Source organism: Vulpes lagopus, chromosome 15 (genome assembly GCF_018345385.1).
Source record: "Vulpes lagopus strain Blue_001 chromosome 15, ASM1834538v1, whole genome shotgun sequence".
Classification (NCBI taxonomy): Eukaryota; Metazoa; Chordata; class Mammalia; order Carnivora; family Canidae; genus Vulpes; species Vulpes lagopus.
In genome coordinates, this window is record NC_054838.1 from 39,275,980 (window position 1) to 39,420,158 (window position 144,179).

The following is a 144,179-nucleotide window of genomic DNA, read 5'->3' on the forward strand; positions in this document are numbered from 1 at the left end:
AGACAGCTATAGGCTACCTCAGAAAATGTGAAGATAATTAAGAAAATGTAAATCTTGATTCCAGTCCCTGGCACTTAGTAAGCCTTAAAAAAGTAATAATAACTATCATTGCTATGTCATTTTACTTATTCTACTTCTCTATGCTCCAGACAAATGAACTGCTAATTACCCAAAGGTTCTTGCTCATTCTCATCTTGACAAGTATAAATGGGCTCTTTCACCACCCTCTATCAAAATCAACTGCTCTTTGTAAACTGAGTTCAAAAGACTTCCCTTAGAGGCCTTCCCAGACCATCCAGTGGCCAAGGGTGATCACTGTTCCCTGTTCTTTATACACAGATGTTTTTTCCCTCCTTGACAATTATCACATATTTGTGTGCATTAAAATTGTTGTTATAAAGACATGGTTTGCCTTCTTTTCCTTCAAACTATTTACATAACACGCAATTGTTTTCTCTCTTTGTGTGTGTGTGTGTGTGTGTGTGTGTATTTCTACCTTAGTGTATACTCTTTTTTCTTTAAGATTCATTTATTTATTTATTTGAGAGAGTGCATACATCTGAGCAGGGGGAGGGGCAGGAAAAAAAGAGAGAAGCTTCAAGCAGACTCTCCATTGAGCTCAGAGCCTGATGTGGGGCTCAGTGGGGTGCTCAATCTCAGGACCTGGAGATTGCAACCTGAGCCGAAATCAAGAGTCACAAGTTCAACTGACTGAGCCACCCAGGTGTCCCCTTTGTGTGTATTCTTAATATTCCACCCCAGCATTGTCTTCCAGACTTCCTCATGAAAGTAGGGATCATTATTTCTTGTGTTCACCACTGTATGACCCTTGAGCTGACTGAGTGCTAGTTACATAATTACACCGGCACTCAATAAGTATTTGATGAATGAATTTTGGATCTTAAGACAGGAATCACATCCTACATTTTATATCCATTACAAAACTACCACAGAGTTAAGCATGTGACAGGCAAGGTTACTTCCCTTGATGAACACATACTCTAGTGTGGAAAAAAATGCCGAAGAAAAAATCTGCAGTTAATAAGATAAATAGAGGCATCACAGTAATTCCCCAGGGCTGCTACAACAAAATTCCACAACCGAGTGGCTTAAATAAGAGGAATTTATTATCTCACAGTTCTGGAGGCTAGAAGTCCAAGATCAAGGTGTTGGTAGGGTTGTTTCCTTCCAAGGACAATGAGAGAAGGATCTGTTTCATGTTTCTACTCTAACTTCCACTGTTTGCTGGCAATCATTGGTGTTCCTTGGCATGTAAAAGCATCACCCTAATCTCTGCCTTGTTTTCACAAGGCATTCTCCCTCTATGAATGTCTATGTCTAAATTTTTCTTTTTCATAAGGACACTGGTCATGTGGCATATTGCATTAGGGCCTCCTCTAGTGGCCTCATTTTAACTTGATTTCCTCTGTAAAAGTCCTGTCTCCAAATAAGATCATATTCTGAGGTACTAGGGGTAAGGACTTCAATATATATATAAATCTGAGGGGAAACATTCAAGATATAATAGGCACATCTACGTTTGATTGGAGCACAGAAGTAACTCATTTCTAGACATAGCTCATAAGATCTGAGGTTGCTTACAAAAGATTTATAAAGTTTAGTAGAATAAAAAATAAACAAGGATATAGGGAAGATGTGTTAAATTAGCATGCTTCCCTAACATCTTATGGGATATAAAATGGCTAACCAATAATTCTAAACTATTTCAATCAAAGGAAGATAAAATAAAAGCTATTATATATAAGGTGCCAGGTCATCTGCATTTCTGTCCAATGAGAGGAAGTTTTTCATGGGATCTCCATAAATATATTCTTCCTGTGAAGAAAACTACATTTTTAATGCCAAAGGCAGATCAGTGATCAACCCACACTAGGAGGAACAGAGACAGAGAGAAAAAATAAAAGTACATTGCACATATACCTCTGAGTATTTACAGTGAATTCTGAAAATTATGGATGTACATATATGTGGTTAATTTCAGGACAAAGAAATATCTGAACACAGAAGGTTATGGTACAAGAACAGAATGTGAAGACATTTAGAAAGAAATTTGCAAAATTTAGGTCAAGCAACAAAGAATTCCCCAAACTAGAATAAAGATGACTGTCATAGCCAGTATAAGTTAAGGGATTATTAAATTGGAATCAAATATTTATAACTGACCAGTGCCTCAGGGTGCACAATCCACATTGAGTACCATTAGTACCCCCATGAGAGCTGTGCAATGCCTGGCTCTGATACAACCCCATCATTTTTCATTGGTGTTATATAGCCCATAATGAAATTTAAATTAATAGTGAAAAAAAGTACATAGTTTTTATTATTTTATTTAGAAGAAAGGAATTTTTTTAATCAGCCTTTTCAAAAATTTTTCCTTTTTGAAGTCTTTTTTTTTAAAGATTTTATTTATTTATTCATGAGAGACACAGAGAATGAGAGGCAGAGACACAGGCAGAGGGAGAAGCAGGCTCACTGGAGGGAGCCTGATGCAGGACTTGATCCTGGGACTCCATGATCATGCTGTGAGCTGAAGGCAAACACCCAACTGCTGAACCACCCAGGCGTCACTGTGTTTTGAAGTCTTGAGTTAACTTCATCTTACTCTTGCTGACAAATTCCACTCCCAAAATGTAAAAACCCACAGTAAACTATAATAATAATGATAATAGTAATAATAAAGGTGTCCTGCCTATTGAAATAGCATAATACCCATTGAGGTAGCATAAACAGCGACCCGATTTGCTTATTAATCAAAATTATTTTCCTGTGTGCAGATATTTTTTAAAAGTAAGTTGGAAAAAAATAAATAAATAAAAGTAAGTTTGTTTATTTATTTATTTATTTTAGAAAGAGAGAGAGAGAACGTGCATGTGAGCACAGAAGTGAGGAGAGGGGCAGAGGGAGAGAATCTTAAAGCAGACTCCCCGCTGAACGCAGAGTCCAAAGTGAGGCTTGATGCAGGGCTCCACCTGGTGACCCTGAGATCATGACTTGAACTGAAACCAAGAGTCAGATGCTCAACCGACTGAGCCACCCAGACACTCCTCCTGTGTTCAGAGTTTTAATCGAATAATAGAATTTATCTGGGATGATGAAGTCCGAAAAGGAGTCTTTCTGTCAATAACTTATTCTGTCTTTAGGTAAAGTCAGTAGTGAAAATGGGGAGAGGAAAGGAATGTTTATGACCTCAATTCTCCAAAGGGGAAAAAAAAAAAAGAGAGAGAGACTTAAAGGAATGTCTGGGTGGCTCAGCAGTTAAAGCATCTGCCTTTGGCTCAAGGTGTGATCCTAGAGTCCCAGGATCAAGTCCCACATCAGACTCCCTGCATGGAGCCTGCTTCTTTCTCTGCCTCTCTCTGTGTGTCTCTCATGAATAAATAAATAAAACTTAAAAAAAAAGAATAATAAATGAGTACTATATGCTAATGACAAGAAAACAATTCCATATATCCAGGTAGAAACACAGATGGAATTGAGCAGCCTTCCCAAGAAACAGGAAGAGGAGTATGTAGGAGAGATGAGAATGAGCATTGTAAGCAGAAGCTAAGCTACAAAAGGATATCTTGACTATTCAGGGCAGAAATGCCTTTTCTTCTGGCATCTGAAACTACTTTACAACTCTCTCTTTGTCCTTGTCCAGGGGGTAAATGTTTATTTTGCAGGGAAACTCCTGTTTCCTACTTCATATCAAGTTTCCTATTGCTGGGCTTTCCAGAAAGGATCCTCCCCCATTGATTTGCCTCCTTAGGAATAGGCTGTTTCTTTATGTATTTAGATCTGAGATCTGGAAACATTCCTTGTCCTGTCAGTTCAGCTAGGACAAAGCTAAAGTTTTTCTATCTAATTTGTACCAAAAAAAATTTTTTAAGTAAATTTTTTAAAACTAGAACAAAAAGTCATAGAGGAAGAAATTCTAATCCAAATGTGTTTTGACTGGTGGACCTAATTTTTCAGTCTTTCTGGAAAATATCACTTTGAAACCCTCACTCTCCGGTCTCTTTCACCTTTATCCCATAATTCTCGGCTCTCCTTTTACTTTCCTGCTATGAAGGGGAAGATCTGGAACAGAAGAACAGATCAAATTCCTCACCAGAAAGGGCAAGAAACAACGAAATGAATCATCAAGAGCATTCATTATTGTATATCATCATATGATCACGTCAGAATCACAGGCCGAGAAGCCAATCTTGAAGATCAGTATATATTTCCTGCCACTTCTGAAGTGTAAAGAGGTCTTTCTCCCACAAAAATGTTCTAGCCAGTAACCTTATACCACACAAAGAGCTTATTTGCATATTATTAGCCAGTAGCTCAAAAAACATCTTATTTAAGTTCACAACTCTTGGCAGAAGAAAAGGTGGACATTCATTAGGGGTTTCTTAACCAAAGTAGAGAACATATTAGAAATGTACACAATTATAGAAAATACATTTCTGAAGAAAACAACAAAATATTGTAGTGTAAAAGGGCATCAAGTACCCCAACATAGGAAGTGTGAAATAGCTCACAACCTATTCTAAGCCCTCAAATGGTTGGTTAACAAACTCCTACTCCAAAAACAAAAAGCCCTTATAAACCTAAGTAAATAACTTACATTAGTGAATATCTTTGCAAGTGACCTTTTCTATATAACCCCTGGACCTGGATGAATCCAAAATCCAAAACTGATAAATGAGCAGTGCTCAGTTAACTAAACTAGGAGGCCATTAGAATGACGTGGTTCCAATGCTAGGGAAGCCTTTGTAAGCAAACTCAAATCTAAGCCTCAAGGTTAAGAAATCAAAATCCTAAGGACAGGGGCACCTGGGTGGCTCAGTCTGTTAAGTGTCTGTCTTCTGCTCAGATCATGATCCAAGGGTCCTGAGATCATGACAGGCATGCCCTAAGTCAGGCTTCCTGCTCAATGGGGAGTCTGCTTCTCCCTCTGCCCCTCCCCCCACAGTCCTGTGTGCACTCGTGAACTCTCTTTCTCTCTCTTTCAAATAAATAAATAAAATCTTTTTTAAAAATGCTAAGGACAACCATTCAGAATCAGCCAACTGAACTTTAAGCTATAGTCAATCAGTAATTTCCTTACTTCCCTTTTGCCCTTTCTCTGTAAAAAGCCTCTCACCAAGCTCCTGTCAGTGGAACATTCCTAACCACTCCAGTTTGATGCTGTCCAATTTGAATAGATTTTTTAAAAATACTCTTAAAATGTTAGCCTGCCTCAGTTTATTGTTTAATAGTTCAGTTGTGATAAGAGGGAAACAAAGGAGACCTTTCCCCCACTGCCCAATGGCCTCCAGGAGCTATGAGCAAACAGACAAAGGTACCTGTTGAGTCTCTTGAGCACTGCTCTCTAGCTGCCTCTGGAAGTGATGAGAGCTGAGAATTCAGAACTAGAGCTGAATGAGAAATGAGATGAAAGAGGTTAATTATTCAAGATTGTAAGGAGGAGAAACCAACTCTAGTTAGGTTATGCAAAAAGGAAACTAAGTAAGGGAGCAGGGGTTTATTATAAAGCCACGAGATTGTCTCACAGAACCCAAGAGCAGGAATGGCACTGGCTCTCCAGAAACACTGAAACCAAGATCTTGAAGGTCAGGAATTAGGGAAAACTCCATTTCTGACACTATGTCTGCTCCTTACTGGATACATGCTTCCTTCTACTTTCTAGTTAGTCCTACTTTCTCTGTTATCATATCTGTGTGGTAGGCAGAAGCTGACTGGCCACCTATGTAACACTTCTAGCCACTTGGGCAAACTTGAATTCAACACCTCACCAAAAAAGACTTTTCTCTAAGCTGAATCAAGTGTCTATTCTTCATTCAATTAACTGTGTCTAGGGGCATGGGGTTTTCAAGGTCAATGTCCACTACAAGAATGGATTTGAGTAAGGTTTTGGAAAAATACACAGATCTTGATGAAGAATTTAAACTTTATCTTTAGGAGGGAGAACAAGTAAAGGCAAAGATTTTCAAACAAAAGGTTGAGATGATTGTATTTATTTTTTAGGAGACATTGATGGTAGGTAGTTGGGTATGAGTAAAAGAGATAACAGGAATCAAGTCTACTTCATTTATTATTGTCTGTTGTACCTGGCATAGTTCCTGGCACATAGGAGACACTAAATAAATATTTCATAAGTGAATAGGTGAAGAATGACTTGAGACTTCATCTTCTGCAGCAATGGAGAGTGGCATCATTTATTCAGAGAGGGCAGAGAAGCTAGCAGGAGGTGGGAGTGGTGTTGGAATGTGGTGTTATGGATTTTACCTCAACATGACTGGGCTAAGGGACACCCAATTAGCTGGTAAACACTATTTCTGAGTGTCTGTGAGGGTGTCTCTTGAAGAGATTAGCGTTTGATTCAGTAGGCTGAGTAAAAAAGATCTTTCCTCACCAATGTGACTGGGGGCCTAATAGAACAAAAAGATTTGAAAAATGTAAATACTTTTTCTTTCTTCTTAAACTGAGACTTACATCTTTTCCTGCCCTCTGAATTCAGAGCAACTGATTCATGGGCTTTCAGACTTAGGGACTTTAATCAGAGATATCCCTCCCCACCCAACACCCCTTCTCAGGACTTTGGACTTGACTGAATTATACCACTGGCTTTCCTGGTTCTCCAGCTTGTAGACAGTAGATTGAGGGACTTTTCAGCCTCCATAGCCATCTGAGCTAATTCCTATAAATAAACCTTCTCTTATATATACTCACATGTATCCCTGGTTCTGTTTCTCTGTTGAACCTTGGCTAAATACAGCTGGGTAATAGACCAACTTCTCCTTGATCCTGTGAAGTTTGAATGGCCTAATAGACTTCTAGGTAGAGATCTCAAGTAAGCAATTAGATATTTAATTCTGTATCTCAAGGGTGAAGTCTAGGCTAGCAATAAACATGAAAAAAATGGCAGATTTCATCAAGATCAATAATATTCAGTGACCAGTTACTGCAACAAAGAAATCCATTGGGTTAAAAAATATAGAAGTTTATTTTTCAATTCTTTGAAGTCTAATTGGACAGTCTTGACTACTGGTCACTCTTCTAAGAAATTATTTAGAAATCAATGTTCTTTCCATCTTGAGGTTATACCATCCCCAAGGGCCTTGATTCCTCTCTTAAGATTGTGTGCATTCAGCCAAAAGATTGATGTGAAGAGGGAGAGTGGAAGATTGTATTGAGGCTTTTATGGGCCAGGCTTGGCAGTGACAGACAGTACTTTCTCCTGTATTTTAGTAGACCTTATGCAGTAAAGTGGCCTACCTAATTTTAAGAGATACCAAAACTTGTAGTCTAGCTATGTGCCTAGGAAACAGGCCAATGTTTGGTGAACTTCTAGCCAGTTTCTGCTAGAGTATAAATGGTACTTAGAGTTTGAAATCACCTCAAGGGATACCATAGAAAGATGAGAACACAGGGCCAAAGGCAGACATGTGAGACACTCAAACATTTAAAGGACTGGCAAAGGAGGACCTGGTGAAGGAAACTAAGGAATGTCAGTAAGTTTGAGAGTGTCATCTAATCTAAAAGAGAAAATATTAATTGGGGAACTAGTAATTAACTTTGCTAGATAGACACTGTGACACTTTTTAAAAAAATGTTCTTGAGGGCAGGTTTTATATGGAAAGAAATATTCAGAGTTTGACTTTGATTTTTATAATTAGTATTTGGTTGATTCGAGTTAGAAATTTTAAAAAACCTTGTTCTTCCTTATTGGCTTTAATTTCAGTGTATGTATCTCATTCTATTTATAAATCTAATAAATTTTAACAATAACTATGGGACATTTTTTCATTTTAGTCTTATTTTACACACTACATTAAATGCTGTTAACATTTTAGATAGCATTTATACATTTAATGGATTCTATTAATTTTTAGGCACTTCAATCACTTAACAAAAATTTTCAAGTACTTGAAAGTAATTCTTATAAGTCTAAAAATTTAATTTATAATTATGGAGAATCTTAATCTCTTCTACATATTCTAGTAAAACTGCATATAAATATACTAAGTAATTTCAATTTAAAATTCAAAAGGTGAACTCAATTACTTGATTATACAGCTTAAATTTAGAATAAAATCTAATTGAATAGTCCAAATTCTCTCAAATATCACATATTACATTTTTGAAATCCTAAATATGCCTAAATTTCTTTTTTTTTTTAATTTTTATTTATTTATGATAGTCACAGAGAGAGAGAGAGAGAGGCAGAGACATAGGCAGAGGGAGAAGCAGGCTCCATGCACCGGGAGCCTGATGTGGGATTCGATCCCGGGTCTCCAGGATCGCGCCCTGGGCCAAAGGCAAGCGCCAAACCACTGCGCCACCCAGGGATCCCAATATGCCTAAATTTCTTATAGTTAATGAATCCAATTACTCATACATTTCTATGTTTAAATCTAAATATTCTGGGGCAGCCCCGGTGGCTCAGTGGTTTAGCGCTGCCTTCCGCCAAGGGCCTGATCCTGGAGACCAGGGATCAAGTCCCATGTCAGGCTCCCTGCATGGAGCCTGTTTCTCCCTCTGTCTGTATCTCTGCCTCTGTGTGTGTGTGTGTGTGTGTGTGTGTGTGTGTCTCATGAATAAATTAAATCTTTTAAAAAAAATAAAAAAATAAAAACAAATCTAAATATTCTGGAGGTAAAAACATGCTTTTTCCAAAAGGAAACATTGGTGTTATCACAAAGGGTCTTCAAGGATACTCTCTCAGATATTTGGGATTTGCACAATTATCTGAGATACTGACCAGGGATACTCACATCTGTGCTTGTATGCCCTATTGTAGTCCCTATATCAACCCACTAAATGGTCACGTGGATTTCAAAATTACATGCTTGGATCTGGATTTAATCTAATTCTTTTTCGTAAGATTCTATAGCTCCATACAGGTGATTATATCACTGGAACTAATTTTCCTTGATTCTTATGTTATTTAAAATGCCTTCTTCTGTAAATCTAAATACCTGTGATCTTGATAGAAACCTGTACATTAGTCATGTTTTTTCTATATGGTTGGAACAGATGCTTTCGTTGGTCTAGATTACTCTCATAGCTATACAGCCCCAAGGTTTAGACATTCCAATGGCAGAGAGAGGTGGGTGGGAGTGGGGAGAGAGGGAGGAAGAGAGAGGCTGAGGCAGGGTGGACAGAGAGAATTGACTACAGTCTTGGTAATTTTGAGAACTGAACAACTTACCTATAATTGTGTATGTGAGTAATTGAGATAGATTTAAAATCAAGTGTGTATGGGGGTGCCTGGGTAGCTCAGTTGGTTAAGCATCTGCCTTCAGCTCGGGTCATGATCTAGGGGTCCTGGGATCAAGCCCCACATCAGGCTCCCTGCTCAGAGGGAAGTCCACTTCTCCCTCTGTCCCTAACCCTGCTCGTGTTCTCTCTCTGTCTCTCTCTCTTAAATAAATAAATAATCTTAAAAAAAATCAAATCAAGTATGTATGATTTTAAAGCCATGATTTTGAGAAGATGTACTTGGCATATTTGTATATGGGGATATTTGTGTCTTTTCAATAATATTTATTGTTGTTGTGTATTTTTGTCTTAGGTGAGTTTTGTTGTGTATTTTTGTTTTAGGTGAGTACACTTGATGAATCCAAGATTCAGCATTTTGGAAGCTGGATCTTTATTAATTTGTTGTTTTGGTTATAATTTGGGCCTTTCAACCTCCTTTAGTTTTTAGTATTGCCATCTAGTTTGTTTTTAAAATGGTGGTGAGAACATTTAACATAATATCTACTCTTTTAACAGATTATTTATGTATTTTGCTTTTTGTTCCTATTTTGTTCCTATTTTTTTATTTTTTTAAATTCCAATGTAATTAACACACAGTGTTATATTAGTTTCAGGTGTACAATATCTGATTCAGCACTTCCATACATCACCCAGTACACTTAATCTCCTTCACCTACTTCAATCATTCCTCCTACCCACCTCCCCTCTGGTAACCACCAGTTTGTTCTCTATAGTTAAGAGTCTGGGTTTTTAAAATTTGTTTCTGTGTTCATTTGTTTTGTTCCTTAAATTCCTTATATGAGTGTGATTGTACAGTATTTGTTTTTCTCTGACTCATTTAACTTAGCATTATACCCTGTAGATCCATCCATGTTGTTGCAAATTCCAGATTTCATTCTTTTTATGGTTGAGTAGTATTCCATTGTGTACATATTCTCCTCTTCTTCTTCTTCTTCTTCTTCTTCTTCTTCTTCTTCTTCTTCTTCTTCTTCTTCTTCTTCTTTTACAAGATTTTACTTATTTATTCATGACAGAGAGAGAGAGAGAGAGAGAGGCAGAGACACAGGCAGAGGGAGAAGCAGGCTTCATGCAGGGAGCCCGACGTGGGACTCAATCCCCGGTCTCCAGGATCACACCCAGGGCTGAAGGCGGCGCTAAAGCACTGGGCCACCAGGGCTGTCCTCGCCTATTTTTTATCCAGTCATCTATCGATGAACACTTGGGGTGCTTCCATATCTTGGCCCTCTTCTATCAGATTTCTAGGTGTTTTCTGAAAAATGGTATTGTTATTTATTCTGTACAATGTTGTCTATAGATACAATGTTATGCACCATATCTCCAGATCTTTTTCATCTTGCACAACTGAAATTTTGTAGCCTTTGATTAGCAACTCCCTGGCAACCACTATTCTATTCCTTGCTTCATTGAGTTTGACTATTTTAGATATATAAGTGGAAGCATGCAGTATTTTCTTCTTTTTTTAAAAAAGATTTTATTTATTCATGAGAGACACAGAAAGAGAGAGAGGCAGAGAGATACAGGCAGAGGGAGAAGCAGGCTCTATGCAGCACGCCTGATGTGGGACTCGATCCTGGGACTCCAGGATCACACCCTAGGCTGAAGGCAGGCGCTAAACCTCTGAGCCACCCAGGGATCCCCAGAAGCATGCAGTATTTTCCCTTCTGTGACAGGCTATTTCACTTAGCAGAATGTCCTCAAGGTCACTGATGTTGTTGCACACCACAGGGGTCTCTTCTTTTTATCGAGGCTGAATAATATCAAGTTGTATGTATATATCACATTTTTTTAAACCCATTCATTGATTGGTGGGCATTTAGGTTGTTTTCACATCCCGGCTATTGTGAATAGAGCTGTAATAAACATGGCAGCACTAATATCTCTTTGAGATCCTGCTTTAAATTCTTCTGGATAAATACCTAGACATGGGACTGCTGGATTATATGGTAGTTCTATTTTTAACTTTTTGAAGAAATTCCATACTGTTTTTCATAGTGGCTGCACCATTTCACATTCCCACCAATTGTGCACAATTCCAAGAATTCTAATGAAAACAAAACAAAACAACAACAATAACAACAACAACAAAACCCAGAGATTCTGGCTTTTAGTTTCTAGTTTGATATAAACAATGTAGTTATCCCTCTATTCCATATTCCTCCCATTTCTGAATAAAATTGCATTTTAATTGAATCTTCAGTTTCCTCTCCCCTTATTCTGTCAAGAGCTTTGACAAAGATCTCTCTTTAGCCATATGCTAACTCAATTCCCTTCAGTTTATGTCTTAATATATTTTTTCTCAGAATTCTCATTATAGACCTTCAAAGCTGTGACCTTTAGGGCAGCCCCGATGGCTCAGCGGTTTGGCGCGGCCTTTGGCCCTGGGTATGATCCTGGAGACCCGGGATCGAGTCCCACGTCGGGCTTCCTGCATGGAGCCTGCTTCTCCCTCTGCCTGTGTCTCTGCCTCTCTCTCTCTCTGTCTGTCGTGAATAAATAATTAAAATCTTAAAACACACACAACTGTGACCTTTAGGGACTCTAGGGGGGACTCAGTTGATTTTGTCTGACTCTTATTTTGGCTGACCCTCTTGATCTCGAGGGTCATGAGATCAAGCCCCTGGTCAGGCTCTGTGCTCAGTTGGGAGTCTGCTTGAGAATTCTCTCTCTCCCTCTGTCTCTGCCCCCACCCCTCTGCCTTGCTCACACATTCTCTTTCTCTAGAATAAATAAATAAATCTTAAAAAAAGAGTATCTGTGACCTTTGCCAATATTTATTCCCAATCAGCTTCTGGGAGTTCTTACTTTTATATTTCAAACAAATCTCGAATAAGTTTTCACTTTGCTCTGTACAAATCCCCCTCAGCTTGCTTCTTACCAAACGAAAATCATTAACGTTCTCTGATTATTCTGCTGTGTATGGAATAAAAAAAGCCTTTTCTACTTCATCTGTCTGGAGAATGCCCTCTCCTTTTTCAAGTTGTTTAAGGCCACTTCTTTTTTAAAATGTTTATTCATGATGATATTTGTGGTGCTACTTTTCAGAACAGATTTGATCTTTAATTCAATATATTAAATTCTTATATGAATCAGATACACATAGTAATTTTTGGTATTCTTAGAAAAAAATTAGAAGAGCTCTTAGAAGAGCATGCTATTTCTTTCTTTTTCTTTCTTTCTTTTTCTCTTTCTTTCTTTCTTTCTTTCTTTCTTTCTTTCTTCCTTTCTTTCTCTTTCTTATTTTCTTTCTACTAAAGATTTTAGGGCACCTGGGTGGCTCAGAGGTTGAGCATCTGCCTTAGGCCCAGAGGGCGATCCTGGGGTCCTGGGATCAAGTCCCCCATGGAGCTCCCGGCAGGGAGCCTGCTGCTCCCTCTGCCTGTGTCTCTCCTCCCTATGTCTCATGAATAAATGAATAAAACCTTAAAGAAAGGAAAAAACGATTTCAATTACTGACATACAGGTAAGCACACAAGTCACAGTCGGCCAGTCTCAGGAGGCGAGCTCCGGGCGCCTGCACTTTGTAAGAGCTCCGGAGGCTGATTGGTCCCCAGGGCGCTCGAACTACTTGAGGGCGGAGGGGGCGGAGGGAGCGGGCCGGGCGGGCTGCGCGCTGCAGCCGGGGGAGCTGACCGGCCCGGCGCGGCGGGAGGGAGCTTCGGTCCCTCGGTCCCGCTGCCCCGTTGCCGCGGGGTCACAGCCGAGGCGCAGGTCCCGGGGAGCCCGCCGGCCGCGCAGAGATGTGGAACCCCCTTCGCGAGGGCGACTCGACCTTCGCCGCCTGGCGCCGCCCGCGCTGGCTGTGCTTTGGGGCGTCGGTGCTGGCCGCCGGCCTCCTCGTCCTCGGCTTCCTCTTCGGTAGGGGCGCTCCCCGCAGCCCCCGCAGCCCCCCCGCAGTCCCCGCAGCCCCCCCGCAGCCCCCCCCGCAGTTCCCCCCCGCAACCACCCGCAGGCCCCGCACCACCCGCAGTCCCCCCCCCGCAGCCCCCCCCGGCTCAGTCACCCCCCCCAGGCCCCCCCCGCAGCCCCCCCCAGTCCCCCCCCCCCGCAGCCCCCCCGCAGCCCCCCCCCAGCCCCCCGCAGGCCCCCCCGCAGCCCCCCCGCAGCCCCCCGCAGCCCCCCCGCAGTCCCCCCGCCAGTCACGCCCCCCTGCAGCCCCCCCGCAGTCCCCCGCAGCCCCCGCACGGCCCCTGCAGCCCCCCCGCAGCACCCGTCCCCCCCCGCAGCCCCCCCACAGTCCCGCATCCCCCCGCAGCCCCCCCCTCCCGCGCCCCCCGCAGCCCCCCCCCGCAGTTCCCCCCGCAGCCACCCGCAGGCCCCCTGCAGCCCCCCCGCAGTCCCCCCCCTCGCAGCGCCCCCCTGCAGCCCCCCCGGCAGTTCCCCCCGCAGCCACCCGCAGGCCCCCTGCAGCCCCCCCGCAGTCCCCCCCCCGCAGCCCCCCCGCAGTTCCCCCCGCAGCCACCCGCAGGCCCCCCCCGCAGCCCCCCCGCAGCCCCCCCCGCAGTCCCCCCGCAGCGCCCCCCCCCGCAGTCCCCCCGCAGCCCCCCCACAGGTCCCCGCAGCCCCCCCCCCCCCGCAGCGGCGGGGCGTCGCTGGGACTCGCGGGCCGCCCGGATGCCTGCTCCCCGGGGGCTGGGGTTTGGGTTGCGGGCGTGGGGGCCGCGGGGGGCGCAGTAGGCTCCCGCCGGCTGCTGTGGGACGGTCACCCGGGGCTGCAGCGGGACGCGGGGACCCCGAGACTGGCCTTCAGCAGGTGCCGCCCGCTCCAGCCCGTCGAGAAGCTGCCACGTTTAGGGCGCGCGGGGCGGGGGGACCGGACTGTCCCGGGAAGGGCCCTGACCTGTTTGGGTCTTGGGTCGCGGCCTGGGACCACGTATAGGGTCGGTGGACGTCGGGGCCCGGGGCACCCAGGCTCTTCTCCCTCCTCGTTCTCTCGTCCTTGAGGGTCACACAATTAGGGGAACACTTGGACACCGGCTGTTACTGCCCGGCTCTGAACACGTCTCTGCCGGCGAGTCGTTTGCGGCCTCCGTGTCCTGATCCGCAGACTTAACCCAACTTCCTAAAACCCAGGGCAGCAGAGACAAGCTCTGACTCTCAGATTTTAATCTTGACTCTGCTACGCCTTTGTGGCTTTGAACAATTTATCGAGTCTCCCCTGGCTTCAGTTTCTCAGTCTTTATGAGGAGGAGAATATCTGTAATTTATTCGGAATGGGCAGTGAAGTAGCGCCAGAGCTCCTAGCACAGTGTTGGGGTGTTGGCACTTTTCTTTATTTCTGCTTGGGGAGGAGGAGATGCTTTTAATTGGATTTTGGTGCACGCGGCTAGTGTAAGATAGTTCACCTCAGCTCTGAATTCTGGATTCCTCTCCTGGGATTAAGAAGACCAGGGCAGGGATCCCGGGGTGGCGCAGCGGTTTGGCGCCTGCCTTTGGCCCAGGGCGCGATCCTGGAGACCCGGGATCGAATCCCACGTTGGGCTCCCGGTGCACGGAGCCTGCTTCTCCCTCTGCCTGTGTCTCTGCCTCTCTCTATCTCTCTGTGACTATCATAAAAAAATTAAAAAAAAAAAAAAAAAAAAAAGAAGACCAGGGCAGAGGCCAGCTATGCTGACTTAAGTTAGTGCTCTTTTGCTAGCTGTGTGATCTTTGGGGTCACTAATGGACTTTTGAGCTTCTCTCTGCTTGTAACTAACACGTGGATGTTAGTAATCACCGAGGGTGGTTGTGGGGTTTAGGTGAGGTGAGTGCTCACTAAGGCCACAGTTCAAATTGAGTTTCAATTGTCTCAGTTGTAAAAATGGGAACTAGACTTGGCAAGGCTGGTGCAGGGATTAAAATCTGCTTCTCATAAAGCATTCTTATTCTTGCCCTCAGCCTCATCCTTGTATTCACTGCCCAGTGGATGACACCCGATAAGATCTTTATTAGGATTTATGAGGTTACTTTTTTTTTCCTGGGATTCTCTACTTTCCTCTCTCCCGTGGTTTTCCCACTTCATTTTGTTCATTTTTCAGCTCTCAATTCAAGCATTTCATCCTCAGTGTGTCTTTCCCTCCTCCCAGGCTGATCCGAGTCCTTCTGTCCTACGTAGTGGTAGAAATAGATTTCCATGTGCTGCCAACCACTTATTTCAATATGCATGTAAATGTGCATGTATATGATTAATACTTGGAAAGTTCTGTGAAAGCTAGATGGGTGATCTCAGTAATTATTTTATGCCCAGATCATACCATTTCTCTAAATAAGCCCTGTAAAGATGACTCATTTGCCCAGGTTGAAACGCAGAGCTACAAGGGCTAATTGCTCTACATGATTTGGCCACCCATTCCCTTGGCCTCTGTGTGCAATGGACATCCTACAGAGCCACTGGGTAGCTTGTTTCCTTGTAGCTTTCTAAAGTTCAACACATTTGTTTTAGTTTTCTGAAATAGAACAAATTACAAGTCTGAGTTTTCTTCAACTCTGAAGTAATTTATGTACTTGAAATAGATTCATCATTAATTCATTATAAACATTTACTAAATGCTCATTCTGAGTCAGCAGAAGATAGATAGAAGCTTTCAGGAGAAAATCGGAAGATCTCCTTTTTGCCTTAAACTTTAAGAAATCTTGTTTATCGCCATTTGTTGAAATTGTATTTAATTTTAGTGGTCATTTTCTTAAAAACGTTTTTTTTTTTTTAGAATAGCAGCAACACCTGTCATTGAAATTGAATTAAAAAACTATGTTGTGACTGATCCATATTTGAAAAGTATTACATTTTTTTTTCCAGTGGAAGTGGGCAAGAGAAATTAAATTTAAGAAAATCTCAGTTAATACGGGAGGCCGTTAATAATTCCCATTTCATGCATGATAGATAAGAAAAATAGGTCCTGTTTATAAACTCATGTCTCATTTTTATATTTTATATTTTTACAGGATGGTTTATAAAATCCCCTAGTGAACCTACTAACATTGTTCCACAGCATGATATGAAGAAGGCATTTTTGGATGAATTGAAAGCTGAGAACATCAAGAGGTTCTTATAGTAAGCACATACTTGATGGTTTATATGAGTAATTTGTTGGAAGTTAATAAGTTTAGAAAGTTTTGATTCAATATTTTATGTACAGGAACTGGCTTTTTAGTTTTATTTGTTGAAGACCTTGTATCATATTTCATCTAGACAGGATTATACTTTAAGCTAAATTGTATCATTTAGAGACAGTTTTGAGCAGGAGTCAGCAAACTTGTCTGTAAAGGACCAGCCCCTCGTAGACCAGCTGATCTGTGTCACAACTACTCAGCCCTGCTATTGTAGCACAGAAGATGCCATAGAAAATACATAAACAGGGACGCCTGGGTGGCTTAGCAGTTGAGCATCTGCCTTTGGCTCAGGGCCTGATACCAGGGTCCTGGGATCGAGTCCCACATTGGGCTCCCTGCATGGAGCCTGCTTCTCCCTCTGCCTGTGTCTCTGCCTCTCTGCGTGTGTCTCTCTTGAATAAATAAATTAAATCTTAAAAAAAAATACATAAACATATAAGAGTGGCAGTTTCAATAGAACTTTATTTATGGGCACTGAAATTTGAATGTCATATATGTCACAAAATACTCTTCCTTTTTTTATCTATTTAAAATGCAATAACTATTTTCAGCTTGTGGACTGTACAAAAACAAGGAAGTGAGCTGGATCTGGTCAGTGGAACAGAGTTTACTGACTCCTATTTTAGAGGACAACATTATATTTTAGTCAAAAAAGAATAAACTTGGACTTTGGAGTCAGATATACTTGAGTTTAACTTCCATCTTTACCCATTGAGAGTAAAATCACTCAGAGTGAGTACTTAACCTTCCTGAGCTCTCATTTCCACATTTATAAAATGGGGACCATGATATTGTTGCTGTGACCAAGATGAATTAGAGAGCGTTTATAAGTCATGGTTTGAAAACTTATTCCCAGTTTCCTGAAATAGCTGTCTATAGTGTAGAGCAAAAGATGTAAATGAGTAAATTTAAAGAGTATTTGCATAGCAACTAAAAATAAAACACTTGTGTGGAATGATTCTATGTAACTGATTAGAATACTTCGTTTTTCAAAGCAAAATACTTGATGTTTCTGATAGTGACTGCAGGATTCCTTAGTGAATACAAGCTATACATTTATATAAAAGATAGTTTTATGTGTATATATATATATATATATACACACACGCGTATACAAGCACACATATATGTATAGATGTGCACACATCTAATCATAAAAACACATGTCTATTTTAATTACAATAGATTTAAAACTACAAATAAAAATCTGCTAGGGCACCTTCCAAATATTTGGAAGGGCCATTTAAGGTGAGAGAACCTGAAGCTTAAATTTTTATTTATTTTTTATTTATTTTTTATTTACTCATGGGAGACAGAGAGAGAGAGAGAGAGGCGCAGAGATACAGGCAGAGGGAGACGCAGGCTCCATGCAAGGAGCCGGATGTGGGACTCGATCCCGGACTCTGGGATCACGCCCTGAGCGTGGCTTAATTTTTTTGGAAATTCCTCCTCTACCTCTTGGATTTATTTCACTATAATTATATATAATAGGTACAATAAAAGTGGAAGTCTGGCAAGATAGAGTGTTCACTCCTAGACAGAGCTGCTGTCCCTGCTTCCTTCTTCCTTTCCTAGCCTGTAACATGGACTGAGCAGCAAAGAAGAAAAGTGAATGCCCTCATTTCTCTTTCTGGACCCTGAATAAAATAGAAGCTGGCAGTTTCTTGCTTATTCTCTATGACCCCAACCAAGCTTTTCTGACTGTTCAGAACTCAAGGATTTTCACTGTTTGCACAAAAGATAGAGAGTAAAAGAACCCCAGCTCATCCCTCCAACGACCATGGAATTACTCGAAACCTTCTGGACTCTCCAGATTTCCTATTTGCCATTTGGCCATCAGAGAGTTTTCAATCTGATTACACCCTTAAACCAGGGGTCGCTAACGCCTCCAGTCTTCCATCTTATCCCCCTTTGCTTGGCTGCTAAAGATCCTCCCTTCTTCCAAGCTGTCTGCCTCTCTATAGTGGCTGAGAGGATCAAAGCTGTTCATTCAGCTTCCCTTGGGATGCCAGGTTGTCCTGTTTCCCTGCTGTTTTGTAAACACCTAGTTGAATTCTTAGCTCTGTTGACCATTTTGCATCTCTTTAGAGAAACATTCCTTCTCTTCCAGGTTCTGAAAGACCAGATTATTTTAGAAAACTCTTTTAGACCTTTGGGTTCAGAATTTCACTGATAAGCCTCTGAGCATCACTTCTGCCTTTTACTAGTTGCCTGGGAGGCATCTAGCTCCTGGGAGCAGTGTTCTAGCATTTGTAAACTGGATACAGTGTATTAAAACAGGAATACTAACAGCTCTTTTTATTAAATGAGAAAATGAAATGATACGTGGAACTTCTTAACCAGATGGAGGATTTTAAGTACAAGTTGTTGGCTATTTGGGATGATTTGTAAATTATTATTTTTAAAGAAAACTTGAGATTTTAGTAGGACCAACGAATTACTTGCAACACACTTCTAACTTGATTAAAACAAGAAAAAGTAAGAGCTGCAGTTTAATCAGTTACCCAATTGAGCCACAGATCTTTGGGAAGTAGTGAGGTAGCAATATTCTCCCCATATACAGATGAGAAACTAAAGCTTTAGCCAGGATCACACAGATTAGTGGCAAATAGAAGATTTTATGCCAGTTTATTTATTTATTATTGGAAATGGATTTTTTTATCCTCTTATTAGGCTCAGCTTTGCTCCAAAGGAGTGGGTTCCAGCCCTGATTGTAGCACATTTTGTATCCTAGTTAGTAATGACAACATTGTTACAAGGAATTTGACTTCTAATAGCCAGGTCTGATAATAATCAATCCCTCCTGCCACCTCTTCCTCACTCCCTCCCATCCTTCCTTCTATCTCTCCTTCCCTCCTTTCTTTCCTTTCATTTTTGGTGGTGAGGAGAGCAGGTTCAGGACTCCTTATTGACAACTGTTCTTTTTCTTTTTCTTTTTTTAAATTATTTTTTCCTTTAAGAAACTCTACCCCCTAACACGGGACTCCAACTCCTGATCCCAAGATCAGGAGATTTGTGCTATACCAACTGAGCCAGCCAGGTGCCCTGTTTCTCACATGTAGGGACAGAGTTATCACAGATTTAAAGGAAATATGCATAATCTGCATCCACTTTAGTTATGTTACGGTTTGTGATCTGTGTACTATAGGAAAAAAAAATACCAACATGTTGGCTCTTTTTCTGTTTTCTGTTCAGGTATACATTGAAGAGATAAAAGACAGCTGCCTCTTCAAATTGTGTTATTTTTGTTACTACATTTTGCAAATACATTAGAAATTTTGTGTGAGTCATTGTAAGGGAACAAGAACGTCCTATATCCCTTTCACGGTTCTTCTAGCAGGCCTAAGAATTAAATTGACACAAGAGAGATTCACAGGAGAAAATCAGACTTAATAGTGTATGTGTGGGGAATCCATATGGACGTGGGAATTCCAAAGATAGGCAAAATGAGGTATATGTCATGCTCAAATAAGTAGAAGTGGTCAGGGGTTTGGGACTTCAGAAGAAAGGAATGCACTTCACAGGTGATAAGAAGAGCAGATGTTTAGTAATGAGATAATCACCTGCCATACAGATGAACCACTCAGATAAAATTGATCTCTGCTAATAACCCTTATTTTGCGAAAGACCCCCAATTTAGATTCTTCTGTGTTGTAAAGGAAGCTGCAAGTTTCTTTTGAGCCCATAGGGCTTTGATTGCATTGATCTCAGAATAATGTTCTTGCCAAAATGGCCCATCTTGGGGCAGTCTACTTTTGGACCCTCTAAGTGTTAAGTCCTTTAGCATTTTTTGAATAAGGATTTTGATACTATCTTTATACACACAATTTAAATTATTTTAATAGAACTACAAAAAAAATCATGAGAACTCCAGTTTTAAACAATCAAGAGTTATTTTCTTAGCAGTTAACCTTCTTAGTCAAAAATTAAGATACACAGGGTGCCTGAGTGGCTTAGTTAGTTAAGCCTCTGCCTTCCGCTTGGGTCATAATCTTGGAGTCCTGGGATGGAGCCCCACATCAGGTTCCCTCTGCTCATACTCTCTCTCTTGAATAAATAAAATCTTAAAAAAAAATTAAGATACACAGTAAAATCAAACATTTGAAAGTGGAATCATAATCATAGATTTTTTAAAAATCCCTATAAGGATAGACATGTGTTGATTTTAGAAAAACCTGCATATTCAGAACCAGAAGTTGTGAAGCTCAAAGTTCATGATCTAGAAATAAATGTCTTTTTATGATACATGATGCATGTGGATTTTTTTTCTTTAAGTAGTTTAAGATGAAAATATCAATAAGCCCAAACTTCAGAGAAACAACACATTTCCAGGAGAGAGATAAATTTAAACAAACAAAAGCACAGACATCCAGCCATATTAAATGAGAAGGTAGTAAACTCGCGAAAATGTTTTTGGTAGCTAAAATTTTGCCCTCACAGCTTATTTGTTAGAGTTATTTCTGGTCAGGCTAATTATCATCATTGATTTTTAAGTGTATTACTGTGCATGATGAATGGAGTACAAGAGCTTCGGTCTGAGCTTCTGTAAATATGTTTAGATTATTCCTTAATGAAGACAGTTTATAAGGTTGCTAATCAAAAGGTTTCTCACTTGGCCGTAACTCTAAGTATTTAAAAATAAATTTAATTATCCGTTATTCTTGGCATGTTACAGCTTGATATTTTGTATGAAAACATTTTTTACCTTCTAAATATATTTTACACAGTGAAATAAACAAGTAATTCTATGAAAGTTCTAAGATGCATGAGTCTTAAGGAAAGAATATGATATTTTCCTCATCTAAATGGGGACACATCCATAGGATCACATAACAATTCTCTACAAAGGTCAGTTTTTCCAATTTTTCTCTTGAATGAGTACAAATTAGAGCATGAAAACTTTAAAATATGCTTTGAAAAATCTATTTGATGCAATAATAGTGCCACTTTGTTTTTTAATCGTATCACATTTCAAAGCACTTTTAAATGTCAATGTGCCATACTTGTTTGTTCATTTGGGATAAAAGCTGACTAAACATTAATTTCTAACCACTTTCAATTTTTGTTCACCAGTAATTTTACACGGCTGCCACATTTAGCAGGAACAGAACAAAACTTCCAGCTTGCAAAGCAAATTCAATCCCAGTGGAAGGAATTTGGCTTGGATTCTGTAGAGTTAGCCCATTATGATGTCCTGTTGTCCTATCCAAATAAGACTCATCCCAACTACATCTCAATAATTGATGAAGACGGAAATGAGGTAAAAAAAAAAAAAAAGATAAAAGATAAAAACTACCTACATCTCTATTCTTTTCAAATACCTTTTATGAAAGAATGCCCTATACCATCTCTAATTATTGATAGAAATCAGTATCATTGAAACTTGTGAGTGATATCTTTAACATCTCATTACCAGTGTTATTACTCCTTTCTTATGATGTTTGAATTTAGTGTGATGTTGGAAAAAGTCTGAGAAATTAATGCTTGTTGACATTTCTATTTTCTGTTTTATAGTACTTCATGCAATAAAATACAATATATTAGTACTTTGAAGCAAGTAAAATAGACACATTTTTGATAGGTTCAGACTATAAAAGATACTGTATAAGTTTGGGGCTGTGAGGAAACTCAAGACCCCCCTCTATGCAGTGTGAGTCAGCAGGGTTTTTTTTTTTTTTTTTAAAGATTTTATTTATTCATTCATGAGAGACAGAGAGAGAGAGAGGCAGAGACACAGGCAGAGGGAGAAGCAGGCTCCATTCAGGGAGCCCGACAGGGGACTCGATCCCAGGACTCCAGGATCTGGGGGCTGAAGGTGGCGCTAAACTGCTGAGCCATCCGGGCTTCCCAGTTAGCAGGTTTTTATTGGTACTTATTGATATGACTCAGGTGATCATGTGTTGAGCTCTGTGCCCAGAATTTGACTGTGGGCATTTGAAAGGGAAGAGAGTTTGGAGAGAATGTCTATAGATGATATCAAAAGAATTTACAATCTTGTTTGCAAGTTAGGGTACGTACTTGAGGAAGAAAAGATAATACAAGTAATTGAGGTATTTTTTTTTTTTTAATTTGAATTCAGTTAGCCCACATATAGTACATACTTAGTTTCTGACGTATTTTTCAGTAATTCATCAGTTGTATGTAACACCCAGAGCTCATCATATCACATGCTCTCCTTAATGCCCATCACCCAATTACCCCATTGAGATATTTCTTATCATTATATATAACCACTAGGAAGGCTAGTAAAATAAAACTTATACGTTTAACCCTATTTCGCATACCTTAGTTTTAGAGCTGTATCTTACTTAAAATAGCTTCTTTCAATCTGGGTATTTTCCTTCAGTCCTCTTGTTAGTTGGGCCTTCTCAATTGTGTATAAGCTTCAAATACTGTGAACTGAAAATGTGTGATTTAAATATATTTAAATTTAAAAATTTTTTCTAATATGTTGATAACCTTCTGTCGACTAATGTATCAGTCTTTTAATGGCTAATATGCTGTTATGTTTTGCTGTCAGTGATGTAATCCCTTGCTAAATTTCCTAATATGATTCGAAACTTCCCACACTAAGTACTATTTTAAATTATAGTAGTTAATAGTTTATAAAAATATTAAACTATCTCAAAATTTAAAAATTATTTTTAAAAAAGGTATGTGGAATATCTATATACAATATATGGTCCCATAACATTTGTGAAATAAATGGGGACATGCCTATATAATTAAGTACTAAACAGTCTATAAAAGAATGTTTTGGAAAATTATTTAATGATGAAATAAAATATTGATTATGTTAAAGAATATGTACATGTACTTAAACCTCTGTCTTGGTTTGTCAAATTTGGGGATGATCTATATACAAATGAGGAAAATAGCATACATGCACTTCTCTTTTCCTTATTCTTTCATCTCCCAGTTTTGACTGTGAGTTCGCTTTTATTATTCCCTTTCATTGTTTGTTTTGCCATTATAAGCATTTATTAAATTCTTCAGGCCTGTCACATAATAAAAGGTATCATGTAGAAATGTCATTTTGGAGATTTTCTGGAAAGGTGTTAGCTCTCTTTTGGGTTCCTAGACCAATTTTTATTGAGATGGGGAATGTTTCCCCCACACATCCAACAAGTAATTCTGACACCTGTTGGGTGTCCTACAATTCAGATCAATTCTGACACGATCTACCTGGAGATACTGGCAGATTCCATAGGTAAGAGTTAAGTATCATAAGACTGTCCTCCCCCCAACCCATTCCGATGCCAGTTGTAAGACCAGGTTGTTAACCTGTGTTTCTGACCTACCAGCTGTAGGCTGGAGGTTCCAATGACCCCCTTCAACTCAGGAGACAGGTTATTAATTCTACTTCTGACAGACTGGCAGAAGTCTGAGGTTCCTATGATCCCCTCCTCAGGTTTGATTAATTTGCTAGAGCTAATTAACATTTACAAAAAACATTTTACATCCTAGATTACTGATTTATTACAAAGGATGATAGATGATAGGAAGCAATAGCCAGATGAAGAGATGCATGAGGCAAGCGATGTGGGAAAGAGCAGAGAGCTTCCATGGCCTCTCTAGGAGCGCCAGTCTCCCCACATCTCCATGTGTTCACCAACCCAGAAGCTCTCCAAACCCTGTCCTTTGGGTTTTTATGGAAGCTTCATTACTTTGCTGTGATGATTAAATCTTGGCTGTTGGTGGTTGATTCAACTTCCAGCCTTTCTTTCCTCCTGGGTGGGAGGCTGGCTGTGGAACCAGACGCTGGTTCCAGGCCTCTAATCTCAAAGTTGGTTCTCCAAGCTCCCATCCTTAAGTGGAGTCAAAAAGTTACCTCGTTAGCATAACAATAGACATCTTTGTTGCTCTCATCAGGAAATTCCTTTTAGAAGGTTTTAGAAGCTCAGTGCCAGAAATGGAATAAAGGTCAAATAAATAGAGGTTTACTGTAAATCACAGTATCACACTGCCTAAAGCTTCCTCATTTTTTAAAAGCTGTATTAGTTCATTTTCCTTCTCGTTTTCATCTGAAGTACACCATTAGAGCTGCATACTTCTCCAAAGTCCTTGCTTCCTCCCTATTTCTGCCTTTCCTGAAGCAAGCACTATTCAATTGTTGACACAAAATGAACAAACCTTTTACGAATTTTTCAAGGAAAAAGAAAAAAGTTTTATTTGAGCCCAAGTTAAGACAGCTGCCCAGGATACACAATCTTCACAAAAGAAAAAGGAGCATTAGGGGGGTAAAGGGAGAGAAAAGAATCATGTAATAGGAAAGTGGAAGTGACTTAAATGCTGTGTATCAGTAATTAGAAAAAAATTAATGGAAAAAACTGTCCGATTAAAAACATAGTATGTCAGACTGAGTAAAATTAGCTATGTACTATTTTATAAAGATTGACTTGAACATAACATCACAACTAGCTCAAAGTAGCAAAACTGAAAAAGAAATACTAAGCAAATACTGACTTAAAAATGATTTTATCTTATAAAGTAAATTTTAGGGCAAAGTCAAAAACCTTATTAAGAGATAAAGAAGGTCACTATCTAACTGTTTAAATTTACCAACAACTCTAAATTTGTTTTTATCTGTTAAAGGAAAAGATACAACAGGCCCAAAATGGATTTTCTTGTACTGAGCCCCACTTCAGCAACCAAGATTTAATACCTAACCTTATGCAGTTTCAGCCTCTCCCAAGAATGTAACCCTTAACTAGTCAGTCTGGAATGACCTGGTCAGCACTGATGAGGTAATCCACCCACATGACCCCTTCTGTCCCGTAAAGGACAAAGATCAATAAGGAAAAATACAGGAAAAGCATAAATAAATAATATAAGGAGTGAAAAAAAGAGGCGTATCTATAGATGCTGCACAGATTCAAAAAAGATAGGAAAATACTAGGAAGAGGTATGCCAATAATTCATAGGTGGGATGAAATCAAAAGATGGAAAAAACATGAAAATTGACATAAGAATGCATTTTTAAAAACCCAAAGAGTTCTATAACATTAAAGAAATTAAATTGATACTTCAAAGACTCCCACAACACAGAGCACCAAGACTAACTGGTTTTCCTTCAAGTTTCAAAGATTAAAGTGTAAGATCATTTAAATATAACACAACCTATTTCAGAGAATATTAAAAATTCAACTCATTTTTTAAGGCAAGATATGATCTAGAAATTATAACCCAACAAGCAAATTGCAAAAAAACAGGTGAAATGTGTAGTGACTATATATGGATAATATCATTATCATTAGGAAAAGGAAAAATTACATATTTATCTCAAAAAATGTCCCACCCCCCCAAAAAAATGTTGAACATTTTCAAAAATGTTGAAAAATGAGACATAAATTTCATAACAAGAACTCTTAGTAAACTTGGAAAGGAAGTTTTTTGTTTTTTTGTTTTTTTTTAAAGGAAGTTAATTAACATCACCTAATAAAGGTCACAGCAAGTATCAAAAAAAATTTTTTTAAAGATTTTATTTATTTATTCATGAGAGACAGAAAGAGTGAGGCAGAGACAGGCAGAAGGAGAAGCAGGCTCCCTGTGGGGAACCCACTGTGGGACTCGATCCCAGGTCCCCAGGATCATGCCCTGAGACAAAGGCAGATGCTCAACCGCTGAGCCACTCCAGGCATCCTGCAAGTATCAAAATTAATGGGGAAACATTAAAAACATTTCCTTCAAGTTTGGATATCCCTACTTTTCAACATTTTACATGGTCCTGGCGAGTGCAGTGGTACAAAGAGTGATGGGAGACCAGGAGTATCCCTCAGCTGACATTATATTAACTAGAGCATCAAATATTTTCCTTTTCTGAGGCAGACAGAACCTAAAATGAAACCATGTCAACCACCACCTTCCAAAATTCCCCACATACTCCATATGGCCCATATTTTTTCTGTGATCTACAGAGGGTGCAAAACTTGTCTGAATCATTGAGAAAGTTTATAAAAGAAACTAGTAAAGTACAATAGAAATCCATATAGAAACAAAGTCACTGCATCAGCAAGTCTTTCAGCCAAGGGAGCATTCAAGTTAGTCTCAATTTGCCCCAATTACCAATTTTCAATTTTACAGCCTCTGGACAAGTGGATTTTAGAGCAAGTTTATGAGTTATTTTAATAAGTGGGAGAAATTTATAAGATCAAGGAAACAACTTTTTTGGGTGACTTTATCAAAGGTAGACTATATACCAGAGAGCATTGCTCAACTTTCCAAAATTCACCAAAATAACCTCAAATTATGTATTCAGAGTATAACTACAATAACTTTGGTTTACAAATTTCTATTTCTATTTTTACCTTTTGTGACATAAAAAAATGGCAGTATAGAGTTCAATCTATATCATGTTATCTCTATATAAACAAAGATACTGTGTCTGTATGTATTTAAAATATTTCTGGTAGAATCCACAGACCACTAGTGGTATTAATTGCCTGTGGAAGAAGGAACTTGTGTATGTTGTGCTGGAGAGTAAAAGTTTACAGTTCACCACAGAGCTCAGCTCTGAATAGTCATGATAATTAAAGTACACTGGGAGATGGTGATAGTACAAAGGGTGATAGTACATTTGCGGGTGGGACAGAGGGATGAAAACAGTTGAATTGTTGCAATGTTGATAGGTAACTCCTGAATCTGAAACACAGCATTTTTTTTTTTTTTAAAGAAATAGAGGTAATTAGCTACAAAATCAACTCCTGGTTGTAGTAAAATAAAGGAAGTTTTCAACTTTTCGTGTCCCTACTCCTGGGCTCGCAGAGAAGCTATACTTGAACATTTACCAAGATCAAAATGACTTGGCAAAACTTTAAAGTATGGGCTCTATTTCTGCCCCCAGCACATATTGTACCTCTACTTCATTAAAAAAAAATAAAAAACAGCCTAAAAACAAAGAGAAGCTTTCCAAACATAAGGATAAGAAAAAAGAAAGAAACCTCCCTAGTTCCCATAAGATTAAAATCATGCAGACTTGCACATGAAAAAAATAAGATAAAGTCTGTAACTTTCCAGAATGTTCTTTGTCATGATGATTTCTCACTCTTTCTCCCCCTTCCCTTTTTTGGGAGTCGGGGGTGAAGGGAGTGGTTAGCCTTATTAGTTTTATTTTTTAGTAGTTCAGAAACTAAAAAATGTGATCCCTATGTAACAATGTCATAATTCAATCAAGATTTCTGCAATACAAACATCTTAGAATACTTTCACTTTGGTCATACCCCACCAATTTATGCCCATAAATCTAATTCAATCTTGTTCTTTTCAATTTGAATAATACTTGCTTTTTACAGTATATTTGTTTTTTCCACATGATACCTTGCTTACCAGCCCTTGAATCAACTTAGAGCTTCCTTTAGAGGCTTTGTTTTGTTGAATGATATCCTTTAGAGATATTCTTTGTTTTAAGTGAATATCTGTTGGCTCCAAACTGGTAATTTTAGATAGAAAATGTGTTGTTCATTTTTCTTTCTTTTGTTTTGTTTTGTTTTCTTTTCTTTTCTTCTTTTCTTTTCTTTCTTTTTATCTTTTTGAAAGAGAGAGTGCATATGCCTGCATGTGAGGGAGGGGAGGGCAGAGAGAGAGAGGGAGAGAGAGTCTCAAGCAGACTCCATGCTGAGGGTGGAGCCTGACGTGGGGCCCAATCCCACAAGGCCAGGACCTGAGCTAAAACCAAGAGTTAGATGTCCACTCAACTACCCAGACGCCCCTCTGTTCTCTCCTTTTACAGGTCCTCACATAGACATCCAATGGGTTTGTCTCTAGAGTATTCTTAACCCTGAAGAAGTTGTTCTTCAGAGACCCAGCTTTATGCAAGGGTGTCTTATTAGACTCCATTATTTGGATTGGTCAGTCTAGACTTTAAACTTCTGTGCCTCTCCTTTGGCTGTAATGGGTCCAACTAAGGCAAAGGCAGACTTTAGAGCAGTCTCTCAGTTTTCTCAGTCTTCTGTTTTCATGTCATTCTTTTGGCTTTTGAGTATTCCTTACTCCCCCTCCCCCCATTTGACGATACATTTAAAAAAATTATATTTAATTCAGCATTTTTAGTTCTTTTCAGGGTGAATGTTGTTCTGTGTATCTAGATACTATTTGGTATGGATCACTCCAAAATGTAATTTTTTTTTATGGAAGTGAATTTAGTGTTTAATTTGTTGCTAAATAATTAACAGTATTAAAAGAGACTAAGATTACAATATAATACTACTTTTTATTTGGGTGTTAAAATTTTCGTCCTACAAAAAAGATTTTTTTTCATCCTGCATCAAAACCTGCTGCTTTGTAGATCCTCTCTGGGTCTGTGGCTTAGTCTTCTCATGAAATCATCACAAGCTTCTAGCACAGTGCTGAATATTGATATGTACTTTCAAAATACAAAACACAAAACCTTCTACTGACAAAAATGATAATGCACATTTTTCCTTGTTTGATGGTAGTAATTAAACTTTACCTGACTTAGTTTTAACTATAATATTTTGTTTTTTTAGATTTTCAACTCATCGTTATTTGAACCACCTCCTCCAGGATATGAAAATGTTTCAGATGTTGTGCCACCTTTTAATGCCTTCTCTCCACAAGGAATGCCAGAGGTAAAAGTGCAATACAATAAAATAAAAATCACAAACAGAACGCCCTCATACATTCAGGCAATAATTAAACAGTTACAATGAAATTTTTGATATAATCCAAATTTACCCCTTTTACACAGTTCTTAATGAGGAAAAGACTATTTATTTTTATTAGTTTTATCAACAGTTTTTAAAGATAAAATTTACTACAATAAGATGCAGAAATCCAAAATGTACATTTATTGACTTCTGATAGATGTATATACCCGTGTGATCCAAATCTCTTAACACACAGAATATTATCACTTCAGAAAGTACCTTTATGCCCTTTCTCAGTGGGTACCACACCTCCTGCCCCCTGCTGGGCAATCCTTTTAGTTTTTTTTTTCACCATTGATTAGTTTTGCCTATTAAAAAAATTCATATTGATAGAATTGTACAGCATGTAATCATTTGTGTCTAGTTTCTTTCACTAAGCATAGAATCTGTGAGATTCACGTTTTAACTTTTATTTTGTTTTTTTATTGCCAAAGAAATAATTTCCATTGCATGAGAATGCTGCATTAATTATTACTGTTGCATAGCACTGATTAGTTTTCAAAGAATTTGCATCAGAGTATTGTCGCCATTTTCAAATGAAGATTATGAATATCCATTCTAGAAATTTTGTGTGGTCTAGTCTATAAAGCAGTGTTATCATAAAGCATAATTATCATCTGAAATTCTGTGGTTAGTCCCCAGATTCTTGCCCAGTACTTTGTTTTTTATAAGAAAGCTACATTTGAAAGAGTTGGATATAATGTATTAGTATCTTTTTAAAAGTTGTTCTCCTATTATAATATTTGATAGTAAGTAAATTCAATTTTGGATGTATTGGGTTGAAGTGCCTGAGATATATTTACAAGAAGTTGTTAATCCACAGGTATATTGAAACATCACTCAATAGAAGTCTCTTTATATATTCATGAGAGACACAGAGAGACAGAGAGAGAGAGAGAGAGAGGCAGAGACACAGGCACAGTGAGAAGCAGGTCCCCTGCAAGGAGCCCGATATAGGACTTGATCCTGGATCCTGGGATCACGCCCTGAGCTAAAGGCAGATGCCCAACCGCTGAGCCACCCAGTTGTCCCCTCAATAGAAGACTCTTATTGGAAACATTCAAAGTAAAAAATGTGTTTTTAGAATGAGTATCTTAAAATCTGTCTTCACCAATTAGGATTTATTGCAACAACATAAGGATGATTTAATATCAGGCAGTGCCATATTTTTAATAAATAAGAGAAAAAATACCATTTTTATTTTCAAATGTATTGGATTTATTAACTTATTTATAATTTAAAAACTCACAAACTTAGAATGAAGGAGTATCTTCTGTTAGTTGTATGAAATTTACATCAAATGAATGGTTTTACATCTTAATGATATATTAGAAAAATTCTTTCTGAAATTTAGCACATGAATAGAATGCTTGCAATCATAACTATCTCATAATTATAACATGGGATAGGAATGAGACATATAAAAAATGGAAATGAGATAGTTTATTTTATTTTTTTAAAGATTTTATGTATTTATTTGACAGCGAGAGAGAGAGAGAGAGAGAGAGAGAGAGAGCGCATAAGCAGAAGGAGCAGCAGGCAGAGGGAGCGGGAGAAGCAGACTTCCCACTGACTGGGAAGCCCAACACAAGGCTCTATCCCAGGACCCTGGGATCATGACCTGAGCTGAAAGCAGACGCTCAACTGACTGAGCCACCCAGGTGCCCTGAGATAGTATATTTTAGATCTCAGGCGTACTGTGGTCACTTAGACTTATTTTGCAGATTAAGGTTCCTTACCTTCATGGGCCCATGTATGATCCTTACTTTATTTTCTCTTCCTTTCATCTCTCATCCTTATTCTCAATCTCATTCCTCTCCCCCTGCCCAACGTATTTATGTCCCTAGCAATGCATATATTCCTTTTTGTTGTTTTCCTTTTTAGAGAGAATGAAAGAGCAGGGGAGGGGTAGAGGAAGGGGGAGGCAGGCTCCATACCCAGCGGGGCTCGATCTCACAACCCTGAGGTCATGACTTGAGCTGAAATCAAGAGTTGGACACTTAACCAACTGAGCCACCCAGGTGCCCCCAACAATGTATATATTCTTGAAAACACATGGCTTTATTTTGTGTTTGACATGTTTTAAATTTATGTAAATAGCATTAGGCTTTAGGTCCTAATTGATCTCTTACTCTTTTCAATTAATGGTGTTTAAAAAAATCTACCCATGTTGCTTTATGTCAGGGTAGTTTACTTTTTACTGTTGCCTCTCATTCCAGGTTATGTGCACACCACATGTAACTTGCCTATTGCCTTAGTGGTGTACGCTGCTTTACTCCTAAATCCTCATCACTACAGTGTTGCAGCGAACATCCTCATACACATCCCCATCTGGGCTTGTAGGGGTTTCTCTGTTTACAGTAAATCAGGTGTGGGATTCTGTTTCAGGTGTGGGATTTAATTTCACAATATCCAAACTCTAGCAGTTTATTGCTTCCACTGACACTAAATGAGGATCCTTTTTCCTCATATTTTCGTCAACTCTTGAAGTTATGTAACTATGAATTTTTGCCCTTATTTTATTTTAATTCACATTTCTCTAATTACAAGTGAGGTTGCTCATCTCTAAACATATTTATTTATTAGCCATTCTGGGGTTTATTCTGTGCAATGTCTAAGTATAATCTTCTAATTTTCCTGTTGAATTTTTAGCCTTTTTCTTATTAAATTTAAGGGTTTCTTAAATGTTTTACTTATTTATTTCATATTGTTTAAATATTACAAATACCTTCTTCTAATTTTCACCCATTTGTTCATGTTATCTAAGCTTTTATTTATTTATTTATTTATTTAGAACACAAACAGGGGGAGAGGCAGAGGGAAAGGAAGAGGACAGGAAGGCCAATGTGGGGCTTGATCCCAGGACCCTGGTGTCACAACCTGAGCTTAAAGCAGATGGTTAACTGACTGAGCCACCCAGGCGCCCCAATCTCCCCTTTATTAAAAAGATATCCTTAATTTTAATATTGCCCAATTATTCTCCTTATGCTTTTGTATTTTGGGTCTTCTTTATTAATCCTTTTTGTTATTTATGGTGATATATCTGAAAAACCAAAACATACAAAAAATACTAATACTTCATTATTTATTATCAGATTGGATTTAAGTATATATGGGCAAATAGTGTATAATAACATGAAATATAACAAAACAATATAATTTACAATAGTTCTAAAAGGGGCATCTAGGTGGCTTAGTGGTCAAGCGTCTGCCTCAGGGCATGAACCTGGGGTTCTGGGATCGAGTCCCACATCAGGCTTCCCGCAGGGAGCCTACTTCTCCCTCTGCTTGTGTCTCTGCCTCTCTTGGTGTCTCTCATGAATAAATAAATAAAATCTTTAAAAAATAGTCATAAAATTTAAAGTATGCTTTAGACGTCTTCAATGAATGTGAATTTGTTGAAGGACACTGTGAAATTTATTGAGCAGTGAAAATGTTATATATAAAGAAACAGATTACATTTCTAGATGAGAAGACACAATACTATAAGGAGAAAATTTTACCAACATTAGTTTGTGGCTTTAATATATAATCAATTGAAATCCCCAAATAATTTTTGGACCTTAACAGAATTATTCTACTCATAAGAGTCATAGAGATTATTAACTCATTTCTTTCAAGTACACTTAAACTCTTCTAGATTAATGGGAAAATAGAGCCTGTGATTCTGCATAAGATTCTTGTTTGTGTCGAATATTGGATGAGTTTGTTGGTGGATGTTCTTCCCTGGATCACCTGTTACTCAGCCAGTGCAACATTAATTCTTTTTAAAGTTATGTATGTCTGTCTGTATGCTTAAGATAATTCACTGTAAATAAGCTTTGGATCTACATCTGAATTTTCTGGAGTGTGAAATACTGGACTCTGCTTTAGGCTATTTGAAATGAACAATTTGACAAGGTCTTATAAAAATCTATTCTAATCTAGTGGTTCTCAAATTTCATTGTGTACCACAATTACCCATAAGACATGTAAAACACCAGTTTTAGTTCCCACTCCCTTGAGTTTGGTAGGTCGTGATAGTTCATGTCTAACAACACCCTAGGTGACACGGATTCTGAGGTTCTAAGAACCATACTTTGGGAGCCACTGGCCTGGCCTCCCAGTTTGGTTTCAATTAACAAGAGCAGGAAGATGGAAGCTTGCAAGAAATGGAAAATTCTAAGCTGGCAGTGCAAGATTGTATTTATTCCCAGTCATAGAACAATGGTACAGTGTAAACTTTACAAGAAGGTCATTGTCTGAGAACAAAGCTTTTTCTTTTTTTTAAAGATTTTATTTATTTATTCATGAGAGACACACACACCCAGAGGGGGGAGGGGGTGCAGAGACACAGGCAGAGGGAGAAGCAGGCTCCATGCAGGGAACCCGACATGGGACTCCATCCCAGGTCTCCAGGACCACACCCTGGGCCGAAGGTGGCGCTAAACCACTGAGCCACCCGGGCTGCCCACAAAGCTTTTTTCTAAGTGACAGTGACAACTTGTGTTTGTGAAGTGCCCAGAGGAATATCAGTCACGCTTGTTTTCATTTTCAAAGTATACTGTCATGTTTCAACTAATGTCTTCTCCAGTCCCTTCTCCATCATAATTTGTCTTGTGAGGATTGCAGTTTTATCAACATAGAGCCACAATTTACATGTATTTAAGGACGTGGTCACCCAAAGTTAGTGATACTGAATTAGGGATAAATTTCAAGCGAAATTTGAAATTTCGATACTAAAATTTGAAATTTGAAATTTGATACTAAAACGAAATTTGCTGAAATCAGATTGGTTAATAACTCTCTAGTCACAGAATGATAGTGAGCTCCAGAGAGGCCTGACAATTATAAATTGGACATATAGTACTGTCATTAATATTGCATTAATATTGGATTCCTTGAGGAAGAAATAGAAGAACTAAATATTGCATTGCTTGAGGAAGAAATATAAGAGCAAAAAGTAATCCCTTTACTGAAGCAAAGATTCAAATACCGCCTGCTCAGGAGACTTTTCCTCTTTTCATTTAAAATTGCATGCACCCATGTACTAATTTACTCTTTGCCTCTTCAACCTTGAAAAAATTTTCTACAGCACTCATCACTTTTTAATATACTGTATAATTTACTTAGTTATTACTTTTATTATTATCTTATCTTTCTGCATTTCACATGAATGTAAGTTCCTCCAAGGACAGGGATTTGCTGAATCCCTAGTTTGTAGAACACTGTGGAGTCCATAAGGATACATTTTCAACAAATTTGTCAAAAGAATCCCAGAAGTAGCTTAGAAACAAATTTATTTTGGTATCTGTCATAAATTTGTTGTGAACATGCTATGAGAAATTAGCCACATAGGGAAACAATAAAAATAAAATAAAATTATAGGATACAAAAAGTTGTCCAGCATAGGGATTTCAAACTAGGAGGGGTGAAGAGTTTCCAAAGGAAGACATGAGATCATTTTAAATAAATCAGTTTCCTCTGCCAGTTTCTCAGTTCACAGTTACATTGGATTGAGAACTAGCCCATGGTCAGGTCCTGCTGGTACTTTGTCCCCACTTCCTTATTTATAATCATTATCCTCAAATGAAAGACATCTCCCATCCATCCTAAAACAATAGGAAGCATATCTCTGAGTCATAAAAATCTCTGAAGTTCTGGAAAAAGAGACAATAGTGAAAGATTCTAACAGCTGGGCAACAAGTGATTTGGCAAGTCAGATGGTTTGCAATTAGACAAAATCAGATGAGCCTAATTGAGTGTCTAGCTGACATCATTAGAATTAACTTGGATAATAGATCAGTGTGTGATTTGGGTGTTGTAACTTGGAAGGAGATTAAGTTACTTAGTGAAAATTCCATAACAAAACTTCTTTCGTTCCCATCTCAGTTTCTCAGAAATTATGTCTAAAAGCAAGAAATGTGAATAGAACTAATGTGGAGTCATGTCTCATTCTAGCTATAATTTATTCATGCAATGACCTAATGTTTTAATATCTGATAACATTAAGAGATATAGTTCAAGTAAAATTTTATGCTTTGGTATTATTTACACACATTTGTAACATTGTCAGACTCAGTTTGATACTACTAATAATTAGCTTACTCCTAAAGCATTTTCTTAGTGCATACATCCGGTCACAAGACATCGTAGAACATTCAAACTTATATATATATGTGTATATATATACACACACGCACAAATATATACACACACATATATATACACACACACAAATATTTACACACATACATATACACATACACATATATACACACACATATATGTGTGTAAGTGTGTATGTGTGTGAATTTATATATATTCTTAATCAAGGGAAGTTTGGCAGTGATCAAGAAAAGACTTCCAAGCATTCCCAGTTTCTAGGTGACAGAAATTGAAATGGAATGTAGCATGCTAGATGTTAATTAAGAAATGTTCTCTTGAGATCAGTAGTTTGTGTCAGAGGAGGGAAGGGCAGCTGGATTGAGCAGAGGGAACAGTGACTCTCACTGCCAGTTTAGAGACCGCCTCAGCTGACCTGAAGGGCAGCTCTGGAGTCAGTAGAGCCCTTCAGAACTGTCTTGGGCTGGACTAAAATGTCGAAGGCTTTATACTCCCACATGCATCAATCATGGACTGTGTGTCATCCTAGAAAGGGGCATGACTTTGAGCAGGGTGGTTGTCTGTAGCTGAAGCAATTCCTGAAGAGGCTTGGGAACTGAAGGCTGTCTGCAGAGAGCTTTCCTTGCAGTGGGAGTGAGAATGTCTTCACTCAAGGCAAATCTGGGCAGCACATCCCAATGTCCAGGATAAATATATTTTACTTTAGAGTACAAATCTCTGGGGAAAGGTGGACAAAATAGAAGCTCAAAGAGAAACAGGATGATACAATTCTGACTGAAGAGTGTCTTCCTGTATTTTTTAAATGGATGATGTTGAAGAATAAATCAGTATAGAGTGTGTATTCCTTTGGATACATACAAACATGATGTACAATTGCTTTTCAAAATATCTGTACTTATAATATGCTGGCAATTGCATTTGTTGTAGCAACTTAAGGGTATGATAAGCAATTTTAGATATTAAGTAAATATATGAAGGAGGATGTTGCTTTTCAAAATTAATTTAAGGAAGTAGGTAAGAAACTGGAGAACACTGGTCTAATCCATCAGGTCATTTGCAAATGAGAGTATTGAGACTCAGAGATGTTATGAGACTTGCACATGGTCATACTAATAATAATATGAAATCAGAGCCGTAAAGCCATTATATTACCTGACCTTTCTTCCTTACCTGGTAGTTATGGAGACCCATTTGTGAATACTTCTAAGAGAATAAAGTTCTTGTCAAGGGTTTCTTAACCTAGAGTGCCTGGACCCCTTCAAACTGCATGCCGCACTGTATATACATATAAATTTTGGGGGAAAACACTTCCATGGCATTAGAGCCACTCTAGTAGAGGCATATAAACAAAGCTTACTATTAAATTCATAACATCTCTAACTCAGCCAATTGCCTGAATTCAAGTTCATTTCTCCCTTGAATCTATTCTGTGAAGCTCATGTTTTTCTGACCCTCTTGCACCTTCTTGCCTCTTCCCTCATTCAAAGATGTGAAACAATCCTCCAGCAGAGAAACCTCCTTGTATTACATCTTACTTATACTAAGTCATTCCTGATCTCAACAGGGTGATCTAGTGTATGTTAACTATGCACAGACTGAAGACTTCTTTAAACTAGAGAGGGACCTGAAGATCAATTGCTCTGGGAAGATTGTGATTGCGAGATATGGGAAGATTTTTAGAGGAAATAAGGTAAAAATCATTTCTTTTTCCATTTTTCTAAATATAAAAAATCATTTCATATCTTTACATGTGTAGAAACACACCCATAAAACTTTCTGAGAACCATGATCCTCTCTTATTCTTGACATGCCCACGTTATGGGAAGGACACATTTACTAGTGTATAGACAGGGGTTTTAAATTGGGTCAGTGGTGTTTGGATGAATGTAGAAATTCAGGGAGAACAGAACAGATTTCTGCACACCTACAAATCATGTGTGTAGTCTACATAGAAGCATTCATTGGATTTGTTGTTGCTATCAGTATCTTTGTTTTCAATATTGTCCTTGAAGATATGTACTAAATTAAATTTTAATGTGAATTGTTATTATAGGTAATCAGAGAAACCAAATTATACATAGCAGTTTTTAAAAATTACTATCACTTGATCTGTTAATTTTTTTCTCTTTTGTGAAAACTTAAATTTCAGTCTGGCCTGTGGAGTTTACTTGCTTCTTGTGCTTCGAGACTAGTGGAAGAAACAGCAAGTACTTGCTATCAGTATTATGGACATTTTCTAAATCTCATGCTCTGAGGGATGATCCATCCCCAGAAACTCATTTTATTTTATTTTATTTTATTTTATTTATTTTATTTTATTTTATTTTATTTTATTATTTATTTTTTTCTAGAAACCCATTTTTAGAATTTGAAGTAGGAAAAAGGAAAGCCAGTTCTCTGTGAGATGTCCTTTGTTGTAGGTCTAATGATTAAAGATTGGAATAAAGTTTGGCTATTCATTTAAGTGTAATTTCAAAAAAAAAATTGATATTATCAAATCTGGAACAACCAATCTGAAATAAGAAACACATTGTGCTTTCTAGGTTAAAAACGCCCAGCTGGCAGGGGCCAAAGGAGTCATTCTGTATTCAGATCCGGCTGATTACTTTGCTCCTGGGGTAAAGTCCTATCCAGATGGTTGGAATCTTCCTGGTGGCGGAGTCCAGCGTGGGAATATCTTAAATCTTAATGGTGCAGGGGACCCTCTCACACCTGGATACCCAGCAAATGGTAAGTGGTCAGGCCTTAATCATCACAAGAAACTTAAAAACATTTTGAAGTGATTTATTAAGGGATTTCCAAATGAAGTATATCTTTTTAAAATTCTCTTTGCCTCTAAGAAGTAAGTTAGAGTTTCAAACCCTGAAAGTATTGGATTAGGTCCCTTATCTCTTATTTGGAACCCTTGTGCCTGATGGGTTTTAGAATTCAGATATTTAAAAGTAACATGGTGCTGGCAGCTGGTGGCTCAGTCAGTTAAGTGTCTGCTTTCCCCTCAGGTCATGATCCCAGGGTCCTGGGATCAAGCCCCACTTTGGGCTTCCTGCTCCGTGGGGAGGCTACTTTTTCTTTTCCCTCTGTCTGATGCTCCCCCTGCTTGTTCTCTCTCTCCTTCTCTGTCAAATAAATAAAATCCCTTTAAAAAATTAATATTAAAAAAAGTAACATGGTGCATATACCATATATTGCCTAACACCCTAGAGGCTGGGATATATAATACAGGAAGAAGGTATATTAATATTTTTGCTATAAAATTTATGAATAATCGTACTAACAGAGGTAAATAATAAATGATAAACAGTATGAATAACCACATATCTGCTCAAGTAAGATTTTGCTGTCAAATGAGTTTGCATTATATCAGGTTTTTGGTTTTTTTAAAGATTTTATTTATTTATTCATGAGAGACAGACTGAGAGAGAGAGAGAGGCAGAGACACAGACAGAGGGAGAAGCAGGTTCCATGCAGGAAGCCGGATGTGGGACTCAATTCCAGGACTCCAGGGCCACACCCTGAGTCGAAGGCAGATGCTCAACTGCGTCTGATCAGGCGTTCCTACATCAGGTTTTGATGCCAAGTAAATTTCCTCCAAATCTATGGTTTTTATAGATTTTGGATTTCCTAGTTGGAAATAGCAATAAGGAATAGCACGAAAGAAGTTTATAAACCCCCGAAATGGCACACTTAAAATACAGAGTCCAGGGGTGCCTGGGTGGCTCAGTCAGTTATGTGTCTGACTCTTGATTTCAGCTCATATCGTGATCTCATGACTGTGAGATCACGCCCTATATCTGGCTGTGCGCTCAGCACGGAGTCTGATTGAGATTCTCTGTCTCCATCTCCCTCTGCCCCTCTCCCTGCCCCCCACCGTAAACAAATAAAATCTTTTGAGAAAAATAAAGAAATAAAATACCGAGTCCAAAAAATGCTTATTGCATCTTTGCCGTATAAACACGATAGTGATAGCTTCCTAGGGGTGTTTCCTGACTGACCGCTCTTACATGTATTAAGAGCTACTGGCTTTGTAGTATTACTGCCTCTCTGCTTGACAAAGGAGGCAAGGGAGACAAGAAGGTGATCTGCCCAGATCCCCACACCACTAAATGAGGGCTTAGAATTCCACTGTAGGCAGCCTGGCTCCCAAAGCACATGCTTGTGCAAGGCCGAATGCTTCCCTGTAGAACTAGAGTTTGATCACTAACAAAGGGAACCCATTTATTTTGAATGTTTTCAGCTACTTGATAACATTTACAAAAATCTGTAATCGTTGAGTTGTGTGTGTGTGTGTTTTAAGGATTTTTATTTATTTATTTGAAAGAGAGATAGTGAGAAATAGCACGAGAAGGGACAGGGGCGAGGAGCCTGATATGGGGCTCAATCCCAGGACCCTTGGGTTATAACCTGAGCCAAAGGCAGATGCTTAGCCAACTGAGCCACACAGGCACTCCTGAGTTTTTGTGGTTTAAAACTAGTTAAGGTGTAAAACTAGTATAAAATAGGCCGTCAAAGTATCTGTGGCAGATTCCTATTTATTCTTCATCTGGTTTTTTCTGTCAAGTTGTAGACTCCTCTAAAGTTTATGTATTTTGGCTTTATAAATCTTTTTGTACACTCTCTATAGTATACTTCATAGATTTTTTAAACAATTCATATTATCCTATAATAAAATCACATAGATATACCTGAACTTCACTTACTTCTTTATTCCCAAGTTTAAAAAAAAATACAACTTGTCTTAATCTCAGTTTTACAAAGCTAAAATTATGAACGTAAAATGAACTTAACTGGGATATTTCTGTTGATTATCCTTAAATTTAAACCATAGTATTTTGGGGGGAAAATGATATCCCTATGAGGCTTACATTTATTGAACTCTCTTTTGTGTCCTATTCTTTTTTTCCTTTCCTTTTTCTTTTAGCTTTACTTTTTATTATGGAATAGTTCTGACATACAAAAAATAGACAATTACCAAAATTTTGTCAATCTTGTTTCATCTCTTTTCTTCCGTTTTTTGTTGTCACTTAGGAAAATTTTTAAATAAATTCCACATCACATATCATTATGTGGGATTTTTTACTCATAAAAAATATGCTTTTGCAATCACCTAAAGTTCTTATTAAATAATTTAAAATTTGGAGAAAAAAAGGAAAAATCACTCATATTTTTTAAATCTGAAGAAATGACAATACGTTTTTATTTTGAAAAAGTTTACATATAATAACGTGCACAGATCTTAAGAATTCAGTTCAATAAAATTTTAAAGTGCATATATCTGTATCACTCAAAATAATACTGGACATTTTCATGACTCCAGAAAGTTCCCTTTGCTCCTTTTTCTGATGAACCATTCTGATATCTCTCACCATTAATTTTGCTTTTGAACTTCATATACATGGAGTCAATGTGTATTCTTTTTTTTTTTAAGTTTTTATTTATTAGAGCATGAGCAAGGGTGGGGGCAGAGAGAGGGGGAGAAGCAGACTCTGTGGAGCACAGAGCCAGCCCATGCAGGGCTCCATCCCAGGACCCTGAGATCATGACCTGAGCCTAAGGCAGATGCTTAACTGAGCAACCCAGGTACCCCTAGTGTATATACTTTTGTACTTTGCTGCTTTTATTCAGTATAATGATTTGAGATTTATCTGTATTATTGTGTGTACTAGTAGTTTGTTCCTCTTTATTGCTAAGTAGAATTCTACTCTGGGCATATACTACAGATTGTTGGTTTGTTTTTAAATGGAATGTTGCATTAATTTGTGTGTTATCTTTGCACAACGTCCAGGCTAATCTCCGTATTGTTCCAAATTTAGTATATGTGCTGCACCAGATTGTTTATTCCTGCTCTTGTTGACAGACATTTGCACTATGTTCTGTGTTTGGCTGCCCAAATTCAGCTGCTATGAACAACTTGTACACGTCTTTTTGTGGACATATATTTTTCTCTTCCTTGGGGAAATACCTAGGGAAGTACTTGCTGTGTCTGAGTGCACAATTCTGTTTAACCTTAGTTTTTGAAAGAATTATCCAAAGTGACTGAATAGTTTTATACTTTTGCAAGGAATGTAGGAGAGTTTCAGTTGCCCCACATACTCACTAACATTTGAAACTTTTTATTTTAACGGTTATAGTTAGTGAGGTATAAGGATGTGTTTAAGGTGATGTACAGAAAAACTTTTGAAAGGGACTAAATTTTTACTAACATACATTCACCTCTTTTTCAGAGTATGCTTATAGACGTGAAGTCACAGAGGCTGTTGGTCTTCCGAGTATTCCTGTTCATCCGATTGGATACAATGATGCACAGAAACTCCTGGAGTAAGTTTGTAAGAAGCAAACAGATGGCTGTTTGAGTATTTTCCTTTACTGGCAGTCTTCAACTATTGGCAATATTCAACATCTGAATATTTTGTCAGTATTCAGAAATGCTGAAATTCCCTTAGATGGTAGAACCTACAATTTTATCACCATTTTAAAGAATAGTGGTTCTGTTCTGGAATTTGCATTACATAGTGGTATCCAGTGTGTGTCATGAAAATGAGACTTTCACTTCTCCAACTGCCCAGGGCATGAGTGATCTGTGGCTCCAGCTACTGTGCTTTGAAATCCACCACCCTGTTTGTGTAAAGGCCATGCTTCCCAAAGGTGTTCCCAGTCAATGACTGGTTGCAGCGGGAACATTAAAACAGGCCCATTACTGGAAGGCACAGGGCTCCTCTCATGGGAGACTTTGGCTCAGGATTCCACAGCAGGCTTGCCCAGCTCAATGCCACCACCCACCACCCTTTTCTTCCTTCCCTTTCTCCTTTACCCTATATGAGACCTGTATTGCAGTCTGTTAGCTTTATCAGCCTTGCCTCCCCACTCCCCCTAAACCCTCGCTATTTCTCTCACAGGCTTTTCCCCTAAGAAATCTCTTACTCATCTAATCCTCCTGTTGGCTACGACTTGGGTAACCTCAGATAATACACTGTGAAAGCTATCCCATTTTATTTCCACCTCTATTCCTCTTCCCCCTCTGATTTCCTGACATTTGAACCCTCCCCCTCTCCTGCCCTGCGTTCTCCCATCTGCATGTCCCTTCTTGTCCAGTCTCCTTTGGGAAGGAGAGAGGATGTCTTCTCTGTCAGTAGAATTGTGAGAGAAGCGTCTGGCTTGTTAGTAACTTTTCTTATTTGAGTTTAAAGTATTCTTAATCATTTTATTCCAGGCTCCATAAGAAGCCTTTTTTTTTTTTTTAAAGATTTTCTTTATTTATTCATGAGAGACAGCGAGTGAGAGGCAGAGACAAAGGCAGAATGAGAAGCAGGCTCCCCATGGGGAGCCCAATGTGGGACTTGATCCCAGGACGTGGGATCATGACCTGAGCGGAAGGCAGACGCTCAACCACTGAGCCACCCAGGTGTCCCCTCCATAAGAAGACTTTTTATATTTTATTTTTATTTTTTAAGACTTTTTATGACCTAATTCAATGCCCTCCTTTTACAGTTTAGGAGGCTGACATTCAGAGAAGTGGCGGGATCTGTCCCATTTAATGGCAGATTAAGGAATAGCACCTTGGTCTCTTATTTTTGGGCTCTTAGCATTACCACATGGGTTAGAATTCAGGATCCAGGCACAACATTTGAGGGTGTCATGGACTACGTGTATGTCTAAGCATCTTTATAAATAAAGTCTAAATATTCATGATATTTTTAAAAGATAAAGTGATTGTAACATTATTTATAGTAGTGAAAAACTATAAATAACACAAATCTTCAATAATTGGTAAATAGCCAAATACATCACTGGCTGTGATAGTGCATGGAGCCATTAAAATGTATGTTGTATGAGAATGTTTAGAGATGTGGAAACACATTTATGCCACTAAGTGAAAATGGCAGATTTATCTATCTATCTAGATACACACAGATATGTCTAAAGATAGATATTAAGTTTTTAGAGAGAGTAATCTCAATTATGCAAAAGTTTTCTTTAAAAATGAACCTGTAATATCTTTGTAATTAGAAAAAGAATGCATGGAGGGAGAGAAGGAAAGATCATATGGAATCGACTTGAGGTATATTTAATTATGTCTACCATTTGACTGCTCTGATTAACTAGGTCAGTGTCGGCTATGTCCTAAATGTGTGCTAGAATTACTTGATTGGAAAAAAAATCACAAATGCAGTTTACCTCTTATGTATTTAAGTCAGCTTCTTTAAGCTGTCTTATAAATGTAATCACTATTAGTAGCATAACTTCTATGGAAAAGTGTATTGTGCATTGAAAACACCATAATTAAAAATGAACTTTAGAAGCACAATTTACTTGGAAGTAGGAGATGATCTTTATATGTTAAAAGCAGGAAAACAACTTCTATTTCTTTTTTTTAAAAAAAAATTATTTTTATGTAATTTCTACACCCACCATGGGGCTCAAACTCATGGAGAGTTTATGGAGATGGAGATGGAGAGTTGCATGCTCCACCATCTGAGCCAGCTGGGAGCCCCTTCTATTTCATCTTCCATACTTTCTAAGATATTGTGAAATATTCTATACGACTGGAATTTAGTCTTATAAATTTTTTTTTCAAAGAACATATAATTTGTTTATGAATTTCACTGTGCAGATTTACTTCCTTTGCACATTTGCACACTTACGTGAGGAGCATGCTCCTTGTCCTTGACAGTCAATTCCCAGATGCCCACAAACGATTAGCCATTTCGCAGTAGGTATTAATTAGAAAAGATGGTGTTCTACAAGTTGGATACATCATAAAATGGAAGTTTCTTTTTTTTTTTTTAAGATTTTATTTATTTATTCATGAGAGACACACAGAAAGAGGCAGAGACTTAGGCAGAGGGAGAAGCAGGCTTCTTGCAGGAAGCCTGACGTGGGACTTGATCTCTGGACCCGAGATCAGGCCCTGAGCCAAAGGCAGATGCTGAACCACTGAGCCACTCAGGCATCCCAAAATGGAAGTTTCTTAATAAATACGTGAGAAGATGAAGAGAGATGTAAGTCATATAATGGCCCAAGAATGCTGAGAATTTCAATAAAAAGTTGATGAGATGTGAGTTTTAGTAAAGTAAAACCACAATTACTTGGAGGGAGAGGGATTCCTATCTATATAGAAGGGAATGTGATTATATGGTTTTTATTTGCCTCCCTAGGTAACTACTAGGATTATGATAGCAACACCAACAATAATGACAATAATAATAGCATCTGTCAGACTATTATTTTTCAATTTTGTTAATCTGGTCAAAGAATCAACTTTTGGTATCATGGATTTTCTCTATTTGTTCCTCTATTCTGTATTTAATTATTTTTGTTACAGTCTTTATTGTTTTCTTTCTTATGCTGGATACAAGTTTGGTCTGCCTTTATTGTCCAGTTTTTTAAGGTAGAAGACTTGTTTATTGATTTAATGTCTTTCTACTTCTTAAATATGGATGTTTACAGCTATACATTTCTCTCTAAGCACTGCTTTAGCTGCATCCCCTAAGTTTTGATATGTTATGTCTTCATTTTCATTCATCACCAAGTATTTTCTAATTAGTCTTGTGATTTTTTTCTTTCAGCGGTTGGGTATTTAAGAGACAGCTGTTTGATTTACATATATTTGCATATTTCCACAATTCCATCTGTTACTGATTGCCAAATTGTTTTTTGTGGTTGGATTAATAAACAGATTATATAATTAATAAAAAGGTTAAATGATATCAGCCATTTAAATTTATTTAGACTTATTTCACAGCCTAATATATAGTCTATTCTGACAGAATGTTCCATGTGCATTTGAGAAGAACATGTATTCAGTTATTGACAAAGTGTTCCATATGTACCACATGACATTTCTGGCTTGCCAGCTTCTTTACCTCCAAATCTGGGGTAGATAAGCCAAAAAGGAAACTGAGGGAACTCACCACTGTCTTTTTTTGTATCCTGGGGTCTCAAGCTAGTTTTGTTCTATTCTCTCCACCCTTCAGAACCTAATGTTTGTCTTCTATGTCCATATGGTCCAGAGAATTTAGTTGTACTTAGCAGGAAGAATAGGGTAAAGCACATATCTATCTTTCCAGAAGCAGTCTTTTCCTTCTCAAGCTTCTGTCATGGTACCCTAATCATATTATACCCCAGCCAAAACAATCACCATGCCTGACACTTGCTCTATACTTTTCTGCATCTGTACCTCTTTATAAAATACTTTGTATCTGGAATGCTTGTCACATCATCTTCCATGCCCAGATCTTAGCACATCCTTTAAAATTCAAACAAATAAAACTTCTAGAAAGTTGTTCATGATCCCACAAGCTAAATCTAGCTTTCTTTTTTTTATATTCCTTAGAACTTTCTCTATCATTTGTCTTGCTTTGTTTTATATCATAGTTGGCTTTATATGTATCTTCTGATTAACTTTTGACTAAACTCCTTGGTAGAACCACCATGTCACGTACATATTTGTGTTCCTTAGTGGGTATAACACATTATCTTGAGCATTGTAGACAATAAATCTTTGCAAATGGAACAATAAAAATAAATTTGCTATAAAGATATAGACTTTATTTTATTTTATTTTATTTATTAAAGATTTTTATTTATTTATTCATGAGAGACACAGAGAGAGAGAGCGAGAGAGAGAGAGAGAGAGACACAGGCAGAGGGAGAAGCAGGCTCCATGCAGGGAGCCTGATGTGGGACTCGATCCTGGGACCCCAGGATCACACCCTGGGCTGAAGGCAGGCACTAAACTGCTGAGCCACCCAGGTATCCCCAAGATATAGATTTTAAATGCAATAATGTTTATACATATTTATTGAGCATCTACTATCAAATCTTTTCAGAGACATTTTCAAAATTTACTTATATTTCCTGAAATTTTTGTGATTTGAAAGTTTAATATTCAACTTTTTAATTTTCTTAAAATCTATGTTTTATTTATAGAGCGAGTAAGTATCTAAAGAAGTTTGTATCTCTATTATCTCCACAACATCTTTTGACTAGTACGTCTATTCTCCATAGATGTGTGATATTTCCTAAATTGATACATTAGATTCTTACATACAGCTATTATATTCTGTTCCAGTTATCTGCTTACTTCTTGTGGAGCACTATAATTTCATCTCTTTATTTTATTATTTTGTGGGACTCTGGACTATTACCTTCCTTATGTTATAATACACAATTGACTTTAATTCATGATGAATTTACATTCTTTTGTTTTTCATATTTTTATTTTGAAAAGGAAATACATTTACACAGTTCAAAATTCAGAAGAGTATACAGTAAAAGGTTTCTGTCTTTACCCATTCACACCAAAAGCCATTAGCATTGTTAACCTACAATATATCAATATAGTATTATTTAATGTATAGTCAAGGATAGGTATATTTTTCTTCACTTGTGTTCTGCAATATTTTTGCATATTTAATAGTTTGCTGTTTTGACTGATTATGCTTTCTACCAAGGTAAAATGCCTCTTGATGTTACTTGATGCTCTTTATGTGAAATTTTATTATAAATTTATTACAAGTTTATGTGTAATTTTATTAAAACAAATTTTATATAGTATGTTACTTGAAAATATTGTTAGCCAAGCTCCTTAGTGAGAGAGGGAAAAAAGTAAGCATTTACTCTCTGATAGAGCATTTTAAAACAGAATATTACTTATAATTAGTTTTCTATGAGAAGATAACCTAATCGATTGTTTTAACATTATGTGTGCAGTAGATTCTAGGTCAAGTAGAACTAATCACATTTCCTCAAATAGGCAGGCAGGGAACAGCAGTTGTGTGTAGGCACAGAACAAAGGAGGAGGTGCAGAGCGTGCTCCACTGTAAAGCCTAGGGTGCGTGGGGGTTTATGATGACAGATCATAAAAGATAGATTGATCTTCCCATCCTCTTAATTTCCCCTTGAACCACATTCCTTTATTTGCTGCAATTTTGCAAGGGTACATTTGGTTTCTGTGCCCAAATCACGAAAAAGTCCATCAGTGCTCTTAACAGAGTAAAGGCAGATACGTTGTAGTATACCACAAGAATCCCTTTGTTCCATAAACATTATCATATTATATTCCTCAGTCACCTGCTGAGAAGTAACTGGGGTTAGTGGCATAGACTGGCTGGTCTGCCTGAATCCTTTTACCTTTTTAAATTACAAAAGAAAACAACATGAAACTTTTAGGACCTGTTGATTGACGTGAAATCCTTTCCTTTGCTCTTCTTTGCTCCCTAATAGATACCTATGAAAGCACTTTGTGATAGATGACAATATGGGGATATATTGATCAGTGGGGAAATGACAAAATAGAAAATCCCAGGCTTTGACATCAGAGCTCTTCCTCAGAGAGTGCCCTGGAAAGAACTTTTAAACTGGCTTTCTGTTAGAATCTGGGAACGCAAAGTCTGGATTCTTAGCAAATATTTGACCCTCAGCTATACCACATACCAGCAGCACAACTTAAGTCCTGTTACCTATCTCTCTAAGCCTCATGCCTCATATCTTTGAACTGAGAGTAATAGTAGCTCCCACCTCATAAGAGTCGCAGTAAGGGGTAAATGGCATTTCCCTGACTCATGGAAGCTGTTATGAGCTGGCACTCAAGAAAGTGAGCTTATTGACATTTTAACTTTTAGCTCCAGAGTTTTCCTCCAGCTAATAATACTTTGTGTTCAATAGGAAAATGGGTGGGGCAGCACCACCAGATAGCAGCTGGAAAGGAGGTCTCCAAGTGCCCTACAATGTCGGACCTGGCTTCACTGGAAACTCTTCTACACAGTTAAGAGACTATTTTTATTGCAACTTCCTTTCAGGGGAGAAAAACTTTCTCAAAAAAAAAAAAAAAAGAAAAAACAATTATAGGCGATAACTGGAAAAGTACTATATATCTAGTACCAGCAGGAAACAAAACCATAGGTTTTAGAGGGGAATACAGTTACGTATTGCACAGCTGGACAATGGAATTCTTGCATTGTGTTCATTTAGAAACTTAAGGTTAAACAAAATTGTGAGTGGCAGTGTTAACCAGTGTTTTCAGAATGTGTCCTCTATTTCTGCATTAGAAAAGTCAAGATGCACATCCATTCTAACAACAAAGTGACAAGAATATACAATGTGATTGGAACTCTCCGAGGAGCAGTAGAACCAGGTAAATTAATCATTTGTTCAGCAAATATTGATTGAGCAGTTCTTCTGAGCCAGGTACTGCTCTGAGCTCTGGGAATGTAGGGTAACAAAGCACAGCAATTCTTCCTTGATGGAATTTACATAAACACAAGATACATGAATATGAGGTGATTTTGTATTGTGATAAATGTTGGAAGAAAAGTAAATGTAGGGCTGAGTTAGTTAGATGCCCAGGATTAGTTAATGTTGAGCTGTGCATGCTTCAATGAAAGGATCAATGGGGAGGAAGGTCAGGGAGAGATCATTTTTAGGTATTTTCTCTGAGCTTTCTGGATTTGTTTACCACATATTTTGCTTGAGGAAATATCTTCATGATAGCTACAAGTTATCTATATAAAAGATAACACTCAGAAAATTAAGGTAAACTTGGGGTTCCTGGGTGGCTCAGTCAGTTAAGCATCCCACTCTTATTTCGGCTCACGTCTTGATCTCAGGGTCATGAGATCAAGCCCCAAGTTGGGCTCCAGGGTCAACTTAAGATTTTCTCTCTCCCTCTGCCCCTGCCCTCCAAACCCCACTCATGTGTGCTCATTCTCTAAAAAACTTAAAAAAAAAAAAAAAGAAAGAAAGAAAAAAAAAGAAAATTAAGTTAACCTTGAATTAATGGATCCTTTGCAGAATTTTCTTTTACATTGAAGTTAATGAGATATATAGACACATGATTTCCACAGAATTTCAGATGACCGAAAGGTTCATACATTTTATAAATAGCCTTACTTCATTATGTTTTGATCCCTTAGAAATTATGGTTATAAATGTTACCAACAGGCATATGGTTAAATCACATATTTTTCTTAGAAGCAGTCATTGCTTTCTTTCAGGAACAAAGAATATTGGTATACTTTCAGTGAGTATGAAATAACATATAAAAGGCAATTCATTGAATCTTTCCAAGTACCTCTTTTTGCTGGCTCTGTATTAGTCATGAGGGATAGAGGGATAAAATGAAGACATGGAGATATGGACAAAAAGCCATATGTTCAAGTGTGGTAACTGCTTTGCAAGATATAATAGGATTGCTCTGAGAGCTGGATATTTGAAGCAATTCTGTCCCCGATAGAAGCTACTAAAGAGTTACAGAGCGGGGAAACTGTTGAGCAGTACCTTGAAAATTGACTAGAAGGAGTAGAAGGGGAGAACTTACTATGTGACTACTATGCTCTCCCACTCTGAAAATACTGGAAGCAAAGTGATATGTAGATAAGAGAGGAGTAACAGAGAATTATAAAGAGGTGGATAGAATAATTTCTGTTCTTCTATACTTATCATTACTTACATACTTATGATTGCTATCATAAACTGAAGTATACCCCTGCTTATCACATTCATGTTTTCTTCATACATCAGTATCAGAACAAAATAGAATATTTACACAAATCTTCAGGAGCCTTGGTGTCTTTCTTTGAGTCGTGAGTGCTCTGTGTTTAGATACTCTTGAGTCATTTGCAGTTTGCTCTGTTATTGACCTGGAATGACAAGTAATTTTGCAATGATGCTTTCTAGACAGATATGTCATTCTTGGAGGTCACCGTGACTCATGGGTGTTTGGTGGCATTGACCCTCAGAGCGGAGCAGCTGTTGTTCATGAAATTGTGAGGAGTTTTGGAACACTGAAAAAAGAAGGTAATATAAAGAGAAAGTAAAAATATCAACCTCTCTGAATCTCAGGCTATAGTCCTCTGTAAAGTGTGTAGAATTACCACCTTCTCACAAGATTGTGTGCAGGGTCACCTGAGAGGGTATGTGCAAAGTATACCATCTTCGTAGCATCAATTACTTAGTAATACATACTAGCATAGAACAGCTTTCAATAACTAGTGGCTATCTTACTCAAGTGGGTTAGTTAACTATACTGTTTGTTTATTTTTGATTATTTATAGAGTAATGTTTACATTATTGATATTCATAAGAGCATAATCTGAAATAAACGAATTCTGTTGTTAGGGGTCACTCTTAACAACAAAGAAGGTGGAGATGGGTTTCTTCACAGGAGAGGACAAGCCAAAATTATGTCATAGGCTAACGTGTCCTGATCAGGGAACTGTGAGTAGAGGTTCCCTGGGCCCTTCTTGCCTCACACATAAGGTCAAGTGTACTACGTAAGCGAGGAGATGGACGGTTTCTCAGAAGAGTACTGGTCTCGCTGGCTAGCAGGATTCTCAAAAGCTTGACGTTTGCATTCCCACACCCTCAGCCATGGTTTGCTCTACAAAGATTTAGATTTATACTCCTAGCACCATTGCTCCAATCATTTTAGAATCTTCCTATGAAAACAAAGATAAAATTTAGATCAAATGGCTGCTTTTTAAACATAAATACACATTGAAAGAGGAAAATCCAGTCTGTTTACTGACCTGCAAATGAGGGTTTGGGGCTGGAAATGTGATCCATGTTTTTTTTTAGCAACAATAAAAACAGTGGCAGAAATATGTTAAGTTTGCATGGTAGTTGTTTTCTCAGAGAACCAGTGTTTTCATGTTATCTATTTTGAACTCCTAGCAACTAGGGAGTTGCTATTTCTGTTCTCATTTCACAAATAAGCTAATCAAGGTTTATAGAATCCAGGTGTGTAGCTAATATGTTGTGTAGCTAGTGTGTTGTGTAGCTAGTGTGTTGTGTAGCTAGTTTGTGGCAAAGTCAGAGAACCAGGGATTAAACTCAAATTTCTGGCTACCAGTCCATGAAACCGTGTCTCTCCTTAAAGCAAAATGTAAAGGGGCTCTATTCTTTTTTCCCCACAGCTCTCTTACATTTTAAGAACACAGAATTATGAAGGCTTGAGTCTACATAGCTCATGAATTCGCTAGTGTTTAATATTAGTGCAAAAACTGTCACGATTTTGTAATAAGATTCCCTCTGATGAGTACAAAACATCACAGTGACAATGATAGCATGCCAAAAGAATGCAGTGATAAGGAATAACAGCTTATAGAAAGTTTGAATAATATCATGAACAAACTTGGCAAAAATAAAATATTGGACTCAGCTGTAGGGATAAACATTTTTACTGAGCACAAATGAGCTATTTACTGAAATAATGACAAGCTTTTGGAGCACGTACGAAGTGCTGCATTTGTAAACATGACTCCATGCAATCTTCCCAAAAATCAGTAGTATTTTCATCTTTACTTTGCTACTCCTGGCATACAGATGAAGGAAAGATCACTTCCTCTTGGTCATACTGCTAGTAAGTGAAAGAACTGGGAATTGCAATTTGATCTTTCTTAAACTCCAAGATCAGTGTTTATAACTCACAGCCATATCATCTCCTTGTTGAGTGATGCTGAATTATTGTAGCAGCCACAGATATTGGTCCTGCTAACTGAGCTTCTGTTGATGAATTCTGTCAGAGAATGGAGTGAAATCACACAACCAGCTGACATTGAACAATTGTTTGTGTGATGCCAGAACGTGGAAGAGCTGTAAGGAATTTTCTCTCAGTCCTATCTGCTCTCAGAACACAGACCACATCTAGCACTTTCTTCTTTCACTCCGGACAGCTGCCGAGCCCAGATGGGTGCCTGTGTGTATCCAATCATTATACACAAATTAGAATATTATGACCTCACACAATTTTTGCTATGTCTACATTTTCCCCCTTTTCAGTGCAAATGTGCTCCTTTGTATTGACCGATCAGCTTTAAAATCTCATGAAAGGAAGTTATATAAGTAAAAATGCTCACCACAGTTCACCTTTCCTAAACAACCAGTGAAGTTTTAGTGTTGTTTTTCTGTTGAGTTTTACAATGTCTTAGATATATTATACATTTTTCCAGCATTTATGTGTATACACATGTATTTTAGGATGGAGACCTAGAAGAACAATTTTGTTTGCAAGCTGGGATGCAGAAGAATTTGGGCTTCTTGGTTCTACTGAGTGGGCAGAGGTTAGTTGATAATTTGCTACAATATAAATTTTCATAATAACAAGGCAGTTAGGACTTAATTCTCAAGGATGTAAAAATAACAAGTGATTTCAGAGAGAACATATTCAGACTTTTTTTTCCAAAATCTGAAACAACACCCGTTGTTCAAAAATGACAATCTCTTTGTATTAGAGAACTGTTTTGTTTGAACTTTTGAAGCCACTTAATGTCTAATGTCAATTGTCAAAATAATTTATCTTCACTTTCTGGGAGTGTGATAGTAAATAAGTAATTTCACTAGAAACCAAACATCAAAATTAAATAACACGTTTCTATTGCCCTTTCCAAATTAGCTCCAAAGCTAAACACATTAAAATACCCCCTTGAGCCTATATAGTAAGGTATACCTTTCACATTTATGTTTCCTCTATGACTGACTCTAAATTAGATCATGGTAAAAATGAGGAAGAAAGTCTCACTGCAGAATATTTGATAGGCCCCTTTAAAAGTAATTTTACCTCTACACAGAAGACATGATACACAAATCAAATGGTAACCACAAATCAGAAACCAGTAGTAGACATGCAAAAAATAAAGAGAAAGGAATCTAAGTATGTCACTAGAGAAAGCCAACTAACCATGAAAGAAGAGAGCCAAGGAAGAAAAGAACAGAGGAACAGCAAAAACAACCACGAGACAAGTGACAAAATGGCAATAAGTACACATTTGTTAATAATCACTTGGAATGTAAGTGGACTAAGTCTTCCAATCAAAAGACAAAGAGTGATGGAGTGGACAAAAAAACAAGACCCATCTACATGCTGCCTACAAGAGACTCATTTTAAACTTAGAGACCCATGCAGACTGAAAGTGAGGGTATGAAGAAGCACTTATGCAAATGGATATGAAAAGAAACCTGGTGTAGCAATACTTATATTGGACAAAACAAACTTTAAAACAAAGACTGTAACAAGAGGCAAAGAAGGACACTGCATAATCATAAAAGAAATAATTCAACAAGAAGATATAATGATTCTAAATATATATGAAACCAACATGGGAGCACCCAGATATATAAATCAGTTAATAACAAATATAAAGGAACTGATAGAAATACAGTAACTAGTAGGAGACTTTGACACCCCATTTACGTCAATGGCTATATTATCCAAACAGAAGATCAAAAAGGAAATAGTGCCTTTGAATGACACTTTGGACTAGGTGGATCTAATAGATATATTCAGAACGTTCCATCCTAAAACAGTAGAATACACATTCTTTTCAAGGGTACATGGAACATTCTCCAGAAAAGATCATATATTAGGCCACAAAATACGCCTCAACAAATTAAAAAAGATTGAAGTCATACCATGCTTCTTTACTGACCACAACAGTAGGAAACTAAAAGTCAACCATAAAAAAAAAAAAATGGAAAGACCACAGATACACAGATTAAATAACATAATACTAAACTACTAAACAATAAATGGGTCAACCAAGAAATGAAACAAGAAATTGAAAAATACATGGAGACAAATGAAAATGAAAACAATATGGTCCAAAATCTTTGAGATGCAGCAAAAGTAGTCCTAAGAGGGAAGACTATAGCAATACAGGCCTATCTCAAGAAACAAGAAAAATTTCAAATAAACAACCTAACTTTACATCTAAAGAAGCAAGAAAAAAGAACAAACAAAACCCCAAGTAGGTAGAAGGAAGGGAATAATAAAGATTAGAGCATAAATAAACAAAATACAAAATAGAAAAATAATACAACAGATCAATGAAACCAGGAGCTGCTTCTTTGAAAAGGAAACAAAATTGCTAAAGTTTTAGCTTTATAAAGCTACAAAGTTTATAAAGCTGATAAAAGTTTAGCTAAACTCATAAAAAAAAGGACTTACATAAAATCAGAAATGAAAGAAAAATAACACCACCACAGAAACACAAAAGATTATAATGAAAAGTTGTATGTGCCAACAAACTGGACAACCTAGAAGAAATGGATACATTCTTAGAAACATGTAATTTACCAAAACTGAATCAGGAAGAAACAGGAGATTTGAATAGACCAATTACCAGCAATGAAATTGAACCAGTAATCAAAAAATTCCTGACAAACAAAAGTCCAGGACTGGAGGGTTTCACAGGTGAGTTCTATAAAAAAGTTAAAGAATTAATACATACTCTTTTCAAACTAATTTAAAAAAAAAACAGAAGAGGAAAAAAAAATAGAAGAGGAAAGAAAACTTCCAAATTCATCCCATGATACCAACAGTACCCTGATACCAAGATCAGATAAAGACACGACACAAAAAGAGGACTACAAGCCAATATCTCTGATGAACATAGATGCAAAAATCCTCAACTGAATCCAACATACCTTTAAAGAATCATTCACTACAATTAAGTGTGATTTAATCCTTGCATGGTTCAATATTTGCAAATCAATCAATATGTTACATCACATCAGCAAGAGAAAGCATAAAAACCATATAATCATTTCAATAGATGCAGAAAAAGCTTTTGACAAAGTACTATGTCCATTCATGATGAAAACCTTCAACACCGTAGGTTTATAGGGAACATACCTCCACGTAATAAAGGCCATATATGAAAACCCACAGCTGACATCATATGCTATAGTGAAAATCTGAGAGCTTTCCCCCCTAAGGTCAGGACAAGACAGGGATGTCCACTTTCACCAGTTTTATTCAACATAGTACTGGAAGTCCTAGCCACAGCAATCAGACAAAAGAAAGGAATAAAAGGCATCCAAATCGGTAAGGAAGAAGCAAAGCTTTCACTATTTGCAGATGGCATGATACTATATATATAGGAAACCCTAAATTCCACCAAAAACTACTAGAACTTATAAGTTGCCAGATACACAATCAGTTAGGTTGTGGGATACAAAATCAGTATGCAGAAATCTGTTGCATTTCTGTACACTAATAGTGAAGGAGCAGAAAGAGAAATGAACAAAACAATCCCATTTACAATTGTTCCACAGATAACAAAATTCTAGGAATCAACTTAACCATAGAGATGAAAGACTTGTATTCTGGAAACTTTAAAATATCGATTAAAAAAAATTGAAGATGATGCAAACAAATGGAAAGACATTCTATGTTCATGGATTCAGAGAGAAAATATTGTTAAAATGTCCATACTACCCAAAGCAATCTATAGAGTTAATGCAAATCCTACCCAAATATCAACAGCATTTTTCATAGAACTAAAACAAACAATCCTAAAATTTGTGTGGGACCTCAAAAGGCCCCAGATAGCCAAAGCAATTAAAAAGAAAAACAAAGCTGGAGGTATCAGGGCCTAAATGTGAGACCTGAAATCATAAAAATCCTAAAAGAGAGGATAGGCAGTACTTTCTCTGACTTTGCCATAGCAGCATTTCTCTAGATATACCTTCTGAGGCAAGGGAAACGGAAGCAAAAATATTGAGATTACATCAAAATAAAAACCTTCTGAACAACAAAGGAAACAAAGAACAGTACTGAAAGCGTACTGAGTGGGAGAAGATATTTGCAAATGACTTATCTGATGAAGGGTTAGTATCCAAAATATATAAAGAATTGATGCAACTCAACACAAAAAATAATCTGTTTAAAAAATGACCAGAAGACATGAACAGACATTTCCCCAAGAAGGTATATGGATGACCAATGGACACATGAAAAAATGCTCAACATCACCCATCATCAGGGAAATGGAAATCAGAACCACAATGAGGTATCACCTCACACCTGTCAGAATGGCTAAAATAAAAAACAAGAGTGTTGGCGATATGTGGAAAAAAGGAACCTTTCTGCTATTGGTGGGAATGCAAACTGCTGCAGCCACTGTGGAAGACAGTATGAAAATTCCTCAAAAAATTAAAAATAGATTTACTATATGATCCAGTCATTGCACTACTGGGCAGTTACTGAAAAAATATGAGAAACATTAATCCCAAAAGATACATTCACCTCTATGTTTATAGCAGCATTATTTACAATAGCCAAATTATGAAAGCAGCCTGAGTGTCCATCAGTAGATGAATGGATAAAAAAGATGTGACTATGTGATATATATATATATATATATATATATATATATATATATATACACATATACACACACACACGTGTATTTCAATATATATATATATATATATATATATATATATATATTTCAACCATAATCTTGCCATTTGCAACAACGTGGATAGATCTAGAGAGTATAATGCTAAGCGAAATAAGTCGGTCAGAGAATGACAAATACCCATATAATTTCACTTGTATGTAGAATTTAAGAAACAACCAAAGGGGGAAGAAAGAGACAAACCAAGAAATAGGCTGTTAACTATAGAGAACAAACAATGGTCACCAGAGGGCAGGTGGGTGGGGGATGAGTGAAATAGGTGAAGAGGATTAAGAGTACGCTTATCATGATGAGTATTTAGGTAATGTATAGAATTGTTGAATCACTATATTATACACGTGAAATTAATATAACACTATATGTTAGCTATACTGGATTTAAAATTTATAGTGCATATATTTAAACTTGCATATATTGGCTTTGTGGAACAGAAGCATTAGCTATAAATGTATGCAAAGTTAATGTTTATCTCATTAACTTCCAAACATGCTGTAAAACTTGTTTGGCTTCTATTGTATACTCCAGGAAGTATAAGAAGCTGTGTAAACTTCAATTTTCTTTGGTGGGTGGTGGGTGGTGGTGGGGTGGGTCGGTAAGGTAATGTTCCTGAAGATAGGAAAGATTTATGGTGGCAGCAGAAAGAGCCTAAATATTTTGAGATTTGTCTCTTTCAAATTATTTTAACCACCGAGAGTTGCAGATTTTTTCCATTTTCTTTCTTACTGTCAGGACACTTAGGAAATTACATGTTTTGGAGATTCAAAATCCCCTTGATAGCTCAAAAAAAACTGGCTATACTTTTTGTATTTTAAAATTGTGCAATGATCAGCCATGACCAGTAGGTGGTGCCATCCTACAGAAGAACTTCATGCTTCACATATTTTTAACCCATAAATTTGAAATTGTTCATTCCCTGAGAATCAGGCAAGATTCTCTACTTAAATAAAGAGATGCTCATGGGTGGGGGGAGCACCTGGGTAGCTCCGTTGGTTAAATGTCCCACTCTTGAGCTCAGCTTCAGGTCTTTATCTTGGAGTCATGAGTTCAAGCCCCATGTTGGGCTTCACTGAGCTTGGAGCCTACTTAAGAGAGAGATATTCATAGGAAGATTTCTACTAAAAGGGTTTCTTTCTTAGGTCATTCATGTTTGCTAAGAGAATTTCTTAAAGGATAAACCATGGCATGGCTAAGGAATCAATTCCTTTTCTATTTACCATATTAAGAATATGGGCAGAGTCATCTTAAATTTTAGTCTTAAAAATATTATTATTTCATAAAATAATATTTATTGAAATTCTTTCAAACAAGCTCTGTTCTGAGAATCTTATATATCGATTTTGTGGTCAGCTTAATTCAGAAATCTGCACACAGCAAATGTAGATGTACATCGTTTTAGGGGAAGGTTATGGTATATGTTTATGATTTTCTTTCTTTTTTTATTATAGGAGAATTCCAGAGTCCTTCAAGAGCGTGGTGTGGCCTATATTAATGCTGATTCTTCTATAGAAGGTAAATAATGTCGGTCTCATGGGAAAATATGTGATCATGTTAGTAGCAGCCCCTTAATTCATAAAGAATGCACTAGCAAGGAAGGCAAATCCATTACATGTGGTTAGGGGCTCAGCTACTGTGGGTCTGGCTGCTGCCCTTGCCTTCCAGTGGCTGTGAGCCTGAGTGCAAATTTGGGAAAGCAGCTGTCTTGGATTTACTTCGTCTGGCAGATTACCTTGTCTGTGCCAGGGATCGTAAATACCTGTTAAATGCATAAGGAAATCCTAGAACTAAAGATGTCTAGTTAAATGAATAAGTGAATCACAGAACTAAAGATTTCTATGGTTTTAGAATGGAGTAGCAAAAAAGTATAGTTTAAATATAATCCTGGTTTTATCACACCATGCATATCTTATGCATATTGATTTTGGAAAAAATACTGATGTCCATGTGTTTTTTTTTCCTTAAAATTTTTTCCCAAATTCAATTAATAGTTACTGAGCACTTCTCTATGCAGCGTACTTTCCAGTATTTCAAAGGAATCAGGTTGGGGGCATCTGAGTGGCTCAGTCGATTAAGCATTTGCCTTCAGTTCAGGTCATGATCCCAGGGTCCCTGCTAGCAGGGAGCCTGCTTCTCCCTCAACCGCCCTCTCCCACATGTGTTCTCTCTTTCTCTGTCAAATAAATAAATAAAATCTTAAAAACAAAACAAAACAAAAACAAAGGAATTAGAGGTTAGGGTCTTGCACTCAGGAGTTTGTGGCTCAGTCCCAGTGATAAATCAGCGTAGGATTCTAATAATATGCGAGGACTGTGAAAGGCTATAATCAGACTGGTCTGGGAGTTCAAAGGAGAGAATAGTAGGAAGTTTGGGAAAGACTTGAGAAATTTATAGACACTTGAGACTGGCCTTTAACAATGGATTTGCTTTTGATAAGCAGAGATTTGAACGAAAGGACATCATGTTTCCAAGATCAAGCAGTCCATTGTCCTACTGTCTGCACCCACTTGTCTTTCTGTTCTCAATCGTGTGCAATTCCCTGCCAGGGCAGCTGCTGTTCTCGGTCTTCAGATGGGTGTTCAACACACATGCTACCTGTTTAATTCTTATCCTGACAGCCTTCCCTGAAATGTTACTATTCTTGGGAAGCCCTGTCTGTAGCACTCCTCACCACCACGACTAAACAACTATTCGCTTCACACAGTATGTCTGTTACTAGGCTGTATTCTTCAGCCGGGAGCAGGATCTTCATAACTGGTGGCTTCCTAATGGCTTGTTAAAGAAACAGGTGTTGCACAGATGCAGCAAATGAATGAGTCCATGAACACAGGGTGGACTTTTAGAATCTTCCTGTTAGCATATTCATAAACTTTCTGTATCAACAATAATTGAGGCCTTGCATTTTGATGGAGGCATGTTGGCGTGTACATTTCTTCTTCGTCCACACGTCTCAGTTACATTGTCCCTGAAGGTAGCTCACACAGAGTGTTTCAGCCATCCTGCCCTACGTCCTCTTCTTACGTTCATGGTGAAGGGCCTGTCCTTCCTCATGGCATTGCCGCTTCCTAGTTGTGTGACCTCAGGTTGTCACTTACTTCCCTCCCGTGTCTCAGTTTTCTCGCCTCTATGTAGAGTTACCAAGAGCACATGTATCTCTAAACCTCTTTTTGGGCAAAAGAAGTTAATATTTGCAAAACTCCCAAACTTGTGTCTTGCACAGAGTAAAAGTTCAAAACTGCTAGCTTTGAACTATTATCCTTACTTAGAAACACATAAAAGGATGAAACACCTTTGCTACACAGAGTAAATACTTAACCATGTATTTTTCAAAAGTAGAATAATGTTGTCTTTATTGCTAGTGTTGTTTGTAAGATTTGACTTTTAATATATGTTTTTAAATCATTGGAATTTGCTGATTATGTCACTTCCTGCATTAAAATGCTGCTTTGTTTCTTCATCATTTTCAGGATCAAGAGCACCTGACCCTATGTTATTCGATAGCTAGGACACCACTTACCTTACTTTGTTTTATATTTAAAATTTTGTTAAATATTCATCTTTAAAATAACAAAATAAGTTGTATATTGCCTTTCTCGTGCTAAAGGCAAAATTTATAAAACAAGCAAAAAACTTCACTAATGTAACTCTCAAACTCCGCTTTCTCTAAAAAGGTACTACTGCTCTCGGTTTGGAATATCTCCATCAACACTGACATTTATATAAAGAATTAAGCTCACACAGACAATCAATGGTGTTGAAGGCACTATCTTAAATGCTTCACATGTAAAGATTTATTTAATATAATAATCCTGTGAAGGAGGTACTTTATCATCTCCCTTGTGTAGAAGAGGAAACTGCCAACTCAGAGAGATTAAGTAACTTTCCCGAGGTCACACAGCTAGCAAAGGATTGAGCTGAGACTCAAATCTAGCTTTATCCTTTAACTTTATCCTTCTAACCACAGTATTCTGTTGCCTCTCACTACCTTATATGGGTTTTCATTACATATTACATGCTATGTGGTTCTGCATCTCCCTTTTTCCATTCAACAGCATATTACAGAAAACTTTCCATGTCAGTATATATATAGATCTATTTCACTTGAAAATAAAACTTTTACAGTGTTCAGCAGAGCAATTTAGGTCTCAAATTTCCAGCTGATCGTCATATTGCTTCAATTTGTTGCAGTGAATATCATTTGTGTTGGCCTGCCTTGCCTTTTCTATACAAGTGGAGACCTACAATACCATTGTTTGGTCATGGTACATGTGCATTACCCCGTAGTACATGCAGCCAGACTACCCCTCTGACTCTCTGGTTTGTTCTCCTACTTGCTCTTTATCTGTTTTAAAAACTGCAGTGGCTAAATTTGTGCATATTTATTCTTCCAGTTGAATTTTAGAACCAGCCTATCAAATTCCATGAACAATTCTGCTGGGGTGTTTTACTTATTTTTAAAACCTCAACTTTTCTGTTCTCAGACATGGATCTTAAACTTTGAGAGAAGAGTTGCTGGCAATTCTTTGGCTACATAATGTACTTTTATATTTCTGGGCATTTGTACAAGCTATTCCTTGATGAAGTTGTCTTGACTTCCCCTTCCCCAGGTTCCTATCATGTTGTAGCCTCCACTCCCTGTGCTCCTACAACTTCCTGAGGGCACCTCTCCTGGCTCATTCGCATGACTCTCAAACTCATTAGACAGAATTCCTGACTAATGGGAATACCATCTCTGCTCTCTATTCAGACTAGCTGGACAGCATCTGCCTTGTAAATGCATTTTTAAAAAAGATTTTATTTTATGTGAAAGAGAGCTTGCACACAGGCAGGGAGAGGGACAGTGGGGGAGAGCGAAAGAGAGCATCTCATGCCAACTCCAAACTGAACATGGAGCCCAGTGTGGGGCTTGATTCTAGGACCCTGAGATCATGAACTGAGCCAAAATCAAGAGTCAGAGACTTAACTGACTGAGCCACCCAGTTGCTCCCACAAATGCATTTTTACAACAAATATTTATTGGGTAAATGCTAACGGTCAGGACTGTGTTAAGCCCTGGAGATAGGGCAGTAAATAAAAGAGAACACCTGTTCCCATTGAACTTCTAGTCTGGTAGGAGGATGGAAAACAAAGCAAATATTTAACATGTTTGGTAGATAACCAATGACAAAAATAAGCCAAAGTCAAAAGAGAGTGGCTAGGATAAAGTGAAGACTGGGTGCTCTTCTAGGTAGGGTGTTCGGGGAAACCTCTCAGAATACATGACATTTGACTAGAAGAGTTTTAAGTCATGCAGATATAATGCAGAACTACTGTTCCAGGATGAGGGAACTGTAGGTGCAAAGCCCCTGAGCAGAAAACAGAAAAATTTTCTGAGCAGGAGGAGTCTGCTTGGGCAGAGTGAGAGGTGAAGATTTGGAGTGGTGATGGGTTGTTTCTTGCATGGAACTGGAGACCACGGTGAGCATATGCCTTTTATTGAGTAATGAGTTGGAGAGCTTTGACTGAACTTGGGATTTAAAGGGATCCTTCTGGATAAAGAGTTAGCATTCATCTTTAATGAAAGAATAAAGTAAATAAAATAAAAAGCCGTTCCCTTTTTATCTTTTAGGAAACTATACTTTGAGAGTCGATTGCACCCCACTGATGTACAGCTTGGTATACAACCTAACAAAGGAGGTAAAAATAATCACATATAATTTTAGAAAATTTGAGTTCTACAAATGATGTAGTACCACTGAAGTACCGTTATTGAGGTACCTTTATCATGTTAAGCATGCATTGTTCTATAACTTGTCCTTTTATCATATGGCAAATATTCCATCTAATAAATGCCAGAGACCATTACATCTAATAAACTGTTTACACATATGACCCCATTTCTCCCAACTATACTGGAGCAGCCTTGGGATAACATTGTATCTACTATCCCCACTGGAAATCAAGAAAACTGAGATCAAAAAGCATTAGCCACCTGAATCACACAACTTGTGCGGTAGCCAAACCAGGACTTGGTCCTGTGGTTTAACTCCTTAATTTTAAAACTGGTTTATCCTCCTTCATATAAAGATACCGGTTAGCCCAGGATGCAGGAAGAGTTCGTTTCTAAGTGATTGAGGAGTTTGTGTAACAACACCAACTGCTGACTCCAGGGTCAAACTGATTTGGGGCAGAGACTAGGTGAGACCATGTACCCCGCTTCCTGACTTCCGGCCTTGAGCTGCAATCCACTGAGCCCCACTAAAATGGGCTGACCACTGAGGTCTCTTAATAATTCTGACAACAGCACAAAATCTTGAACCTTCTGGAGAGATAGTGTCTGAATTCCTACAGGACTGACGGGCAACTCATTACTTCTCTTGTCCTGCCCCCTGGGCCTAATGTTCATCATAATGAAGAAGTTGCATGGCAGGTTTTTGTTGTTACTGCTAATTATCTGATTTGAACTGGAAAGGGAAAAAAAAAGACTTGCCTATTTGATAGGATTACCAATTGAAGTATAATTACCAAGAAAAACACAATTATTTCCCTTCAGATAGGGATTTTCAGTAAGACCAGTTGTCACTAACCTTTGGTTTCAAAAGCATGGAATGTAATCTTATAATTTAGTTTCTTCTCTAGGAATAGAAAAAAATTAATTTGAAAAAAATCTATTCATGTCCTTACTGAAGAGCTGCATCATTTGCCTGCAGTCTTAACAATTTCCATGAAATGTCTAAAAATTTAAGTATCTGAAACAGGGAATTTAAGAGAGTTTTCACCATTCATGTAATTTAAGGTAAAGGCTAAAGAAGCTTGGCAGTTTTATTTGTTTACTGGATGGTTTGGTGGCACCCAGGGGCAATTGCAAAAACACAGCGCTCTAGGTCAGATTTGAAATTATGTGATGCTTGACAGTTTTGGGGGTTTGTTTTATTCTGTCTTGTTTGGGGAGAGTGATTCATAGCATTTTACATTTTAGTGATAAACTGAGAGTTTAGCAATATATTTCTACACTATTCTAAATTTGCATTTCTTAGGATAAATGGAGCAAGCAGTACTGTCCCTTATATCAAAATTTTGTGTAAATCTATAAGCTTGACTGAAATTATTTTGTTGCTTATTTATTCATATTTTGCAAATTAGGATGTTAATGTAATTACTATGAACATAATTTCTGATTCTTTCCTCATGCTTATGCAAATTTATTTGTATTCCCATAGACCTTTGCATATACCTGTAGTACAGCCCCCAGTACATTGAATTCCACATTTTTACTTGGAGTTTGCCTTAGCAGAGTTTGTAATGTGTCTTGTTGTATCCCTGGCATTTACAAAAAGTTTTAAACTACATAAATACTCTATAATTTTTTTAAAAATTTCTATAAAAATTTAAAAATTTGTTGAAAAATAGAACATAGGACTTTCATTAAATTTAAAATAAAAACATTGGATACCATATAATGTATAATAAATAACTTGTGAATAGTGATGAACATTAATTAAACTTTAGTTTGCTGAATGTTTTAAGCATAACATCTAATGAGCTAGATTTCAAGAATAGGTCTAGAACTCAATAATAGGTCATATTTTTTTCCCCTTACTTTTCTCATCTATAAAACCAGAAATGTATTTAAATCCTAGTATTTAACACAATTACAATAAATACTCAATTAAATAAAATATTAATGCATTTGTCTTTATTATGTATTATTTAATGACTTTAGCAACCTTACTGGCAAGAAGCAATATTAAAAGAAATACCACACTTAATGATCTTGCTTCCTCTCATTTTCCTTTTTATAAGAGGCGGGAAATATGTCTCTTTGAAAGAAGCTGGCATCAATTCAGAAAAAAAATAGAAAAAAGACATCTCACAATATGACCATTCATTTGACTATGGCAGCTTGGTAATAATATGGCCCTCTTTTCCATACAATTAATGTATTTCTTATAATAGTCACCCTTATATATAATTGTATGAGCATTTTCCTTTATTATCAGAAACTCATTACTGTAATTCTTAGTGACTGCCAATGTGTGAATTGTATCACCTGTTTTGCTGAATATAGTTTATTCTTTCCCTGGTTAATGGACATTTAAATTTTAAAATATCTGATTTATAAGTATTCTCTTTTTTTCCCCTTTTAATTTGTGCAGCTCCAAAGCCCCGATGAAGGCTTTGAAGGCAAATCTCTTTATGAGAGTTGGAATGAAAAAAGTCCTTCACCGGAGTTCAGTGGCAAGCCCAGGTAAACAAACAAGACTCTCTACTAGATATACTATGGGATTGGGTTGAAAATAAAAGTGTATTTTCTTTCAGTGGTAGAGGGAAGGCAATGCTTTGGTTCCAAAGTATTGCTATGTGTTTGGAAGTTAAATTTGTAGGCCATCAAAAAATGGTTCTTTTTTGAGCGGGCATTATATATACGTGTGGTTCATAAGTCAAAAGTTATAATGGTGACAAGTAGTTCCCCTCACATTTCTGTCCACTAGTTACTTGATACATTTTCTTTTTTCTGAATATCATACAGTTAAAAAATATTTTGGTTACTCTAAGAAAAATATAGACTCATTTCAGGTCGTGTCCTTCATAAGCAAGGTTCAAGGAATAAATATCTCAGAGATACAGATTGATTATAGATGAGATTATGGCTATTAAGAGTATGAATAATTAAAAATTCTTAAGGTATGATTTACATCTGATTTATCTAAAAATATCTGCTTCTTTTAACTTTATCATGAACAACAAATACAGATGATTAAATTAATGAGGGGAAATACTTTCCAACTTAATGAATCTTTTTATAAAAAGGAACTTATGCAAGTATGATATCATGATTTATAATAAGAAGTATATATTCTATCTTTGGCGCCTTTTGTGGCACAGAAACCTCCTAAAATCTTTAGAGTTTCCTAAGTGATGAAAGAGACATGGATGTCTCTTGTTATATTAACAGGGTGACCTTTGGACCCCACCTCAGGAGGGGGGCTGAGGGCCCAGAGAACCAACCATATAACTAGAAGGGTAGGACATATGCAGAGGTTGAATTAATCTGAAGTGGCCAATGATTTAATCAATCATGCCTTTGTAATGAAGCCTCCATACCAACCTAGAAAGACAAGGTTCAGAGAGCTTCCATGTTGGTGGATACGTGGCACTTAGAGCGGAGTGGCACACCTGAGTGGGGCATGGAAAACTCTGCACCCTTTCCTCACACCTTGCTCTCTGTACCTCCTTCATCTGGCTGTTATGAGTTATATCCTTTTATAATAAACTGGCAATCTAGTAAGTAAAATGTTTCTCTGGGTTCTGGGAACAGATCTAGCAAATTAATCAAACCCAAGGAAAGGAACTTGGGAATCTCCAATCTGTAGCCTGTTTGTCAAATCCACAGATAACAACCTGGGTTTGTGATTGGCTTCTGAAATCTGTGGAGGGACAGTCTTGTGGGACCAAGCCCTTCCTTCACCTGTGAATCTGCTACTGTCTTCAGGTTCAGAATTGAGTTGAATTGGAGGACACCCAGCTGGTGTCCCAGAGAATTGCTTGTCCCTGGTATGTGGAAACACCACACATCCCCTTCCACATGTTAGAATTGGGTCTAGGAACTGAAAAGAACAATGGTTACTACTACCCACAACAGTCTTAGGGAAGTAGATACTCTGTGGTCAGAATTGATAGACCTCTCCATTATTTCTAGTTATTGTTGCTAGTCTAAGGTGATTTTTATAAACTAAAGTTTATTTATAAGAGCAAGAATGGAGTTTAATTAATATTTAATTTGTACTCACTGAAGAAGCTACTAAAATATTCTTGTATTTTATCCCTAAAAGAATTAGTAAGTTGGGATCTGGTAACGATTTTGAGGTGTTCTTCCAAAGACTTGGCATTTCTTCAGGCAGAGCACGATACACTAAAAACTGGGTAAGTCTGTCAGTAAGTTTTTCAAGATTACTTATGAATATATTTTAGCTATACAAATAATTCTGGATTTGGGCAGCCCCGGTGGCACAGTGGTTTAGCGCTGCCTGCAGCCTAGGGCGTGATCCTGGAGACCCGGGATGGAGTCCCACGTCGGGCTCCCTGCATGGGGCCTGCTTCTCCCTCTGCCTGCATCTCTGCCTCTCTCTCTCTCTCTCTCTCTGTGTGTGTGTTTCTCATGAATAAATAAATAAATAAATAAATAAATAAATAAATAAATAAATCGTTTAAAAAAATAATTCTGTATTTAAAAAAAGGTGACTTAAGCACTGAAGAAGTTGAGGAATTTAAAGCAAAAGTGGGGAGATCCCTGGGTGGCACAGCAGTTTGGCGCCTGCCTTTGGCCCAGGGCGCGATCCTGGAGACCCAGGATCGAATCCCACGTCGGGCTCCCGGTGCCTGGAGCCTGCTTCTCCCTCTGCCTGTGTCTCTGCCTCTCTCTCTCTCTCTCTCTCTCTCTGTGACTATCATAAATAAATAAAAATTTAAAAAAAAGAAAAAAAAAGAGTTTTTTTTTTTTTAAATAAATAAATAAAGCAAAAGTGGTTGAGGTGGTGGGTGGTGGTACTACTACTTGGGCTGGTGCCTGCATCTGGTGTCCTGAGCCTTATGACTTGAACTTTCACCTGCTCCCTTAACTATATCTTCTGTTTCGTTAGGTGGCATTGCTTTCACCCACTTACTTACACTAGAAATGTAGAAATTGTCTTTGACTCCTCCCTACTTGTTATCATTCCAAATTAATTAGTATCCAGACCAGCAAATATTTGGATTTTTATCTCATTCTGTCTCCACTCATTAAACAGGAAAGTTATGATATGTGGCACAAGGATGAATGAACACATATATAAGTCATGATTTTTCCCCTACTCTCATGACTCTTGATGATAATGACAATTTTATAGTTTTTATTTTTACCAAAGTAACATAGGAAAATAGTTCATAAAATGTCATGCAGTTCTGTAAAGGTGTATAATGAAAAACAGTGGTCCCTTATTCCTTGTGCATGCTCCTGTCACCTCTGATCCTGTTCAACAGATTAAAATGTTTTCAGCTTTTTCATTGGTTTCTTCTGATATTGCACTGCATGCTTATACATAATATGTTCATGCTGCTATTTATTTATTTTTCAGTTTGATGTATTATCCACTAACTTGTCATTAAGGAATATAGGCATTTAGCTCTTTTATATTACTTTTTCTCCCAACTCCTGAATATGTTCCCTCATTGCTTTTTCTCAGTATGTAGTTGTATTATTCTTATTGATTAGAATATCTTTTTTTTCCCTGCATGTATCCATAACTAGTTCACCACAAATTTTTAGTAATATTCAAACATAGGGAGCCTGGGCGGCTCAGTCGGCTAAGTGTCTGCCTTCCATTCAGGTCATGATCTCAGGGTCCTGGAATTGAACCTTGCATTGGGCTCCCTGCTCAGTGGGTAGTCTGCTTCTCTCTGCCTGCTGCTCCCCCTGCCTGTGCTCTCTTTCTCTTTCTGTCAAATAAATAAATAAAATCTTCAAAAACAAAGCAAACCGACATATGAGGTGATATGGCAGATTTATTTCCCCCTTGGGCTCTTCTCCTACTCCTCTGGATCCTCTGGTGGTTCTCTTTTCCTGTGGCACAGCTCTTGCCTGTGAAATTTTCTTGCACTGAGAAGTCTAAGAGTACCTTTATTTCTCACCTGTTTTGCATCTTGTCTTCCCTGGATTTTATATCCTCCCCTTTCTTGTTTACTCTACTGTTTTTGGACCACATCCTTCGGGAGCTTCTTGGAAAGGCCATACAAAAGGGAAAGCCCTTGCATGTCTGAGATATATTTATACAACACACAATTCTTTGATTGTTTGCCTGGGCACAAAACTTTTGGTTGAGAGTCTTGTAGCCTCACAATTTTGAACTTATCATTCAGTGTCTTCCAGCCTTTAGGATTCCCTTGGCTCTGATTTTTTTTTTAAGTATAATTGATATTCAGTATCTTGTTGATTTCAGGTATGCATCATAGTGACTCAGGATTTTTATAAATCACAAACTGATCTCTACAATTTCTAGTTACCATCTATCAAGATACAAAGTTATTATAATATTATTGACTATATTCTCTGTGCTGTACATTACATCTCTATGACTTAGTCATTTTATAACTGAAAGTTTGTACTCCTAACCCCCTTCACCTATTTTGCCTGCCTTCTAATCCCTCCCCTCTCTGATAACTAGCAGCAGTTATTTTTTATATCTGTCTGTTCCTGTTTTATGTTTTATGTTTTCATTTGTTTTGATTTTTAGATTCTACATAAAAGGAATCAGTGGTATTCGTCTTTTTCTGACTTATTTCACTTAGCATAATACCTTCTAGGTCCATCCATGTTGCAAATGGAAGATTTCGTTCTTTTTTATGGCTGAGTAATATTCCTCTTTGTGCTCTGTGTGTGTGTGTTTGTATGCATGTGTGTGTGTGTGTGTGTGTGTGTTTGTGCATGTATTCATCTATTGATGGACACTTAGGATATATTGACTTCCATATATTGACTATTGTAAATAATGATGCAGTGAACATAGGGGTGGCATGTATCTCTTTAAATTGGTATTTTCGTTGTTTTCAGATAAATACCTAGCATTGGAACTGTGGGATTGTATGGTATTTTTATTTTTAAATTTTTGAGGAATCTCCTTACAGTTTTCCACAGTGGCTGCCCTATTTTGCATTTCCACCAACAGTGCATGAGGGTTCCTATTCTCCACAACATCACCAACACTTGTTATATTTTGCCTTTTGGAAAGTAGCCAATCTGACAAGTGTGAGGTAATATCTCATTGTGATTTTCATTTGCTTTCTCTGATGATGAGTGATGTTGAACATTTTTTATGTAACTGTTTGCTATCTATGTCTTCTTTGTAAAAATGTCTATTCAGGTCCTCTGCCCAACTTTTTTTCTCTGCCCAGCTTTTAATCAAGTTGTTTGTGTTTTTGTTGCTGAGTTGTGCAAGTTCTTTAAATATTTTGGGTAGTAAACCCTTAAAGGATAATTTGAAAACATCTTCTGGTCAGTAGGTTGCCTTTTCCTTTTGTTGATTGTTTTCTTTGCTGCTTAGAAGCTTTTTATTTTGATGTAGTGCCGTGTGTATATTTTAGCTTTTGCTGCCTTTGTAGAGGAAATTGGTCCAAAAAATATTACTAAGACCATGTCAAAAAGCTTACTGCCCATGTTTTCTTCTAAGACTTAATGTTTCAGGTCTTCAGTTCAAGTCTTTCTTCCATTTTTAATTTATTTTTTGTGTATGGGGTAAGAAAGTAGTCCACTTTCATTCTTTTGCATATAGCTGTCCAGTTTTCCCAGCACTATTTATTTATAAGAGACTGTCTTTTCTCCTCTGTGTCATTATTGCTACCTTTGTCATAGATTAAATGACCATGTATGTATGGATTTGTTTTCTGTTTCATTCAGTGATCTACATGTCTGTTTTCACACCAGTAGTACCATGATTTTTTTTTGAAGGAAGGTTTTAGTATCTTCCATGTGGTCCTTGGTGTATACGTGTGCCTTGGTTACAACCATTTTTCCTTCCAGTGGGCTGGGCACAGAGTGAGCCCTTTGGTCTGGAAACCCATGTCTTAACAGTTGGAGAGAATGCTTTTTCCTTTGATCACTTCTTCCCTCTTTCATCTTTTTTGAACAATTAGTAGTTTAACATCTGGGTTTATTTTCTGATGTTTTTTTTTTTTTATCTTTTGTTTCTGTTTTTTTTTTTTCTATCAGGAATATTTCTCTCAACTGTCATTCATTTTTTATTGAGTTATTATTGTTATTAAGTTTCCCTCCATTCCATGCAGTATCTCCTTACTCTTTTTTTTTTAAGATTTTATTTATTTATTTGACAGAGAGCTCAAGCAGGGGGAGCAGCAGAGGGAGAGTGAGAAGCAGGCTCTCCACTGAGCAGGGAGCTCAATGCAGGGTTGGATCCCAGGACTCTGGGATGATGACCCAAGCCAAAGGCAGATGCTTAGCTGACTGAGCCACCGAAGCATCCCACCTCCTTACTCTTGAGTTGATTTTATTTTAGTTTGTGTGTTTGGTCTGTATCTTTCAAGTCAAAGGCTATCAAATACCTGATCATCTTTGGCAACCTGTCTTATTTAGGAGTGAGTCCATAAATAGCTGACCGAAGCCTTGTATGCAAGGGTGGCATTTGTCCAATGGGAAGCCTCAGAGAAGAGTGATCTAGAATGCCTCTTCTAGTTGTTCCATGTGGAGGCAGCAACTGAAAATCTGTAGGTCTTTAGATCTAAAATCTCTAGTTATTCTCCCTACACAGAAAATCTTTAATATACCATTGGGGTTGGAAGTCAGGCAGGGTTAGATGAGGGTTGAGTGAGGGTAGAAGTTAATATTATCTATGTTTTAGTCATGAGAATACTACAGTAAAAAAAAAAAAAAGCTAATACTCTATGGGTTAATAACCACTCAAAGTCATTTGGTAACAAGTTCTAAAGCCCGGATTCAAACTTAGGTGTCTCACTTTAGAATCTCAGCCTCTTTAACACACTGGTATATAAAGTATTCTTTTATGTCAATAAAAAAATAAACAACTCAATGAAGCAGGCAGAAGGCATAAATCAGCAACTCAAAGTTTGAAAAGTCCTCACCTCTTGTCATTTGTGTATTTTCTTTGTGTCTTCTTTAAGTCTGAGCATTCTTTCTCTTTGGTAAGATTTTGAATCCACTACTAAACACCTCACCTCAAGCAGATTCTTCATGCTTCTGCACACTGCTTGTCAGAGAATCATCCATTCATGGGTGATCACTGACAATTTGCAGCATTACCCTATATAATATTGTGTAATGCTCATTTACCATGGCCCCTAACAATTCTCTGTCTTCTTAAATTATTTGTACTGAAATGCAACATCATCTTGTCTTTGTTTCAGAAACGTTTTCACATCTCCTGTATCCTTGAAGGCAAAACTGTTAGGTCTTTCCAGATAATTTTTCACTGTAATTTATGTTACATACACATATTTTTAAATTACACACCAGGGCTGTGTTTTAATATTATAATATTAACCCCTTAGTAAGTGGCTTATTGAGGTACTTAAATACTTCCCTTCATTTCATCACTGACCAAAACAGTTATTACTAATATTTATGGTGAATATGGTATGATGCATTTTATTATAAGCTGTCTTACAAGAGATATATGTTTGTGTGTGTGTGGTTTTTTTTTGTAGGAAACAAACAAATTCAGGAGTTATCCATTGTATCACAGTGTCTATGAAACATATGAATTGGTGGAAAAGTTTTATGATCCAACTTTTAAGTATCACCTCACCGTGGCCCAAGTCCGAGGAGGGATGGTATTTGAACTAGCCAATTCCATTGTGCTCCCATTTGACTGTCGAGATTATGCTGTAGTTTTAAGAAAGTATGCTGACAAAATCTACAACATTTCAATGAAACATCCACAAGAAATGAAAACATACGGCGTGTCATTTGGTATGCTACACTTCCTCTTTCAAAATTCATTATCTCTGTGTTTCAATCAATCTCTAATATGTAATGACTTACATTTATCCACTTATTATTTATTGCCAGTCCCTGTGATCAGATACTTGGTTTACATCTATAAATGTATTTTTCATTTCACTGATGCTCATCTTATAATATATAAAATACAATTGCCTTGTAAAATGCAGAAGAGAACAAACAGCTTCCTATATTGTTCCCTTTGCATAAGCCATGGGACAACGTCATTAGGCCCTGATTTCTATTTCAGATTCACTTTTCTCTGCTGTGAAGAACTTTACAGAAATTGCTTCTAAGTTCAGTGAGAGACTTGAAGACTTGGACAAAAAGAAGTATGTTCCATATTTTTAAGTTATGCTTATGTTTATCCCAGGTACAATGAAAAAGAGATACTACTTGACTTCTTTTTTTTTTTTTTTCTACTACTTCTTTATTGCTGAAATATCTTTGGAAAGTCTTTTGCCCCTTTCTGTCTCCCCACCGTCAGGCATCCTGTTCAGGGCCACCATATTTCTCCCAGACCACCTCTTATATTCTAAGTGGCAGCTGTGTGCTGAGAAATGCCAGTGCCTCCTTTACTACAGCTGCCTAGTTACAAAATTCCCACCTTAGCATTGAAAGTCCTCTGCTGAGTGACCTCAGCTTTTTCTAGCCTTGTCTCGTATTCTTTCAGTGTCTATCCATCAACCTCAACCAAATTCTCCTACTTCCAGAACACACCTTCTTTTCTTTCTCTTCTAATGTCATTACCTCCAGAGTTCATTTCCACTTCCACCTGGTAAAATTCTTTCTCCAGAACAAGTATTGAGAAGCCATTTTTCTTCAAATATTAAGCACTTAGGATTAATTCTGTGTGAAATCACAGAAGTGAACATAATTGGAATAAAATTTTAAGATGGGAGAAAAATAATGTGAGGATATTAAGGACTTTTTTTAAAATAGAAGTTTAAGAGTGAACATCTACTGTATATTAAGACTATTATTATATTACAAATATCAAATTTATGGGGACTGGTGCAAAAATACATAGAAAGATAAGAGCAGACAGTCCAAAAATAGATGAGTGTCATATAAGAATGTTTTTGTGTAAAAAAGTGTATTTGTAATGGAGGATATATAAAAATAAATTAAAATAATAATAATAAATGGAGGAAGAAAGACATATTCAACAATAATGTTGTATAAGCTCGTGTAGCAACTGATAAGAAAGTGAGTTTAGAACCTCACTTCAAATTGCATGCAATGTAAGCAATGGGTATAGAATTCATTACTAAAAGTTGAAATTTCTGAGAAGTGAAATTCCCAGTTTGGAAGCAACAGGGAAATGACAAAGCAGGCAAGTTTGAGAACACTGAAATGATTACTAATATGATTGTTGATCATCAAAAGCAAAGATAGAAGTCTAGGAAACCTCTTTTCCAGCAAATATGGAAAAGGAGTAACATAAACATCATAAAAATAATATTTGAAAATTGGTAAGAAAATCCAGAAGAGCAAAGCTGAAAATGTTGGCAATAGGCAAGACAATTCAAAAAGAAGACACTATCTGTACAGAAATAGGTATGAAAAATATTCAAATTCACTAATTTAAAAATAATATTATACTATTTTCATATCAACTTAGTAATGATTTAAAACTTGGTTGTACACATTCTGCCAGATGGTGCAATGGAGCAGATGCTCTCACACTTTTCTGGTAGCATTGCGAATTGTTGTAAAAACATTTTTGAAAATATTAAATAAATAAAAATAAAAAATAAAACCCCTTTTGAGAAGTATAAATACATACCTGTAAAGTTTCAAGAGTAATTTACAGAGTTCTTAGGCTTTGCCATAGTATTTACATTTCTTGAACTTTTTCCTCAGGAAAGAGTTTCAAGTTTGGAAAGAAAAAAAAGAGCTTCTCATAGAAAGATACAAATTATAATACCAAACAATTCAAGGGGCTCCTGGGGACACAGTTGGTTAAACATCTGACTCTTGATTTTGGCTCAGGTCATGATCTCAGTGTTGTGAGATTGAGCCCCACATCAGACTCCGTGCTGGGCATGAAGCCTGCTTAAAACTCTCTCTCTCCCTTTCCTTCCTTGAGTATTTCTGTATTTGTCTTATCCTCTCTGAATAATAGTTGAAGTATAGTTTGTGTCTCTACACCATTTATAAACTCTGAAACACCTGCAGCAATGCATTGCATATGATAATAGTAAATAGTAATAATGATAATAGTAAATGCTGGCTAAAGTAAATTAAACTGGATGTTTAATTGTAAACTGCATGTCTCAACTCAAACTTTTAAATCTGAGGAAGAGGGGATCCCTGGGTGGCTCAGAGGTTTAGCGCCTACCTTTGGCCCGGGGTGTGATCCTGGAGACCTGGGATCGAGTCCCGCATCGGGCTCCCTGCATGGAGCCTGCTTCTCCCTCTGCCTGTGTCTCTGCCTCTCTCTCTCTGTGTCTATCATGAATAAATAAAAAAATCTTAAAAAAAAAATCTGAAGAAGAGATATTTCTGTGCTTCTACTTCTGTTGAATCAATCTCTAGATCTTTCAAAGGGTAAAGAGTGTTGTCTCCTTGGTACCTTCAAGTATTCAACTTGAAGACTTCATTGTCTTTCACTTGCTCTAGGGAGGCTTCTGGAATAAAAAGATCCCCTTTACTTAACTCTGATGTTCTGAGCATTTACCTCCCAGGGCTACTTCAAATTAAGCTGTGTTTTCTACAAAGAACATTATGTTTTTTCATTAGTAACCACAAAAGCAGAAATCCACAGATGGAGAGATGTGTATGTGTATGTCCACATGAATTTTTGTTGATGTAATATGTCATGAATTTGGTTCAGAAATTACTGAAATTATGTTTTATGCAACTGTCTCTTCTGTCAGTTTATATGAACTGCTCACAGGTAAAATCTACATGGAGTTTATTTACCTTGCTACTCATCACAAAACCTGAGTTCTTTTTTTTTTTTTTTTAAGATTTTATTTATTTATTCATGAAAGACACAGAGAGAAAGAGGCAGAGACAAGGCAGAGAAAGAAGCAGGCTCCACACAGGGAGTCTGATATGGGACTTGATCCCAGGACTGTGGGATCACTCCTTGAGCTGAAGGCAGGTGCTCAGCCGCTGAGCCACCCAGTTGTCCCACAAAACTTGAGTTCTTGATATTGAATAAATGAATGTTGAAGATAGCTTAAATTCAAATTATAGGGCCTTTAGTTTTTTTTTTTCCTTTTGTCAACATAGTGCAGTTGAAATAATAGTATTGAGCTTCTATTTCATTCTAAAAGTTTCCAGCTGTGAACCTGGGCAAGTTGTTTAACTGCTGAATCTTAGCTATCTTACCTATGGAGTGGGGTTCTTGTCCTGCCCAACTTGCAGGATTGCTCTGAAGATTAGAGAAAATGTTACATAACCATTTGGAGTGTCTCGGTGGCTCAGTCACTTGAGTGTCTGACTTGATTTCTGGCTCAGGGCATGATCTCAAGTGAGTTGGGCTCTGCGCAGAATCTGCTTAAGATTCTCTCTCTTCCTCTCTGTCTGCCTCTACCCTGACTCCAGTGCATATGCTACCTCTAAATAAATAAATAAATAAATAAATAAATAAATAAAATCTTTTTAAAAATTATATAATCCTCAGTATAATAATTGGCACCTAGCAGTCAATCAGTTGCTAAATATAGACTAAAATATAACAAAATTAAGAGATAATTGAATTATTAAATACAGCGATTTGTTGTTCCTTATTGTTTAACAGTTCTCATTAGTTAAGTTATAACAGAATCAATATGTTGAATTTAATAACTCATTGTTGAATTATTCAAGATGATAAATGTTCAATGATATAAAATCATTCTTATTACAATAATATATTCCCCCCCTTTGGAATGTGAACTTTGTGAAAGCAGGCGGTATCTGATAATTGATAATAGCAGGCATTCAAATCTTATTAAAAGGATAAAGTAAACACCATTTCTTGTATTCATGATAGTTTATCTTTAATAATAATAAAAACATTGGCTATCATCTGGTAAATATGTATAATTTTCCAGGAATCCTACTAACCATTAATAGACTATCCCATTGAATGTTGAAATGACTTCTCTGAGTAGATTATTAGGATACCTAAGATGGAAAACATCTTGCCTGTATTTAAATACCTGGGTTTGTCAATTATTATTTCAAAATAAATACAAATTACTGCTGTCTGTCTCAACTGGCACATAAAACTTTATGTGGTTTTATAAGCCTCAGCAGAAGAGTATTTTATAGGAATTTAATAATAACCATGTACACTATTCTTAATTTGCATGTCAGAGGGATTTAAGATATATTAGTTATCTTTAGCTTTGTTGTGAATTTTTAGTTTGCTGTATACTGCACACAATCTCATGTAGTGACAGTGGTATTTGTTTTCTTGTTTAGCCCAATATTATTAAGAATTATGAATGATCAACTCATGTTTTTGGAACGAGCATTTATTGATCCTTTAGGATTACCAGACCGGCCTTTCTATAGGTAAGGATACAAATATGACTCTTGACTCTTGATTGTATCTTTTTTTTTCTTATTTTTTTAACACTGTGGAAAAAATAGCTGATTTCTTATAAGCAAATAGAAATTTCAATATATGTAGAAAATGATATATTATTTTTACATATTTTCTTGTTAATGTCTTTTTTTACTCCTGATTATAAAACAATATATGTTCATTGTAGGAAATTTAGAAGATCCAAAGTCACAAGTAGAAAATAAAAATTAGGGATCCCTGGGTGGCGCAGCGGTTTGGCGCCTGCCTTTGGCCCAGGGCGCGATCCTGGAGACCCGGGATCGAATCCCACATCAGGCTCCCGGTGCATGGAGCCTGCTTCTCCCTCCGCCTGTGTCTCTGCCTCTCTCTCTCTCTCTGTGACTATCATAAATAAATAAAAAATAAAAAAAAAAAATAAATAGAAAATAAAAATTACCCGATTCCCTCAGTTAATTATAAAATCATGCTTATATTTGGTTCATATAGTTTTAGCTCCTCCCTCATTTTAAATATATTTGTGTTTATATATATACACGTAAGACATAATACATGTATTTAAAATGTATGAAATATATATTTATGTACTCTCAATATTCACATTTTTTCTAATTTTTGACAACTGTAAATATTTCTGATAAATATCAGTGATGAACATTAGATTGATCTTACTAAGAATTGCAGGACGAATTAGATCAGTGACTAGCAAGAAATGGCCCCATCTTTCTGTCTATGGATTATCAAAGGATCAGAATTAGAAGTAAGGACATCATTCAAACATGGTGACTGGTTTCCCAATGGCAGCATGATTGTGCTTCCTTCCTTCTTTATCTCTTTGCTTGGCAGCATATCCTTCCCTTTATGGGCTATGACATGAAAACATAAAAACGTAAAACATCACCACCTAGGCCATGTTACACTTTCAAAGTTGCTTTTAATGATTATTCATGCTTTATGCTAGGCATTCTAACATGCTAGTGTGTCTTCTTTTTTAAAGAGAAAATCATAATAGTAGGTTGGCAGATCAGAAATGGGACTTTAATAATCACAACTGTGCTACATTTCAGGAATAGTGAAAAGACAGTACTTATTTGCAATGTAGCTTAGGACTGATCACTTAATCTCATAGATCTCAATTTCTTCCTTTTTGAAATGCTAGTATCAACTTTGTAGAGTTGGTTTTTTTTTTTAAGATTTATTTATTTTAGAGGGAGAGAGAGAGTGGGCAAGCACGGGCAAGTGGGAGGAGGGGCAGAAGGATAGGGAGAGAGAGGCAATAGAAGCAAACTCCTTACTGAGCATGGAACCAAGACTGGATCCCAAGACCCTGAGATCATGACCTGAGCTGAAGCTGAGAGTCAAGTCAGAGGCTTAACCAGCTCAGCCATCTAAGCTCCCCTGTAGAGTTCATTTTTAAGAATTAGAAAAATTCTAGGCAAATCATTTAATTGCAAGCATGATCCATAGTCGATACAAGTGATTGGGGCTCCCATTGTTATTTTTGTTGCACTGAACCACTTAAGTCAAAACATAATTGATTAATGTATACTTCATAGATTGGTCTTTGGAGGTGATTAAACTTGAAAGTTTAGCTGACAAGTGGCTTATTCAAATCATAAAATTAGAATTATGCACTCCAGGATATGCAGAGTGCTCCTGTTTTTCTCTTGTATGTATCATGTGGACAACCCATGGACAGTGAACTGTTTTTATCAACAGGCACATCATCTATGCTCCAAGCAGCCACAACAAGTATGCAGGGGAGTCATTCCCAGGAATTTACGATGCTCTGTTTGATATTGAAAGCAAAGTGGATTCTTCCAAGGCCTGGGGAGAAGTGAAGAGACAGATCTCAATTGCAGCCTTTACTGTGCAGGCTGCAGCCGGGACTCTGAGGGAAGTAGCCTAAGGTGGTTCTTCTGAGAACTCATATTAAATAGGGATGGTCTGTCACTCAGAATCATGAAAGCTTTATTCTAAAAAATAAACTAAAAAATAAAGCTAATACACACACATCTTCACATTCTGTCTTCTCCCTATGAATCAAAAAAGAAAGATGGACAATTTTTATTCTATAATTATAGAAGGTTATCCTGAATTTGAACTAAGTTAAAAGTAAGACAAACATCTACTATATTAAAAATCCTATGTGACATTATAGGGAATCAAGTGTAACTCAGCACTCATGTCAGCCCTCCTGGCCACCCAGGGCTAAGAGATCACTATCTTAGTGTACTAGTTGAGCTACTCTGGTCTAATCACACTGCTGGTAAATATAGTCACTCTGTACCATAAAGGATTTTTACTTTTATTAAATTAGCAAATACCCTATTTATATCAAAGGTATATGTAACATATGTACAGTAAAAAAAAAATAAAGAAATGAATATTTGTAGAACCGCCCCCCACAAATAACCAGATTAAGAAAAGGAACATTACCAGTATCTTTAAATCCCCCATGTACCACTGACCAGTGTGCCTCCATCTTCAGCCAGAGATACTTTTTTGAATCTCTTGTGAATCTTTTCTCTTATAGTTATTCTACACATGGCTATATTCCTTATGTGTTTTTGGCTTTGTGTTTTTTAAACTGTTTATAAATAAAATCATACTGTATATATTTTCTAAGAATTGATTTTTTTTTCACTCACCTTTGAAGGTGCATCCATGTGTCATTGTGGCTGTGGTTCACTAGAGTTCACTGATTTTGAGCAATTCACTTGCATGAATATAACATTTATCGGTCAGGGTCCAGTTAAGACAGGGAAACCACACAGCAGCATAAACAGGGAAAGTTAATATAAAGAATGATTAGTTATAATAGCATTGCAATAATGAGATACTGCCTAGTAAAAGGTAAAGAGAACTCTAGAGCATGTAAGTATGGAAGTATAGCAGATACAAGGAGCAGTCACTATACGTAGGGCTGAGAAGAATTTCAGCAGCCAGTGAAGAATTTCCCCCACACTATGGGACTTACAGAACAACAGAGAAGGCACTGCAGTGCTGTGCTAGCAGAACTTGCAAAACTCCCCAGAGACCTGCATACACTCTAGGCCACTGTGGGAAGCTGATTAGGGGAAACTGCCTTGCCAGAGGCACTCTGCCATCCCACCAACCAAGGGCCATGTTCAAAGAATCTCTCGGTTACTGACTTCTGACTACCGTGAACTGCAAGAAGCCAACTGCTCTAACAGTAGCCTGCATTGCAGGAGGGGAGCACTCCGGTATGGGGGCACTGCGGGATGAGAACACTACAGGATGGGGACACTGAAGCATTAGGGCCCTGCAGGATAAGAGCACTGCGGGATGGGAGCACTGCATGAACCAAGAAGGATAGGAAGTAGACACTTCTTGCAATGTGTCTACAATGCCTTCTGCTCACAAAGTTTAACATCATGCCTCTTGGCAAAGAAATTTTCAAACAGTCCAGATATATATACAAAGCACAGCAACAAAGAGTAAATTTGGAGCAGAGAAGCAATGAATTGGACAGCTGGCACAACACAATGCATTTATTCCTTTTTTCTGCTGGTGGGAGTTTGGCTTGTTTTCTGTCTTTTGCTCCTATCAACATGTCTCTCTCAGTGCAAATATTCAGGACTCTTTTCTGATGAATACTCTTTTCTGATGGCATCTTCCTAAATGAAATGTCTGGGTTGTAAAGTGTGTACATCTTCAATTTTCCTGAGCAAAACTGTTACAAAGTGGTTTTATTCACTTATATTCCCAATGCAAAGAAATCATGTTATACAAAAGAACAGAAATAAGAAAATTGGCAGATTAGAGAAATGCAAAGAATTTAGTGTTACCAGAATCCAAGGAATGTGTGGGAGGACAATCTATATGTTTAGCATCAGATCATGTAAGGTTTGGGAAGATGACACTAAGGAGTGTGACTCTTCCTGTATAAAAAGCCATGTAGTAAAGTCAAGCAGCTTAGACATATGGTAAGATTTACATTTTATGGAAGCAGTCTGGCCTAGGCATAGATGGATGGGAAGGGTATTAACCCGACAAGAAATCGCAACCTGAATTTTTTCTCATAACACCTGTGTCATACAGGCCTTTACCCTCAGAAATGACAAGACTTTCCTCTTATCTTTCACATTTCATTGCTTCTGCAAAGTCTTTCTGGGATGTTTGCCCATTCCCTTATCTTAACCTCTACCAATACTTGTGAAAAGTCTTGATCATTATTATGGCTCCAGCGTTTCTCTCCTAGGATCCAGAGTCCGCAGCAACCACTCATTTGTGAAGAGCCGGTAGCATGTGTATGGAACTGTGTCTGGGAGATGATGTGTTTGGCAAATGGAGTGTCTGGGCAGTGATGTGCTCAGCACTAGTATTTCAGCAATGCCTTGTAATGGGACTTGATCAAGCATACTAACAGGCTTTAACTGATGACAGAGATAGTTGGACAACACTGTAGGTGATTCATGGGACTTGGGACAAGGCGAACATTCTCATTTAAAAAAGTGGATAAACCCCCACTCCATACTGGAAAGTTTTGTGAACTTTCAGTCTAATTATAAATACGCATTAAGCATTCTCCCCAACCCCCAAAACATTTTGTTTAATTGCATGACTTAATAACATATTTTGGCAATACATTTGATGTAATTATCATTCACAAGAGATCATACAGTAACGGGACACCTGGGTGGCTTAGAGGGTTAAGCATCTGCCTTAGGCTCAGGTCATGATCCTGGGGTCCTGGGATGGAGCCACACATCAGGCTCCCTGCTCAGCAGGGAGTCTGCTGCTTCATCTCCCTCTGCCCCTCCCCCACTCATGCTCTATCACTCTCTCTCTTCAAATAAATAAAATCTTTTAAAAAAAAAAAGTGTGTGCAAGAGGTCATGCAGTGACAGTCTGAAACAGCTATGGGAGACAGACTGCCGGGTTCAAACCCTGCTCCTTTCACTTGGATGACTATGGGCAAATTATTAAGGCTCTCTTTAGCTTCTTAATCTATAGAATGGATATTAAACAGTATTTGATAAGGTTTCTGTAAGTACTAAAAGACACACAAAGCACTTAGAACAGTGTCCAGCGTATAATTACTAATCAATACATGTTTAATATTGTCATTTGAGTGATAGGGCATTTCTTAATATGGTAACAAGTATCATTTTTTTTGTCTTTTCTATATGATGATATAGTTGAATTAGATACCTATTATAGCTTCCAGACCTAAAATTTTAAATTATTGTTTGTTCTTTTATATGCATCTTTTCATTTGCTTATTTTTTTTTTCTATCTAGAAGGTTGTAAGATGTGTCTCTCCAGATTGCAGTTACATATTTGTTGTTGGCTGTAGTTTTAAAATGAGGTGAATTAACTAGTTTTGTGCACAGGAAATACACCAAATAAATTTTACATCCATCTAGATATTTAATAACTATTAAGTAAAATCATTTACACAGCTGTAATGGCATGAAAATGATAAAGATGCTGTTTATATTTTGGACAGCAATTTCATAATTATACTAAGGCCAAATTTGGCTGTTTTATGAAATTGGAAAGACAATGCATGAACTTTAAAGATGAACTTAGTTCCATGGACTTCCTCAAAATCTTTGTTTCTTATTAATCTCTTGGGACAACTTCAGAACCATAATGGGTTCCATATCAACCGAAGGCAGGAAGGATGGCTACAGGCTGTCCGCTATGTAGTTAGATGAGAAAGATGTATGGGTAAGTGGTTTTATAGCTCAAAAAAAGAATATCAAATTAGAATAATAAATAGAAAAATAAGTCAATATGTATACTAAAGTTACTTTTTAAAAAAAGATTTTATTTATTTGAGAGGAAGAGAGAGTAAGAGAGACAGTATGAACAAGGCGGGGGACAGAGGGAGAAGGAGAAGTAAACTCCCCACTGAGGAAGGAGCTCATTGGCAGGGCTTGATCCAGGGCTGTATCCCAGGACCCTGGGACCATGACCCAAGCTGAAGGCAGACACTTAACCAACTGAGCCACCCAGGCACCCCTAAAGGTACTTTTCTAGTCTCAGGGATAGTACTCTATATTTCTGTCTTACTCTGTGGGCTACATTGACACACAGATTTAATGACTTATATGTTCATCTGATAGGAAAATTTATAAAACATACATTGCTTTGGAAACTGAAAAGATTATAAAGTCCAATAGAGATGGAATTTCATCTGATTATTAGGGCTTATTATTATGATTTCTCATATTTCAATTCATACACTCTCCACTACATTTACTTGAGTAAATCAAATCTTTCAATACATAAGTTGGGGATTTTAATAAAAAAATCAAATTCAATGCCAAATAGTGAAATTTTCAAATAATTTAAATTCACTTTGTATTCAATCAAAACAAATTTATATTTTAATCAAATAATTTAAATTCAGTTCAACTTATATTCATCCCAGAATATATTCAAATGCCAAAATAAAATCAGATGAAATAAGCAATTAAATATGGGGAATACAACCATAAAATCAGAATGAAATGAGTGTATGTTTTAATGTCTAAATGGATAGGATCAACTATACTTAAAAGGGGGGGGGGATGTAATCAAATGATCTGTAAACAAAATGGAAACACCATATTGGAAAAATATCTGCAATGAATATAACAAAATGTTACCATACTTAACTTATAGGCTCTTTGAAATCAATTTCATTATTAATAACTAATCTCCACTTTTCTCCCTGAGGGCTGTGTGTATGTGCATACTCAGGAGAAAGAAAATAAAAGAATAAGGATTAGAACATAAAACCAAGGGATCCCTGGGTGGCGCAGCGGTTTAGCGCCTGCCTTTGGCCCAGGGCGTGATCCTGGAGACCCGGGATCGAATCCCACGTCGGGCTCCCGGTGCATGGAGCCTGCTTCTCCCTCTGCCTGTGTCTCTGCCTCTCTCACACAGAGAGACTGTGTGACTATCATAAATAAATTTAAAAAAATTTAAAAAAAAAACCCAAGGCACAAAGTAGTATGAGTATGCATACCTAAACAGCAGGGGTCTTCACCTCTACCTCTCTTGAAGGTCAGCCACTACTTTAAGATAAACATAAATCTGTTGCTCAGGAGAAGTGAACCGGGGCGACAAAATGGCAAGCTGAAATGCAGTGCCAAGATGATTACTCAAGAAGAATAAATTAAGAGAACGTGACGAGGAGGTGCAGAAAAACTTAATCTGTATAATGTATTACACCAGAGTTGAAAGGGCCCCTAAACCAGTAGACATACTTCTCAATGGACCTATTTCTTCAAGAATGCTTTGAGTCTTTCTTGTTTTTCATAGTAATGCGAGTTGTAGATAATGCTCCAGAGAAGTTCATTAGCCTACTACCAACTTTTGATCTATAAATTCATTTTGCTCAGTGATTTGGGAATTTATCTAAGTCGATACAACTAATTTATACTTTGGAATACTGACCCAGTGATTTGTACCCTTTTTTTACAGTTTCATACCTATATAACTCAGTCCCCATAGATAGTTCTGCTCTTGAGTGGTAAATTTATCTTAAAAGTCATTCAAACTGTTCTTTGGTTTGTAAAACTTTTAACTTTAAAAAAGCTCACAAACAAAAAGTAGTTCTTTATAAGAAAACATATATACCAAATGCTCATAAACTTCTTCAAGCTAAAGGACACATTTCTTTTTTTTTTTTTTTAAGATTTTATTTATTTATTTGGCAGAGAGAGAGTGTGGAGAGAGCATAAGTAGGGGGTGGAGCAGAAGGAGAGGGAAAAGCAAGCTCCTCACTGAGCAGGGAGCCTGCTGACAGGGCTTGATCCAATGCTGGATCCCAAGACCCTGAGATCATGATCTGAACAGAAGGCAGATGGTTAACTGACTGAGCCATCCAGGCACCCCGAAAGGACAGATTTCTAATAGAACTCACAGCTTTTAATTTATATCAGAAAATATTTATTTTTAATTGCCTTTTCAGAAAAATATCCTCCACTTAAAAAAAAAACATTCATGATCAGCATAGGGAATTTTGGTAGAGCACAGAGGATGTTTAGGGCAAGGAGACTACTCTGTGTGATGCTATAATGATGAGTCATTTTATTATAAATGACTCAAACACACAGAATGTACAGTACTGAGTGAAACCATAGGTAAGTGTTGAACTGTGGACTCTGGGTGACAACGGTATGTCATATGTAGGTTCATCAGTTGTAACAAATGCACCATTCTGCTGAGAGATGTTGATAATGGGGGAGATTGTGCATGTGTAGGGGCAAAGAGTACACGGAAAATCTCCGCACTGTCCCCTTAGCTTTGCTGTGAACCTAAAATTGCTCTAAAAACTAGTTTCTTTTTTAAAAAAAATTCATGCAAGAGTCCTATTGTAGTTAACATATTTTGACTTTAGAATCATCACTGAAAAGCATATGTGAAGTCATCCTATGTGGGCTTGAAAATGTAAAATCAAATGACATCAAACACACTGATCTAATTATCTACCACCATCAGGTAGATTTGTTGATGTTTCCTTAAGAGATTAGGTGATTATGTAAATCCAACCAGAATAGCCTGAACTTGTGTTTACAGCTACAATAACCTAATCTTCTAGTAAAAGTGTAGCACGTCTATTAAGAGAAAGAGAAGCAGCAAGGGGGGACGTGGGGAGGTCTAGAGGGAGAGAATCTCAAGCAGGCTCCAAGCTCCACATGGAGTCCGATCTCAAGACCCTGAGATCATGACCTGAGCTGCAACCAAGAGTCGGCTGCTCAACCAACCTAACCAACCTCCAAACCAACCTGATTTATTTTTAAATCAGTTAGCAGTCCTAGTTAGCAGTACTTGCATCCCAGATGTATCAGAAAATGTACTATAATACACTATGTTCTGAAGGGACCTATGCTATAAAATACTTTCAAATGTTCATTTGAGATCCAGTTCTAACGATGCTTGTAGCTGCTGCATTTGGGTTCTTGCTATGCAGCATTACTGTTAACGCCAAGCTGATACCTGGCTTTACAGGCTGAGTTGGTCCTAAATATTCTGGCCAAAAGTTGTCCCTATTGGTTGAAAAGCAGATGACCAGGTTGGCCTAATTTAGGCTGTTTTTCCCATATAAATGTTCACATCTATTTCTAATTGCCCATGTAATACCACAGTTTTATAACTTCTTGATCACTTTCTGGTGAAAAGACTCACCAACTCTTCCCACCAACCACACCGATGTCAACATTGGAATTTATTAGTGTTTGTTAGTAGCAAAGTTGGGCTGTTCCACCCATGATTTTCAGGTGCCAGAATCTGGTGAGTCACGTTACAATCCATGTTACAGTCCTGATGGATGTGTTATTGCCTGGGCCTTGGCTTCTCACAGTATCCACCCCCTATCCTGGCCCTGCCATGTGACGTAAATGAGCTGAATGTCCTTTTTAACCTTCCCAGTGCAAACTATTCTTCGTGGGAATCTCTAAACATAATAAATTATTAATGTTCTTTTGAAATTATTATTTGGTCTGTTTTTTATTTCCAAAGGGCCTGATATTTGTGATATTAGCATTTCCTTAGCATAACAAAAGATACTGGCTCTCAACAATCTATTTTTATACTTATGTTCCTATTGGGTTTTTATCAAGCTAAACCCATAAAGCTTGGTGAATCCACATCTGGCAAATGTTCAAGAATTAGTCCATGGCAAGTAGGAGATATATTCTACTTTTTGGCAGGCTCAGTGTTGGCCACAGCAGGGAACTCAAGCCTTCTTTTTTTTTTTTTTTTTTTTTAATTTTTATTTATTTATGATAGTCAGAGAGAGAGAGAGGCAGAGACACAGGCGGAGGGAGAAGCAGGCTCCATGCACCGGGAGCCCGACGTGGGACTCGATCCCGGGTCTCCAGGACCGCGCCCTGGGCCAAAGGCAGGCGCCAAACCGCTGCGCCACCCAGGGATCCCGAACTCAAGCCTTCTTAATCAATGTTTTTCAGGGGGCTCTTCCCACAGAAAGGTGAGGGGGAAGGAATGTCAGGTTCAGTCAGCTGTTCTTTGTTTTCTTCCCCAGTTGTGCACAGCAGATTTCCCTCGTACTAGAGATGCTAGGACTTTCTTATTTCTATATATATATATGCCTTCACCTTTCCTACTAACTTAGAGTCTCCAGATTCTAGGGGTTTTGCCCAATTTACTTTTGAAAATTAGATTTGTGGGAAGGGAATTGAGAAGTTGCTATGGTGCTCAGTAAAACTTACGAAGAATAGCAACTGTTTAATTACTATATTTATTACTTGAGATAGGGATGAGATCACAGAGCCTAGTTTAGAGGACTTTTATAAAAAGAAATCTCAAATTCCGGAAATGATGGTGCAAGCAAATGGTTGACAAATCCCTATATGGAAGAGCACCATTTAACAGCATTATAGGGGGTATCCTGTACACATAACTATTTAATTTTTACTGAAAAATTGAGAATACTAGAATCTCCTTCCTCTCTATACTTATGTAGATGACATGCAACCTGTTAAGAAATGTTTGAGGCAATTTACCCAGAATTAAAATTTCTGGAAAAGTCCTCATATACATATCTATATATATATCTATATATATATGTTACTAACATATACCATAATGGTATATAATAGTATATACTAAGTAATACTTAATTTCCTTAGAATACATTTTGAAGCATAATTGCTGGTCAAATGATGCTTCTGAAACTTTTATTAATTTATAACCCAATGCATTCAGGAAGAGAACAAATATTTTACCTCTTCTTAGGATATCTAGCTTTTATGGCTTTTATCTTTAATTTTTCAACTTGATAACTTTTAAAAGGTGATTTTTATTTAGATTTTCACTTTTTAAATTTCTAGTAAGGTTAGATTATTTTCACATGTTTATAAAAATAGACCCTAAATCCCTAAGCATTAGGTCATTTAGTGAGACAACTTGTATATAAGCAGTGATGACTTGTTGAACTGTGATAGGTATCAAAATATAGGTAATATGGCAGTTCTGTTAAAAATAATTTTCTACAGCATGCACAGCATGGTGACTATAGTTAATAATACTGTGTTGCAAATTTGAAAGTTGATAAAAAAGATCTTATAAGTTCTTGCCATGAGGGCACCTGGGTGGCTCAGTGGTTGAGCATCTGTCTTTGGCTCAGGTGGTGATCCCAGGGTCCTGGGATGGAGTCCTGAGTGGGCTCCCCAAAGGGAGCCTGCATATTCCTCTGCCAATGTCTCTGCCTCTTTTTCTGTATTGTCCATGAATAAAAAAATAAATAAATCTTTTTTAAAAAGTTCTCATCATGAAATGGATAAAGAAGATATTGTATAAATATATATGGGATATTACTCTGTCATCAAAGAGAATGAAATCTTGCCATTTGCAACAATGTGGATGGAGCTAGAATGTATTATGTTAAGCAAAATAGGTCTGTCAGGGAAAGACAAATATCATATGATCTCACTCATGTGGAATTTAAGAAACAAAACAGATGAACATATGGGAAGGAAAAAAAAGAGATACAGGGAAGCAAACCACCAGAGATTCTTAACTATGAACAACAAATTGAGGGTTGCTGGAGGGAGATAGGGGAGGGGATAGGTTATGGTGATGGGGATTAAGGAAGGCATGTGTGATGAGCACTGGTCATTATATGTAGGTGATGAATCACTAAATTCTTCTCCTGAAGCCAGTATTACACTATATGTTAACCAATTAGAATTTAAATAAAAATTTGAAACAAAAAAGTTCTCACGATGAGAAAAAATTTTGTAACTATGTATGTTGCTGGATGTTAACCATTTTGTAATATATATAAACATCAAATCATATGGTAACACTTGAAAATAATATAATGTTATATGTCAATTATACTTCAATTAAAAATAATTTTCTGTGTGCATTTCATTAAAGATAATTGTGCACATAATTTTTGTGTAGATAAGTATTATCACATATAATATAATACAAGCACATACATGGAGATATATCTCATATATATAAAGAATTTGGTTTAAAATTATTTGCCAAGATACAAGAATCTGCAAAATAGATTTTATTTTATTTTTTAAGATTTTATTTATTTATTCATGAGACAGAGAGAGAGAGAGAGAGAGAGAAAGAGAGGGAGAGAGAGAGAGAGACAGAGGGAGAAGCAGGCTCCATGCAGGGAGCCCAATGTGGGACCCAATCCGAGGACTCCAGGATCACACCCTGAGCAGAAGGCAGGCGCAAAACCGCTGAGCCACCCAGGATCCCCAATAGATTTTATTTTTACATGAACCAGTCATTTCAAAATAGTCATCAAATATTGACAGTAAGAAAAACTAGCTAATGTATATATACAACTATATAAAACTAGCAGAGTTATATATACAATTATTTAAAACCCAATTAAGTGCCTAGATGCACTTTTTCATTCTTATCTCTTATTTTACTTTTTTAAAGATTTTATTTATTTTAGAGAGACAAGGGCGCATGCATGAGTGGGGGAAGAGGAAGAGAGAGAGAATGAGAGAAGGAATCCCAAGCCAACTCGGTACTTAGTGTGGAGCCCTGCAGGGCTTGATCCTATGACCCTGAGATCATGACCTGAGCTGATACAAGAGTCAGACACTTAACCAACTGAGCTTTTTATTTTTTATGAGAAAGTCGCACAATATAGATATGTGGGTTTTTCCATTTAATGTTTATTGTCTTGACATACTCAGATAAACAATAGTTAGAGCTTAATTAGCAATTATAAATTTAAAAAGGAGAGTAACAGGGAACCTGGGTGGTTCAATCGGTTAAATGTCTGCCTGAGGCTCAGGCCATGATCCTGGGTCCTGGAATCAAGCCCCACATCATTGGGGGAGGGGGGGGGTACCTGCTCAGTAGGGAGTCTGCTCTCCCCCCTCCCCCTCCCCCCGACTCTTGCTCTCTCTCTCTCTCTCTCTCTCCCTCTTAGATAAATAAAATATTTTAAAATATAAATAAAGAGTAAGAAAACAAATTTTAAAAATTGTGAGTTTAAAGCTTGTTGAGTAAAGAATCACTTAATGAAGTAATTGCTTCAGTTAAAGTGTCTTTTTGAATGACCTGTGTGAAGTCAGCTTCTTCCATCATATCCCAAAGCAAGTCCAGATTGTGAGGGCATTAGCGCTCACGTGTTGTTCTCTATAAACTCTAACTAGCCATTTTAATACCTTCCCACTTAATCTAATCAACCGCTTCCGCTTCTTTTTGAAGACAACAGCCAATCTCAAGAAGTAGGTGTGACCTTAGGCAAGCCTCATCATATAAAAAGCGCATTCATCCAGAGAGGACTTCTTCCCTGGGATAGACTGAACTGGCAGCTGCCAGGCTTTGGAGAGCAGAGTCCCTACTGACCCCTGAGATCGACAGAACTTCCAAACCTTCCAAACCTTCCACACAGGCCAGTGAGTATGGAATTTACAGTGAATATCTTCATGCCTACTTTCTCTTATACAAATACTTTCAATTTAGCTGTGTCTTGCTTGGGTCTTGTCCCAGCAAAGAAATAGTTTTCCTAGTTATTTAAAATGGCGTCAATATTTAAAATATCTGTAATTAGAGCATTTTTAATATACTAATATTTGTTATATTGAGTTGATGTTTTTTATTCTATTACCTTTTGTGTTGCTAAAAAAAAATTTTAGGTCCTAGACACTTCTGCAGATTTTTTTAAAAAGATTTTATTTATTTATTTAGTTAGTTAGTTATTTGAAAGAGAGAAAGAATGAGAGAAAGCAGGAGGAGAAGCAGAGTGAGATGGATGAGCAAACCCCATGCTGAGTGTGTAGCTTGATGGGGGCTTGATCCCAAGATTCTGAGACCATGACTTGACCCAAAAGCAATAGTTGTGGAGGCTTAACTGACTGAGCCACCTTGGCACCATGAGATTTCTGCAGTTTTTATGCAGTTATGAAACCCATAAAGTGCCTGAAATATTCAACATAATGTATGCATGTAATAGTCTCTACACCCATCAACCTAAGTTTAGTGTGCTGAATGAATTAGAAAACTCTTGTTGTAAAAGTCTATTTACTATCCCTCCCCCTTCAGTTTGCAAACTATTTGAAAAGTGTTCAAAATAGATCCAACAAACCGGTAAGGACTCCCAAGAAGTGGTGTTGGTCACCACAAGGAAATATGAAAATGATGAATTGATCATGCTTCATTTAACTGCATCTCTGTTTTTAGTGCAGTAAGGAAATCCCAGTGCTTATTCTCTTTTTTGTTTGAAAAAAATAAAAGATTAGTTGTTGCTAATTAGCACTGTAGCTTGAACATTCACCAGTTCAAGATATGAAGATGCTCCGATGATCTGAATTGACTCTAGGAAAAATTATTTCCTGAACTAGAGACAAAAGACAATTTTTATACTTTATTTCCTGAAAGGAAGAGTTTTGTTATTAAAGTTAGAAGCATAAATTCAACTGATTATAGTTTCAGAAGTCAAAGGTGAAGTTAACACTGATCAAGTTAAACAAACTTAAATTAATCAATGTTATTTATCTTTAGAAGAGAGCACTTGTCAGTTTGGAGACAGGATGCATGGAGGCTATTAACATAAAGATGAAGTCCGTGTGTGTGTGTGTGTGTGTGTGTGTGTGTGTGTGTGTTGAAGTTGTGGCCTTATGGAGCTAGAGGGAGAGCTTGAGATTCTATATGTGCTTCTGGACTGATCAGCTAAGAAATGTAATTCTGAAATCATCCTAACTTTGACTCTCTCCCCAATCTTTAAGTTTGTCCATGTAGTTTAATTCTGATTGAGAACATGGTCTATTTGAAACAAAAAGGATGGTGAAGATGCTCTTGTCCCATTTTCTCATTTGTTTCACAGCATAAGCCTAAGCTTCTATACTTACCATGCCTCATTTGTATTGGGGTTAAATTGGTAGGTAATTAGATAAAGTTCAAGCAGACAGGCTTTAGTCTAAATAGGCTTTTTTTCTTTTCCTTATTGGGGCAGAAGAATGACTTTCTCTTTTTCTTCTTTTTTTTTTTTTTTTTTAATTTACAGAAACATGGATTTGGATACCTTGCAAGCCTTTCAGAATGAACTCATCTGCTCCATCTGTATGAACTACTACTTGGATCCTGTCACCATTGACTGTGGGCACAGCTTTTGCAGTCCCTGCCTGCGCCTCTGCTGGGAGGAAGCCCAAACCCCAATGTATTGCCCTGAATGCAGGGGAATTTCACAGAAGTCAGATTTCAAAACGAATATTACACTCAAGAAACTGGCTTCCCTTGCCAGACATGCCAGAACTTACCATGTCGACAGCTTCGTGGAGCAGATCTGTGTGGTGCACAAAGAATCAAAGGGGCTCTTCTGTGAGGCTGACAAGCGCCTGCTCTGCGTGTCCTGCTCTGAATCACCAGAACACGTGGCTCATAGCCACTGTTCAGTACAGTGGGCTGCTGAGGAACACAGGGTAAGTGAAGCCTCTAAAGCAATTTGGAATCTTCTAGGCTTCTAAACCAGAGAGAAAGATGAAGAAAGTGATGAGGAAGTTGATGTGAGTGGAAATGGCAGAGGAGGTGATCTTTCAATAGAAATACCAAGATGTACATGCATCCTTTCAATGCTGTTGACCAATTTTTAAAATATTTTATTTATTTATTTGAGAAAGAGAGAGTATAAGTGAGGAGGAAAGGGAAAAGCAGGCTCCCCCTGAGCAGAAAGCCCAACATGGGGCTCGATCTCAAGTTCCTGGGATCACGACCTGAGCTGAAGGCAGAAGCTTAACCGACTGAGCCACCCAGACACCCTGCTGTTGACCAATTTTGATGCTATAATCATAGCTATGTTGAGCCTCTAGCAAGTAGCCTCAAGCATGTCCTTAGAAACATTGTCCAAATATGTGCAGGTGATGCCATTGTGGGGCAGGTGGCTAGTACCAGGAACAGTGGCTTCTGATGCAAGCTTGATTCCTTCATAGTCAGGTTATATAAAATTCTGAGCACTAATTTATCAGGAAATGGATTATATTATCTACAGAGTGCCCGCAAATCTCTACTATGTTTGTCATCTCTGATTTCCCAAATTTTGGAATCAAATTAGATTAATGGAAAGAAATCTGACCACTCCATGGTAACTCAAGATTACAGTTTTCTCAGCCACTACCTTTTCCCATAGGTAAGGAAATGAGATCTATAATATCATTTTCTGTGTTGTTAAAGCTCATGGTTATCTTGCAGGAGAAACTTCTGAAGAGAATGGGCTCTTTATGGAATATGACTCAGGAAATGCAAAACAATCTGAACCAAGAAGTTAGCAAAATAGAGTCATTTGAGGTAAGAATGAAAATGTTCTGTTCTTATGCAGATTGATATAATGCTAGTTGAGACTTTTAGCTTAATTTAAGTTACAAAATAAAGATAATGTTTTTTTTTTCCAGGAAAAAGTAGTAGTTTCAAATGATATATCAGTAATCACAAATATACAGGCCAATAAAAGCTGGTGCAAAGAATGCTAGCATATGAGTTAACTAGGCTATGATAGGTCCAACCTTGAAAGTTTGGATGGACCTTTTCAGACACTGAGTTTAAGAAAACATCATCATACATTTGATGTGAAACAGAGAGCAATAGGATAGTACCTAGAGGAAAGGTAGAGAATTATTTAAAAATCTATAAAATATGGTATATACAAAAATATTTTTAAATTTTTAGAAAAATCAGGCAAAAGAACAAAAGAAAAAAAGAGGTTGCAGGAAGAAAGGAAATAATTAACAGAGCATCACAGAGAGACAGATACTGGGACTCCTTAGAGAGCTTGATTCAAACAGGAAAGGAGTCTAAGAACATAGAGATAGGGTGGTCAGAAAGGACCAGCAAATATCCAAGACACTTGGAGATGTGAGGCACAAAGTTTGTCAAGCACTTTCTTGATGACACTAAGGAAATAGTACTCTCTGTTGAGAGTGAGGATATGTAACCCTTTACATCTACTATCTCTTCAGGACTATGTGGCCTTAAGGAAGGTGATGATCAAAGCAGAATATCAGAAGATTCATCTATTTCTCCATGAGGAAGAACAACTCCATCTGGAGACAGTGGCGAAAGAAGCAAAGGAGATTTTCCGACAACTCAAGGAAAGTGAATTCAGAATGGCCCAACATAAAGAGAGCCTGAAAGAGATGTACAGAGAGCTGACTGAGATGTGCCACAAGCCTGACATGGAGCTACTCCAGGTGAGAAGGGACAGTCCATCCTCAGAGGCAGGAATGCTTTTTTGGGCAATGTTGCCATGACATTGAAATGTGGCCCACATATACCGTTACTCTCAGCTACATGATAATGCTCATTGACTTGCATCATTGTTTCTCCAACCATTTATTTCCTCATATCCTGGTAATCTTTGGGAGATTTTTTGCTCATCTTTTAGGAACACCTAGGATAAAATTATCGCTGTGTAATCAGGAGTACTAACCACGCAGATAAACTATCCAAAATCAGAAAAAAAACCTGTAAGCAAAGGAAGGTCAGCTTTGTTGCAGTAATCCTCCATTTATGTTTCCTAATCCATTGTCACTCTCTGTTCTACCCCCGCCCTCCGCCCCAGAAGTAACTTGCCAAAGATACTGAGATTTTATCTTTTGCTTAAGCAAGAATTGTAGAATTTGGTAATCAATTTCAATGTACTCTACAATTTTTTTTTATATCTAAGTTCTCTGTTTTGCTTTCATTGTTATCATAAATGTCAGATTTCTTTTTAGGAATACGATGGGCAATGAGTGAAGTGAAAACCTAAATCATAATGCATCACTACACATCCCTAACCTCCAAACCTACCTTCCTAACCTCCCTCCTTCCTTAATACATCCTGAGGAGGCCTGTCATGCTCTAGTGTAGGTTCCATTATGAAGGCAGTTTCTGATTGTTCTTTAGAGGAGAATAAGGGAAAAATACATTATTTAAACGAACAAGAATACTAGAGAAGATACAAAAGAATAAAACCCTCATGATTAATGTTACTTTTTTTTTTTCCTTGCAGGACTTGGGAAATGTATTGCAAAGGTGAGTTTGCCCTAATAAATTCTGATTGCTGATGAAGTCTTTTGTTGATAAAGTGGATGTACATGTTTTGACCTCTTCACATCATTCTTTGTGGCTACTTTCTGTTTGTTGTTGTAGTTTTTTAGAAAGATTTATTTATTTTAGAGAGAGAGAGAGAGAGCAGGGGATGGGGCAGAGGGAGAGAGAATCTTAAGTAGACTTCCTGCTGAGCATGGAGCCTGCCTTGGGGCTGGAAACTGGGACCCTGAGATCATGACCTGAGTGGAAATCAGGAGTCAGACACTCCTGATGAACCAACTATGCTACCCTAGGCACTCCTACTTTCTATGTGTTTTAAAAGAAGCCCGAAGACCTTGGTCTCAGAAGTATTCTTACGTGGCTGGATTCAAATATACTTAAAGACCACATGATATTCTGGCACTCCCCTCTCCCCCTTCCTCTCCAGCCTCATCACAAGAAATCTTGCTGAAGGAATCTTTCTAAGATGTCACAGAAAAGGTCCCTTCCCTAGAGACTTGGATGTGAAAAAGACAGGAAAGAGGGAGATTCCTTAAGAATGGGGAAAGGGTCATGATTTTGTTCCCGGCTGTAGAAACAGCACATCTCATTATAGGCAAGGCCTCAGATGGGATGGCTTCCTGGTGCTTACTGGGGGTTCAGGCCCTCAGGACCAGGCTGCCAGGCTGGAATTAGAATCTCTTGCTGGATAGAAAAGAGTAAAGCTGCATGATTCAGTAGGCTTTCCTGAATATATCATTGGCGACTACTTGCACACTGCAATCCCAAATGCTTGAGCTGAACATGCTGCTCTCTGTAAGACCCCAAGGATCTTTGCTTTACCTGAGGTTGGAGCAAAGGGAAGGGATGATTCTCAGTGATTTTAGAAATGGAATAATATCTGAGAAGAATAGGGAAGTTGGAATTCAATAGAATTGAAATTTAGAAAAACAGTCACATTTCTTATATCCCCAAGCGTGTAGAATATAATGTATACCCAATTAACTAAAATGAGAGAATTATGATGAAAACTCCTTGATTAAAAACTGATTTTTTTTAATGGTTGTGTGATTGACCTTTGGCTCGGAAATATAACTGATGTCATTCTATACAGGACTGAATTGGTGGAGGTACAAAAGCCTCAGCCAGTGAACCCAGAGCTCACTCCACAGAGCATCACGGGAATCCTAGATATACTAAACAACTTCAGAGGTAAGAGAAAGCGCTTTGGCAATCAGGCCTCCATATCCTTGGTTCTTGGAAATGAGCCTACTTCCCTTTTAATTTTATTTTTTCCTAAAAAAAATATATATATATTTTTTCCTGATATGAAGGTAATATATGACTTTCCAAAATTATTATCTCTTTTCTCTTAATAGTCATATTACAATGACCAAGACTAGGGCAGCCCCAGTGGCCCAGCAGTTTAGCGCCACCTTCAGCCCAGGGTGTGATCCTGGAGTCCCAGGATCGAGTCCCATGTCAGGCTCCCTGCATGGAGCCTGCTTCTCCCTCCTGCCTTTGTCTCTGCCTCTCTCTCTTTCTGTGTCTGTCATAAATAAATAAATAAAATCTTAAAAAAAAATGACCAAGACTAAATTTTCCAACTTATACTTTGCCAAAATGCAAAGCATGACACATATTTTTAGTTACACCTGACATAAATAGGGCAAGAGAAAAGCAATCAGGTTGGTCATGTGGTTAGGAAGAGATAGAATATTTAGTTCTCAGAGTAGCAAACAATATTTGTATATTTATTTGGTTTATTCTACTCTTGAAAGTTTTGGGTGTGGCATTGGTGGTTGTTAAATTGTTTCATATTTGAGTGCATTTATCATGCATTGTTCAAAGAACAGTTATTACTTATAAACTCAGAAAGTTTTGATGGAGAAAGACCAAAATTGCCATTGGCAGAATAATTTTAATGTTATTAGATCAATCTCAAAACCACTGAAAAGGCAAGGGATATGTGAACAGGGCTCAAACATAGAGGCCTACAGTAGAGAGCAAGTCTAGACAGCAGAGAACTGATACTGAGATTCCACTGAATCTGGGGTGTGAACAGATAATGTAAAACCAGAACATTCTTTTCAGAAGTTCTAAATTTTGCATATGTGGATTTCTATCAAATTTTTGACATTTGAAAAATGTAACAGGTACTAGTTATATCCCAGGGAAGACCCACATAATAGCTAAGTGCTATTTATTAAATAGTATTAAAGACAAAAAACACAAGAAGAGTTTTTCTAAAATAAAGAAAAAATTAAAGTAAAAGAAAAAAAACCTAGGTGTGTCCTGAAATAAATTATCCAGATTGACATTCAATGACTGCTTCCCAGTTCACAATATGTCTGGATGCTTTCCTTTTTCTGTATGATTGAAGGGTTTCTGTGTGCTAGAGACAGAGAGGTAGTAACAACTCTTGTTCTTCATAGACAGTTCAGAGTCTGAACTCTCTTTACTCTGTTTTGTGTTTCCCTGGAGGAGGGGTAATGAAGGGTGTAGTTGGCGGGTAGGGAGCCCCTGGCCCTCAGGACATGGAAATCCCATTTGCTGACCTCAGTTTTGCCTCTCCACAGTGGATAATGTTCTGATTCAGGAAGCCACCAATCAGTACATGCGCTTTTCTAAGGATCCTGGAAGTACATTGCTTGGAGTCGCCCAACGAGACATATCTGGAGAGCCCCAGGGTACTGAGGGCTGTGCAGCCCCAGGACCTCAGGTCTTCACCTGCGGTAGGCATTACTGGGAGGTGGACCTCACATACTCGCCAAGCTGGATCCTGGGAGTCTGTAAAGATTCCTCTACCAGCGAGGCTGATGCTGTTTTTCACCCTGAAGAAGCATTTTTTCTGTTTTCTCTGAAGATAAACAATCGTTATAGTCTTTCCACCAACTCCCCAACCCTATTCCAGTTTGTGAAAAGGCCTCTGGGTCGGATTGGAGTGTTTCTGGATTATGACAATGGAACTGTGAGCTTCTATGATGTTTCCAGAGGTTCCCTCATATATAGTTTCCCTCCTTCCCCCTTCTCTTTCCCTCTGAAGCCTTTCCTTTGCTTTGGTACCCCCTGAAAAATTAAGTTTCATGAGCATTTATTTGATGAATTCCCATGTCTGAGGGACTTCCTGTCCTGAAACTTTTTCACAGGAGGTAACAAGAGAATACCATCTTGAAGCACGCTGTGACTTAAGAGACAGAACTGTTATATGTTTGTAAAATGGCATAACCATGTTGAATGTATACATTTGTTTATTAAGTTTTCTTTTAATAAAATTGTTTATATTTTTTGGAGCATTTTCTGGAATAGAGTCAATGCCTTTTCTTCTTTATTAACAGTTTTAGTGAGATGAAATCTGCATACCATTAAAGTCATTCCTTTAAAGTACATAATTTAGTGGGTTTTGGTAATGTCTAAAGAATTGTGCAACTATCATAACTATTTACTCCCAGGACATTTCCATCACTTCCAAAAGAAACAAGAACCCATTAATATTTACTCCCTGATCACACCCCCTCATTCTTCCTCAACCCTCAACTCTCTTTAGAGTTTTTATGGATTTTTGTCTATTATATATACTTCATGCAAATTGAATCACAGAATGTGTGACTCTTTGTATTTGGTTTCTCTCACTTACCATAGTGTTTCCAAGGCTCCTCTGCATTGTGAGCAATGTGTTTTATTTGTATATTTGAACCAGATTGGAGTAGAAGAAATGCAGTGGTATGCATCTCAGTTTAGTAAGCAAAAGAAGTGGTGCTTATTAGTTTTCTCTTTAAGTCTGACCTAGTTGAATAGATTCAAGTATCTGAAATTATCATTTCTCTAACCCCTAGTCACTCATCATATCTGGGCTGAAACAAAAGCTTTTTAAGGAAGTCCTTCTGACTCCACAGACCAGGAGTGCAAGTGAAAGCCTCACTTAGGACCAGTTAGGGGATGGGGTAATCTGATCTAACAAGAACCTTCAAATTTCAATGAGTTCACAGATGTGTTCCTCTTGCATGGCTGCCCAAATATGAGAGGTGGTCAAGAGGAAAACTGACATACTCATTCAACAACTATCTATTATCTAAGTGTCCGTAAAATTCCAATTTGCTGCCATGTCCCATCCAGCAGGAAAGCTGCAAAAAATATCTGGGGCAAAGTGATCTGACTTTAAGGAAATGAGCTGGTGTTTTCTACAGCACTTCTGTTCCCTTCCTATTGATTCACAATTAGCCATACAGCACATTAAGCTACAAAAAATACCCGAGAATTCTGAATACAGAGCAAAAAGGAGATTTATTTTCATTGTTTCAAAAGAGAAAAATGAAATGACTGGCACAGTAGAGGAAATCCCAAGAGGCTGTGATCAGTGAAAAACAGGGAGCCTCAACAAAAGAGGATGTTGTTCAAGGTTAGACCAGGTCTCAGTGTTCAAGAGGAATACTCTGCTTTTCACCATTGTCAAAGTGCCAAGCGTTTATCTATTCTAAGCCTGGCTAACTGAGAGCTATGTGGCCGGAGCATCTTACTTATCTTTACACCCCTAAATGGATGACTAAGACAGAAGTGATTCTCCAAATTTTGAAAATAGTTATCAGAAATGTTCCATTGTTCTTCAGTCTAGCACACTGATTCTCTAAGTTAGCTTTCTCTCTTCTGTATTTCATGTAGCACTGCATTGATGAGTAGAGAGAATCGTTATTGCTAGCTGCTTTCTGACTCGATGCCTCTTTCCAAGTGATCTCAAATTGTATAATGTTACCTGCTGGAGCTTCAGTCTAGCCTCCTCTTCTATTCTTCCCTGTGGTTCCTGAGTTTTTTTTTTTTTTTTTATCAATTCTAAAGTTTTACTGAGTAACAGAAAATGTATCCTAAATTTGGTAATCTTAATTTTTCTTCCTTTTCAAAGAAACTTTAATAGCTAGCATTCTTCTTACTTACCTTAGATTTCCTTGTACATACATGCAGAATTGGCTACTTTATTTTTATTTTTAAAAAATTTTATTTATTTATTCATGAGAGAGAGAGAGAGAAAGCGAGGCAGAGGCAGAGGGAGAAGCAGGGAGCCTGGTGTGAGACTCGATCCCCGGTCTCCAGGATCAGGCCCTGTGCTGAAGGCGGCGCTAAACCGCTGAGCCACCCGGGCTGAGAATTGGCTACTTTAAAGAGATTCAGCATTTGCGTATCATTTTTGAAGACAGGGAGAGTTTGTGTTTCTATTTGGAAATTTTCTCAGCCACCACATCACAAGTATCTTATACTTGGTACTCCTGAGATATTTATCACATTCACTCCCTCCACCTTTCAGGTTTGAATACTTATATTAGAATCAATATAACCTAGAACTTATAATTGAAATGAAATCAAGGTGAAGCCACTACAAAACATCGCAATTATTATACTTAAAATCTGGGACTTCCTTGGTTTCTCATCTGCAAAAATAAGATATTTATTTCTTTACGTGGCCACATTTTTATATAGCTAGAATTTTTATTATTTCATAAAACAAAAAGTAAAAATTGACATGGAAGAGAGAATGTGGAAAGAAAATGATCTTATGAAGCTGAGACACATAGCCTTGACTACCACTTTCTTTATTTCTGTGCTGGATTTAGGAGACCCGTAGAAAGGTAATTTTGTGCTTGCATTCTAGACAAAAACCAGAGAGGATTGGGACAGAGATCAGATTGTTTTTGCTGATTTAAGAGAATCCTAACAAAACATCTTATTTGGGAGGCTTTCTTAAAAAGTGAGTTGTAGAGCAGCCCTGGTGGCTCAGCAGTTTAGTGCTGCTTTTAGCCCAGGGAGTGATCCTGGGGACCTGGGATTGAGTCTCATGTCAGGCTTCCTGCATGGAGCCTGCTTCTCTCTCTGCCTGTGTCTCTGCCTCTCTCTTGCTCCCTGTGCCTCTCATGAATAAATAAATAAAATCTTTTAAAAAAAAAGTGAGATGCAGCCTTTTCTCTCTTTTTTTAATGTAGTTAACACATAAGTTATATTAGTTTCAGATGTGCAACATAGTGACTCAAAACTCCCTGCATTAGGCTGTGCTTACCACAAGGGTAGCTACCATCAGTACCTATATGACCTTTGTACGGTATCACTGGCTGTATTCCCTGTGCTGTACTTTTTATCTCCATGACTTATTCATTCCATAACTGGAAGTTAGCCCTTTTTCTTTACAACTGTAATTGTATCTTCTACAATTAACACATGAGTTGGTGCTGCTACTCATGCCCAGACCTGCTATATCAGGCAGAGCTTGTTGTCTTATTCCTATAATTCTAGAAAAGAGAGAAACAATTACAAGCAGACTCTAAGAAATTTTTTTTTATAAAAAAGATTTATTTATTTGAAAGAGAGAGAGAGAAAGAGGAGGGGCAGAGGGAAAGAATCTTCAAGCAGACTCCCCTCTGAGTGCAGAGTTCGACACGAGGCTCGATCATAACCCTTTTACCAAAATTCCTTCCTTGTCAGGAATTATTTTTCTGAGTATGTTGACAATTTTCAATTTTCTGTATGTTTTGTAATATACAAGCCTTCATAGTCAAAGAAAAATATTTGCAAAACAGTGGGCAAATAAAAGTACATAGAAAATAATATAATGCAAATCAATAGATAAAGACTAATTACCTATTAGAAAAAATAGGCAAATATGTTGAGAATTCATAAATGAAGAATCCCAAGTAAATCCATACCACACAAGTAATGGGAGGAGAATGCGTTATTAGGCACTTATGGTATTTCCATTTTCCCGTTAGTTTGATAAATAAAATGTTTAGGTATTAAATTTAAATAATAAAAATGCTGATAATATTTAGGGTTAACTACATTATAAAATAAAGAGAATTTCCACAAACTGGTATGCTATTTTAGTAGACAATTTAGTATCTATCCTGTGAAGTAACTCTCAATTCCTTTTCAACTACTTTTATTAAACACTAAATAGCACAAGGTAAACACGTGATATTCACTAAAGCATTTTTTATAATTTCAGTTATTGGAAATCCTATGAAAGTCTGGTCTGGATTTAGAAACTTAATTGTAAAGAACAAAGTAGGGAAGGGGAGAATTAGTAACAACAGGAAGAAATCTGGCAAAGAGTACCTTAACTAAGCAATCAAATTCAGTATCACTACTGATGCCGCATAAATACTTGGCCTGATGTGATGAGTCAGGCATTTTGCCTCTGTGGTCTTCCTAGCTAACAATGGACCTTTAGTCTACAAGGAAAAGACCAATGCACAAAGGAAGAGATATTTTTCCCCAAGAAGTAGAGGTAGTGACAGAAGGAAAATATATTTCTAAGAAATATAAGACAGACTTTCCATCAAAGAATTTCCATCAAAATGACTCAGTCAGAAAGTATTTCCAAGATGATAAAATCCTCATGTTTGAGAGGAGATTATTTTCTCAGTATTATTAACAGAGAAAAGCAGAGGCCTTTGGATGGGACATTATATAAATGTATGTGTATATATTAAGACCGTGTGTGTGTGTGTGTGTGTGTGTGTGTCTGTGTGTCTGTGTGTGTGTAATCTAAGGAGAAGCCAAGCTTTAGGTTAATGATCCTCAAACTGTAGCAAGTGTCAGAATATCTGTTCTAAAGGAATTGTTAAACAGATATTCCTGGGTCTCATTCCAAGGGTTCTGATTCAGGAATTTTGAAATGAAGCTCCAGAATTTAGCCTTTCTATTATAACCCTATTTGGTGCTGATGTTGCTAGGCTAGGAACCACAATTTGAACGACACTGCTTTAAGCATGCATTGTGGTATTAATTCAGAAGGTGTTTAGTGATATTTTCAAGAATTGCTTGATGCTTCTTCAATCTAATCAGTGGGAGCAGACTTCTCATGGAATCAAAACCAATGAATAGTTTTAATGCTTTCTGAAGAAAGGTGAGTAGTAACTTTAGGAAAAAAAAGACTTTAGTCATTGGAAAGTATATAAATACATCATTCTTAGACTACATTTTTTTCTTTTTTTTATTATCCTTTGAAGATTTTTTTCAGGAGATCAGTGTGAAGCACAGTAAGCTATTATACTTCAGAAAGTACTGGCCAAGTTCTGAGAGACACGGCCTTGGCGTCAACAGTGGTCTTCTAAAGCAAGTCTTGTTTTCAGAACTCATCTGAGGAGTACCAAATTTCAATTAAAAAGATCACTACATGCCGCTACTTTAAACATTTCTGTCCGTGAGCATCAATATCTCCTGCAATTCTTAAAGGTATTAGTTTGACTGTATATCCCTGGTTTTATTAAGAATGTATTTTAGGGGCACCTGAGTGGCTCAGTAAGTGAAATGTCTGCTTTTGTCTCAGGTCATGGTTCCAGGGTCCTGGGACTGAGCCCCCACATCAGGCTCCCTGCTTATCAGGGGTCTGCTTCTCCCTCTCCCCCATGCTCTATCTCTCCCTCTACTCCTGTCCTTCCCTCCTCCCCTGCTCATGCCCTCTCTCTAATAAATAAACAAATTTTTTTTAAAAAAAATCACATTTTAAACTCTACTTCTTGTGTGTTTTACTAATTCTTAGCATTGATGTTCATATTGTTCACTTACTGCTTGCCATATGTTCTATTTACTCTGTTAGGTTGTAAGGTCTTAGAGAATAGATGCATCAAAATATGTGTTATTTTTTAATAACCTATGAAATATATCCTCTTCTTAAACACAAAATATCACCTACTGTAGCACTTCCTGCTTACTTAATTTTCTGGAATATTACTCAGCTATCAAAAATGAATCTTACAATTTGCAGTGACATGGATGGAAATAGAAGTTATCATACTTAGCAAAATAAGTCAGAGAAAGACAATTTCATATGATTTACTCATATGTGGAATTTAAGAAACAAAACAGAGAAGCATAGAGGAAGGAACGGAAAAATAAAACAAGATGAAATCAGAGAGGAAGACAAACCATAAGAGACTCTTAATAATAGGAAACAAACTGAAGGTTGCTGGAGGGGAGGGTGCTGAGGGGATGGGGTACCTGGATGATGGGCATTAAGGAGGGCACATGATGTATTGAGCACTGACTTCTACTTCTGAAACTAATAATACATTATATGTTAATTAATTGAATTCAAATTTTAAAAAATAGTCCTGTTTCTTCATCCTGCTGGCATCACTCAGATATTACTACTCTGGAAAAACAGTGAATTCATTCTAAATCATGAAAATGAGTTAATGAGGTTAATAAATATCCAGAAGCTTGTGTAGATCTCCATAAGAAAGGCTGAAAGAGGGCAGCCCAGGTGGCTCAGTGGTTTAGCGCCGCCTTCAGCCCAGGGCATAATCCTGGAGACTCGGGATTGAGTCTCATGGCAGGCTCCTGCATGGAGCCTGCTTCTGCCTGTGTCTCTGCCTCTCTCTCTCTCTCTCTCTCTCTCTCTCTCAGTGTCTCTCATGAATAAATAAAATCTTAAAAAAAAAAAAGGCTGAAAGCATGCCTAAACTTTAGACACCTTTTTGTTTATTAGTTTTTGTTTTTTTTTTGGGTCACCGTTATACAGTATCATGAAGTGGGTTGGGCAGCCCCGGTGGCGCAGCGGTTTAGCGCCGCCTGCAGCCCACGAGGTGATCCTGGAGCTCCGGGGTCGAGTCCCACGTCAGGCTCCCCACATGGAGCCTTCTCCCTCTGCTATGTCTCTGCCTCTCTCTCTCTTGCTCTGTATCGCTCATGAGTAAATACAACAAAATCTTAAAAACAAAAAAGTGGGTTTCTTTAAAATAAAATAAAAATAGAGAAGGAGCAAACTGTAAGAGACACTGAACTCTAGGAAACAAACCCAGGTTGCTAGGAGGGAAGTGGGGCGGGGGGGGGGGGGGGATAGGGTATTGAAATAATGAGCACTAAGGAGGGCGCTTGAGTGATGAGCACTGGGTGTTATATGTAAAGGATGAATCACTAAATTCAACCCTGCTAACTAATAATACAGTATATGTTAACTAAATTGAATTTAAATAAAGTATTTTTTTAAAAGTGGGTTTCTTTCCAGAATATGATGTGGGCTTAATATTCATTAACTCAGTAATCCAGTTACCAGTGTTAATATAGCCAAAGAAAAATTACCCTGGTACAGAAGAAAAGTGATTTTTTTAAACAGCGCCAGACATTATGGATTAAAAAGAACAATAATAAAAGTAAATAGGCATTATCTGATTGGGTTATAGTTTATTTCAAATGTATATAGTCAGCATAATTGTAATCATTGCAAATCCTATTAGCTTGAATGATAGAAGCAAGACAGGCACTTATCTCTATGGCTTAACATTGTTCTGGGTATTCCCAACACATTCAGACAGAGAAAGGAATTAAAGGTGTAAAAATGAAAAATATTGCCTTTATTTTCTAAACATTATGTACCTAAAAAACTCTTCATAATAATTCACTAAAGTAGATCTAGTTATCTAAAACTTTAATTGTTTTCATATAAAAACAATAAACTACTTCTATGATGCAAATATTCATGAGAATACAATATGGAAATAGCAAGAATCCACAAGGAAAAAAAGAGTATAATCAGAAGACACTAGCCTTAAATACATTTTCAAACATCCAATAAAATAAATAATGAAAACAATGTGATACCGAAACAAGAATTCACAGAAAGGCCAACTGAAGAGAATAGTGTACGCCTCTATGCCTGTATCTTTCTATATATCTATGTGTATATATACATATATATATATCATCTATCTGTCTGTCTGTGTAATCTATCATCTATCATCCTTCTAGCTATCTACGTGTCCATCCATTCAACCATTTATCCATCTATCCTGGAAGTTAAAGCCGAGACTCACTTGTACCTGGAGCAGCAGAAAGGAGTTCGGGCTTCTGCCAGGAATAAATGCAGACACCACCAGGAGCAGCAGCGCTCCAAATCATCATTTCCTGATTCTATGGCGGCATTCATTCAAATGATCATGAGGTTTTTCCAAAATTAAACAAAAATTGTTCTTTTCAGTTTTCAATATTTTATTCACAGAAAAAATGAACCATTTACAAAAGTAGAAAAAATAGAGAAATGAAAACTGGCCATATAATGACAATGATCAACTCATGGCTACTCTTAGAAAATACATTTTTCCACTTAGTCAACCAAGTTTTAAGAGCAAAACGGAAGGAAACGGACAGGGTGAGGGAGAAGAGCCCTTGCCTTTGGCGCGGATGCCCTGGACTCTTGCTGGGAATGTGTCTGTCCCACCAAAGTCAGCCGGAGTCTGAGTCGGAATCAGAGGAGTCGCCCGAGGAGGAACATGAGCTGGGGCCACTGTGCTCAGACTCACAACAGTCCTCAGCATCCCCACTGCTGGAGTCCCGGGACTTCCTGCCTTCCTTCCCTCTGCATTTCCTCCTGATGCCCCTGAGGCATGAGAATTGCCCCAGGAGCCTCTGATGATCCTGTCTCTGCAGCCTGGAGCCTGGGCTCCCGTCCGAGCGCCCCTTGCAGACTCCCGCGGACAGGGGCTGCAGGTCTGTCCGTCTGATCTTGGGTCTGGGCCCCCCTTCCTGCTCGTGTTTTCACGCCCAGCATAGGGCAGGTCTCGAGGCAGCACGTTCTTCAGGACACAGCCCGCCTCTGGAGCCAGGGGCCGGACCCAGCCTGTGCCGGTTCTGCAGCTCCTCCGCGGCCGCGGGTGAGGCTCCTTCTGGGCGGGGACGCGCTGCGGGGCGGCCAGGTCCACCGAGCGCTCCCGCAGGGCCACGTCTTGCACTCGCGGCTCCACCACGAGGCCCTTCATGGGGGCTTCCTGGGCTCCCCGCGGAATTTCATCCTCGGGAAAAAGAGTTTTCAGGGGAGACTTCGCGTCCTGCACATGCCTCTGACACTTCCTTCCCGCTTCTTTGGGCTCCTCTTGGCTCCACCCAACGTCTTAGAGTCCGGAACAGGTCGGGGCGGTCTGCCCGGACCCAGCCGGTTTCTGCTCAAACTCCCCTTTCTCCTCCTGAAAATCCTGAACATATTTGAGCCTTATCTGCTCTGGGAGCTCCCTGTGTTTCTCCGACAGGAGCTTGGTCAGCGCCTGGTTCCTCAGCTTGGGATATTGTTGGGGCTACTGGGGCCGGCTGAGCTCAGGGGCTTCTTGGGCAAATCCGGGTGTTTCCTGTGGCTTGTGCCTCCGCAGGTCTCTCAACACCTTCCTTAGCTTCCAGGACAACTCGGTCAATGTGCGAAATTTTCTCATGTGGTAAGAAACGTGTAACCGTTTGAGCTTGCACACTTCTCCAGTGATCTTTAAGAGCCACTTTTCCCCAGTCCATCTGTCACTGGGTTGTTTTCAATGTGTGGCTGTCCCTGGACGGAAGGTCAGTCTCCGGGCGTCCCAGCAACTTCACAGTATCTGCTGTGGGCCAGGGATCTGGCCTCCAGGCACTGGCATTTCGAGGATTTCTAGGCCTTTGGCCACTTACAGTCCTAGCAGGTGAGACACCTCAGCAGGAGAACAAACTTCTTCACTCTTCAGACTCAGCACATGAGTTGTTTTGGGCAGTTGTACGGTGTGTGGAGCTCCATGTTTCTGAGGAGAAAGAAAAGAAATGAATGAGAAAATCACAACCCACATGAATAATTTAACCACCCTTAACAATGCAAATAGAAAATTGGCTACTTCTGAGTTGAAATTTATGTTTACGTTTTTAAAGACTTATTTATTTACTTGAGAGAGAGAAAGAGAGAGAGAGAGAGAGACTGTGGGGAGGGGCAGAGGTAGAGAATCTTTCAAGCAGACTCTGTGCTGAGTGAGGAGACTGAGATAGGGCTCAGGATCCTGAGATCCTGAGATCATGACCTGGGCTCAAACGAAGAGTGGGGACGCTGAGGTGACTGAGCCACCCAGGCATCCCCCCATGTCTACATTTCATATACTCCCTTCGCATTTTTCACAATTGTCTTCCTAACCCCCGCCTGCCTTCTCACCAGAGCCTGGCACTGAGCAAGACCAACAAGTGGCCACTGTTTCAAGAGGCTCAAGTTAAGACGTAAGTCCTAGTGGGGGGCATGTTTGGCTCAGTAGAGTGCGCGTGTGCCTTTGCTTCAGGTCATGGTTCCTGGGATCCAGCCTTGAGTCAGGGTCCTGGCTCAGTGGGAAGCCTGTTTCCCCCTCCCCCTTTGCCTACCACTGCCCTGCTTGTGCTCTCTCTCTCTGTCTCTGTCAAACAATAAAATAAAATCTTTAAAAAAAGAAGTTCTAGGGCAGGAGAATGAAAAAAGAAAATAAATGCAAAATGAATGGAAGGGAAAGGCCCATTGCTCTCTAGTGCCTTGCTTGTGGCTACCTTCCAAGTGCAGGTCAGAGGTCCACGGCTGAGGGTGGAGATAGTGAAACAAGCCTGGGAGCTTCTCCAGGTCTATGCCACACTGTGGTCTGTTTATGAGTGAGACCCGAGCCTGTGGTAAGTTCCTGATTTGTTTGGATTCACTGGGACCCAGTGCAATGGGACGAATGCCTTCTGATGAACTAGACTACTTCTCTCTTCAAATGTCAAAGATCAAGTGAGAATATGAGGACATTTATGATTCCCTCTGGGTAACTGATCCTCATCTTGAAGCCTCAGTGCCTTTGACCAAAACCACATGAGGCTTTCCTTCAGTTTTAGGGCCAAACCAAATATAAAACTACATGAAATCTACATTCCCTCTAGATATCCCAATTTCACACAGAAGGAACATCATATAAAGAATATAAATATATAAGTTTATAAATGTCAAAACAAGGACAGATGAAAATTCAATAGAGTAAACTGGAAGAACTTACAGGATTTTTGGTACCTCAGTATAATACATCTGCTTGGGAAAGTCTTAAGCCTGCTGACAATTAATTTTGCTAAGAAAAAAAGTCAGAATTATTTACTTAAAAGTGTATGCTCACCTGGTGAGTGTGTAATTGGTCTCCTCAATGCCTATAGGAAAACCCAACCAGTTGGGTCAGTTCTGTGTGCTCTGGACTCTGTACTAGAAGGCAGCTGAGGCTTTCTGAGTTCCCACAGTCCAGCCAATTCAAAAGCCTCCTCTAAACAAACTTATTTTGCCTTTGCAAAGCCTTTACACTGGATCCTGAAGCTCCACCCAGATTAGGTCTGGAGTAGGCAGGACCAGGGGAGGATGTACCTTTCTGGCCTTGACTAGAATAACCCCTTTCTCATTCTCCAAAGACAATCTAATGAAATTACCCTCCTGTTTTTCCTTCATCCTTGGCATTATTTTTAAACAACATGCATATGGAAAATTTTTGTCTGGGTTTCTGGGTCCCCACATTCTTTTCCCATTCCCGCTTGCACATCTGACTATATTTCAATATGGTGTTTGAATGTAGGTCCTTCCCTTTGGTGTGAATTTCAGTGCTTTTCTGTGCTGCACCATCTGATATTTTCTCATCTTCAGCATGGCCATCTATATCCATTCAATCCCGCTCAGTTTCTCCTTAGTCTTCAGAGTTTAGGGTGACATTTGAGATCAAAATGTGAATGATTGGGGTGCCTGGGTGTCCCAGTCACTAAGCTTCTGCCTTAGGCTCAGGTCATGATCTCAGGGTTCTGGGATCTAGCCCAAGATGGGCTCTCTGCTCATTAGGAGTCTGCTTCTTCCTCTCCCTCTCCTCTTCCCTGATTGTGCTCTTGCCTGCTCTCTGTCTCCCTGTCAAGCAAATAAAATTTTTAAGAAACCGTGAATGATTCTATACAATTCTGTAAGGGAGATGGGATCTATAAAACAAACAAACAAGCAAACAACCCAGATGATTTGGTGAAAGCAATTGGATCAAAGTCAAATTGGCTACCAGGATAGCATGATTGCAATGATGGCTACATTTTTGACAATATCAGGCTTCTCAAAATTTTTTTTTTAAATCTGCTCTCCACTTCTACTTAAAACTCTTATTTCTAAGTAATTTTCCAATGAGTAATTTACTATTTGATATATCCAACAATGGGCTACTATTAACAAACCCTAAATTAATGAATTACTTCAGTATTTAGATCTATAATACAATATGTAAAATATGATTACTTTCGGATCGTTTAACTTATGTGTATACATTGACACAGCCAAGATTGTACTTATGACTTCTTTCTTATTACTTCTACAGCAAGCACTAGTGACATCATAGCTCTGAAATCTTTGGTGAACACACAGTTTACATTAGAGAAATTCCTGCTACTTTTCCAAATGGAAACAGAGTGGCATAAATTTATATATCAGCAAACCAAGGTTATTTCTATGAAATCATTTCATTTGCCAAACTTAAAGATTACTCCCCTATTTCCACCTTTTCATGATTTAAGCTACTTTGTTATCTAGTGTACTCTGTATTTTTGGAATAATTTGATGATGAAGTTTTGTCTGTTGTTTTTCACATTCTTGGCTGTTTCTATAGACTAAAGGGACTGAGAAAGTAGTTTCCAGGTGTGTCACAATTTTTACTTTGTGTAAAAATTGGTTAGGAGTATCTAATTTTTTTAGTATGAATATACTACATTCTATTCTACAAGTGGCATGATGTGAGTATGCAAAAAGAAATATTTCGCGTTTTCTAAGTAGGTTATGCATTGAATGATTTGGAAAAGTCCTTGTATTTGATTATTGGTGAATGATGTCAGAAACCTCAGTTTCCTGACAAAAAGTTAGAGATAACAATAGTAAATGGGCTTGCAGAAAATGACACTGTTAACCGTGCAGAAAAGGCAGAAATTAGATGGACAGTGCTTTCATTAGTCTAGAAGTGAGTTGTTTCTCATAAAACAAAATTCCAAAAACATATGTTTTCTGGTGCTGATTGTTATTCCATGATCGTTAAATCTTTTCACCACGGAGAAGAATGATGATAATAGTTCCCAAGGGCTGAGAACATACTGCTACTCTCCTTTCCTTAATGATTATTTTTAAATGTAGGTGTGTCTGTAATAAAGATAGGTGGGCAAATTAAAAAGCTTAGTATAGTCACGTGAGAGGATTCTTGTTGAAATCTGATCCAGTTTTACAAAGTTTAATCCCTTTAACTCTCATATATTCAGAAATTGATTTCAGTGATGGATTCTGTTTTAAATACAGAACATCAAAGGAGTAATTTTAGTTTCATGACTATGGCTTATGTGTGCACGTTTTTGTGCATTTTAATCAACATGTTACAATAAAGGCATTTTTCAGGATCATGGATGAGGGACAGGCACAGATCTGTAGCATGGTATTAATGTCTTCATTTTAACAATTTTTATAAAAAATTATCTTTTTTAAAAAAGAGTTTATTTATTTATTTGAGAGAAAGAGAGAGAGAGACAGAGACACAGGCAGAGGGAGAAGCAGGCTCCATGCAGGGAGCCTGACATGGGACTTGATCCTATGTTAGCAGGATCACACCTTGGGCTGAAGGCAGCACTAAACCACTGAGCCACCCAGGCTGCCCAGAATGTTGTTTTACTAACCATTATATCCCCATGGGGACAAATTCTTCCTGCAACTGTGAACTTACCAGAAAATGCTTGTTGATTGAATTATGATAGTTGCCTAGAAGTCAAAAGGTTATTTTTTTCCCTCTTGTAGTATCTTGGAGAGTAATAGCTTGCTGATTTTAATTGAGTCAAAGGTGGGAGTTCTGGCTCCAGAATTTAGTACCAGAGTGATTTTGGACAAGAAATCATAATGGGATGGTTTTGACGCTTAAATAATAAAAGTAGAGATGCTTAGTGAACTGCCCTTTGTTAAAGCAATCACTGGCTAGTCACATTACTAATTGGTTCTTCAGACCAATCATGACTTACCTATGCAGCCACACACTGAATCAAACTCCTGAAGTCCAAGCTTTTTGGAGGAAATTAACACCCCAACAAAATTAAGGTTGTTTTGTACAAGAAGTGGGTCAGAAAGGCGTATGCCTGTTGGCTAAGCAAACAACAAAGTTATCTTATAGAAATTTTTACTTACTTTTGTAAGTAAAATGCAAAAAAGAAAAAATGAAATATATTTAGCAACTGGAACCTATGCATATCACAAGCGAGTATGGATTTAACTAGTAAGGTAATTAATGTGGTGATCACTATTGGATCATATATATGACCAGCCACTGTGGCGGTTAGGTTTTAGTTGCCTGATATATATTTGGTTATGAGAATTGCTTTCAAACTTGCCTGCAAAAACTTTAATCATATTAAAATATTTTTATCAACATGCTTAAGATTATGGAATTATTATTATTTTTTTTTTATTCATGAGAAACACAGAGAGGGGAGAGAGAGAGGCAGAGACACAGGCAGAGGGAGAAGCAGGCTCCATGCAGGGAACTGGATGTGGGACTTGATCTCAGGTTTCCAGGATCACGCCCTGGGCTGAAGGCGGCGCTAAACCGCCAAGCCACCCCGGCTGCCCGATTATGGAATTCTTATAGTCTCTGCCTCTGTGGCTGAGACTTGTTACTGGACTAACTTTCAAAGTAGAGGAGATAGTCTCTTTTTATGTAGATGTCTAGTTTGCACATGGCAGAAATCTTTCTTGAACAGGATTTTGGAATGAATTGCTGAACTACATGGCAAAAACTCACTCTTTTTTGGGAAATGAATACGTTCTTTTAAAATATTCTTGCCTTGTCTCAAAGATCTACTGTTTATGAGGGACATAAATAGTCTCCAAACATTAAGACCAAAACATGCACAAAAAACTTAAATGTGTATATAAATATACATTCATGCCTGCCATCTATAGCAGCTTATATTTTTGGTCCTATATCTTAGTCTTCTTTATCCATTTTATTCTTTTTAATATCAAATTATTTTATTTATTTTTTATTTTTCAATGACTTTTACTATTTGAGGGAAAGAGACAGAGATAGCACCAGAGATAGTGAGAAGAGCATGAGCAGAGAGGAGAGGAAGAAGCAGGCTCTCCACTGAGCAGGGAACCCCAATTGGAACTTGATCACAGGATCTAGGATCATGACCTGAGCCAAAGGCAGACTCTTAATGGATTGAGCCACCCATCTCTCCCAAATATCAACTGGTTTTAAACAAAACTGACACCAACTTCATTAGAGTTGATGCACTTATTAGCACCTTTACAGCGTAAAAAATGTAAATTTACAAGTAAAATTTGGGAATGTTAAAGTTAGGGATACGGGTAATCAAAATCAAGACCTATCTTGGGGCACATGAGTGGCGAAATTGGTTAAGTATCTGATTCTTTAAAAAAATAAAAAATAAAAATAAAAAAAAGTATCTGACTCTTGCCTTCTGCTCAGATAGTGATCACAGGGTTGTGAGACTCATCCCTGTGTGGGGCTCCGTGCTCAGTTCAGATTTTGCTTGAGACTCTCCCTCTCCCCTTCTACCTCTACTCCCCCACACTCTCCCTAAGATAAATAAACAAATCTTAAAATAATTGAGACCTATCTCAGTAGTAACAGACCCAGTTTACTCGATTCCAAAACATGATGAATTTTTATATATCAAAATAACCTATAACTTCACCATCAAGCAAGATTAACAATCTTCTGTTGTGAATCATTTAGATTTATTTGTAGAAGAACATGCAAAGGGAAAAATGTCTTTGTTTAAATTCACGGGGGTGCATTTTAGTAATAGACACATATTTATACCTTTGACAAATACAGGAAATTGCTTAGTATTTTCCTCTGACTCCTTCAAGAATTGCTCTTAGAATTTGTCTTCTAGCTATAAAGTGGAGTCTTTGAGTCTGGGCATTCTTGGAAGCAAAAGCACTTAGAAACTAATATTTTGTGCTAAGAGAAGAAATATTTCAGAAGAACAAAGCCTTGAATATTTCATTTTTTCAATTTTGTCCTTTTTTTAAAAAGTATTTTTATTTATTTATTTAATCATGAGAGACACACACACAGAGAGAGGTATACAGAGAGATAGAGGGAGAAGCAGGCTCCCCACAGAAAGCCCGATACAGGACTCGATCCCTGGACCTGGGATCATGCCCTGAGCCAAAGGCAGATGCTCAACCGCCGAGCTACCCATGCCCTTCTTTTTTCAATTTTGAAGTCACAGATGGTTTGTATCATTTCAGATATTAGGTCAACTCAGAAATTGTCCAGGAATTTTAAAACTGATTTTGACTGGAATATTCTTTTTCTTTCCACAGTGGAGAATTCCTTCAATAAAGAAATAACCAATCACAGTATCAAACTGACAGTGTAAGAAGTTTGAGATGTAGACATGACTGTCTAGATGCATCTTTGAATTCAGAAAGATTATTTTGCTGTGTGAAGAAGATCAAAACACATTACTGGTTGATCTCGAGGTGAAGATGACTTCACCTCTAGGAAACAGTATTGGGAGTCAATGTGGGTAACTCTTGGGAGTGATCTTTAGGAGTCTGTAAAGATTCTTAAATAAGGAAGAATGGCCCACTGATGGAACCTAAGGATATGTTTCTTTTAAGTGTCGATGAGGGTAATTGTTACAATCCCTTATCCACTTTCTCAGTGTTTGTCTGTAAAGAAATCTCTGGGTCAGTCACTATGTTCCATCTTCTTTTGTTCCATCTTCTAAAATTAAATTATCTCTTGTGCCCCTTTTATCTAGAATACGTGCTGTGGTTGCTCGCCTGGTTGGAGTATGCTGGAGTTACAAAAATACACAAGTGTGTGATTTAAACTTAATGGTCTAGTGTAGGACACAGAGTTTGCCCATCACAGACAGACTTCGTTATCTACAATGCTCATGTCAATCTGAAACCTTCTTCTCCCACCTTTTCATTTAGGGTATCCTACATATCCTGTTTTTCAGGGAAATCTCCACTGACCTCAGGACCAAGCTAGGCCTATCGTTACATGCACTCCAAATATATGGTCATTTCTTTTACAATAGTGTAAATTGCAAGAGATAAAATGTTCACCAGCAGATAATAGAGTGTCTAGGAGAGAATGTGCCCTTAACAAATAATTGATGCATGAATCAATTAATAAAAGGTGAGATGATTGTCTTATTGGCAATAGGGTTTGATTACAGTATGCCACCCAAGAATCTTTGCTATAGTTTAATAAATTATCTACTCTCTTTCCCAAATTCCATTTCTGAAAGGAAGATAGTTTTGAAGTATATATGGTTCCACACATTCCTCATTAATAATTGAGAATAGCAAGTAGCAGAAATTCTATCAGCTATTGAAAATGGCACAGATAAAGCAATGGGGAGAGAAAATGTTGAGGATCATACGGAATGAAGAATATGCACATGATTCTCAAAGTTTCATTCAGCTTCTCCAGCATCATAATCACCTGAGCCTTATTTCAAATCCAGTTCCTTATTTCAATCCAGTTCTTGGCCCAAACCCATGACCTGTAGAAACAAAAATATTGCATGGGGGGTATTATGCTGAGTGAAATAAGTCAATCGGAGAAGGACAAACAGTGTGTGTTCTCATTCATTTGGGGAATATAAAAAATAGTGAAAGGGAATATAAAGGAAGGGAAAAGAAATGTTGGGAAATATCAGGAAGGGAGACAGAACATAAAGACTCCTAACTCTGGGAAACAAACTAGGGGTGGTGGAAGGGGAGGAGGGCGGGGGGTGGAGGGGAATGGGTGACGGGCACTGAGGTGGACACTTGACGGGATGAGCACTGGGTGTTTCTCTGTATGTTGGTAAATTGAACACCAATACAAATTAATTAAAAAAATATTGCATAGGGGTTGGGGTTGAAATCCATGGTTTATCAATTATCCCATGTCATTCAGATGAATGTTCAGCTTTGAGAAATGCTGAATTAAGTTGGTTTACAGATACAAAGTCTACATAACTCTCCTTCACCTGAGAGCTAGAGTGTCATAGGCACAGTTTGATTCAGTAGTATTTATTAAATAGTCTTTAATGAAAAAAAGTATAAGAGTGGGAATTGAGATCTTAGAGACAGTGTTGAGAACTTCAAAAATAAAATTTGGATACTCATTTTTCTTGAATTCTTTATTACTTAGAGAAAAAAAAACCCTCCTTTTTCTCAGAAAATTCAGACTATGTAATAGTAAAAAACAAAAAAAACCCTAATGTAGGTAGTTGAAAAAGTAGCGAATTTAATTTACTTTTTTGAAGATATTTAAGAAAAGATATTTCAATCAGATTTTTAGGTATTTTTTCAAGATTTTATTTATTTGTTCATGAGAGAGACACACACACACACAGAGGCAGAGAAATAGGCAGAGGGAGAAGCAGGCTCCATGCCGGAAGCCTGATGCAGGATTCAATCCCAGGACTCCGGGATCATGCCCTGAGCCAAAAGCAGATGCTCAACTGCTGGACCACCCAGGTGTCCCAGGTATGATGTTTTTAGGTGTACTTCAAATTCTGGAAGTATGTGATGAGAAGATTGCAATGTATTACATGCAAATATGTGGTGGCTATTTATGCATATAAATTTTACATACATATGAATTTTATATCAAATTTGGATGTTGGCAATATTAGAGCAGTGTTCTTTTTTGGATCAAGACATCAATAGGCATTCTAAGGTATCAGTGTCAGAGGTTATGGTCTCATGACCCTAACAAATAAGAGGTGGGGCTTTGGTACAGGGAAGGACAAAATATCCACAGAAGCCAGACAGCTTAAGACTCACTTGATATATGGATTACCTGATTGTTGACTGAATGGGCAGGCATTGCCATTGGATTACCAAAGAGAAACTTTCCAGGGAATATGCTGTGAGAGTTCACAAAAATTAATTCCAGGTATGTTCAAGATGAAAAAGCAAATTCATCATTTTAAAAGAAGTGAATATAGGAAAATATCTCTTAGATTCTATGTTAGAGATCATTTCCTAGTGAAGAAAGAAAAAACACATTTTAAATAAGGTTAACTACTGATCAATTGAACTGCAAAAAATTTAAGGATATTGTTCTCAAAGACACCCTAATGGAAGTGAGGGATAAAACTAGTAAAGGATGAGTATCTAAGATGTGAAAGAAGGCTTCCACCTGGAAGAAAACCTGAGATGGCCTTCCCACTATGAAAATCACCTGAAACTGTTACTTCACAGAAAGAGAAGAAAGCAATAAATGGGAAGATATTCTCAACCTCACTCATAGAGACAGAAAATTAAAATGACAATCACTGGCATCGGATGAGCATTGAAAATACTAATATATTAAATTACAGTAATGAGACAGGGCAACTCTCCTGGCTGAGCAAAGAGAAACTGGCAGGAGGAGGGGGGAATGTTATGGGAGACTGTTGGGGCAGGAGGGGGGTACGGAGGTGTATCTAGGCAGGTTTGAGTACGCTGGGTCCAATCTTCCCCCAAGGTCACCTGAAGGTAACAGGGTGAGTAGGAGACCAGAGGGTGACAGTGCCAGAGCCTATAGACCAGGGATGCCTGTTGTGCCAGTGCTTGCATTATAGGGAGCCACCCCCCCAACCCAGGACATCAAAGGCACTGCAGATGTGCAGGACAGGTGCAGAGCTCTTGGCAACTCAACTGTGGCTCTCCGACAATTCTGGAAGCTACAGCAGGAAGACTAGGAGTCTCTTGCAGTTTCCCCCATATGTTGCTATTACATATTTTAAAAGTGCATTTTTCCTCCTGTTCTGTCCTCAGCGGCTCTAAATTCTGCATCCTCTAATCACACAAGACCATGTAAGCTCCCTTTCTGAAGCCCAGGCCATCCATTTTAGCCAAGCGCTGTGCTTGGTTCTGTGTCAAATCCAGTGTCCCTACCCTGCCACGTGTCTGGCAGTGACAGTGGAGACACAAGATGGCTGGCCCTTTGACATTTTTGAAAGCATAGGTTGCACTTGTTTCCAAAATGAACTCACATTAGGGGATCTGGTCCAGGCACTTGGGGTACAGAGCAGTATTCTCCCACGTTGGACAGCACCCAGGAATCCTTAGGATTGGACAGCACTCAAAGGAATCAGAGACCTCTTACCCAAAGCTACTGGGCAGTACCTCTTGACAGGTCTGATTTGAAAGCTTCTCATGTTCTGGACAAGGGAAAGGGAGGCTGACTTTGCACAAGGGTTCAGCAGTCCCTGTGTGGGAGGATCTCACACGTGAGGACACTAGATGAGACAAGGTAGTGATGGACCTTTGTGTGATGATCTTGGAGCTTCCTCGTCTCTTCTTGAAGACCTGACATTTGACCCTTTTACTCTAAAAAGGCCACAACTCTATGCTTCTTCCTCCCCTGTGTAGGATCTGGTGTTCAGTGATGACCCATAAGGGGCTTCTCTTCCCACCAAGTACTTCCTAATGAAAAGATATATTGAAGGTACTGATCACACACACACACACACACACACACACACACACACACACACACACCCCTTGTAGTGGGACCAACTGCTCACAACACTACATGTGCCTAGAAGCTGGTCTCCAGTAACACAGCCAAAACTGTAGCCCCACTCCACCACCACTGCCAGAGTCTGGCTTACATAATTCACTCAGGAAAATAAATACCCAATTAAAATCAAAGGGAGTTATTTTTTCTCAAACTCACTGCTCTGAGCACACACACACACAGTAATGCATACATGGAGGGAGAGAGAGAGAAGGAAAGGAGAGAGGGAGGACACTAAATAGCTATATCAAAAGAGGAATACAGCAACAGATATTTTAATAAAAAGAAGATAATTTTAGAAGCACATTTGTGCTAACTAATTCAAGAGATTAGGTGAAATGGATCAATCTATTGAAAGAGACATAATGCAGAGATTACTAAATAAAATTTGATACATTTTCATAATTTTTCATAAAAATAAATCTTTAATATCCATTAATGAAGTTGAAATTTTAGTATATACGCCTTCCTACAGACTTCTTTTTGAGCAAATGAAAGTAGTGGGGGCCTTGCCTACTTATTCTATACCAACTAAGAACCAATAAAAGATATTAGAATGGTACAGATATAGAAAGCTATAGCTTTCAGACCTTAGACAATAGGCAGCACCAGATAGTAAATGCTGGGAGAAAAGAAACAAATGTAGCACCAGCTACTGCCTGAAGATTGCTAGGCTACAACACTGGAACAGGAAATCCTGAGTAGAGTTGTGAGTCAGGGAATTCAAGGGTGTTGGAGTTCCAGGACTGAGTATTGGTGGAGGGTAGAGCTACACAAACAGAGAGAAAGAGAGAGCAAGAGGGAGATAGAGAGAGACACATCTGTAGAGGGTGTCACAGCTAGAGGCTGTAGTTGAGGAGAGAGCATGAAGGCATATGACGAAAATACCTGATCAAGAAACGGTGTACAAAACCCATGAAACAATCTGTGCAACTCACACAGGGCTGGGAGTAGTTGATGATCTGCTCAGCCACAGTGGAAGATCCTTACAATAAACAAACTATGGGATAGAGTAGTCAGAAGGGTATTGTTCTGATGGGGAGTAGAGAGGGAATCCTGACTAGATTTAAAACTTCTCTGGTCCCTCTTTACACTATTTTTTGTTTTTTTAATTTTAAAGATTTACTTATTTAAGAGAGAACCAAAAAAAAAAAATTTTAAAAAATAAAGAGAGAGAGAGAGAGAGAGAGAGAGAGAGAGAACCAGAGTGCAGGGGGGAGGGGAAGAGGGAGATGGAGAGAGACATATGCTGCTCAGCGCAGGGCCTGATGCGAGGCTGCATCTCACACCCTGAGATCATGACCTGAGTTGAAACCAAGTGTCAGAAGCATAACCCTCTGTGAATCCCAGTGTCCCCTAAACCATGGAACTGTGGCAATAAAAAGAGTTTGACGTCTCCCTGTGGACCTGGTGATATGTTGGCTAATACTGTTGCAAAGATTGGGTAGTTAATGTATTTACCTCAAATAACTTACATCTAAGTAAAAACCATTCACTATATGTTATATGTGCAATAGACAAGAGAAAGGAGCAGTGTCGTGGTAAACTAGTTGGGGTTTTTTTCCCATCTAAAATTTCCAAGAGAAGATAATATTAAAGATTAAAATTTTGGAATATGAGGAATGTAGTTCAGTTTTTTAGCCATGGTTTTACATTGGAATAGCAGAGTTATGGTGAGCAATCATTTGACATACTAGAAACAGAGTGTTTTAAGTATTCCTCTCTAGGATACTTCCTTGGGTGAAGCACCATGATCCATTGTTGACTAAATTTGAAAATGTTTTGAAGAGATGGAGCAGGATGCTAGCCTCACCACGATGAGGAATACTTTAAGAGATAGTTGCCCTAAACTTAACAGAAAATATGATATTTCTTTTACAAAAATGTTTATAATGCTTTCTAGGAGTTATCCATGCAGTATACATCAACCATGTGATCACTAAATCCACAAAATATCACAAATCTTTTGATTATGTGTATGTATTGAAGAATAAAAGGAGAGGGTATGAGAAGGGATATGGGGTAATGAGAAAAGGAGCAGAGTCTTAAAGAAAGACCAGCAAAAGCTATTGTGTGTTAAGCTTTAGACCAAAGGAGAAAAGTGTTGTATGTTTTCAAAAAGAAAAGAACAGAAAAACTGAAGGGGAAAAATTGTGTGGAGGACTCACTGAAAAGTAATAAAATTTCAGAGAATTTTAGTTCAGTTGAGGTGGACAAGATCCATAGAAACAGTAGGATACTTCTGCCAGAGCAGGGGGTGGTATTATCAGGCAGGGGCTTGGCTACACTGGGCTGATAAATGAACTGTGGAGAGCTTTCAGCCTGAAGAAATATCTAGAAAGGAATGAAAAAATTTTTTAAAAATTAAATTAGGCATGTTGACATAGAGAAAGGAATGTATGCAGATTCAGACAGATAACCAAATATAGTGCATAGTAATCGGTTGATGCAATTAGGATTATAATACGATTTTTTAAAAGCATATAAGAAGTTTAAATTTTATATTTATTTCAAAAACAACAGATCCATGGGTCACATAGGTTATCTCAAGGCATGGCTTCTCAGTAGTGCCCGGATGTGGCAGATTGATTAAGTGGGTTTAAGATGGCTTCCAATGAGTCATCCACAACAGGGTGTGTCTTCCACTCTGCAAAAATCCAATCATGTGCCCAAACACCTTTCCCAAGGATTGATAACTCAATCACTTTGGGAAAATGGGTGTGGTCTTCAGGGACTATAAAGCATCAGGCAAAGAGCCAAGTTCATTACTCTCCAGAATCCTTGTGTTTGGAGTTGGCTGGGCTGGGGAGACTTTTAGAAATTTGCTGCTGTTGAAAGGTGAGTACCTACTCCTTCAACTGACTTCAACAGAATCACTTACTGATAAAGAACGGGAAACTCCATTAACAGTTTCCACAGATGAGTACTCCATACTCATGAAAGTAACTCCTGCTATTTTCTCTTGAAAATAGGAAATGTAATCCATATGTCTGTCTGTTTAGGTTGCTCCCAAAGAATTTGAGTGGGAATGATTTCATTAGTTCTAAATTTAAATGTTACCCCCATAGGTAGACGCAATCTCTTTGTATTTATTAAATGAGTTACTAGGATTGTTTCTTTTTCTTCTGTCATTTTTGTGTACTTTGATGTTCATATAGAATCGTGAGGTGCAGAAAACATTTGCCACGAGATAGCATGCAGTGCTGTGGGCAATGCAACAAACATATGCTAATTGTATTAGTTTTCCATAGTTATTAATTCGTCTATCCGTGCCTACCACGCTATTCGTGTTGTGCCAACTGTATGTACATATTTAAGTACATGTTTGTATAACGGGTCTATATAGAATGCAAGTTCTGTTCAATATGCTCAACTATTCCAGAAACTCTCTGTTAGGTTGAATATTTAAAATGTCTCTTCAGTATTCCGTTTCAGACCGGATTTCAGTTTTCAGAGGTAGAGTGTCAAGTGTTTAGGAGCTGGAAAGATATGGAAAACTGATACTTTTCCATATGAGAAAGTTTAGATAGGAGAAGGCTCTCTGCATCCAGGGAACATGAACATAAGGGCCTCTTTAGTGCAGTGAAATCAATTTGTGGATAGTCCCCACTTTAAGATGGTGGGACGTAGTGATTTTTGACTTTACAGTGACGAGGAAAGGATTCACATTCAGTAGGAACTGAACTTCAAATTATGTGTTTTGGTTTTTCCTGGGCCAGCAATATGCCCTAAGACACTCTGGTGATGCTGGGCAGCAGGAGAAGCAGCCTCACTTCCCAGTCACTGACCATGACAGTCTACCACTGATGCACTTACTACCATCTCTACCCATGCAACCATTCTGTTTCTCACCTTCATTACAGTGTTCCCAATACATTACATAAGATATTCAACACTTTGTTATACAATGAACTTTGGGTTAGAGGAGTTCGCCATATTGTAGGAGTTAAGTGTTCTGATGCACTTTTAAGGTAGGCTAGGCTAAGCTATGATGTTCAGTAGGTTGGCAGTATTGAATGTGATTTCAACCTATGATATTTTCAAACTACAATGGATTTATTCAGATGTAACCCCATCATAAGTCAAGAAAAATACATATATTAAAACACAGTTGTCGTTTATTGTTAACAACCGTTTTGACTTGAAGTATATATCATTTCATAGAGAACTGGAATTCTAGAAATGAGTCTGTTTGAATGATGAGTATATTACTAGTCTCTTTTAAATCATTAACTTTTGAATGTTTCAGGGCTGAGATAAATTGAATTGTCTTGAAATTTTAAAATGATATACTAATTTTCAGATGATTCTCACTTGCCATTTTCGTGGCATTTTATATATTTCTCATGACAACAATTACCTTTGAAAAACACCTCATTTTATATCATCCTTCAAACTCTGATCTACTGAGTACCAGAATATGGTCTTTTTTATACCATGATATCTTATAATAGATTAGTGTCAGTGCAGTTCAGAGATCAGTACATGTTGCTTGATTTAAAGTTAATCATGGATAGTAATTTTAGTTTTGCGGTTTTGTTTTGTTTTCTTTCCTTTTTTTTTTTTGTCTGTAAGATCTGTATTTGTACACAGGATCAATCATTTATTCAACGTGTGACTTTTAGACAAGTAACTTATTTCATTCACGCTATGTTAAGTTTCCTCATTATAAAATGTTGGTAAAATAGAACATATGTCACTACCATTGTTGATGAGACTAAAACAGGAAATATAGATAAGAGGAGTCTGTTCATACTTAGAATTAGAAAATAGTATAGCTTCTACTATTATCATTTTTAAAAAGATATTTTATTTATTTTTTTGACACAGAGAGAGAGAGTGAGAGAGCCCAAGTAGAGGGGGGCAGCAGAGAGAGAGGGAGAATCAGACTCCCCACTGAGCCCCTAGGGTCTTGATGTAGGGCTCCATCCCAGGACCCTGAGATCATGACCTGAGCTAAAGGCAGTTGCTTAAGTGACTGAGCCACCCAGGCGTCCTACTATTATCATTTACATATTATGATTTTCATTAATGTTTTCAATCTAAAAATTATTATATTCAAAGTAAGTTCTTGGCCAGGTTCTAGCCCATTCTACACAGGGCTAATATATATATTTTTAGAGATTTATTTATTTATTTATCCATGAGAGACAGAGAGAGAGAAAGAGGCAGAGAGATACTCAGAGGGAGGAGAAGCAGGCTCCATACAGGGAGCCTAATGCAGGACTTGATCCCGAGACTCCGGGATCACACCCTGAGCTGAAAGAAGATGCTCAAACACTGAGCCACCCAGGCATCCCTACGCAGGGGTAATCTAATCTTTACCCCTGTCCCTTAAAGGATCTCCTCATGATGGGAAGGTTTGAGTAGAAGACCTTATGTTCCATATCACTGAAAATGGTGTGTTCATCAAACAGACCTACATAAATCCCCTCTCACAAACTGTTATTCATAAAATATCTGTAGGCATCATCACTTCATTGTTACCCAATTTTCAAAGAGTTATCTTAATGTGATTTTATAACTGTTCAGAAGGCAATTGTTTACTTCATGTCTGCTTTGGATCCAAGATAAACTTTATGCATTTCAAACAAGCAGCCTCTCCCATTCAAGTTCTCAAAGATGGGAGAGATAACAGCAACCATCTAATTAAATAAAACATGTAGTCACAACTCATAGTAACTAAAATAATCTATTCTTTAAAAATTTAAGTATAATTTAATATATTAATTGGTAATAAAGTGAGGAGTTTATTAACAAAGAGTCTGTTTTAGCAATGACATTCATATTCATTGATGATTCTTGCCAGAAAATATATTTAATTATGATAATTGTAAAAGGATTTGTATATTTTCTCAATTTCTCTTATGTGTATTGATGGTCAGTACCAGAGTTGCTTAATTTAATGCCATGGTGACATTGTTAAACACCCAGCTCTTCCATTTCTCTGTCATCCTCAGGGTCTATTTTTTGGTATCTAGACAAGTGCACATTGTGGTAGCAAAATGAAAGTCCCATGTATCACATTCAACACATGTTCCTCAAATATTCCAGAGGAGTATTAAGCAGCTGACTCTTCCCAATGTTTCTTTTCAGGATCCACTAAACATTTCACAAAATCATTTTAATAGTATTTCTTTCAAATCCCATTGGCTAGATAAGGTCAAGTAGCCTATAATCAATTACTGGCAAAGGGATAAGGATGATTGCATTTGGTGAAATATGACCCACACTCCATGGCTGGCAATCGGATCTGTACTACATTCTCAGGTCCATTTAGAAGAGACAATGTAAACAAAATTGGAATTGTAAAAAAGGAGCTGGAGCTGTAATAGAAAGGCCATGTTCAACAAATCACTATGCTTGCTGAAGAACTTGAGGGCTCTGTTCTTCAGCAATGTTTCTGTTATACGAAAACACATAGCATGTCTTGCTGTATATACTAGGATATTCATACACACAGGAAGAAAATGATGCTCACACCTCTCAGTAAGTATTTTTAATGATTTTGAATATGTACTTTTTTCAAGACCATTGACAAACTAATTTTCTCTATTTTTCTTTCCTCAGAGTCATGGATTCCAACATCAACCAGGATGAATTATTTTGCTCCATATGTGTGAATTATTTCATAGACCCAGTCACAATAGGCTGTGGGCACAGCTTTTGTAGGCCTTGTCTTTGTATCTTCTGGGAGGAAGCCCCTTATCCTCCTTGCTGCCCTGTGTGCAGGGAAACATCTCATCAAATGAAGTTTAAAACCAACATTGTTTTGAAGACACGAGTGTTCCTTGCCAGATGGGCAAGACCTTACTGCTTACCAAGCTCTGGAGAACAGATGTGTGAGATACACATGAAAACAAAGAACTTCTTCTGTGAGGTTATGAAGGACCTGCTCTGTTTGCTCTGTTGTAAGTCTAAGGAGCATGTGGTCCATAAACACTGCTCCATTGGTTGGACTGCTGAGGGATACCGGGTAAGCAATGGCTGAGAGAAGTTTCAATCTGGGAGATCTGATATGTGAAAGATTAGAAAAGAAAGTGAAGATAATTTGTATTCATTGTGCATCATAAAGAGGAGATATTAACCAAGATTAAGTGCCAGCCACTTGGTCAAGCTATTGCAAAAAGGATATTCTTCACCCTACAGCACGTACATTTTCATGGTTAAAGTCTTACAACTCAAGTTGATGGTGGTGATGTTGATTACAGTAGGAACTGCGACAATTCCATGCAAGACCAAGGTGGACTAATCTGTTAGTTTCAGGCATGGTTGTTGTCCATTATACCCACAGTTGCAAAAAGCCTAATCTAATGGAGTCTACTTAGAAACGCTGGCTCTTGGTTAAAATAATAGGTTACTAGGAGACAAAAGCTGACCACAAGACAACAAAAAGTTAGACAGCTTCCATTTAATGAAAATTGGTTTGGTGACATAAAGTTTGAGGGCCAGTTGCCGACATAGTGAGACACCCTTTCCAACTGTAGGTTTACTTTGTGGTTATAAAAGTCCTCCAATTTGACATTGGGCTTAACAATGACATGCCCTAGCACTTTGCCCTGTCTAGTATCTAGATTACTAGAGATGGCAAATGCATTTATCTTGCATTCCCTGCCCTCTTCATCTGTAAAGTTATGACATTTTCAATAACACTTTTTCTAATGTTCATATTCATGATTCTTTTGCAGCAAAATCTCCTGAAACAAATGAGATCTCTGTGGGAACAGACACAAGAAAATCGGAGAAATAAAAAAAGAGAGACCAGCAAAGTCAGAACATGGGAGGTAAGCAAGGGATTCTGTTTTCTTCAGCACCAGCTTCCAATACTCACTGATTATACTTCAGCTAAATCATAATGTTCATTGTCTTCTATGAGTAACCAATAGCAAGTCAGTTCTAATTAGGGAAGTATATCAGGGAAGTATGTAAATTTGTTAAGATTTCTTCCTAAAATCAAAACAACAAGCTCATGGAAGTTATTCCTGGATAAGATCATACCAATCCAACAGGTATAGAAAATTCACTATAATCAAGGTAAACAATAGCTAATAGATTAGATAAACAAAGAGTTTCTTAGAATGAAGGAATCTTTAAATGGGCAGAGGATATTATCTGATTATTTTAGTGATTAGACAATTTGAAATTGCAAACTCATGAGGATTTCAACCAGGCAAATACATGAGAGTTGAAGCCTAGTAAGTAGGGCAATCCTGAAGTAGAGATCCTATAAAGTTCATATTGGTTCACATGTGTATTATAAGAGATGAAATGTTGAGAGACATGACTAGTAATGTAGCACTGGCTTAAAATGTGACCTAAATGGAATGACTGAAAATGTGGATCTATCATTGGTGGATTCAAAAATATGGATTGAACACCACTAATGAGAGGTGAAACAAAAATTTAGTAATATTTTAGAAGAAGTCAAGATTTCCTGATGGAAACATACAAACAAACAGTATCAAAAGAATCTTGTCACCACTAATAAAGGAATCCAAATGGGGCTGTGGGAATGACAAGGTGATATAACAAAATTGTTTTTATTATTTAAAGGTAATATCCTGAAGTAGATAACTTACAATATATTTTCCTTGAAATATCCAGTACCTATTTTGTCTCAGTAACTGTTCTAAGCCAATATAAAATAGACAAAGGCAATAGATTACCTCCGACTCAAGGAGGGCAAGGCGTACTCGGAAGGGTACTTAACCAGTCAAAATATAAAATTTAGAGTATCAATCATCATGATAAGTGCTGTTGAGAAAAATACAATATGAAAGCAAATAAGGAAAGTAATTTGACAAAATTGAGCATTCAGTATGGTGATCAGAAAAACTTGCTCTATGGAAGAGCACATTTTGGACAGACACCTGTAGGAGGTCAGAAATTAAGGCACAAGGCTGTTTGGGAAAATAGCATTTTAGGAAGAATAGTTAAGCACATCTCAAACTAAACCGATTATTTCTCCCACACCTGCCTTTGCTTTTCCATTGTGAAGTCAATAAAGGTAAATGAATGAAAGTACAGACATTTGAAGTCAGATCTAAAAATCGAGTGTGAACTATGTATTAGAAGTACAGTTGAAGTAAGCATGCTAAGTGGTGGACATCATGTAAGGTGAACCAAAAACTCGTTGAAAATACTGACATTTAATATGACCAGTGTAATAAGAAGGATTTAAGTAGAGCACAAAGGCTGAAAGATAATTAGGTGTCCTTTTACTGAAGCTTCATCTGATATATACTAAGTTGAACCAAATTGAATATAATTAAAATCTTCTGAAGTTGTTTAAGCAAGGAAGAGATATCATATTTCTCTTTTTGGTAAGTTCATTCAGATTGCAGTTTAGAGAGAATACTGATTGGAAGGCTTCAAAATGAAATTCAAGGAAGCAAGTAGGAGAGAGTTGAGGAGCCCTAAGAGAAAAGGTCCGGAACAAACTGACAATAAGTAATGATAAGTGGAAAGATTCCATTTCTGAAATGTCAGAAAATGTGATTTGTGTGAGTGTGGCATGTTAAGGGGATTAAAAAGAAAGAGACAGGTGTTGATTGGCATTGGAACATCATCTAGGTTAGAAATGGTGGTGGTATAGATGGTTTGGGGTAAGGTAGTGTTAGTCTGAGAAATGTGGCCCTTTAAGTTCCTGGGAATTACTCTGAGAAAACTTAGAAACAAAGGTATAAAAAGTCATGTGGATTCAGTAAAGAAGCTCCTTGGTTAAAATTTGCTCACTTGATGAAAGCCTGAGAATTGCATAAACGAGTCTAGTGAATGTTTACCTATGATCAAGAAATATATTTTGTCGGTGTAAAAATGACAGCACAAAAGCCAAGATATCAGGTCAACTGAGTATGTTTCGTTTTAATGCCAAAACCATGTGGGTGAATAAAGCATGTTAACCAGTTGGGAGGAAAATAGGGAAAGATAAAGTTTAAAAAAGTGAAAAGGGGGAATTAATGGGAAAAGGTTGTTGTATGTTGACTATTGTCTCTGAGGAATAGTGTGAGAGTCAGCTAAGAGAGGGAGTGTACCGAATTGGCCAGGAAGATTGAGCTGCACTCATACACACCAGGTTCTGGTCTGCATGCATGCAGTTTGTGGAGTGGAAGGAAACATTTAGGAAGGTCTTCTCTTGTTCTAGGAAGTAATATTTGCTATTATTTTCTTAAAGCAAAGAGTGAGTCTACAGCTAAAGCATCTGGGCATAGAAGAGACTAAATGGATTTAGTAACGAAGGTTCTTAGTATATTATTCAAGGAAATTATTATATGACAAGTGCCTAATATTAGGAAAATGTAGGAATTTGGGGAAGGAGTTCAAAGTCAAGGTTTTGACCTCTTGTGCAATAAAAGTACAAATGAGTAGAAAAAGGGTGGGGGCAGAAAGATGTCCCAGTTTCTGTTTTCAAGGGATGTACCAAGTTGGCTAAATGTCAGAAGACAAATACTGGGTGATATGACAGAGATAGAATCAGCCCCACTCTGTGATCTAACTAAGCCTCTCCCTTCAGGGTTATGTGAGTCTGCGGAGGGAGATGATCCGTGCTGAGTATCAGAAGGTGTGCCACTTGCTTTATGAGGAAGAGAGACGTTATTTAGAGGGAATAGAACAGGAAAGCAAAGACATTTTTCAAAGACTCAAAGAAAGTGAGGACAGCATGGACCTAAAAGGGAAACTGCTAAGAGGAATGTATGAGGACCTCAGGAAAATGTGCCGTAAACCAGACAAGGAGCTGCTCCAGGTAAGGACTGAGGAAAGAAGAGTCACCGTGCTGCCTAGATAATATCCATAATCTCTTTGCGCTCTCTCACAACTGTGCAATGGTGCTTTCTGAATCTGTGCTAAGGGTTTTCCCTGTCACAGTGATGCTGTTAACCAGGCTAAAGTCTGTGAAATTCTGTGGAAAAGCATGCTAAAATACTCCTCAAGTTGTAATATACATTCAATTACTGACCAACAGCTACCAAGAAGCTAGCTGAAGACATATGGATTTGTCTGAAGACTTGGCCAAACTGAGAAATTTGGGCATCTATACAGTTCATTTTCCCTTTCTGTTTCCATGAATTCGGGCCTATTCACCCTTGGAATAAGTTAATGAAATCTCTACCTTGAATCTTGTCATGAATACTAAGACTCTTTCTTTTCTCCCTCTTCTCTTTACAGCATTTTGAAAGTGCATTAAAAAGGTGAGTTTGCCTCTACATAAAAGATTTAAGAATTATTTATTAGTGATCAGACTGTTGATGCTGAAATAGGAGCATAATCTATTATGATAACAAAACCTATTTCATAATACATTTATTTTTCCCAATCTCACAAAGAAGAAAAGGGTTTGCTGTTTTGTGTAAGGTGGGGTTGGACAGGGGTCTGTGGAAGCCCATGCAGTTGCCAGGGTTCTGTGCACCAGTGGCATGAAGACAACTGGTAGTCCTGATGTTGATTCTTGCGAGTAAGTGTAAGAATACATTAAAGATATGGCCCAATGCCACGCTAGTCTTCTGTGGGAGAAATAGGTATTTTCAAGAAGCCTAAAGTGGGGGAGAAAGAGAAGAGGCATGGGGGAGGACCATCTAGGGCTTGGGGCTCCCACAGTTAGCAGGGGGCAGACTCCCAAATTCACCAGGAAAGGCTGGATGTGGCACTTCCTGAAGCTGGGTCCTCCGAAGCAGAATCTCTGCCCAAGCTGAGCTCCTCACCCCCTTGTGTGATATGTGAACACGGAGCATCTCGGAGGTGACTAGTGTGGATTAAAAATCAAAGTGTCCTCTCCATGTCCTCAGTTTCAGGACATTTTGCGTCATCCCATGCTTGGCTGATAGAACCAGATCCTGAAATTGTATGCTAGGGTTGAAGTGTCAGGAAGTAGAATTGGGTTTCATTTGCTCTTTAGAAAATGAATGGATATTTGCTACATTCCTTGATTTGTGCAGTTACATTCGTCACCTCTGATCCCAAACATGAGCATTTTAATGAAGCATCTTCCCTGGGATGTCAACTATATGCCATCACTATCTTGAAAACGTTGAGCTCAGAAACAATAATGAACTGCTCTTGTTTGCAGGAGTGAAGCAGTACAGCAGCACCTGCCTCAACCCGTGGACGCACAGCTCAGCTCATGGCCCATCACTGGGCTGATAGAGAGGCTCAGCCAATTTCTTGGTAATAGACCATCCTTTGGTGGTATAGTTATACCTTCTCCTCAGCTAGTGTCCTAGCGGGTAATGTTTCCCCAGAGCAGAGTTTATGAATTCATATCTGGGAAGGTAATAGCCTATTTTGCCTTGATACAAAGATAATGCATGTGGAAAAACAATTAATATCTGAGGAAAAGCCCAATAGAATAAATTGTAATAAGCTACCTGGAAGTAGGCAATAGGAAAGATACTAGAGAGGCTGCAGTGTGCAGGGAGAGCATGTTAACTGTTGTATGAAACATGCACAATCTTCATGCACCCTCAGTATATTCCAAGTTTAGGTTTGTGGTTTATGCTGGTAGTTAGATGATGAGTTGTAACTTTTGTTTTCAAAAATGTTTCATAACAAATCACTTTACATGGCACAATCTTTATTCACATAATCCAAGAGTACTTTGTAGTATTAAACACATAAAGTGAATACTTACAACACCACAGTCAGCTGACCACTTATTTCACTAGATTTATCTCTTTTCTTTCAAAAGTTACACTAGCTCACAAACCTTCTATTTATGAAAAAATAGGAATTTTTCTTTCAGATTATTTTGCCTTGTCGTATTTTGGTGAAAAATAGTTAAATAGGAGACAAAGTGATCACTCCGTAGGAGTTATTGTTATTAGGAGCTATTATTATTTTATGAGAAGATGACCTGGATACATTGTATTACTAAAGATCTCTCAACTGCAAATACTTCAGAGAAAAAAAAACAGATCTTAGCATATCTGTCTTTTTGATATATATTAAGAAAATTCATATATTTCTTCCATTTTTTTTCCACTTAGAGATTTGCTGGTTTTAAAGACAATCCAGTAGACATTGACCTACAGTAGATTTCTAGAGCTTCCTCACTGCCCTGGCCCTCATTTCCAGGGATAAGCTAGAAACCCAGACACTATATAAAGGCCATGTCCATCACGAATCAACATCATATGCTAACGTGAGTGTTTCTTTCCTCCTGCAGTGCCCGTTTTTTTTGAAAATGAAGTAACCACCCGTCACGTCCCACTCTTTGAAGATCTGAGACGTTTGCACGTCAGTCCCAATCATCCTGATGCTGTCACTAATACAAAAAGATCTAACTATTTTCTGGCATGGGGAGCCCAGACATTTACTTGTGGTCAACATTACTGGGAAGTGGATGTGGGGAACTGTCAAAACTGGGTCCTTGGATTTTGTGATGATTCTTGGACAATGACGAATGACATGGTGCTTGACTCAGAAGGAATTTTTCTACTCTTTTGTATCAAGGAGGACAATCAGTGCAGTCTCTTTACCTCTTCTCCACTGTCCCCTCAGTATGTGCAAAGGCCTCTGGGTCAAGTAGGGGTGTTCCTGGATTATGAGCATGGTGTAGTGAGCTTTGTGCATGTGGCTAGTAGCTCTCTCATTTGCAGTTTCCTCTCCTGTTCCTTCTCTTGTCCTCTCCGACCTTTTCTATGCTCTGCTTCCTAGTAATGAGGGATATGTTTGAACCTGACTGCAAGTGTCAGGAATGTCTTACCCAAGGTAGCTTGGGGAAATGCCTATTGATTTTCTTTCCCTTATTCCTTTATCAAATACATTGACTTCTTTCAAAGACTTGATAATTGTGTCTACATTTGTTTCCATTTTCTTTAAATAAAAACAATCTCTTAGAAAACAATTATCTGTGTTCTATGTCTTGTCCTTTCACTTGACTTCTAAGATGGTAGAAGTGAAGAATACTGAGTGAGTTTACTCAACTGCATGGGCTAAAGCAAGAAGACAGTTTTCTTCTCACTGACAGACGTGGAATTCTCTTCCCTCTGCTCTCCATCTGCTCAGGAATGTTTCTCCACCAGGACTCGGTTTTAAAATTTATCTTCTTTGTTGAACGATTTTTAAAGCTTTTGGATAAGTTGAGGTCTCCTGATTGTGTGGACTCAGAAGGCGTTATAGTGTTTGTGAAGTCCACAAGCTAATATTGTCCTTTTCCTCAGGTTTATCTATTACAGGAGAGGAAGGTATATGTCAGCCTTATGTATAGATTTATTTCAAGCAGGTAGCTTCCAGGTTAGGGTATAATATCATTTGATTGTTTGAGTAAATGCATATGTGTTACAAGATAACAAATAAGGACATGCTCTACCACTATCAAAAAGTGTGCTATATGTAACCAAAATTAAATGGGAATACTCAGGAGGAGTATTGTTTAATGAAAATGTGAATTAGCCTGCCTTTAAAATTTATAAGCTCAGCAAATTATAACAGACACACAAAGAAGATACTTATCTAAACAGAACGACATCAATATAGATAATCATACTGTGTCTGGGAATTTTCAGTAATTTTAATGCATATAACCTATAGTAACAGCTTAAATTTGCATTTACCAGCCTGGACAGTGAAAGTTTTTGCTATAGAAAAAAAACAATCTGCATTTAAATTGGTTCTAAAGTCAAGCAAATCTTAAAAGTTTGAATGGAATGGTATATTAAACTGTTACAACAAAAACACATGTTTATTACATTTTTTTAATCCAGAATCATATACATAATGCTGAATATTGTCGTATTTAATTCACCTACTGGAAGGTATGGCATACTATAAATACAACCAGAGTTTCATATCTTTGAATCAGCATTTATTTAAAAGTCTGGTAATGTCTTTGTTAGTGACAAATATCTAGGAAAAGTCTGAGAATGACTGAACCTGCTCCTGTGGGATAATTCTCACCCAGGGGTCTTATGACAGATGCATTGTATGATAGGTATTTTGGCAAAAGTAACATGAACTTACAATTCTGCAGTACTATTTTTTTATTAGCGTCATCCTGTTCATCACCTTTTTTTATTTTGCTTAATTGTATATTACAATAAAAAGATTAAGATGAACAAATATAATACAAATATATTAGAGAAGGATAAATAACCAGCTAAATTGTTGTTTAAATCATTTGTTTTCTTTCCTTTCACTGGGAGAATAATCAAGATCTTACTTAGAATGTGTTCTCAAGGGATCCCTGGGTGGCGCAGTGGTTTAGCGCCTGCCTTTGGCCCAGGGCGCGATCCTGGAGACCCGGGATCGAATCCCACATCAGGCTCCCGGTGCATGGAGCCTGCTTCTCCCTCTGCCTGTGTCTCTGCCTCTCTCTCTCTCTCACTGTGTGCCTATCATAAATAAATAAAAATTAAAAAAAAAAAAAAAAAAAAGAATGTGTTCTCAAGTATAAATTACTTTATGACAGCACCTCGAAAAAGAATGGACAGTAATTCTTAATATTTAGCAATAACTCATGAAAAAATTAATGACATTACATCATAAAAACAGCTAAAATCATAGAAAGCATGCCAAGTGTAGGCAATAACTGACAAGAATTAAATTACCTCTTTCAGCCCTCAGAATAATTATAAGCAGAATAGAAAGAGAAAACGAGGTGCCTGAGTTGGTCATTCAAAATTCTTAATTTTGGATCAGATCATGATCTCAGCCCATGTTGGGCTCATGCTGGGTATGGACCCTGCTTAAGATTTTCCTCTGCCTTTTCCCTTCCCCATCCCTCTCACTAAAAAGAAATAGAAAAGGATCATGTTTTGAAATAGCAGGTCCAGATAACTTTGTATAGAGTTTTGTTATGTTCAATAAATCTTGTGGGAGGGGGAAAAAAGACAAACATTGGGAGGGAAGAAGTAAAAATGTATGTTTCCACAGGTGACATGATTGTGAGTGTAGAAAATTCCAAACACTTTACTAAAAATATCCTGGAACTATTAAGTGAGTTTAGCAAGGTCCCAGGAGAAAAGGTCAATATATATATTTTATATATTATATATATATATATATATATATATATATATATATATATATATGTATATTTATAAGTCATCTTGAAATAGTGAAAGGGACTGTAAGGGAAAGCAGGGAAATTGAGTGGGGAAAAATTAGAAAGGAAGACAAACCATGAGAGAGTGTAGAAAATTCCAAAGACTTTACTAAAAATATCCTGGAACTATTAAGTGAGTTTAGCAAGGTCCCAGGGGAAAGGGCAATATATATATTTTATATATTTATTTTATTTATATATATAATATATATATTATATATAAAAGTCATCTTGAAATTTTATATATTTATTTTATTTTATATATATAATATATACATATATTATATATATATAAAAGTCATCTTGAAATAGTGAAAGGGACTGTAAGGGAAAGCAGGGAAATTGAGTGGGGAAAAATTAGAAAGGAAGACAAACCATGAGAGACTCCTAACTCTGAGAAATAAGCAAAGGGTCACTGATGGGGAGGTAGGTGGGGGGATGGGGTAACTGGGTAATGGGCACTAAGGAGGGTACTTGATGGGGATCAGCACTGGGTGTTATACTATATGTTGGCAAATGGAATTTAAATAAAATATTTTTTAAAAAGTCATATTGATTCCTACATATTTGCAATGAAAAACTTGTATTTGAAATTTATAAAAAATCTCACCTTTAAAGCTTCAAAATTTGTATTTGAAATTAAAGAGCTGAGGATGCAGAACAGCAGAAATTCTCATTTAGTGTTGCTGGGAATGAACAGTACCCAACTTTTTTTTTTTTTTTTTTTTTATGATAGGCACACAGTGAGAGAGAGAGAGAGGCAGAGACACAGGCAGAGGGAGAAGCAGGCTCCATGCACCGGGAGCCCGACGTGGGACTCGATCCCGGGTCTCCAGGATCGCGCCCCGGGCCAAAGGCAGGCGCCAAACCGCTGCGCCACCCAGGGATCCCAACAGTACCCAACTTATCTGGGAAGACAATTTGGCAGCTTTTTGTTTTCTTTTCTTTTCCTTTTTAAAAATAAACTTAAACATAGACTTACCATATAGCTCAATTTCACTCATAGGTATTTACCCAAAGGAACCAAAAACTTAATGTTTACACACAAAACCAGTTTGTGGATGTTTACAAAGATTTACTCACAATCAAAAAGCCTGGAAGGAAACAAAATATCCTTCAGCAGGTAAATGGATAAGCAATATGTGGTATATCATAAAACAAAATGCTATTCAGTCATAACAAGGAATGAGCTACTCATGTACATAACATCATGTCTGAATATTAAATGCATTTTGCTGAGTGAAAGGAATCAGAACCAAAGGGATTCATATTTTATGATGCCACTCAGATGAAATTCTCAAAAAAGCTAAACTGTAGGGATGAGAAATAGAATATTGGTGTCTTGAGGTTACAGAAGCAGGGACTGGTTGACAGCAAGGGGAACACACAGGGGAAATCTTAAAACAATGGAACTGTTCTGCTCTTTTGGATAAGACTGGGGGATGGATTCATGCTTTTCTGCATTTCTCCAAAGTCATAGAATGCTACATCACCAAGAGTGATCTCTGTTATATACAAATTAACAAAACCAAATAGGATATATGAGGAACCCAGGATGTAGTGCCAAATGTCACAAATGATATCACTGTATTACAAATGAATGGCATAACCTCTTTGAGGGAATGGGGGAAAGTAAATCTAAGTAATTTTGGAAAACAATATTTTGATTGGGAATTGTAAACTGAAGATAAAAAATAATTGTACGTAAACACTTGACTCTAGTTTGTAAATTTGTTTCTCATAAGTCTATATCAACATTTCTTTTTGTTGTTGATGTTTTTATTTAAAATTCTAGTTAGTTAATATACCATGTAATATTAGTTTCAGGAATAGAATTTAGTGATTCATCACATATAACATCCAGTGTTGATCACAAAACGTGCCCTCCTTAAAACCCATCACCCATTTAGCCCATGTTTGAAGGAACTTTATAACTGTGTCAGGATTAAACACATAAATAAACAAAAGTTAGATAATAAAAGCCCAGCTTCCACATCAGGGAATAAATAACAAATAAAGGATGGTAGAAGCCTGGAGTAGCCACCATGGTTTTTCAGTAAGACTCTGTAATATACTATGATTTCATGTTTAGTTTAATAAATATGCAAATGGATAAATAAATTATATTATACATACATCTAGATATAAATGGATTCATATATAGACATATACTTCCTAGTTCTATTTGCCGAGAGGCTTGAAGCAGTAACATACCAATAACAACACACACATATGACCCAGATCTTGGTTGGGTTAAATATCATTCTCCAATAAAAGAGACCAGAGCAGTTTGGAGAAATGGCTGATTCTAAGGCTTGATGAAGGAAAATACGTAAGGAAGCTTCACCTCCTCATAGTGCCAGCAGGTAAGGTATGTCTCAAAGAAAAAACAAAAGTGGAAAGCATTCTAAAAGCATAAAGGAGCCAACAACCTGCAAAGTCCCCAGTGGCCAAGGCTGGAATAATTTTAGCAAGAAAATATATAATGTAATACAGGATTATATTCCAAAATATGAGATAAATACACGAGTTCATACTGATAGAAATTAAGTCATTGAATACATGCATATATGCAAATATATATGACAGAAGAGGCCAAATCTTTCTTATAGAATATTTCAATAATATATGTAGGTACTACACACCTCACCAGGGAAACTGGATAGGAGACCTTGCACAAGTGTTCACTATTACTGTTGTTAAGTACATGAACAAAATGACAACAAAGAAAAAACCAATAGTAATAAGTGAAAGAGACAAGGAAAGCATCAAAAGGTTTTTAAAACCTTAAAATTGGGCAGTCCCAGTAGCTCAGAGGTTTAGTGCCACCTTCAGCCCGGGGTGGGATCCTGGAGACCCAGGATCGAGTCCCATGTCAGACTCCCTGCATGGAGCCTGCTTCTCCCTCTGCCTGTATCTCTGCCTCTCTCTCTCTCTCTCTCTCTCTCTCTCTCTCTGTCATGAATAAATAAATATAAGCTTAAAAAATTTAAAAATCCTTAAAATTGGTAAGAAATGAATTATGTAGGAAAATAGACACATTAGATTTAACTCAGGATCGAGATTTCATCTGTTTCTCACAACCAGGGTGCAAAGACACCACCCCCCCCCCATGTTTGGTCATGTCTCAAACAGAACAGATCTCAAGTATCACTCCCTGTAGCTCCCCAACCCAGCTAAAAGTCACAGCAGAGAACGGTCAAAGTTCTCAACTAAGGAATTCACTATCGAAAGTTGAGCTTTACACAGTTTGATCTTCCTTCCTTTAGCTCTCAATTTGTAGGGTGGAGCATGATGCTACCTGTGGGCTTCCACAATCCCCAGAATGAATCCATAGATTGGTCCCTCATGCTCTTGAGCCTTTCTATAACTTTTAGTAACAGTTTCTCAGAGCCAAAGAGGGTCTCAGCTGCCTTTAGTCAAAAGATCAGGAACCCCTTCAGAATCATAGTGGAGTCACAAAAGGATGGGAGAATAAATGATGCTGTCCGAGGACTCTTTAGGCATAGTAAAGCATGAGAAGTAAGTTCATGAGTCCTGGAGACCTCTTTTTCACCATACACCCAGCAAAGCACACATCTGGAAATCAACTTTCCATGTATTTAATGGTGCCAAAGCCTATCAGGTGTCCCCAAATACAGCTCCCTTAGATGAGGGAGGTATAAATCCAGACTAGTCTCCATTCTAGGATTGAGAGCAAGCACCCCAACTGACACAGAGGACAGAGCTCCTCATAGCTTTCCAACATTCCTCATTCTCTGGGAGATGGGGCTTCTGCAGTATGAGTACAATATTCCTAATTTTGTGGGTAGGTGGGGCACTAATCACATAACCCCAGGCACCACCCTAGTTTTCCTGAAAATAGGCTTTTAAGTACCTTTTGGGGTCAGAGGTTCTAGGTAGGGCGTGTTTCTCCACTGTTCCTCAGAAAGAAATAATAGCCTCTCAGAATGCAGAAGGAACAAAAAAAAAAAAAAGGGGATGAAGTGCCTCCTTCATAGCAACTGATTGATATAAATCAAAACCATGAAAGATAACAGTTGAAATAACCACCTATACTTTTCATCCCAAAGCCACTAAGTGAAACCTTTCTTCAATCACCTCTGTTTACTTCAAATTAGCTTTTCATAATAACGAAGGACAGAAAAGGAAGGAAGGAAGGAAGGAAGGAAGGAAGGAAGGAAGGAAGGATCCTAGATCTCATTCAGGCTGGAAAAAGCTGATCTTTTCTTCTTGATATTTTTCTCCACACACAGAGCTCCTCAAATTGCAAAGCTTTTGGGAGGGAAGGATGGAAATATCTGCCTTTCTTCTCTCCCCTGCTCATGTGTGCATGTACAATCACACACACTCAGACTTCAAAGGATACAGACATTGCCCTGATTAGGTATTAGAGAAATAGATTTTGAAATATTAGCTATTCTCTAGAAATTTTGCTAATCCTGCATTTGGCCAAGAAGGATATCAAAGTGCAACTCATTTCACAGCATGGGGACCTTCCTCTCAACCCCCTCTATTCACCTCAATCCCTCTCCCTATATCTATAAAAACGACCTTACCAGTCAAATCCAATATTTTGGCTAATTTCGTGAAGAACATTTCCTTTCCATGGATCACAAAAGTGAAAAAAAGTAACCAAAAATATTGACAGATATAGACAAGATTACTAAGAAAAAACTAAGTCTGTATTAAGGGCTACAATGATTTCATGTACTTCTTTCATTATGCTGCATTTTACAAGTAACAGACACACCTGTGTGCAGCTGTGCTAGGAGAGCAGAGCCAGGCTGCTGTGCAGCCCCTATTCACAGACCTCTGCATGAGCAGCAGGAAGCCTCTTTCAGTAACAGAAATGAAAGTCAGAACCTGCCAGGAGGCTCTGGAGGCACGTCTCCAGGGACAGAAGGTGGTTCTCCAGTTCCACTTCTTTGAAGGCTTTCTGGATAACCACTGTCCCCACCGAGGTGACCACGGGGCAGCGTGTGCGTGTTCCAATGGATATGCTTAGTGAGGCTGGTCCCACCTCCAAAGCTGGGACAGGGACGAGGCCGGAACTTGGCTAAAGCCTTCAGGAAAATGACAAGGAAAGAAAAACAAACAGGAACCAGAAGCAAGGTAATCTTGTTTTACACACCTCCCTCTGCTCACCTTCCAGTTGGTGCTTCTCCTCAAGGAACTGCCCTTGTTTGTTCCTGTCTGCCCCCACCACCCGGAGCTGACGCTCTGGATCTCTGCCTACACTGTCTAGGTGCAGGAAGGGGAGGATTTGAGTGGGAGAGGGCAAAGCCGCTTCCCTTCCCAGCTGTGCTGTGTTTGCTTTCTGAGAAAGAATCCTTTTCAGAGATTAACACGGAGACTGCATTAATCTAGGAGGTGCATCTGAATCACCTGCAGGGCTTGTTAGACCACAGAGCCCTGGGCCTGGATCACACACACTCTTGAGGTAGTAGGTGTGGGGTGAGGCTGCAGAGTCTGCCCCTCTAAGGAATTCCAAGACACTGGGGCTGGAGCTGATGGCTGGACCCTGCCCTGAGAGCCTCGGCCTTAGGCCCTGTTCCTGAATGATGATGCTTTTAGGTAGCCCAAGGATGGAAGTTCAGCCTATGGACCTGCTGCTGTGGCTTTTTGTGATCTTAAGTGGGGAGAAGGGAGTGACGGGAAATGCAGGCCCCTCTGCCCAGATGGCCCCTATGCAGCACCCTTGCAAAAGGCATTCTGAAGGCTTCCTTAAAATAGTAACATAGTCTACCAGAGAGCCCAGAAATTCCACAACCAGATGTGTACCCAAGAGAACAAAAACACACGTCTGTACAAAGATTTGAACTCAAATATTCATAGTACCGTTATTTTTAGTAGTTAAAAATGGGAGCTCTCAGATTTAACAGCAGCTTTTCATACTGTGATTTTGCTTCAAAAATATTTTTATCATTTTTGTTGGATGTTTCTTCCAGAAATGATTCTGTTGGTAATAGGTACCTATTTATTCACATTTTCCATTACGTGAGTAATGTATGTCCTTTTGAAACACTAGAAATAAAAACACGAGACCTAGTAAAATATACATGACCTGAAATCTATTTCAAGCTGTTAAAAATTAAAGATGTTGAATAAATGTATAATTTTTTATGGCACTAAATGATATACCTTAAATCTGAGCATTGCTTCGGTCACTTTTTGATTTTTTTCCCCTATATCCTTCTTTTTACCTAGTAAGTAACTGACTCATTGAGAGCCTGGTTCATATTTAAGTTTTCCAGTATTCACTCTTCATCCTGCAAATATGCGTACAAGGACATATTCAGTTACGAGAGGTTTTCATGGCCAAAGATGCACTTATTTCTGAAACTAATTACAATAATGAGTACAAGGGCAAATGAGTTACCCACACGATCCCAACACAAAGTGACAGATCATACGCACACTGCTAAGGGGCTGCCCCTTCCCCGGACAGTGCTTGAGCAGGTCCAGAGGAGTGCCCAGGTCTTATTCCCACCTATGCCTGGGCTGAAAGAAGATAAAGGGACGAATCAAGAGGTCTAAATCAAGAAAGCGACACTAGAGGGCAGATTGCTATGACCAAAAATTAACCTAACTATTATTGTGTGGATTTTCAGAGAGCCCAAACAGATGATCATTTGCTTTTAGATGGGCAATTTTAACTGTGGGCTTTTACACCCCTCATTTCACCAATCCGTCTCCTTTCAACAAGGTATGAGGGAAGGGTAAAAATTGTAGAGTATCCTCTGGAGGGGAAATGCCCTCCCAATAAAGCAGGCCCAGTGAAGGAAATATATTTCTGGAAACAAATGATGTAAGCTTGAGAGAACACAGACTTCAGCCGAGAGGAAGAATTTCCATGCAGCGGAATGTCCAGTGCCCCGACACACCATTCCTCAGTTTTTAGCTGGAGGAGTTCCACATCCGGCTGATGGCACAGTTTCCTCTGAAGGGCTCCCTCTCGTGAGCCATTCCGGGCTGTATGTTCCTGCAGTCACTGACCAATAGCCCTGTGCTCCCTTTCAGGCCTCTCTGTATGATGCTGTTCCTCATGGTGACAGGGAGGCCTCTTCCAGTAACCAGCTCTGACTGCTTCTCTCCTGACATTCACGTAACCCAGCCAGGACTTTGGTTGCTCAGAATATAAACCCATTTTTCCCTCTTCTGTTGAGTCTCACCGATTCTCTGTGTCACGGCAGATCAACCTGCTGTACCTAGGGCTTAGCCTTGCCAATTCACCGAGCCCACAGAACTTTGTTTCGCCCTTCCCCCTCCTTTTTTGTACCAGGATCCAAATTCCTTTATCCAGCCAATTTCATCCACTTAATAAGTGCTTGATGAAGTGCAGGCTGAGAAGCGCTTCCATGAAAAGTGACTGCTTGGCTCCCCTCTTCCAACTCACCTGTTTGCAAGTTAGCCCGCTGGTGCTCACTCAAGGGGTGGCTTTGGGAGCCAAGTGGGCCAGCCTGCAACCAATTACCCAGCCCTGTTTCTGAGATCGGGCATCCTCTGTTCTCATCCCCACCCCACGGTCCTCCTTCCCTCTTCCCTTTTCATTGTTCTACAGAGTACTGTCAGACCCTAACACATCACATCGTCTACCTATTTACTTGTCAAGGATATGCCATCACAAGGCTCTCCGGTGATTGTCTTAGATGGGTCATTTAGAGGGCGTGCTTTAGAGACCATTTGTGAGGCTAGTCAAAGGGCAGAGGTAATTGGAGGAACTCACTGGGGATTCTAAAGGTTTGAACTGAGGAAGCACAAATGAGGACAAGGGAGGGCAAGATACAGCTGAGAGATATCGGGCTGGTGTGATACTGGGCTGAGGAAGAAAACGGTGTCTTGACGACATCTCAGTTTTCCAGGACGAGTAAGAGGGCAGGTAGCCGTCCCAATGCCTGCAATTAAGAAGACAAGAGGAGGAAGACCCTGGAGGACGGTGGGGAACTTACTGTTCTAGCTTATATGAGGAGTCTGGCTGGCATGAGGATGGCCCCGGGGCTCTGCATCTCAGAAACAAACACGACAATGAAACAAGAGACGGGGATTTGGGAGTCCTGAGCATGGTTTCTTAAAATCCGGGTGCCTATGGGGAAGGAAATGAAAGCAGAATATTTAGCGAAGTGAAATAAGTGCTTTTAATTTTGGCTATTGAAGATCCCTTTCTCCGGGATATTCTCCCGTGATGGAATCTACTGCTGACTAAAAAGGAGAATGAAAGAGGCTCACAAAATACACATTCCTCTGGAGTGGAAAACCTCGTACTTGTGTTAGCCTGAACCTGTTGGAAATGGTCTAATATGTATGACCATATTTTCATGCTTTTCCTTTTTTTCAGATTATTTTATTTTAATGACTTGACAGAGAGAGAGAAAGAGAGAGAGAGAGAGCAGGAGCAGGGGGAGTAGCAGAGGTAAAGAGAGAGGCAAGCGCTCCGTGGAGCAGGGAGCCCGATGCCGGGTTTGATCCCAGGACCCCGAGATCATGACCTGAACTGCGGGCAGAGGCCTAGCCAGCTGAGCTACCCGGGCGCCCCTATGATTTTCTCTTGGCCAAATATTGAGTATATATTGGCTCCTATGACATTTAAATCTTCCAAGTACCTAGCATTTTCTGACTACGTATGGGTATGGATTTTAATAATGGGAGTAGCCCAGCATGCCATGCAGGGATATGCAGAGCAACTATGAAATTTTACAAGGCTTTACACAAGAGGCAGGAAAATCTGTGTCTACCATTTTCTCTACACCAGGGAGAACCAGCATGTGTGTAGCACAGAAATTAAGGAAGGGGTCATCCCCCCCACCCAAATAAAAGTAGTAGAACGTCAAATGTCCTAATAGGGAAACTAAATCTGTCAGACCTATATTAGTAGGGATCAGCCTAAATGGGAGAGTGGAAGTCAGAATGGGCAGGAGAAGGAAGGAGAGAGGGAGAGGGTGGGGGGAGAGCTGGCGGGAGAGAGAACTGACAAATGAGGACTATAGGTCCTAGCTAGACAAGTCTGAGAGCAGGAAGGCAATCACTCAAGGATGGAAAGCAGGAGCAGTCGAGAACCTTCCACAGGCTGTCAGGAGCAACTGGAGCAATGTAGACCCCGCTCGCTTTTGGAATTTTATTCAGGAAATGCCCAGTCATTCCTTTAAAGGCCTTTGTTGATTCAATCAGGTCCACCTGGGTAATCAATCACCCTCATTTAGAAAACTTGAGGGACTTTAATTCATCTGCCAAATCCCTTCACAGCAGCACCTAGATCAGTATCTACTTGGATAACTGCAAGAGATGTGAGGATGCTATGAAGTCCTTGAGTCCCTCCCTTATATCCCCGTCATTTGGCCTAACCAGACTGACACATCACGAAACATCACAAGGCTTTATGTTGTTAAATACAGGTATAAAGAATATGAAAAGTGTCATGTAGATTTATTACATAGAACCCTCTGTCGAGACAACGTCCTGAATATACATTCTGTAACTCAATAAATGCGTTACTGGAGTAAACCTTTCCTACACCATGCTCATAATATTGTAATGCTCACATGATTGAAATTTTCATTTCATTTTTTTTCTTGAAATTCAGGTCTCTTAAGTCACCCACTGGGAGCTTGACTGTCAGCGGTGTATTTTTCTTTTAAATTTTATATTCTCCGGTGTATTTTTGTATGCATTGTTTTGTAATGTTGTTGCCACGTGGATGCATTGGTTTTAATATATTAATAAATCACTTTGCTAAACGCACATACACGAGATACCCTGCCCCTAACTTACATTTTTCCGTATCTTCATTTATATAATGTGTTGAACATTGTACAGTATTTTAAAATTATTCTCCGTATCGTATAATGTTCGAGTGACAGCCTATGTACTTATTCAGCTACTGAAAGTAATGTTACTATATAAATATATATATATATATATATATATCCATTTATTTATATCCCTGTTGGTGATGGATTCTATACGAGAGATGCCTGGAGATGATACTGCCAGGTTAGAAGATGTGTGAACAGAAGATTAGGATATCTCCCCAGACTGTGCTGATACTCCATAGGATGGTCCTGCTCTGGCTGGAGCGGTCTGTAACTCCTCTGAGCCTGGGTCCTAGGCCATCCGTTGAGTGAGGGGTGCAGCGGGTAGACACACCGGGTCCAGGAGAACTAATCTCCATCACCATAAGCCAGGAACAGATAGATGGTGCCACCTGCTCAGGAACATGCCTCTTGGTGATCAGAGAAATTTTTCTAAATTTCTATTTATTTATGATAGTCACACACACAGAGAGAGAGAGAGAGAGAGAGAGAGAGAGAGAGAGAGAGGCAGAGACACAGGCAGAGGGAGAAGCAGGCTCCATGCACCGGGAGCCCGACGTGGGATTCGATCCCGGCTCTCCAGGATCGCGTCCTGGGGCAAAGGCAGGCGCCAAACCGCTGCGCCACCCAGGGATCCCGATCAGAGAAAATGTTAAGAACAAGGCCCAAGAACACAGGGGCCTAGAGAATGGGCCTATAACAAGCGCAGGACCACCCAGCAGTTACGGAGGGCATAAG

The 144,179-nt window shown here is 38.1% G+C and overlaps 2 protein-coding genes across 2 annotated transcripts; both read left to right on the plus strand.

Moving 5' to 3' along the window:
* Nucleotides 1–12,871: 12,871 nt before the first annotated feature.
* On the plus strand, nt 12,872–78,952 carry LOC121476478 (glutamate carboxypeptidase 2). The gene is made up of 19 exons (XM_041730528.1): nt 12,872–13,131; nt 16,195–16,303; nt 21,436–21,622; nt 28,848–28,949; nt 36,697–36,822; nt 37,676–37,862; nt 41,354–41,447; nt 47,796–47,894; nt 48,179–48,264; nt 49,806–49,925; nt 52,107–52,189; nt 57,775–57,838; nt 61,932–61,999; nt 64,459–64,550; nt 66,136–66,226; nt 71,513–71,777; nt 72,058–72,139; nt 76,230–76,322; nt 78,052–78,952. Exons 1-19 carry the CDS (start codon nt 13,014–13,016, stop codon nt 78,239–78,241), a joined length of 2,256 nt encoding a protein of 751 aa, XP_041586462.1. The 5' UTR covers nt 12,872–13,013; the 3' UTR covers nt 78,242–78,952.
* Nucleotides 78,953–89,525: 10,573 nt separating this feature from the next.
* On the plus strand, nt 89,526–97,530 carry LOC121476442 (tripartite motif-containing protein 64-like). The gene is made up of 7 exons (XM_041730464.1): nt 89,526–89,705; nt 91,313–91,727; nt 92,494–92,589; nt 93,258–93,488; nt 94,292–94,314; nt 95,426–95,523; nt 96,891–97,530. Exons 2-7 carry the CDS (start codon nt 91,317–91,319, stop codon nt 97,382–97,384), a joined length of 1,353 nt encoding a protein of 450 aa, XP_041586398.1. The 5' UTR covers nt 89,526–89,705; nt 91,313–91,316; the 3' UTR covers nt 97,385–97,530.
* The last annotated feature ends 46,649 nt before the right edge of the window (nt 97,531–144,179 follow it).

Excerpts from the sequence above, each read along its gene's own strand:
- LOC121476478 (XM_041730528.1), top strand. The coding sequence starts at position 13,014 with ATGTGGAACCCCCTTCGCGAGGGCGACTCGACCTTCGCCGCCTGGCGC. Across the intron at positions 21,623-28,847 it reads TTGATGAAGACGGAAATGAG|ATTTTCAACTCATCGTTATT; the intron begins GTAAAAAAAAAA and ends TTGTTTTTTTAG. Across the intron at positions 57,839-61,931 it reads TGCTGATTCTTCTATAGAAG|GAAACTATACTTTGAGAGTC; the intron begins GTAAATAATGTC and ends TTTATCTTTTAG.
- LOC121476442 (XM_041730464.1), top strand. The coding sequence starts at position 91,317 with ATGGATTTGGATACCTTGCAAGCCTTTCAGAATGAACTCATCTGCTCC. Across the intron at positions 93,489-94,291 it reads CTGACATGGAGCTACTCCAG|GACTTGGGAAATGTATTGCA; the intron begins GTGAGAAGGGAC and ends TTTTCCTTGCAG. Across the intron at positions 94,315-95,425 it reads TTGGGAAATGTATTGCAAAG|GACTGAATTGGTGGAGGTAC; the intron begins GTGAGTTTGCCC and ends CATTCTATACAG.